The 113729-nt window shown below is 38.1% G+C and overlaps 4 protein-coding genes and 1 long non-coding RNA gene across 7 annotated transcripts; 2 read left to right on the top strand and 3 right to left on the bottom strand.

Moving 5' to 3' along the window:
- Nucleotides 1–3751: 3751 nt before the first annotated feature.
- abhd17b (abhydrolase domain containing 17B, depalmitoylase) lies at nt 3752–38303 on the bottom strand. Of its 2 annotated transcripts, none has more exons than XM_088630104.1 (4): nt 37771–38303; nt 34171–34646; nt 8080–8259; nt 3752–5022 (listed from the first exon to the last, which is right to left on the bottom strand). In XM_088630104.1, exons 2-4 carry the CDS (start codon nt 34635–34637, stop codon nt 4803–4805), a joined length of 867 nt encoding a protein of 288 aa, XP_088486230.1. In that variant the 5' UTR covers nt 34638–34646; nt 37771–38303; the 3' UTR covers nt 3752–4802. The 2 variants fall into 2 exon arrangements, with proteins under 2 accessions (XP_088486230.1, XP_088486229.1); XM_088630103.1 differs by lacking the exon at nt 37771–38303 and adding an exon at nt 37429–37449.
- A 194-nt stretch (nt 38304–38497) lies between these two features.
- Nucleotides 38498–53533, top strand: c4h9orf85 (chromosome 4 C9orf85 homolog). Its single transcript, XM_088630105.1, has 4 exons — nt 38498–38792; nt 44527–44633; nt 50048–50161; nt 53142–53533. The coding sequence occupies exons 1-4, from the start codon at nt 38691–38693 to the stop codon at nt 53404–53406; spliced, it is 588 nt and encodes a 195-aa protein (XP_088486231.1). The 5' UTR covers nt 38498–38690; the 3' UTR covers nt 53407–53533.
- Nucleotides 53534–56514: 2981 nt separating this feature from the next.
- LOC148673524 (uncharacterized) lies at nt 56515–63673 on the bottom strand. The gene is made up of 4 exons (XR_015936048.1): nt 62830–63673; nt 62246–62417; nt 58599–58674; nt 56515–57144 (listed from the first exon to the last, which is right to left on the bottom strand). It is a non-coding gene; the product is annotated as an uncharacterized LOC148673524 (long non-coding RNA).
- A 984-nt stretch (nt 63674–64657) lies between these two features.
- gda (guanine deaminase) lies at nt 64658–81947 on the top strand. Its single transcript, XM_088630106.1, has 14 exons — nt 64658–64863; nt 68644–68732; nt 69145–69316; nt 70416–70503; nt 71121–71226; nt 72440–72467; nt 72790–72897; nt 73480–73587; nt 74769–74866; nt 76874–76941; nt 77198–77344; nt 78349–78467; nt 78971–78998; nt 79367–81947. Exons 1-14 carry the CDS (start codon nt 64741–64743, stop codon nt 79435–79437), a joined length of 1353 nt encoding a protein of 450 aa, XP_088486232.1. The 5' UTR covers nt 64658–64740; the 3' UTR covers nt 79438–81947.
- A 15351-nt stretch (nt 81948–97298) lies between these two features.
- On the bottom strand, nt 97299–108237 carry zfand5a (zinc finger, AN1-type domain 5a). 2 transcript variants are annotated; one of them, XM_088630110.1, is made up of 6 exons: nt 108070–108237; nt 103457–103633; nt 101817–101928; nt 101203–101306; nt 99687–99815; nt 97299–99390 (listed from the first exon to the last, which is right to left on the bottom strand). In XM_088630110.1, the coding sequence occupies exons 2-6, from the start codon at nt 103614–103616 to the stop codon at nt 99242–99244; spliced, it is 654 nt and encodes a 217-aa protein (XP_088486236.1). In that variant the 5' UTR covers nt 103617–103633; nt 108070–108237; the 3' UTR covers nt 97299–99241. The 2 variants fall into 2 exon arrangements, with proteins under 2 accessions (XP_088486236.1, XP_088486237.1); XM_088630111.1 differs by lacking the exon at nt 108070–108237 and adding an exon at nt 104436–104965.
- Nucleotides 108238–113729: the final 5492 nt, after the last annotated feature.

Here is a 113729-nt window from a genome sequence, read left to right on the forward strand (position 1 = left end):
TCCCTCTGCAGATTACTCAAAATACTCACAAGGGCTCATCTACAAAATACTACTAATTCATTAAACTTTTGCGTAACAGCTGTCTCTGGTGTGTGCCCAGATTGCATGACCTCAGAAAGTGCTACGGTTTATTGCCATTCGACATTGATGATTAATAAAGACCATACATAGTAATGCATCTTCATCAGTGCCAAAATCACATGATAGTGCCTTGGATTCTGTATGAAAAAATGCAAGATCATATCATTATGGAATTGCTCTGCTAATGTTGAACCTGAACAGAAAATGCTATGATGCTGTGATTTGGAATGCACTTTTTGTATACTATTACAAATTATGCCTATATGGATTATTGGAAACCAGTATGTATTCTAATCATCAGTTCAATACAGTATAGATAAGGGAGAGATTGTATTGCAGGCCTCATATCCTAAACCTTCGAGTCATTGGTGCAAATAAGCAAATAAAGTAAGGGAATCACAAGTTAAAAAAACGAACAGCTAGACTAGGAGACCTGCTCAGTATTTATAGAATCAGAAATCTTAACTCTACCTTCCACAATGAACCCATATTAGATTGTGAATGAGTGCCACATTTTACAGGGGACATGTCCAGAGCTTCACGTGCTCTTCTTGAAAGACATGAGAACATACTGGGTAATTGAGATCTGAAGTGACTGACTTTAACGATAGAAAAATATCCCATGTCATGTCTAATGCAGGTGATTGTTCTTTGATTTATGAAAAGATTATTTCCTTTTTGTGGTGTCCAACAGGCCAAAATGTATTTTGTATTAACAAGGAGAACGATTCCTTCTGCCTTAGCGTCCGTTTAGAGCAGTTTTGTCTTGGATGTAGGCTTTTGTTTTTAAGAATGGTTTTACCTTTCCTACACAGAATTTGTTTTTGCGCTCTTTCTGACACTACCTGTTCATGACCAGGGTGTCTAAGTCTTGGTCCTGTAAAATACTGGGTTATATACTTTTTACATATTAATATTTCTAAGTCATGTAGTGTGTAAGTCTTAGGTTTTGCTTCAGACTAAAGCAATGGTCCTGCAAAGCCATAGTCCCATATAATAGAATTTTTAATAAACCATGAAAATGATTGTTGCTCAGAGTTAATCTCTAATGAAAACTGGAAAATCCCGTGACTCTCCATGGCCAAGTCCCAGATCCCTGTTCCAGAGACATGGAGAGACAGCCAAAATGACTGTACTGCTGCACACGCAACGATCCCCATCTAAGGCTGTGTTGTTGATACACTCTGGAATGTCACTCCATTTGGATGGCCTCTCAGTTGCCATATATCCACATGCATGAAACAAAATCATGGATACTTAGGCATTCAACTGCTCATACAGATTGCAGAAAATTCTATTGGCTACACAACATATATTATCAACTGCATTAGACATTACATGGGATATTTCTTGGTCCATTGTGGCCATCATGCTACAAGAAAAACATTGCTGCCTTAGGAGCAATAAGTATACAACAGTACAACCAAATTGATTCCTGGTCTAAAGTGAATGTCACCATCTGCAGCTGAAAAAAAACAGAACAAAATCACCCATTCACGGGTATGCAGTAGCATACCCAATTGTGCTTGTTCATCTCATAGATCTACTTCACCTGACCTGCATCGGTCTGTGTAGAGAAGATATAGTCTGCTGAGCAAAGAGTTAACATCTTTTTTGTAGCAGTGCATCATGGGTTATGCTTTAGTTCTTCAGTTTCCATCAGGAGAGTGTTAAATGTACATTGTGTGCAGACGATCCTGTGAATGCTGTACTGTGAAATAAAAGTTACGTTAAATTAGATGCATTAAATTAAACAAAAACTCAGTGGGTACAGAGTTATCACAGTTTTAGGTCTCATATGTCTCGTATCACAAAATAAATGAGAAGGAAATTAGAAGGGAGTTGGTTGAAAGGGGACTACGCTGAATTTAAGATAATATCACTTTATTAGTCATATACAATTACTCGCATTAGGAATTTGTCTTTTCACATACCCTAGCTTGCTCTTGATGAGACACACAGGCACACAGATATGGAGAGAAGCTTGGGATCAGCCATTTTATACAGGGCCACTGGAGCAGGGGTTAAGGGGTTAAGGGCCTTGCTCAGGGGCCCAACAGGGTAGGATTCCTCTGCTGGCCATGGGATTTGAACTGGCAACCTTCCAGCCACAGGCACAGATCCTTAGCCACAGAGCCACCGTTACTTTCTTGTCTATTATTACTGTGCTTTAATAAACTTTATTACAACACAGTAGATCTGCATTTATAATAGTAATAAAAACAAGATGTAGAAAGTAAAGAACATGCATGCATGAGAATGAAAAAATAACTAATACAGAGTAAGCTATAAGAATGCAATGTATTTTCATTAAACATACTGCCAGTAAATACTATTTCTGAACTAGCTAACAGATAAAACAGAAATATTACTACAGAAATGCTTGTTTCACGAGCTGTGGAACCATACCCGATTTTCCCCAAAAGGTATTAAGTCCCTCATTTTGACTTTCCCATTCACACAGACTCCAAGGTGTTTAAACCTTTGTAAAGGTTTTACTGTACAGCGCTTGGGAATCATGCCAAGTTGGCGGCCATACTGCAGACATCATTAGAATGTCAAAACTGCCTGTTCAAGTTAAATCATGGATGAACAGCAAAGAGGAACATCTGAGAATAGTAAATCAGAACTGGTATAGTTAGCCAAAAAGAAATAAACTCTGAATGTTATTTAACCTGTACTGAGAACAATATAAATTGGATAATTTAAGCAGTATACCACAGTTACCAGGTGTACTGTACCATGATACTTTACTTTTTGGATCAATCATTATTTTCCTATGAGGTCAATTCTGTTATTCCCAGTTTCCTGTTTTGTGGGGAGGTGGGGGTGCAAGTGTGAACAGGTGCCATTTTTCAGATTTCAGATGAAATATTTAACAGCCCGACTGCAGTAAGGAAATAAGGCAGAGACACCACCCTACTCTGCAGGGATTAAGTCATTAAGTGTCCATATACAGGATCTCCAAATTCACTGGGATACTTTGAGAAAATTATAATATTGTCCTTAAATTGAATTATATTTTTTGAATTTAATTTGTGCACTTTTAGCGAGATGAATATGATGCTTAATGACTGGGTAGAGGAAACTCATCATAATGATGAGCCCTTCAGTATTCCTGCCATCAGTCAGACTGGAGAGCTCTCCGATTCTCATTGTCCTGACATGTTCCCTGAAATTCTGAAGTCGCCATCCTCTGTTGCCAACATAAAAACCGGCACTGTGAGAGATGCAGTAAGAGTTTGCTAGAAGATAAACGGTGCTCTGTAAGCGATCTTGAAACGGTCAGGGGTACGATGTACAGTATGTGCATGACAATGGATATCACACGTGTGTGCAGACTCCCCATTCCGCTTCTCCCAGCCACAGAAGCATCAGAGGCCAAGATAATCCATGAATCCTTCCACCTGCTCTCAGTGACCGCTTGTTTTTTAAGAAATCACTTAGATTAATTATCTTAGAATTCACCGCCGAGATTTCCATTCGGCTTGACACTCATCTGCTACAGCCTCTCTAACACGGCCATTCCTTTCTTGTGTCTCCCTCACACAAAGAAGGCGGCTCCATGGCCATAACACTGTACATTTTCTATCTTTCAGTGTGGTATTAGCCTCTTATTGTTCCTTATTAATACAGTAGTGTGATCTTGTGGACTGATGGTCGTTGCACATTTTTTTTCTCAAATACATTTTATTTCCTATTATTACCGTTTCATATATAAGTCAAGTCCCTTCAGTCAGGAAAGGCATTTTACACAAAATAAAAATAACTACATTGGTCAGGATAAATTGTTAATATGCTACCCACCCCATTTAGAAGAAAATGGATATACAAATATGTATGCATAATACACAAGAACGCGGAGGAAAATAAAAATGTCAAGTACAAACATTATTTACAAGTCCAAACCATGAAAAAATTCCTCCATTACAATCTACGTAGTAAACAGTATATTATGTAGCGTTTCATTTACACTTAGCTGACTGTGTGCATTTGGCCATATCTACTTAGAATATTTTTTAAAGCATTAGTACACAGTCTTCTTCATTCAGACTTCCTTAATTGCTTCCTAATAATTTAATAACAGGCAACAGGAAAAAAAACTAAGTTGGCTGTCAGGCAATATCTACAGTATATAGACAAAAATTACTAGAAAAACAATTTATCTGAAAATGCTAAAAGAGTTTTAAATTTATCCAGCATTTACGAGTGGTCTGAAAAATAAAACAAAACCTTCAGCTGACTGAATAAGAAAACATTTTTTCTTTTTACAGTTCTACAGTATCTCTGAAAAAACATTATACAGATTCTTGGAGATGTTCTAAAAATGTTTCCATATAAATTTGCTTTCTGATATGCTGAACATTTGGCAACACTTGCACAGCAAATTTCTGAATTTACATTTCATACAGTACTCATTAAAATGTTGTACATTTACAGTTTAATCAATAAAAAAGTGATAACCATAAAGAATCTAGTTAAGAAATCAGACTGACCAAATGATAGTGTTAGAGGATTTCATTTTTTTTTTAATACTGGCATGAAAACCTTCATTACTAATGTTTACAAATCATAACCTGTACGTTCTCTGTCTAAAAGGCAGGGAACGTGATATGCAGACAGAATCCTCCGGTTTACATCTTTTCTGACTTAGCGTGATTACGTGCAGTTCAAACATGAGAACAACAAAAAATTCACAGTTGCTGAGTTGCGGAGTCCTTTCACAAATTAACCAGCTCGTGGGCGACAAACTGTTTCAATCTCTCGAGATACTGCCCGTACAGCTCCACGTCGTTGTGACCGGCGCCCTCCACCCACAGGGGCTCCACGGGTCTCTGGCAGCGCTCGTACAGGGCCAGGCCATGCGAGAAGTCGATGACCTCGTCCTCCGTCCCATGTATAATCAGCACCGGAGAGGTGATCTTAGAAATTTTGTCAATGCTGTGTAAAGACAAATCAAGGGAAATTTAGGGGTTATTCAGATGCTTTCAACATTAACCCTCACTACAGTGAAACCATCACTCAAAATAAATTAGATAGAATAGTTTTCCTGTAAACAGCCAGCAGCCATATCACTCTGCAACTCACAACTGGCAACCCACTGAAGCTCAGCAGGTGTGAGCCTGGTCAGTACAAAACTAAGGTTGCTGCTGGACGAGGTGTTAGTGGGGTCAGCAGGGTGCGCTCATCCTGCGGTCCATGTGGGTCCTAATGCCTCAGTATACTGATGGGGACACTATACTGTAAAACAGGCGCCGTCCTTCGGATGAGACGTAAAACCGAGGTCCTGACTTTCTGTGGTAATGAAAAATCCCAGGGCGTTTCTCGAAAAGAGTAGGGGTGTAACCCCGGCATCCTGGCCAAATTTCCCATTGGCCCTTACCAATCATGGCCTCCTAATAATCCCCATCTATGAACTGGCTTCATTACTCTGCTTTCCTCCCCACTGACAGCTGATGTGTGGTGAGCGTTCTGGCACACTATGGCTGCCGTCGCATCATCCAGGTGGATGCTGCACATTGGTGGTGGTGGAGGGGAGTCCCCATTACCTGTAAAGTGCTTTGAGTGGAGTGTCCAGAAAAGTGCTATATAAGTGTAAGCAATTATTATTATAATTATTAAACACAACACAGCGAAGGGAAGAGGATTAGAAACTGTAATAGTAAGAGAGTATCACTATTACCTCTCATCTCTCCTGATCACATCAGCAATTTAACAACATTTCAACAAACAAAAGATCAGTCGTACAGCCTGTTGAATACATACAAGACAACTATTACAACTGATAAAGATCTTCAGGTTTTACCTACTTGAGATAAATGAAATACAAAAATAAAGCTTCGTGCTTGTTACATAGTTTTAAAAAGTGGTTGAGGTTTTGAGCAAATGTGCAAAATTTGCAATACCAATACAACATTTAAAATAAGTTATTTTTGTTCACATCTTATAGCTGTGTTCAATCTGTAAAAAATAAAATGTTGTGAATAAATAGAACACTGTTGCAGTGGAATCATCATAATATTCCAGTAATCTTAAAATCATTATAGCTAATGTTATTTGTTAAGAAAATACCTTTTTATTTAATACCTTCGTACTGGATATTTTAATCCAGTACAGAAATAAGAGTTGAGTACACATAGATGTTACAAGCAAGGGGACAGTAGCCTGGTACAGCTGGTTTTACATGAGATGACATAAATCAGGATTTATTTGCTGTGGTGACTGTGAAACGACAAGGCAACCATACCACTGCTGACTACAATACCACAATGGCAAAATCTGAGGCGTTTCTTACCTTAGCTTCTTAATGAATATGTTTATATGCTAAATACAACTTCTGTTATGTACAGTATCATATGTTCATGAGATGCGGCAGAGTATATATAAAACACCCATTTATCCCATTCATAATTAGAACACTGTTACCAAAAGATGATATATTAAGTTCACTATAGAAGGAGCTAGAGACAGCTTATCTTGAATGCCTATCACATTCAATGGCTTGGAAATCACAAAATCTTTTTGCTCTATGTGCATGTTCCCATTTGCCACTAGGAAGATCTTCCGAATCTACTCTTGAATCCCTTTTCGGGTTGGTTTTGTGAACATTTCATTTCATTCTCTTTAAAGTGTTATTTCATTATGCTGCACGCACAGCATGCATAAAGCAGGCTTGCAAGTTACTGCTATGACATCCAATGTGAGATTTCAAAAAGCACTGAGGAAAAAAAGATTCTTGCTTAATCAGAGAGATAAGAGAATGGAAGCAAAGTCCATTGAAGGTAAACAGTCCCTAGAAAAAAATGTTTAAAATAGAAGTTATCCAAAGTAAAACAGGAAACCAAACAAAAATGAATGAAACCGTGAAGGGAAGAAGATGAAGTCAGACCATAACATATTTACAAGTTTACCCAGTATATTGGACTAATTTTCTGGCATACGATAAATAGTAAAGGTATATTCAAAAATAGGGATCTGTTATGCAACACAAACTGCAAAAGCAAGCAATAACTTTAAGAAATCTAGATTTTAAACACATTCTTTGCTGCCACTCACTAGATCTTCATTTTATGCTGTGTGCGTTAAAAATACAGGGGGTACTTATGCTTCATTTGTTAACGATATTTGTTATTTGGGTTTGGTAGTTTAGTAAAATAATGTCACCTTCCTGTTCAAACCAAGTTTGTGATGTATCTGTAATGAGGGCAGTTTCCACAGGAATATTAAAGACCATAATGAAATAGTTTTGTTGTATTTCTGGCAATAAATTATATTTAAATTGTTTGTGTTGTTAGTATTCATTTATTGCAACTGAGAAATGGTTCCAAGTTATAGAGACCTTTGACACTGTTCCACTGTACATAAGCTCTCCATTGAAAATATTGAGATCAAGTCCTACTTTTTGGCAATTTTTACTCAGCTGTTTATATTTAACCATTTTGATTTCTTTTTACCTGAATGATTTTAAGACATCATGAGATCACAGAAATGATGTCTTTTAAGCATGTTGATTTGATTCCTCTTTAATTTGCTTTTAAAAAAAGCTGTTGTTTCCATATCTCACTAGCTAATGAGTGTAATATTGTTTTTTTTATTCACTAAGGAAAAATAAAGGTCAAATCAGTTATCGGAAAATACGTCAGCTTTTACTACAATACCGAACTTGTGGTATAGAAGTTGGAATAGAAGTTAGTCAAGGATACAAAAGTTACTAAAGTGCAAAATCAAAAAGATCACAATGTTAGTTTCAAATATTTAATATATTCAGCAAAATGCAGTAAGCTTAGGAACTGCAGAAACAGAACTGTTTTTGTTTAAATAATTTCAAGTTTTAATAATTGGGCATGTATTTTGCATCGATATCACATCCTGAACCAAGTGACATTGCCCGTCACACCCTATTCAGAAAACAATGAATGTAGCAGAATCAATGACCAACATTAAGAAACACCACAAAGCCCAAACACTGCAATACAAAATAAATGAAACAATCCTTACTTTGGAAATGCATCAAAACAATAGGTCTTCTTTGTGTCTGGAAAAGCTACCCGCATTCCTGAGGTCAGAGGAGAGTGAAGAATGACAGCAGCACTCTCGTACCGTGCAGCAAGATCCACAGACGGTACTGTTCCAATACTCTGTCCGTAGATGATCACATTTTCCGGGCGAATTCCGTACCTGGAAAAAAAAAAGGAATTTCAACATACTGTAGGAGGAGCCTTATTGGGGGAAAAGGGAAATGTTTTCGTACATTTAATATCATAGTAGTATTTTTTGCTGGATCAGAACTAACACTGCAGATCCAGAGCTTCAGTCTGTTAGAGAACTTCTCATGGCTTATCCAAGGCGTAAACTGTCCTCATCGTCATGCTTCTGATCATGCAATGCTAATAATTAACACCACCAAAACGAATAAAACCTCTCTTCTCCTTTTAGTAAATAATAAACAATAAACAAAACAAAGAAGTAAACTTGATTTGGCCTCGTTATGTATATCAAGGAACTTGGAACTTTGGAGTATGCCAACTCTCAACACTGCACTACACATGAAAAATGAATTTTTCTGTTTTCTTTACACAATTCCTTGATAATCCTATACATGCACATGAAGTCATTGTAATTTCACCAAAACATTTAACGTGTACCGTAGTTAGATTAGAAACACAGATCACCCAAGTTAATGTCATGTACATCAAAACTTCCAAACTAGTTATAACACTTCAGTCCTTTACAGACACATTGTAACATTGCTTAATTAAAATTTAATCAAGATAACCCTGTTACAGTACTTTAAGTTACCATGTTCCAATGCGTACACAATAGTGAAAACAATGAGTCTAAGCTTTATCCAAGTTAGAGCTACAGCTTGAAAGCTAAATAGAGAAAAAAAATTGTTTTGGGTGAAGTCTTTTGTCTTGGTCTGGTTTTATGCATTCCAGTGATGATTAAGGAAACCACAGGTCCTTACGTACAAGGAATTTTAACAGGAGAAATTCACCCATTCATCAACTCTGCATATTAGTGACAAGTAACATACAAATTATGTAAAACATACAAATTAATCAAACTCACACCAAATAAAAGGGAAGTACATTCCAAAAAGTCTTAAATCATAATGTTTGTGAGTTATAATCTCACATTTTGATTAGCCTCCTTTTCTGAACCCTCGTGATCTTGGTATGCGGCATTTATCTGAACAGTTGAAGATTAAACATGTCAAGGACAGAATTTATAGTTATGCAGAGCAATCTGTTATTTCTTTACAACAAAAGCTGAAATTGTTACCATTTAGAAAATCCACGCCAGAAATATTCTGAATATATGATAATATAATGAACATACAGTACTGTCAGAAGATCATGCATACTGCATAAGCACCCTTAGCAGTGAAATTTGCACACAAACCCGATCATTCTTTTTTTTACAGTAGAAGAGTTATAGCTCACCTCAATCAATATCAACACATCAATAACAGGGTGTTGAATGTTAAGCACTAAAAATGTACATAAAATCTATTAAAAGTATTCTTGCTTAGTAAGGAGTTTTTCCCACTTCATAGTAAATACTAATTAAAAACTAGCAAATTCAGGAGAGGATATAAGCTGAATATACATCTTTTGGAGATATAAAGATTTGCAAAATAATTACAAAAACTCTATTTTTACATAATATATCTCATAATTATTAGCAGCATTAAGTCACAGTTATCTTAAGATAGGCATTTTGATCAAACATACTTTACCTCTATTAGTTCATGTAAAATGTCTGGCCATCAATAATTTCCTCGAGGCCAATCTGTACTGAAATAATAGATTAGGTTTTTACCCCCTGTGTAATTATCCCAAATAGAGAATACAGCCTTTGTCTTTGCCACAGGCTTCTGAATCAGGAATGCTTTTCACTTCTAGACCAAATTTAGAAAATGACAGATCAATGAGTATTGAAAATGTGCCACGGACAAAAAAAAGTACAGTGAGGTATTTAATGTATCTCAGTTCTTAAGCCCACTGGGGTAAAAGCAGTCTATATATTGACTGGTTATACTGTATATTGAGAAGGTAGGATCACAGCATATATGATAGGGACAATCAGCCAGTATAGTGCACATTTCACAACATCCAGAAACTATTTTCACTATCAATTTGGTATTTGGAAGGCAGACACTAATAACTGTGATTTCAAATATTTACGTAATGTAACTATACAACATCTTCAAAATGAATGTTAATATATTTCATGGTTGATCATAAGTCTGCTGATGCTTATTTAAATGCCTACCTGCCTTTCAAAATACTAATGATGGGCTTTACTTATGCACAGATTTCCTAGTAAAATTCATTTTTATATTCATAAAGAAACTCTTTAATGCATTTAAGTAACAAAAGGCATTAAATAAAGTCAACTTATACACCTGCTATTGCAGAAATACGATACGATACTGGATGGATATGCTAATGCTTTGCTTAACTTTTTCTAATTCTTTTCAAACATCCCAGGATTTACTCAGCAGGTACAGTATGTTCACAGCTTAAGCAGAGAACAAAGCCTTTCCAGAGTATCACAGATTTTTCTCATTTCTTCAAGGAGCTAATTTAAAACTTGGATGACATTTTAACTTTCTGTATTATGATAGATTTGCCGTCAATTAGCAGGCTGACTGAACATCTTAAGAGGTGTACTAGAAGCATGATAATTTGGAAGCTAAACACTAAACATTTGATATTGGGGCGGAGCGGTGGCTCTGTGGCTAAGGATCTGCGCCTGTGGCTGGAAGGTTGCCGGTTCAAATCCCGCAGCCGGCAGAGGAATCCTACTCTGTTGGGCTCCTGAGCAAGGCCCTTAACCCCAACTGCTCCAGGGGCGCCGTACAATGGTTGACCCTGCGCTCTGACCCCAGGCTCTCTCCCTGTCTGTGTGTCTCATGGAGAGCAAGCTGGGGTATGCGAAAAGATAATTCCTAATGCAAGAAATTGTAAAGGGTTAATAAAGTAATGTTATAAACGTACTGATATTCATGGCCTTCAGTTTTTCTTATTTTGGCCATTTACCGGTAAGTCAACAAGTAGAACAGCCTTTGGAAATGCCAAATACAGAGGAAGGGTATAAACAGAAAGCATGGCATGTGTCAACTCCTTGCCTGGCAACACCTTAGTCATCTATCAGTTTCAGTTTTGCTTTTTGTCAACATGACTGAATTATGAAAATTACAACCTTTAGAAAAGTGACTGTTCCTGAGTGTGCATTTTCAGTATTTTCAAAGGCATCGCTAAACACGTGGCTCTGATGTGAACTTTCCAGTACATGTGTAACACAAAGGCAAAGTAATAACTTCAGGTTTGATCTGAACACCGGTAACATGAAGTGGCAGAATGCTCCTTTCTTCATAAATAGTAAACGAGTCAGAGAAGGTGAGATTGACTGCAACTGTGCTGAGGATGAGGAAGATGTTAGGTTAGCCAATGAGAGTTTTCTGAAATTCAGGAAAGGAAGAGGATTAGACACAGGAGTAAGCATAAAAGCAATTTTGCATATCACATCTTCCGGTACATTTCTGCCATTTGTAAAACAACTGAAGTGTTTTAAACCAAGACATTGAACCTCATTTTATAATTGTCAGATATCATTTTGTTTGAAGTTGCATCAGAAGTCTCCTCATGAAAAGTCCTGAATACAAGAGCCGTCTCTGAAGTCTGTGGGTTTTAAAAAGCATTGGTAGTAATGTGCTCCAGGTATTTCTGAAGCTGCTCTTCATTCTGAAGGCGAGCAGCTGTTCAGTTTGCTGACACGCCCACAGATCTCTAGTCTTACCACTGTGCCTACTGCCCACACTGGGGAAGATGGGAGAATGTCAAACAGGATGAAACGGTGAGCCAGAGATTCTGACTTGGCAGAAATCCTGACTCTGTCAAAAATAGGACAGTACAGATTTCATACTTCAGCTCTGTGGTAGCTCATTATTCAGCTGGAACCGTTTGTGTAATTTTGTGGAAAAGCAAATACGTGTTCTTCATCCCTGGGAACACGCATATTAAACACTCTCATACTGAGTTTTGAGTTTTTCCTACAAAAAATAGCAATAGTTTCTGCAGATTTCTTTCTTCCAAATGATTGATAATCAAGAAAAATACTGATCAGAAGCCCTGAAAAGAAATCCCAGATTAAAAAAAAACTGAGCAAAGCAAAATTCATATCTTAAGTCTGCGTACCATAAAATAAGAAGTGAGTTGACCTGTTAAGCTGTCTTCACAGTTGAAGTGGATTAACTAGGAGAAAAAGGGCATTAATGACGTCAGTGTATGAGAAGCAGTTCAGCTCTGTAGTATACAGGAAGAAATTGTGCTGTTAAACTGCAACACACAGAAACCTGTACAATTCAGTTCTCTACTGCCATATAATACGTTTCTCCTTGTAGTTTGTAGACTATGCTGGTAAGAGCAGACTTACGACCTTGCAGCGTGATCTTGTCAGATTTTAGAAGCTCAGCAGGATTAAGACTGGTCACTACCGGAACGGAGACCTCCAAGGAAAACCAGGTTGCAGCTATAAGAAGTGTCAGCTGACCAGTAGGTGGCACTCTACCCCCCTGGACCAGAATTTCCAAACCATGTCCCAGTATGGTGACTTGAGACGCTGTGCTGTTGGAGATGCTGCCTTTTAGTAAGACCTTAAACCAAGGTCTTGACTGCTTGGTCATTAAAGATGCCAAGGCTTTTTTCTTGCATAAGAGTAGGCATGTTCTGAGCAGGGTGTCCTAGCTAAATCCCACTTTGGGCTTGTACACTCTGGCCTTCCTAACGCTACTCCTTAATGCAATTAGTAAAGCAAATTCTCACAGTCTCTTGCGGAGCTCTTTCAAAACGCAAAACAGATGTTTCGGTCCAACCTATTACAAAAGTATTTTCACTTAGTCTTTTTGCTTTTGAGCGATTTTAATTTAAATCCAAATCAGGCCTGGAGTGAAGAGAGAAAAGAAATGCTACATCTCCTGTCTGCAAAAATGTAATCCTCTCATTCAGCAAACAACAAACCTACAAACTATTGGCAAAAAAGCAAAAAACACTGCATTGCCGTGTTTAAAAAATGGTGTAGTTCAACGACTACTATGAGAACAACACTTGGAAGCCTGGCATTTAATAAATTAATCTATAAAATGACTTGGAGCGAGTCAGAGGCCAGATAGATTTTAAAATTAATCAGATGAAACCCAGACAGGCCAAAAGCCATTTGTTAACACAGAATGGTCAAAACCATAATTCACAGAACACTAGGGACTTCTTGAGCCTGGGAGACATTTAAGCTTAGTGCAGCAGGAAAAGAAAATGTATTCACATCAAATCAACATTTTAATGATCACCACATGCAGAAGTAGTTGAACTCATCGATGAACTGTCAGACAAGCACGTTGTCCCAAGTAGCTGTTAACAAAAAGGTGTTATTTGACCAAGATTATTGCATCAGTGATCTTAACATATGATCAATATCACGTCCGCAGCGAAAATGTTCGTGAGCAAGTGCTTGTGAAAAATGAAATTACGGTAGACAGGTGTGCTCTTTCCTCTGCCCCTGACAGGGTCTGAGCCGGGCTGGCAGCGGATTACTGCACCCAGCCCAAAGGCCGGGTCCTCTGCTGCAACACAAGCTGCACTGTCTAGATTCCAGAGTGGGTGCCGTCACTGGTGTAACTTACTCAGTATGAGCCCTGTTACTGATGCAGGGAGTGCATTACTCTGACTTTTTGCATTATGGACGGCTCCTAAGAGACAGTAGCCTTCTATCAATGAGAAACTGAGGTGCTATTCTATGGTTCTATATTATATAACTATTATGACTGCAGTAACTTGGTGATTGTGGAAACCTCACATTGATTAAGTGAAACTAGTCAGAGCAGAAGGTAAAGAATATTCTAAACGGATATACGGTTTTCTACAATCATCACGTAGTCTTTGTTACTCCAGGTTCTAGACCAGGAGGCGATTAAAGTCTAATAAGCCAGGAAGAAATTCAGATAAAAACTTTGCTTGACTGATCTGTTATTCTCCACATTCAACATGCTACCTGGTTTATTTACTGCATTATTTTTAGAGGGGCTAGGCTATTGTTTTCACTGAAAAGCTTGCAAACCGTGCCTCTAATAACTTAATAAAGTCAGACATTGTAAAGCCATGGGAAGATTTTGGCACGATTTGTGGGCTGTCTTAATGCAATCAAGATCGGTTCCCCCCCAGAAAATGTCAGAACTACGCCAAACCGCACAATGAAAAATTGGTTGCAAAACGAATGCTTCTAGCCAACACCACCATGCATGTGAATGAAGTCCACCTCCAACTGCAGGGTGTAGATCAAACTGTTATGGGTCTTGCGAAACATGAAAGGCACTTCTTGCAACACTTATTTTTTTTTTGTGACACTGACACCTCAGCCTTCCACTATTTCAAATATCTTTCAAAACACTGCACAGTCCGCGTTGCCAAGTTTGAAGTGTACACGCAGGAACTGGCTTCAGAATTTTCTGTCAGATTTCTGGATTTCCAAAGTTTTAGTGTGATGTTTATTAAACCAGACAGCTTTGGTACTGCAATGCAGTAAAGTCAGCTTGAAGTTCGACATTCGTTCAATTTTCAATTTTTTGGAACTTCAATAGTGGCTTCATTAAACCACATAAAGATGTTGAGCTTCTTGCCTTTTGTCGAAGGTAGTTTGCGATTTTCCGCAACTTTCATATTTGATTTTGAGACATGGTGTTTTAGATGTGCACAAGATTGCAAGGAATAAAAAATGGAGTTCAAATCACTGATGTTTTTTCAGACAGAGATTTGGGAATTATTTCAGTATTTGGATCAACACACCTCTGTGAACAGGTACTTTCAAAAATTAAAGTCAGTTCTTTGTTCCTCCCATAGCTGGTTAACAACTGAACTCATTAAGGGAAAGCAAGCACAAGGATCACACTAAATGATAAGATGTGCGTACCAATTTATTAATGAGATATTATATTTTTATATTTGTATCAATCAGATGTAAGTAGGGCTATTATTGACAATTAAAACCATCAATGGCATGTAAATCTGTAAAAACAAGTGCACGAGCCAGCTCTTGGCACACCCTTTCTGAAAGGTGGCCAACCCCTGCTCCAGACTGACACTGCAGGACCTCTGCTACCAGGCAATAAATCAACATCACACTTTGAGGATTCGTTTCTGGAAAATATCCAAGTCAAATTAAATTAGAATTATAGTAGCAAGGTCTTCTCCAGCACCGCCAAGTACAGAGGCTGTCAGTACAACCTCTCAGGTATTCACATCACATAAAAATTAATATCTTTATTATTCGAAGATCAGTACATTTCTCAGTTCCAGAACCAAATGTAATGGGGCAAAGGTAAACATGTCTCTCCCTGGAAAAAAATATTTTTGAACATGAAATTCCAAATCTTCTCTATTGTGTGGATAAAATCTTCCACACAGATAAAATCTTCTCGAATTTTCCATTCATTTAGCATTATTTTCCTGGTATGTATTTTGACAAACTTTTCGACCTCACTTATTGTTAGGCTGCAATACTGTAAAAAATGAAAACAACACATTAGACAGGAGAAGGCCTGAAGAACTTGTATTTGAAATACTAGCACTGAGCTTCATTTCTTACATAATATATACTGTACAGTAAAAAGGCACCCCTATGATCATAAACCTAGTTCAGACCAACACATTTGCTTCAATGCACTGCAGACCAGTCCTGGAGTGATTGTTTAGACATCAGAGGGTTAGGAGTCCTCCATACAACTTACATGAGATATTCAATCATGTTCCAAACATACCTGGATTTTCCACAGTTAGAAAAAATGCAATACTTTAAATTCCCATGGATGAGCTTTGCTGCCCTTCAAACCTTACAACCACAAGTTTCTTTCAAAATAAATATCCATATATATATATATGCTCTGTTAACTTTGTGAAACATTTTAACAAAATTGGAAAGCATGTTTTTAAAAAATATTTTATCTACTTAAAGAAATCTGATGGTGGGTGTACCTGCAGAATTTTACTATGAGGTGTTGCTTCACTTCATCCAGTCGCACAGGTGGTGCTGGTAAATTGAAAACTAACAAGAAACAGGGTCACCAGGGAACGCCTAATGACTCACTATGAACTCACAACAGGTTGGATGAACCGGATTGTTTCCATCACCCTCCCAGATTTAGTCAGAAATGTTGAACTGCTGAAACACGATCCCACCCACCAACCCACAGCACCCATCCCTGGGCTGCACATTCCTGCTTTACAGCCTGAAGTAAGACACAGGCCAGTATTACAACTGTATACTTCTAAGGAAATGTGGATTGCCTATTTGCGTCAGAAGCAATTTTTATTTGTATTTTGTGGCGGAGCAAGCTCTGCTGAAAAGCCTGAGTTACTCATGCATCCAGCGATTCACTGATCTAAAAATACATAATACCTAACTGTAATGCCCCAAGCACAGGCATAATTTAATGTGCAATTCTTTATTCCTAATCTCCAAAGGTAAGCACAAATCAAGTACAAATCTCCTTTACTGTAAGAAACTGTGCAAAAGTTTAAGAGGGCCTTTCTCCACTGTGAAGGCGACTGCTTTCATGGATTTCAGAATGGTCAGTCTAGAAAATCTAATGACCCCCATTCCATTCAGTTAGCACAGTTTAGTTTTATTGGACTTTAACACCACCAGCCATTTTTTAGAACCACTTCTCTTTAAGAGTTCAACCCTTCTAACCTTATGACTGAAACGCAAGAAGGTGTGCCACTCTAATGTTAGGAATTTATCATTTTTGTGAAAACTAAGGCCTCAAGGAGAATTGTTTGTGGTGTGACTGTTCCGGTTTCTTTTTTTTTAACTGCAGAACTTGTGAGGGCAAGGAGTGACTGCCGACAGACACGCTCACCAGACGAGTGTGGCATTAAGCCTGCTATTTGTTACTTACTAATAATGCCTAATGATGGAAAAATGTCTCGCATGTTGATAAAACTTCACAAGCACACACAATGTTTCCTCCACTAATGCCAGGTGACTGAGAAAAGATGCATCTAACCTTTCGTCCTTGAAATAACATCCTTAACTTACAAAGTTACAATAAATATAATAGTAGGGTCCAAGCTGAGCACACTTCCTACAGGTTGAAAACCAGTTGTAGCAGACCATCAGAATTATCAGAAATAATTATTATAGAAAATAATCATGCAGATGTCTTAACAGCCCCAGACCTACACAGGTATCAATGAATGCAGCAACATTGCAACATACAGGTGTCCTGTCACATATCCAAACTTCACACTGATAAACTGAATTTAAATCTAGTTCAGTTTTATCCTTAAACATGACACATTATTGCATTTATTTGCCCCTTACTTGGTTTTACACAATCTGAGTTAATATTCCGGTAAAAAGATTAACCACAATTTTTTAATTCCTGCATAACTTTTTCTTGGGACACAATTATCAAGGTACTATAAAAACAATGCATAAATGAATGAAGAGAAAGAAACACTCCAACTATGTCTGGCTAATGTTAGATTTATTCAGCTTATTACATTAGTGTTTTCTACACAATGATCGTAAGAAAAAGGACTAACTTTACAAGCAGCCTGTAAATAATTGTTCAAAGCTTTGTATTCATCTGATAAAACTGCATTTGTGCATCGTCCAACACAGTGCATGTTTTGGGGTAGATGTGAGGAGGATTAAAGTAAAACCTAATTCAGTGTAAGGGATTAAGTCCATTTTAGACAGTCGGTTATTTAAGGCAACGGTTATGAAAAAACGTGAAAACCGAAACCTGAAATTGAGCAGAAGTCACATGACCCTAGAATCACCAAGCCCAATTTTGTTCATGCTGGTAGTAAATATACAACAGCATAAGAGCATCTAATGCTCACATCATCATGAACAGCCTTATCTCTGCTCTGAACATCAGTAGTGCCTACATTTAGAGTGGTGCATTCAGATCAAGCATTAAGATCAAATACAATGAACAGGTAGAACCTTAGAGCAAAGGAAAAGAGATCACATTACAAATGTGAGAGGTGTTTGCTCCTGGTAGCACTAGCTCACAATTTGTACTATAGTACATTTTCAAATAACACACCAGAGACCTAAATTAAATCTTTTTTTAAGGTGCCCCAGGAATGTGCATTAAACAGCAACATGACGCATGTCTAACATTCCAATGTCTTCTGCTGACATTCTTATAGGTTCTCCAGTCTATGTGAGGAAATTTGAAATCTCCAATTTAAAAAAAAATAGTTTTTAATTTATATAATTAGTTTCTTTATAAAGAACAGAATTCTTATTAATATCAGCATTTGATTATATCTAGCAAACTCCTAAATATTCCTTCAGATTGTATATCTGACCTATATAAATTCTAAGACCCATTATTCATCTAAGCCAAGTTTCTAAGCCCGAATATGTGTATAGTGCTACTCCTCCCCCTCTTCAATCATTCCGGTCTCTCAGGCCAAGTCTGCCTAATAAAGCTGTATTCTTCGTCAGCACTGTTTTCTGTCAGACTCAGACACTCCACTGTATGATACAGTACATCTGAAGAACCTGCAGCTATATTATTTCTTCAATTTTTTCAATTAACATCCAAGGGGCTTCACTTCACAGGTCACGTTGATCACCGGATCATTCCTGATTCTTCCACAAGATCATTCCTGAAAGGTATTTCTGCGTCACTGGAAGACGCTGTAATACATTTACTCATATTTGTTTAAAGTGTACACTAATACCGCTAACTGTCAATATTAAACACATGTACTATAGCAACTTCACAAATCAGCAAGGACAGATGAAATACAGTCATCATGCTGTAATGATCTTAGTATAAATTCTTTACAATTTGTAAAACAATACTGCAAGCTTCAGACTTGTCCTGTATACTTCAAACACTGCAAAAGGGGAAGTCTTCAATGCAGAAGATAATGTGAGTTGATCTAACATGTATAAACTGAAAAGGAGGAATTCATACACAAAAATACAGAATACCTGACCCTGCAATTACCATATATAATCTTAGCATTTAAAACAACCTGCCTATACCTTGTCAAAGGGACTTCGTAAATCATGTGGCAGTTTATTTAAAAGACAAATCTGTGACTGGCCCCTAGAATCTCTAAATATCATTTCATAGACCACCAGTGAAAAAAACTGATTGTTATACCACATGACTGAGACATACTTCTGCATGCTAGAAATATTAAAGCTGAAAAACATTTCTTGGAATATATTTTCAACTATTAAACAGATTCAAATAAATTATATACAGTGCATTCAACTGTATTCATATCCCTGATGATTTAAGAACAAAAAAAAACAAGATTTTTTTAAGAGAATGACTTACAAATTTGATAATACAGTATACTCAAGCCTAAGGTTATAGACTTCTCTGAAGACAGCGGCAAATGACTATTAATATCGATAAATTGGGGGATGGCTATAAAAAAATCCACAAAAACCTCTATAACTTCCTACTTCATACTCAGATATGGAGAACTTTAAGGCTAGTCGTATAGTAGCCACTCTATGAATACAAGCGGTTCAGGAGGCAACTACAAAACCAGGAAACAGCTGGAAGTCCTCCAACACAAACCTGCATCTTCAGAATATTGGACAACATCGGAAATTAACCATGAATCTCTAGGACTGTGGCATTTATGGCTTGGCTGCAAGGAAGAAGCCTCTTCTGAGGGTGAATCACAAAAAGAGGTGAATCAGATTTGCCAAACCACAGGTGAAGGACAACTGGAACCATATCTAATGATAGGATTAAACAAAGTTTAAAGGTTTTAGCCTTGCTCATCAGTCTGGCATAAAAAGGGTAAAGTTCTTGTTAAGAAGATACTGTGAAATATGCAGTTTGGTACATAGGCCTTATGTTTAGATCACATCTATGGGATCTGAAGCCCTTGTTAAAACAGCTGGACTCTTAACACATTCAAGTGCATTTTAATCAATCCCTGGATTCCTCTTCCAATTAGCTCAAGCTTGGCCAAACATGGACATACCAGCCTAGCAATGACCTGAAGCATCTCTCCAAATTGGTACAGTCGTGTTTAACTACACACTAAAACTCAGTCCAACCAAACTTTGTGTTTATATTTCAAGAAGGCATTTCACTAAAGGAACCCAAAAAGCAACTGAAGCGCCCAGAGCACTTCCGCCTGGAGGAGTGGCAAAACTTTGCCCCTCAGATGTGCCAGAACCTCACAGCAAAGGTGGTGTCTTGTCTGTCATCCCTGCCAGCGGAGGGATAATACTAACTACAGAGGTGTCAGAAAATATGCCCATGCCACGTTATAAGGATAAAGGTTTGCCTAACACCGTAGCAGACAAAAAAACTGGGAGTGGAGTGAGTGATTCAGTAAGTCGTGTCTTTGCAGGTGCCTGCTTCAAAATCGTATATCTTCTCCTTACACTGCCCTGCAGCAAATCCTCACAGATGCTAAAAGGGAAAACTTTTCATAATACCATGCTGTAAACGTTCAACACCGCACAAAACAGAATAAATGTATTATAATGGTACAACATTTGGCAGCGAAAGTTGTATTCTTTCATTTAAGTGTGTAGCCTACTTATTTTTTCTGCAACAACCACTTTTTAATTATAACTGGGAGAAAATGTTGCAAATTTAATAGGCTATACCTACACACCTTTAAAAATACATGTCAGCACAAACTCAAGTATGACATAATAGTCTAGAAGATCCGTTCCATACCTTTCTGTAAACCACTAAATATTTTGTAAAAAAAACACACAATGGTAAGTAACATACAATCAACATAAGGCAGAATTACAAAATGTTACCAAGAATCATTAAACAACATTTGGGGTTTTATTTCAGGAAAATAGCAACACAAAAACAGATTATTTTGCATGTGAATTATAATTTTAGGTCACTAAATTAAAATAAAAATGAAAAAGAAAGCAAAACAGACCAATTAAACATAAGGTTTGCAACCAATTTACTGTAGTGTGAAAACATGTAGACAAGTGTCAGCAGGTTAATAGGATTATCTCATAAAGGCCAATCAAAAAACAGCACAAGCAGTTCTCACAATTCAAACCCACTTCTTAAGGCACACAATAGTGTGCTGTACGGAAACGTGATATAAGTACTGTATGTTTATATGTAAACACGCAAACAACAAACGCTTGCTTTTGTGTGTAAAACAGTAAAACAACCACCAACTGCAAATTATTCTTTTTTTACCCCCATCTTTAGAAAGGGGGTAAAAAAGTCACTGCTAGATGTTCAACAATTTATAAAACCACACAGTAAAAAGAAGACCACAATCACTTCAAAGTCTGTCACGAGACACCTTGTGATATATCAGTCTGAAGAGAAAAAAGTTCAAGTCTCACAATTAGGTTACTGTTCACAGCATTTCTAGGGGAAAGAGAAAGACAAACTGACTGCACATACACACAAATTACGCAGCCTGTAGAAAAATAATCACGGACAAATCCATCCAAATTTAAAACTGATTTCTGAAAGCACAAATCTGAAACTCCTCATCCTTCATTGCTAAAGTTCCTTCTGCCTTATCAGTTATCTAGTGGTGTATCAGATACAAAACATTCAAAATTCAGCCCTTGAGCTTTAAAGTAAAATCTGTAGGTTTCACAATTAAATCACAGCTTTACATTGTAAATAAAAGCACTATCAACATTTTTAAATGCCCAAGCCACTGTACACAGTCAGTTTCCACAGTAGTTTTACTATAGCAGTGGTTAAACCAATATGTCCTATATAATCTGCTCCGCATCTCACTGCACTGATCAAACATCTGAAATAAGATATCCACATTAGGCCTACATTAAGGAAAAATATAAAACACGTGCTGTACATACCAAAAATGATAGCAAAGAAAAGAGCCACTTATAAAGGGCGGAGCGGTGGCTCTGTGGCTGGAAGGTTGCCAGTTCAAATCCCGTAGCCGGCAGAGGAATCCTACTCTGTTGGGCTCCTGAGCAAGGCCCTTAACCCCAACTGCCCCAGGGGCGCCGTACAATGGCTGACCCTGCGCTCTGACCCCAAGCTTCTCTCTGTCTGTGTATCTGTGTGTCTCATGGAGAACAAGTTGGGGTATGCGAAAAAGACAAATTCCTAATGCAAGAACTTGTATATGGCTAATAAAGTGATCTTATCTTAAATTCAACCAACTTTTCAATTTCAACCAACTCACTCCTGGTCCTGCAGTGTGTCTAATTTCCTTCTCATTTATTTTGTGATACAAGACACATGAGACCTAAGTTGGCTCAGTACTTGCATTTTTTCTCATTCACCATATTTTATCTTGAATAGCTATGTACAAGATACTTTTTTCCTTTTGATACCGTATACTAATGGTAATTACATCAACCCAGTATCGACAATACTTCTCCTAGAGAGGGCTGCAGAAAGCAGAGTCTATCCAACTTGACAGGAGGCTGTCAGAGACAGAGGAGAAATAGAGGAGCACTTCACCAAACCACCCGTGTTAATACGAGTTTCATTCTCACCCTGAAAAATGAATAATCATTTGATTGTGGGGGAAAGTGATCATTTGTAAAAATGCTGATATACCCGTTTTCTTAATTATGACTCAATATCTTTGACTAAGAAAACTGTAGTACAACATAAAAAAATCCACACCCAAAACATTTATCTACAACCAAACAGAGGGTTGCTATGTAAACAAAATGATAATTGTCTGATTCATACTGTAGGCCACCCTTAAAAAAATAGAAAACAAGCTTTCATTTATTTTAGAGTACTCCCCCAGTGCTTTTCTGGTAATTTTTCTTCAAATGTTATTGCTCTGTAGTAATACTCTTACACTTTTTTACTTAACTACAATTTTTTTTAGAAAGTTAGACCCTCTGTTATTTTCAAAAGTCATGAATCAATTTCAAAACAATTTTTTCGAACCAGATGAGCCCGTTCTGGCACCTAGTTTCTATGTTAATTAGTAGATAAGTCAGCCAAGGATCCTCCAATGGTGACTCCATCACGACGAGTTACCCAGCTGTTCCTTGATACCATCGACATCAACATCACGGCTGGCTAGCTTGTTTCCCCATTTCCATTCCCACAAACATCCGTCTAAAGAAGTGCCTCCTGATTCAGTTTCATATCTACTGTATCTATCCTGAGTTTCCCATTCACGGTTGATTCCTGGTCAGTACCTGGATGGGAGACAACTAAGGCTGATGCTGGACGAGGTGTTAGTGGGGGCAGCTGGGGGAGCTCACCCTGCGGTCCGTGTGGGTCCTAATGCCCCAGTATAGTGACGGGGACACTATACTGTAAAAAGGCGCCATCCTTCGGATGAGACGTAAAACTGAGGTCCTGACTCTCTGTGGTCATTAAAAATCCCAGGGCGTTTCTCGAAAAGAGTAGGGGTGTAACCCCGGCGCAGTGGCCAAAATTTCCCATTGGCCCTTACCAATCATAGCCTCCTAATAATCTCCATCTATGAATTGGCTTCATTCTCTCTGCTCTCCTCCTCACTGATAGCTGATGTGTGGTGAGCGTTCTGGCGCACTATGGCTGCTGTCGCAGCATCCAGGTGGGGCTGCACATTGTTGGTGTTGGAGCGGAAATGCCTCTTTCCTGTAAAGCGCTTTAAGTGGAGTGTCCAGAAAAGAGCTATATAAGTGTAAGCAATTATTATTATCATCATCAGGTGAAAAAATGAGGCAACTTAGGTCTTTTATTAGTACCATCTTCAAGCTAAGAGTCCCCCCCATTTTAAGTTTATAGCATGTTTTTGCAACCTGCATGATACACTGTCCACCTGTGTACATAAAATATGATCTTTTTGTTTACCCAGTTTTGAATTATTTCTAGCTGTTTGGAATAATCTGTGGAGCTGACCCGTCACTAACCAGGCCTATATCAGGGTGCCAAACCCATTTGCTGTGGAACACCAGATTTGGATTTAAGTGTACCTCAAGCAGCCCATACAAACCACGAATGATAAAAAAACTAGCCGTGATTATTCATCAAATATCGGGACATGTGTAATCCTGATCTGCTGTATAACATAAAACCTAACCCCAAATAATACTTTGAACAAATCCTTAACATTCTTCAGCTGTTCACACAGTCTGATCATTGGCAGGAACAGTGATCCACGAGATCTGCATCCTAGCTAAAGGATACAAGAGAGATAGAGAGAGCAAGAGCAGAACCCTTAATGGAGATTTCTGCTACTTCAATTAATTAAACTAATGTAGCTGACACATTTACCCAATTCGACATATATTTGTGCTCATTTAATCAAGTCAGGGGTTTGAATCCTGTATATGGCCTTTCAGCTACCAGTCCAGAGCCATAAGCACTACTCCACAATGCTGCCTATTTCAATGATGAAAATCTAAGTTTAAGATTACCTTACTACTGCTCAGATGTGACACACATGGTCAGATTGGCTAAACTGTTAAGTGAGTCTGGAATTCAGTCTTGGCACACGTGAAGCTGGGAATGACCCTGCTGTGACAGCCTGTTCTCAGAAATGAGCCCATGAGCTGAATGGGAGATGCCCCACTGAAAGCCGCTCCATGTATAGGTTGTTAAAGTTCTGATTATTAGATTAAGACAAAAACAAACCGCCTTTTCAGGAGAGTCCCTAATACTTAACTGACGTATTCAAGAGAATTACTCAGAGATTACAGAATGCATAATCCAAAACTACTACTGTATTTCTCAAAATTAATATTTGGCATAGTATTATCATTTTTAGGCCCTGGATGCAGCTGTTAATCTGATACAGAGCAGGAAGCCTATGCAGGTTTATATATGCAATGCTACATATACATTATTGAAGAAATAATTGAATCCAAGTTTTAAAATGCAGCTGTTAATACTGTACCAAATGACACAATTTAATCCACTCTTACAATGCTGAATACCAACCTATAAGAAACACAATAAGCCTTTCCCTTCCTGAATATCGAGCACAATTCTCGCATTTCTATAAGTCTAAACCCTGATTAGCCCCTTGCTATCAAAGCTGCAGAGTACTCCTCAGACTGCTTTGCAGCACAATTATGGTCAATTTTTCAGGTACAATTTCATATCTTCAAATTACTGTGCCATTGAAATGGATACGTGACAGTTCATTCTACCTAACCCTAAAGACTGGGATTGCAGGGTTTTAAAAAGAAATGTGAAACTACAACTGAAATTCTTACTCCCGCTGAGACAAAGCTGCACTGACTTATAGTACCTTTCTGGTGCTACTAAGTCTTGTAGAGGATTGCTTTCCCTTTCCTTAAAAGGGCTCTAAATGTAATCTGTTACACTACACGGAGCTGTAAACTGTAAAAGCCAATGGCACAACATACATCTTAACTGAGTTAAAAGACTCTGTGCAGTCTTAATTAAGTCCTCATCCAAGATCCTAAATTGCTGACGGTTAGTTAACATCTTTACATCAGGAGGAAAGGTCTTCTGGCCAAGAACAAAATACAAATGTCCAAAAATGACTAAAACATCGGGTATCCCATTTGTGTTAATAGGCCTTTTCAAATGTGAAAATCTTTACATTGATGCACAATTTTTAATTAACTATCTCAAATATAGAGCTACTGAGCTGGCAAAATCACAAATCCTGACTAACCAGTGGGGTAATTTCAAATAAAATGCCACCTCTTCTTTCTAGAAGTCTTATCAATTATAGATGTGGGTGCCTGACAGTGATTTATTGGTACTATAGACAGGAAAAAGAGACCTCAATTTATCTCCAGTAGTTAAATGTGCGAATGACACCCTTCTCTCGTGTCTGGTTTCTGGTTGCTTTCCTTACGGAGGACGCCAGCAGCTGAAACTGAAATGGTAGATGTGACTAACAGCTTCTTTTTTCTCCTGTCTGTCAAAGTGCCTGCAAGAGGGAATGTCTGTATTATCCTAGTCTTTTCAAAGAACCACTGGGAAACTGCGATCATAATGTGACATGCTTTGAAACTGAACAAGGTAAGGTCTAAGAGAAAGGGTTACAATTCTAGGAAGGCAGAGTATGAAGATACGAGACAGAGCTCAAGAGACAGTGTCAGGGTAAGAGACAGTAAATCAGTAGAGAACGGGTGGCAATTTTGAGATTATCCCTGAAGCACACAACAGATTCCTCCTAAGACTATCACAGAGAAAAGAAAGCAGTGACTAAAACTGCTTAGTAAATCATATAAGAAAAAATAAGAGGCATTATTCACTTCAAGAAATGGAGAACAGCTGGAGTACAACAGATAGCAAGCACAGGTAGAAAGGATAGTGGAAAGGCCCAGAGTGGGAAACATGTTGCAATGAAGGCAAAAATACAAAAAGAAAGGGCTTTTTAAGTATCAAAACAGCCACAGAGCAACGAAGGACAAAGCAAAACATGACAAAGATGACAGGAAATGTTTAGACAATAAAACAATAAAATAGAAAAGGCTAATAAATTAATTGAATATTTTACTTAGGTGTTTACCACAGTAGTCATTGACAACATGCCTCAGGCTGAGCAAAGACAGTTCTATATTACATAGTATTAGCTTATAAGTGCCAGAAGTGTAACAGGTACTAGAAGCACTTAGCACTTGTAAAACGCCAGAGCCTGATGGCATTGTACCAAAAGTACTTGAAGACATTATTCACAGGTCATTAACACAGTTCTTCCAAGAGTCAACTCAAGATAGGTGTAAACACTCTTTGCATGTTAAGTAGATAATGTAGCACCCATCCGTAGAAAGAGACAAATCTCTAAGTCTTACTTCTATCACATATAAAGGTATGGAAACAATTACAATAAATTTGAACTAAACAAAATGATCATCAGTATGGCCACAGGAATATAGGTATTATCTACATGGATTTCGAAAAGACCGCCAAGTGTAAGACGCATTCCCAGGAGTGTCTGGTTGCTCTCCTCTAGAAGCAGTCCAGAGAAGAGGAAGCAGATATTCTTTCAAATCTGGAAATGTTTCTTATACCAATAGGTAACAGAACTTTTTGAGTCTTGAACAAAGAAGAAAAGGAGACTTCATTTAAGCACTCAAAATCCCGAAAAACATTGACAAAGACTTATCCTACAGACTTCTTCATAATAGACAGTGAAACATGAACCAGAGGACACAAGTAGAAACTACAAAGAAACGTATTCAAGGTGGAGAATGGGAGAGACTGCTTTGTTGGTAATGGCATGATAGGTTGTTCAAGACACTGTTGAAGAAATGACTCAATGACATCCTCAGATCACTTTGCTGCTAGCATCAAAACAAACTAGACAGAACAAACGGCTTTCTCTCTTTCTACTTGTTTCTGTTCCTGCAGTGTACAATATGTAGTTCCGTATTCTAGCAGGGAAAAGTATTTTTATTTTTATTTTTAAAAAATAGATAAAGCATCACTTGACAGATGCAACAAAGGATACTAAAATGGAATGCAGTATGTTATCAAGTTATGATTGTTTTTTCTAAGTGGTTTTTAAGTCCTTCAGCATTCCCAAAGATGAAACATGCACCTTAATTAAGGAGACAAATGTAGCAAAGTCGCTTCTCAGGGAAGCTGAAGTATTGCCCTTCAAAACCCATTCGACATAGATGTGCACTATGAATACAGACTAATGTAGCTTATTTGCAGGCGTGGTAGCACCCAGTCCATACTGCTCAATTAACCTGTCGGTTGCACTTTGAACTTCAAGAGACAACTGACAATGTAAACAATGTAAACAAAATTCCCACTTGACAACCTTCATAGAAAACAGGTGTACTTGACAATTTTTTTAACGCTTTAAGAAAGAGGCATCTCAAATACACACAGCACATCAAGCAAAGGCCTTCGCAAACATTGGCGGTTGGTGGCTAAGAGCAGATATACAAGGGATGAAACCAAGAACCTTCCCTCCAAGATGAAACATTAGTACTTCAATCTAATTTACAGGCTGAAAAACTGGGAGCAAATACTTTTTTTTTAAATTAAAAGAAGAGAACCCTTGGAAGTTTAAATGATGTAAGTAGTAAAGGCCAGGCCAAAGCTTCTCCTGGTCTCTGTTGTGGTGTGAGGTTAAAATGTGTGTTCAGAGGTTAAGACACCGTGGCAGGGCTTGAGGGCAGCGGAGAGTCCATTCATGCAAACGGATTAAACAAAAGAAAATAAAGTTGAGTCACCAGCTGAATCAGTTGTGAGTTATTTAACCCATAGGAACTGATAACGCAGATAATGCAGGCAATACAAGAGTCTACAACTTCCCCCTCAACGAGGCACTGGTCCCAGCAATGCTTGTACCCACTTAGTTTCTGCACCTTGCACAAAGACACCATAGCAGTGTAAAAACCGACAGGCCTAATCATTTTACGTAGCTGCTTTTTAATTACACCTTGTTAGGATAGTCTCCCACTGCATGGATTATCAACATTATAACAGAGACAAGTTTGGCTATAAAACCTAACACTACAGTGAAAAAGTGAGAAATCTGTACAGACATTTTAATAAAAATGGAAATTATACAGAATAATAGTCTTCCAATAAAATGTAGTTCTACATACTATCCGACTCCGAGGTTATCGCTGACATTCTTAAATTTAAGGATAATTTAAGGAAAACAGAAGAAGTTACCAGAACCCCAAAAATATAACTAAAATACAGTCCTCCAACAGTCAAACACTAAGCTAAAAGGAATCACATCTGAAGTGATGCTTCTTGTCCTAAAGGGTCTAGGCCAGGTCTGGGAGCCCTGGGCATTTTCAAAATTAACAAACTACTTGGATACAAAGCTAAATTGCTGGCTTCTTCCAAAATGTTAATTAGCTGCTAATCAACAGTACCTCTACAACTCGCAGGAACTGGACTGTAACTGTAACTGGCTATTACACAAATATAAATGTGTTGCAGTACACCTGTCCCCACTGCACAAACACACACTGTACATGTCAGGGGCCTAATTCTGTTGTTAATTAATGTTAACAACAGAACTTCTCTCAGTATTCAATCTGTGCTTGCATCGCCTTGTCCTGGCAGGGACTGATGAGCTCTTGCTTAACCGCTCTCAGATGCTCTCCCTCTGTGTGTTTATGTCCAAACTTGAAAAACCTAACGCGCACCACATGTGATCCCCGCGTGAGGAGTCTTGGGGCGTGGCCTCCCTCTCTCATACGGGCAGCACGACACTTGGGTTACTCCATGAGCAATAGTGAATGTATTCATTTTTTTTTATTCTTCCGGTGTGACTTTTCCAAAACTCCACAGCACCCCTGTTTCACAGCCAACTAAAGTACAAACCTATTTGGGGGGAAGAGACAGAAATTCAAAACGGAATGGTGAACAACTTGCCAAAACACTGAGTAGGCATTCATTCAATTCAAAACGATTCAAAAATGTAATAAAAACAAATCTTTCTCAAAGAGCCTTGCCCCAGGGATCCTTCTATAAAGACTGCACAGAAAAAAAGATCTTTTCCAGTCTTAAGGACTATGAGAGTTCACTTCACCAAGCATTAGCAATACTGCATCTCTACCGCTGGTGGTAATGTAATAGCTCACAAATGTGTATTGTAATAACAGCTTAGGCATGTCCGAGGCAAGGTGTAATTTTCGTAGACGTAGACTACTGTTGGTTTCTATATTTGATTCTTGGGATCTTCAAGGCTAGACAGACTCAGAAACTTGTTTGTAACTGGCGGCATATATTACACAGTCAAATTACACCCCAGCATCAAGCTGTATATGAAAAACCTGGCTAATAACACAGGCTGGATCTGCACTTAGGAGCTGACACAGGCTAGGTAGATGTGGGTGTGACATAATGCTCAGTGTTTTCATAATGATTGACAGTACTAAATCTTACTAATCTTAAAAACAATATTCCTTAAGTACATCTTATACAGAGAGTCTAATCGTTTTTGGGTTTCTCTTGATGAGATGATTTAATCTATCATACTGTACATGCAGCTTTTTGTCCAATCTAAATAAGCAGTTCACATAACCAAATAAAAGTGCAACTTACGATACTTAACCACTCATAAAGTGAAATGTTTTTAATTCCACAACAACTCACTGTGTAGGATCTTAAAAAAACAAATAACCTAACAACCAAGACCACATTCATCACATCAAAACAAAATAATTCAACGTCTGGACTGTAACTCCGATAGCAAATTCTGTTCCTGAATCATCTCTCCGTATTTTCAATGCGTGTATTTGTCCTGAAAGGGGCTTTTCTGGAACAGCTATAAAGGATTCTGTAATTTCACATTCAATGGTAATTAAATCAGCTGCTTTAAGAGGACTTTTCCAAAATCCCATGGGGTTTCTTCCCAAACCAGGATAATTAGATAACCATGGCTTTATTGGGCTTTGACTAAAGAAGATTAAATTACATGTTTTTGCAAACATGAGCAGGATGTGTGCTGTAAGAGATAACAAAAATCAAACACTGAAATAAATGCCACTGTGTGAAACCATAAAAGGGCTAATGTCCAATAATGCCTCCAAACTAGAACAGTAACAGTATGCAGCTGAGGAGGAACAAAGTAAAGTTTTATTGATTACATAGTTCCTTTTTTGAAGTAGGCATTTCCTCTTACTAGTGTACAAGACCTGCTTTCTCTGATGTTTGATTGACTTTTCACTTAAAGCCTTTATTCTAAAATAGCTACAGTATGGCACACTACCAAGTCCATTACTTGATAGCTTCTTCCACAGCTGTAATGAGCAATACTACCATTTGGGTGACCGGGAAATCATTTTTAATTCTGTGAACAGAAGGCACCAATATCCTTGTTTGTTTTCTACTCAAAATGTTTGGAGCAGGAGTTTATACAGTCAGCGTTATATTTGATCAAAGACCAGGATAACAAGTCAAACCAGAACAAAGAGTAATATTAAACACTGTTTAAATAGGTGGATTAGGTTCTTATTCTAATTAGATACCCAAGTTTCTACACAACGCAAAGTAGAACAAAGCACACATTTCTCCTTCAGTTGCACTCCAAGGTAGTCTATGTCTACAAATCTGTAATTTATGTAAAAATAAATTGGGATCAGAAGAAACTTAAGACTACACAGAGCTCTGTATAGATTTTTAACAAGGCAGATTCGGGCTCTTTTGAACCTGGAGGAGATTTGGAAATGTGGACTTGAATGCTCTTACACCTCAGGTGTTGCTTGCACCGAACCTGCGTATTACCCACAGAGGAACATGCGCCATAAGGCCACAGGACGTGAACCTTTGTGTTTACTTCTGCTTTGCCCTTGCAGGCAATAAGACTGCTAAATAGACTGCTAAATAGCCAACCTGCAGCTCCTTTAGCAGATCACCTGAAATGGCTACATGGACACACAGTTTTCACTGTATTCAGCATAACCCCACTACTTGTATACTGTATATTGCACACACCATGGACACATAGCAGCTCTACTCATATTGAGTTTTATTCCATTTCTATTACATCTATGGCTCTGTGGCTAAGGATCTGCGCCTGTGGCTGGAAGGTTGCCGGTTCAAATCCCGCAGCCGGCAGAGGAATCCTACTCCGTGGGCTCCTGAGCAAGGCCCTTAACCCCAACTTCTCCAGGGGCGCCGTACAATGGCTGACCCTGTGCTCTGACCCCAGGCTCTCTCCCTGTCTGTGTGTCTCATGGAGAGCAAGCTGGGGTATGAGAAAAGACAATTCCTAATGCAAGAAATTGTAAAGAGTTAATAAAGTGATGTTATTATTATTATGTAACCTTATTTTCGTAACCTCAACTTTGTGATTTTTGCGTCTTTGTGATTTCTGTGATTCTTGTGAGCTCGCAGAAAAGACATTTCACTGCCAGCAACTACTGCTGCACGCTGTATTGTTGTGCATTTGATAAATAAACTTTGATTTGATCTGTTTGTCCACTTTTCTGCACTGAAACCTAATAGGGTCAGATGACAGCTCAAACTCTGGCCCACAAACAACCACAAAATTCAAGCCCAGTACGTGACCGGGGGGCTTTCCTTCTCAAAGGCTTCTTTCTAAAAGTCCGTGAGGATTGGAATTTACAGCTGGGTCAAAGTTTGTCATTATATGGGCCCCGGATCAGCTGCTGAGCATTCCCCGATCATCGCGATCATGTGCAAGTTTTTTCTTTCCCAGTAATTAAATACTGTACATATCACGAGGCTCCACATGGAGTAATCCTCATGGAGAACACCCCCAGCCAGGGCATAGGCTTCCACCTTCATCTTGTGTATGGTATGTGACCCATTCAATGGAGAAAATAGAAATTGATTATATTTCAGGTTTAATTGGGAGTTAATTCAATCATTAAACAATTCTAAGAAAGAGCATCGATCTTACTTTAACGCAGAGTACTTTGCTGTTATTCTGCATTTAGGTTGTGATTTCTCTTTATTTTCCATGGATGCTTAATTTTTCTATAGACAGCAAATTTGAGGTAGGGTATGATTTGTTTTCAGAATTTTATAATGATACGCAACATAGCAGACTTTGACTAACTTAATAGAATGTTCTTTTGAACTGAGAAATGTATTGGGACCAGTCAAACAAATAGAAGCTCAGTGGTACTCCTCATGTACGTTACATGGAATTCCCATCAATCAAAGATCACAAAACATTAACTTCCACTGACACACTTCTGCAACTCAACAACACCATATGCATTATACCTGATCTCAGGTCCTTCTTTAATGAGCAAGAAAAAGATAAACTTTATAGATCTGTAAAAACAATAAGGCTTACAAGTGTTAAAAAAGGTATACATAAATATTTTAGGATTAAATGTAGAATTCTTTTCAAATGGAAAAAGGGGGATTTTCCCCCGCAAAATGGCTCTTACTCATTATTAAACATCCATCACCTTGAAAAGCAACTTTAGATTAGTTTAGAATCACACAGGCTGACAAATATAGGACAAGTCAAAGTTTAATGTGTCTGTCAATCAGACTCATATGTAAGCTGCTTATCACATTTTAGAATCTGGTGTGGAGGCCTAAGCCTTTGAGAAGTGTGAGTCTACAACTCATCTTACAATGAGCCCCTCAGACAAGCTTCTGTGACAACATCTCAATTAGTTATTTTTTCCCAGCTATAAAGTGTTCCAACAATGATCCCTTAAGGAATGTGTTTAATCAAATTCTACACTATCTGATCCATAGGCCCCTTTTATCACGAATTTATCTTCAAAGTAAAGCACAGCATAATTAAAGAGACAATGGGGATAATGTTTCTCCCTATGTTAACTCCAAGCATTCCCTAAGGTTAATTAAGTAAATTACGTCATTTAGAAAGCTGTGATGAAAAAATACTAAAAGCAAATAAAGAGTTTTAGTCAACGTAGAAACAGTTAGCTTCTAATAAATAACAGTTAAGGAAAGATCTGCAGGTAGAAATATGAAACCTTTTCCAGTTACTGGAGCAAGATACGATAAACAAATACTTGGGATGAAATTTTAAAGATAGCTGAAATAGATCAACAATGCTGAAGGTTCACAAAAATAAAAGGAAAAGGCATTTTCAGATTTCAGCTCCATTCCATAGTGAAAGGACAGTAATAGAATAAGCAATATGAAGCCGCAAGGCCTTTTTGATAAACTGAAGGAAGCTTTTAGATATAATATTGACCGAGATGTGTTCTAAGCTTACTATAGGTTTCTGGTAAAAGTCGCTTATTGACTCTGGATATGTAGGCTTGCACACAAGATATGTCTACTTCTCCTATATTTAGGCAAGATCAAATATGGGCCAATGATTACAGGAAGAATAACCGCCCATCCTACAAACACCGGGCAAACAAGGGATGGGGGAAAAACACTGATCATTTAAATAAAACATACGGCCTTCTAACATATATCATCAAATATCTGTGTATTTGTGTTAAGAGACAAAGAAGGTTGAATGCATTTACTGAACAACATCGAATATAAGGAGATGATATGTGAGGCACAGTAAATTATAGCAATGACAGGCTAATCTATAGGAGTAAGTAGATGGCCTCTCAGTTAATTGTTGCTTTTAAAGGAAATGAAAGTGCCATTTACTGAAGGTCCCCTGTGAGAAATGAACACCGGTTTAAACTCCAGTTCACACAGCCTAAATGTCTCCTTACCGTGTTCTGAGGGACTGCCAGGCAGCGTCAATGTCAGCATAGAGGTTCTTCTCAGACGGCTTCCCAGAGCTTGCGCCGTAGCCAGAATAATCGTAGGAGAAGACATTGCAGTTGATCCGCGAGCCCAGTCCGATGTAAAAGCTGCTCATCTGGCCCAGGTCCACAGCGTTGCCGTGAGAGAAGAGGAGGGTAAACTTGGCATTGGGGGAACAGCGCACAAACATGCAGGCTATCCTGTTCCCACGACTGGTCCGGGTCATGAAGCACTCGATGGCATCCTTTTCCCTAGCGGAATACTGCCAGTCCGCCCGTTCCGAGAGATGCAGCGTCCACCGGCTCCCACTCTCGTCGCACATCAGCGTGTAGGTGGGGTCGGGAGGCAGAAAGGCTAATTTGGACGCAATCTTGCTCGGACACGGAGGGCAACAAAACAGGCAACATAGCTCACTCAGTGAAAGATTATTCATTTTTCTCTTCTGAAATATAGAAAGAAACAAAACGCACAAAGACGTTAATATAGATCACAGTTCACACACGGCTGTCAGGTTACAACAGGGCAAGCACTGAGTGACCGGCAGTACAGGACTGCTTTTCAAAACAAACATAACCTTGGAGCAACCGAAAGCACTGCCTGTGTACAGGATAGTTGGTCTGCATGCGTTTATCAATATTATAGTATGAGATAAGCTTATAAATTCGCTCACAGTAATGCACACACTTACATTCTAGCTAGTTTAAATCCTTTCCATTTAACACAATTACAAGTGTCATATTCACAGTGCTGTTAAAAAGTGTTGGAAATACAGTTTTTAACACCTTTTCCCACAATCAGTTTTCAGATGAGTCAGGTTTTTGGTCCAGAGAATACCTTAGCTGTGTATTAAAAAAAGCACTCTTAATATGGCCTGGAGCATAATTACAGTAAACATAGTGAATAAATCAAGAGATCACACAGATCTCTATGTGAATATCTGACTAATCTAGAAGAACTGTGTTTGTTAAAGCAGAAAAAAACACATTTACAGAAATACAAGCAGAGCAATAAACACACATTCCCGCTCATCTCTATTAAATAAAAACACCCAAAGTATTCCATTTAGAAAGGGTAATGAAATAATGACATTGACCAGTGCATCCAGAAAAGGTGCAAAAAATGTGAATGGCTTTTAAAACAGATGATAAATATTAAAAGCAATTGGAAATAAACATTCATGCATAGTAACCCCAGAAATCTTTTATACTAGGACCAGTGTACTGCAATAAGAAAGGTCAACACTGCTGCACATAACTGCAACAGTGTTTGTGTATCCTTTGAAACGGGACATGTATCAAGACACCAGGCCACAGTGAGAGGAGGTGTTCAGCCCATTAGGCTCTTTGGCTGCTTTTTATTTTTCTGCAGTCCGATAGCCAGCACAAGCTGTACTGCACACATTGTAGCGATATGAATCCCCTTTGAAACACCCTCTGTGGAAAACAGATAATCGGCGCTGCACTTAATGCATCTGGGCAGTGGGAGGACACCAGAGGATGTGGTAAAGACCCACACAAACCCAGGCAGAACATGCAGACTCCACAAAGACTGTGGAGATGAACCCAGGTAGCTGGAACTGCCCTCCATCTACCCCCTTACACCCTGAATACAGGCTGAACTGAAACAATAATAATAATAATAATATCACTTTTACAATTTCTTGCATTAGGAATGATCTTTTCTCATACCCCAGCTTGCTCTCCATGAGACACACAGACAGGGAGAGAGCCTGGGGTCAGAGCACAGGGTCTGCCATTGTATGGCGCCCCTGGAGCAGTTGGGATTAAGGGCCTTGCTCAGGAGCCCAACGGAGTAGGATTCCTCTGCCGGCTGCGGGATTTAAACCAGCAACCTTCCAGCCACAGGCGCAGATCCTTAGCCACAGAGCCACCACTCCGCCCAATATGTCGGGGTTCTGAAATTTCGCACAGCTCGGTTCGAATTTGGGAAATGACTTCGTTCAACGCGGCAAAACCTCACCGTGACCAGAAACGACAGCGAATCTGGAGAATGTGACAGTGATCCGAAAAGGGGCCATTGAAGATTTTACTTCTACTGCTTACAAGGTCATAGTGTCCTAGTCAGTCCTGCAGTTGACTTAACATTTATTGGAATAAACAGCTACAAAAAATCTGGATTTGTTTTTTTTTTTTAATAGTGTGGGTAGTTTAACAGACATGTTAATGGTTGCTCTTTCTGTCTCCAGAACTGAAATTCTAAAGGACTGACTGAGTCAGCGGAGAAGAGCCTTATCAGAGAAATGACTAACAGAGCTCTTCTGATTAGACGCATCCTTGTTTGAATTGGGTCTAGTGATGTAGCTTCCTGACCTCCACAGAATAGGAAGTGATGGGCTGCAGAGAAACAATGCTTTTCAGGAATTCCAAGAGGGGCCTCCTTTCTCCAAGGAAAGCATTTAAAACCTCATCTGATCGAAAATAATATCGACTGCAGTCGTCTCCCCCACACCGAGAACTGCTCAGGGAGGTGATGGCTTTTATGCTACTGAATAGCTGTGCTGGGGCAATAATGAGCTGAGCTCTAAGTGCTGTTAATAGCTGAAAGAAAAAGCTCTCTTATAATTCAGGACACCAACCGTGCCATCCACATTCATGTGGATCTGAAACAAGTCTTTTTTTTTTACTAGACGTAAAATCGAAACAAAGGCTTCGAGCTGTATCATGACGGAAGAACGACTCGTATTTAACCAAATACGTTGAAGACGTTCAAGCAGGCTGGGTGATAATTTTAACGTAGCTACAAACTACTATAACCCTAATACCGCCACCATGGGAGCTGACCACTATTTTAGGACAGTTCTGAAGTCCTGGAAATGTAACGAAACTTCAGGACAAAAAACGCCTGCGCATTGACTATGCGTTAAACAAGCCTGGGTACAGGCAAAACGACTATGGGTCAGCACCATTGTTTAAATAATAAAAAAAATGCTCCAATTCCATGCTAGAAACCCTTATGGAACAGCAGATATCGCTGAACTTGTGATTGAACAAAGTTCAGACGCTCAAAACACCAGATATCCCAGATAAAGTTTGTACCTAGGAATTTCAGTCTCCTCTCACATCCCCCACCTGCATGGATCTCTTGCGATCCGGGATCTTCGGGATCTCTTAGGATGTCTCCCAGGATCGCGGATTTTGAAGTAAGCGATTAATTATCAGCATTTACTGCCACGTTCAGCAGTCCCGATCGACCCTGGTACCCACCATCAGCAGCGGCAGTGCAGACAGTTTGGGGAGCATCAGATCCGCAGCGGATACTCAGTTACATCAAGGACTTGATTTTTTTTTTCCCTGCAAGGCTCCGACTTGAAGCCGACCCGTGTTCGAAACATCCTAATATCGCTATAAAAACGTTAACGATACCCAAAGACCAGAATCCAAATGAACCAAAACAAACAAGAGTGGGGAAAACACTGAGAGAGCAAAAATATATTTATTTCTGGCGTTCCGGCTCGAGACTCCGGCGCCATCGGTTGCACACAGACAGGAGAGAGATCGCACACAAGAACACAGACTGGGGAGGGGTGAGGAAAAAGTTATACAAACCTTAGCGGTCCGGTGCAGAAAAGAGAAAATGCGGCGAGTGTGAAGAAGTAGCGGCAGCAGCGCTCCGTGTTTCCCGACTCCCCCTCCCACCTCCCAGACAGCGAGTGGGCTCTTCGCACTGGGGCTCCGCTACGTCCTGTCGCTCGCTGCGCCGACTCGCTGGTTAAATAAAACCCACCGCGGCTCAGCCTCGCTCTTAGCAAATGACCCTGTAAACATGTGGGTCAATTTTACTGGCTTTCATGCGAGACTTTGAAAGCGACAGGGACGAGCTGCCGACCTGCTTTAACCCCCAAACGCGACCCCTGCCAATCTCAGACTTGCCCTAGTCCCGCTAGACAATAACCCACCGCACACTCTCGATCTCTTTCTCTGAAGCTGCCTTCTGTTTTCGGAGGCGACACTCTGAAGCCGAAGACGGATTCCAAATAAACTGAAAGGTTTCCCCACCAATAAAATCGAAAGAGGTTTTGACTGGTGCACTAAGGCACCAACGGCAACTACAGACAGAGAAGAGGAGGGGACGACGGAGAAGGTGGGTCTTCACAGCTGCAGAATGACGTAGCCGCTTTTCTCGGCAGTGTGACAGCCAGTCAATATCACCAATGAGAGATTACTATGACACACACCCAGCCAATCACGTTCGAGAAGGCGTACCCCGTTTCTGCCGAATGACGTAATGCTAGGACCTAGTGGAGTACAGGAGGTGCAGGGAAAGGAAAGTGTAGACCAATTGTAATGCAGCGCTTGAACAGAGGGGACCGAAGAGAAAAAACCCAACACTGCCGGGGTCAATGACGACATATCTCACGCCGTTTTGTTCCGGGTTAAGATAACTGCTGTTTGTTTTAAAATAGGGCCATGTGGTTTTTGTAGCGGAGTGTTTTTTTTAGCAGGAATTTTTACATTTCTCTTTTGATATGAGTTCTCAAAAAGGTAACGTGGCTCGCTCACGGCCTCAGAAGTACCAAAATACAACTGCCTTCAAAAATAATAAATACGGCACAAGTATTCAGTTAAAGGTGAGTCGCGAATGTATGCACATTGTCTTGCTTTGAGTATGTACAATTTGTCATTTTTTAAAGCATATTATGAAAATTAATATGCAAAAAAAAGATATAAGCTCGATTTATTTTGTATTACAAAACTATATCGTGTGCTGTTTTATTATTAGTGTGTATGTATATTGTGTGTACAAAATCTATGTTCAACTGTATCAAGTTTCTTGCCAATGTACTATAGGCAACTGCTTGTACTGCTGGACAAAACGGATTTCTTGAAGTAGACTACTTTTGCACATTTTGGTTTGTACAGACCGGATTTATGATAATTGAGAACGAGCACAGTCCATCGTCTGCATGTGTTTTATGAGATTGAACATTAATTGTTGATAATCTATTCCTATCGAACAAATTATTTACAGTGAGTCTATGGAGTTTGAATCAACTGTACAATACTTCGTAAAGTTACCCGCAACATAGGCGTGTGTGTGAGACCATATATGTCACCAAATCAACAACAATAATTTATCAAATTATTTTATTATTTACAGTTAAAATTGAAAAAATAAGGCCAATTGCGATTATTCCATTTTGCAAGATCAACAGTCCTAAATGGAAAGTGTCTTCATGTCTAAGAAGGAAGGTATTTGTTAAATAAAACATTTCCCATACTCATGAAATATGAGGTGTAGTTTTTATTGGTAATTGGGGGGGAAATTGAATGTATAAGCAAATAGAATTAATTAATGTTGTTGTTGTGAAGTGGTTAACCTAAAATGAGCCAAGAAGCCATTGATGAATGGACCAACATGAGGCAAAATGACTTTTTAAACAGACAATTCTGTTTCTAAACATTTCTAAACAGACAACACACACTAGCCAAATATTTGACAAAGATAAGAAACAGCAAAAAGAAACAGCCCCTGATGAAGTACACACTCGGTGACCACAATCTCTCCACAGAAACTGGGTGACACAGACAGACCTGGCTGCCCAAAGAGTACAGGGGAGAAACGGAGACAGAGACACTTTCTACTGCACTGTGACAGATATTCTGGGATTATTCTGGGGGGAGCTCTACTGAGCTGGCAGCCCAGTATGTGATCTCCTGTCACAGCCTGAGGAACAGCGAGCCTGTCTCTCAATGTTCTATTGTTGTATGTAAATATTTTATGGCGTGTTTTTATTATAAACATCTATAGATGCTGCGTTATTGTTACATGCTTTTGCAACACTGTAATTCATCAGTCATGCCAGTAAAGATGCTTGAATTGAATTTTTAACTAGATACCAGGGCAAAAGATAAGAGCGATTGGGAGGAAATGGAGTTTGTGGGAGTGATAGCGATATGTAGAGGCAAAGATACAGATCTTTGGAGGGACCCTGTGGAGCTCTTTATCCACAAGTGAACTGTGGATGGCTGATGTATGTACTGTATGATGAAGGTGATTCATTTTTACAGGAAGTTTGTATTACAGGCTGCTGGGTAAATCTTGATAAATAGAAATTAACTGAAGCAAGCAAAGAGCAGGGGTTACATTGTATTCAAGTTAGGTCACACTGTGTGTTATGACAAGAGATTATCTTTTACTCGGTTGACATAGCGCACACTGTGTACATTTTTCATTAAGTGCTGTTGCAGCCAGCAGTCTTAGAGACTGCTGATAGGAAAAGTAGCTTGAAAAACAAAAGGTCTGTGTCCCACTGTTAAGACTGTCTTTTGTGCCTCTCTGCTGTATGCTCTGCTTCGTATTTCTATAGATCAGTGTTCTATGCAGCACTACAGTAACAATTACCGTATGCATGAAAGGTGTAGTTTACACTCTTCTCTGGTTTGATTTACTCACGTTAAATATTAGGGTTTAAATCCCTATGATATATTCCAAGAACCTTGAGGTGTATGCTGTATTGTCACATAACCCCAGGAACAAGCACTTTTGATGAAGGGTATTATGCTATGTGTATGTAGTAAGTTCTTGATCAGTGTGAGTGTTTGGTGCAGAGAGCCGTTGTGAAAATCCAAATTCTCATATAATCAAGTCCACCCTATAACGTTGCATAATGTACTACAGTATATAGTGTGAATGGTTAAAAGACCCAACCGTTATATGATAATTAAAGTAGTTATGCATTGGGTTTAAGTATTACTAAAATATCATTGATCATTGAACTGAAACAAAGACATCCTCACAAGCATATACTATAGTAATCAGTTAAAACTAACAACACGAATCTTTCCTGTGTCCAGCTTGCTTTCTTCTCTCTGCGTGATCAGCACACCCCACTGTAAGGAACCTCATTTCCCACACTGCTGACACAGAACCGGGCGCGTGAGTTACAGGACGAAAACAAGGCCATGCTGGGTACCCAGTACTTGGGAAGGGGGCAGGTAGAGGCTCACTCTCTACCTAGATTCGTCTCCCTATCCTTGCCTGTTGCACGGCTAATTGAAAGTTGAGCTTAACAACATTCGGCTCAGTTTCATCCCACTCTGCTGTTCTTCCATCCAGGAATCCCTGGGCCTGACCAAATTGGGAATAAGCAAGGAATGGTCAGTTTGCCGAATGCTGTATTGCGATTCTCATTCCAAAGGCTCCCAAAGCACTTTGTATTCCGGGAGAGAGATTCATTTGATCTACCAAGGACACTACACTGCAGACCAGGTAGATAAATGAGAAATTGCTTCAGGACTTGAATCAAGGGAAAACCTTTAGGTAGACCAGAGCAAGAGTGAAATCTGTCAAAATACCAGGGCTAGCACTCCTAATCATAGGCATGGAGTTATTTAATGAACAAGTTGTTAGCACCTTGGTTTAACTTCTCAACCCCAAGGACAGCACTTAGAGCCCAGTGTGTCACCATCTTTGGGCATTTGTTGTTTTTTTTAAACAAGCTATTTAACCGTGTTGCTGAAGCCAAAACTCTGGTTTCTCTCAAGAAATGACTGGATGAGATCTTTGGGTCGATTAACTACTAGCTATCGTAATGACAAGATGGTTCAAATGGCCTTGTCTTGTTTGTAACTCTTCATTTACCAGAGTCAGTTGTCTTTTTTTAAGTTTTTTGGAGTTTTTGTGCATCAGTGGTGGTGCTGGTGCTGGTTGTTGGTTGTTGTACAATTTTGTAAAACTACAGACTGCAATGGACTACAACATCACATTGTCTATTTATTAGTTGTTTATTTTCCATGAATAATAAATGCTTAATGGGTAAGAAATAGTGGAATAGTCAGTATATTCAACACTATCCTTATTGTCTAAAGTTTACTGATGGCAAAAATGGTCTTGCTTTCTTCCAGCAGTGTTTTTGTTCATCACAATTGTGGCCTGGTAATTAAGAGTGAGAATTTTAAGTAGTACTCCTTATTCCATTCCATATTTCAGATTTGGTTTTACTTTTTTTTTTGTAGGCATTACCAACATTTCACTTGTGCAGGGATAGTAAATCCTAGTACGTCTTCAATGTGTTGTGCTGCAGCTGCATAAAATATTCAAGTTCTTAAATAAAAGGGTTTTGCAGTTTGGAACCACTATCCCAGAGTTGCGTGGATGATAGTATATAGGGATCGCTGAAGCACAAATGTCAGTAGCAGCATGGCAGTGTGCCTGTCTTCAATAATAAATTAAGTAAATTAACATTTCTCTGTTGGCCTGTACCGAGCTTGGTTTCACTGAATTCATTCCTTACAGCATGTTTTCTGTCACTTGGCAACAAGTGATTTATTCTGTAACAGTGACATTGCTTATAACTGTAGTCTAAACTGGAACAGGTTGCCAAAGGAGAAGGTGTTATGTACACTAAGCCACTAAAGTTAGATTGTTAGCTCAAACTGTGATATGTACTCTAACACCTTATGGTTAATAAAACAATTGCTAGCATTTTGAATGCTCCAGTACAAAATATGCAGTTAAAAGAAGGAGGAGATTCAATTACTTTTAATTGTAGTACTTTAGGGTCCACTATTTAAAATATTCTTTTACAGCAGTTCTTGTAATTCCACTGCTTGGATATCGTATCTTGGCTTTTACTTAACCTATTTTCTCATGGGATGAGATGCTCTTTCATAAATCAGCAATGTTCGGCTTCCTTTGTTTGCTGTGTGAGTGTTTAATTTTTTTGTTCCCTTTTGTTGCTTTTCGTTCCATTTAGATGTAGATGAATCTCTAATATCTTCAAACAATTATAACTAATGTAGCGACAAGGATGGGAGAGTTAGTCAGGATACTGTGTGTATTGCACCTCCCTGCTTTAGTTTAAAGAATGCACTTAACAGCCTCATTTCTGATTTCTTTGCCAGGCTGTATGGGCGTTGTGGTCATGAGCTCATGAAGTACATGAAGTTTGCAATCTGGGCTCAATTTTCAGGGCTCTGGTTCTCTTCCCTGAGAGCAATTCAGTGATTCTGAATCCCGCTGTGTGTCTGTGTGTATCATGTGTGTGTATATATACTGTATATTCACATAAACACGTGTAATCTTTAGTTCTCGTGAATATTGTTTTTGAAAATATGACTCATCATAAATGTTGTGAAATGGTTGACGTTTGTCTTTTATCATAGCTGTTGTAACTGTAGACTGAGACACAAACTATAATACATTTTAAGAGCATTTTTTGCTTGCTTTTTCCTTAGCATCTATATACTGTAGTAGCCATGTTTTGTATTTCTGGGTGTATTGCAATGCCTTTTACTATTGTGCAGAGGGCATTAGAATTGGGAAACATTGTAATGTCAGATATTTAAGAAGGGAATCTAAAATGAAAAGGAAAACTAGAAATCTACATATTTTCTCTTTCTCTGTTCATTAGGCCATTTCTTTAGCTTCATACAAATGCAAATAGTGAGTTGCTGCTGAAGTATCCACTGTTCAACATTTTATGCAGAGTTCAGTAGAACTGTCCTCTATATCTTACTGCTGAGACATCGATCTTTACTTTAATCCAGCTTGCCAGTTTTGATGGCACCCAAATCGTGTCAGCACGTCTGGCCTTGCTTTTCAACAAATCCGACAACTAAATAGTGTGCATTCTTTAATTTACACGACCACTCTAATCTCTCCGTCTGTGTTCTCAAAGAAGGTTTTCCGAACTCCTACATCAGAAAGACCACCGAAACTAAAATTATTCTGCAGCTAGGATCACACATTCTCCCTTCCCTTAACGACAGACTACTGTTCTTTTAAATTTTCTCCATTCATTGGAAGTTTCATTTCACACCTCTTTGCACCCATTCTGACTTCACACCTCTTGATTGGCCTCCCTTTCTGTCCCCTGCTCCCGCCTCTCACTCCTCCTCCCTCCCAGCCTTTGTTCTCCCGCTACTTTACCTTTGCCTACTGCCCTGTCTCTCTCACACCTGAAGAAGGCTCCACGGCCGAAACGTTGTGTTCTCTTTCTTCTTTTTTTCAGCATTGAATAAACCTATTACTTATTCTTTAATTTAGACTCCTTTGGTTTTCAAGGCTTGGTCTCGCAAATATGGCTGGATTGTGTTTTGGGTCTGAAGAACAAGTGCAAATTAGATGTCAGTAAAAGAAACTGGTAGTGTGTGTACCTTTTAGCCTTACCGATCTTCGATTTTGTTTCTACGAAAGAATTGTGGTACGGGTGGCGCTGGAAATGTGGGCCGCATCGGAATCAAAACACTTGATGTGCAGTGCGAGATCTGCCTTTACAAATGCGGCCCAGACGATCAGTTTTATTTAAAAATGCATGATGAAGATACGTGTATTATTTATTATTGTTTTGTCCTACACAGAAAGCAAATGCAAAGGTCCATGATGGGGTTTGTCAGCACTGCAAGGATGTGCTGGAGTGGAAAGTGAAATATAATAAGTACAAGCCCCTCGCCCAGCCGCGGAAATGGTAAGCACACATTTCAAGTGGGTTTTTGTTTCCAAGTGACATTCCTATCTCCCAGTCTGGTGTTTGTTACTCAAACGTATAGATTTTGCCTGCTTTAATGCACTAAGAAAAGCTGGGCACAGTGCAGTTTGCAGTTTTGTTTCACTGCTGTTCACATTGATTCCCAGTAATGAGGGCAAATATGTTAGAAGAGCTGCAGTACACAAATATAAATATCAGTTGCGACACTTCATGGAGTGAAGCTCAGCATGAGATGTACAGTGGTTTTCTGTGTGATTTCTGGTGAGCTTGATGAGTATACAGTAGCTTGCTAAAGTACTGCAGCTTTTATGTTGTCTGGCTGAAAGAGTTCTGGAGTAATGCTTCCCCAAGCACACAAGCAGCGAAGGGGAAGGGAGGTGGACACCCCACGTTTCATGATAAGACATGCAGCTGGACCTAGGAATGAGATAGTGTGTATGATTGGACGAGGTTTTAGTTTTATTCAAACGAAGCACAAACTGTATATTGTTTAGGATGGTAATGTGATTCCTTTTGTTTAACAAGTTCTGAGTTTTGCTCAGAGTAAACTAACTTGACTAGGATGTTTGAAGTTATTAACAATAAGTGGAACTGGAGGCCGATTTCTGTGCAGTTACAACGGCTGTGTTTAATCAAGGTAATACAGCAGCCCCTTTAATAATTATAATCTGGATATTTAATTGTGATATTAATAAAGTAAAGTACAACCTTATTCATGTAATTTGGATTTCATTATTAGTTTCTTAAAGTTGAGTCGAATCTTGAAGGTTTTAGCCTTATTTCATCAACATGCAAAAGAGCTCTGTGGTGTGTGATCCAGAAACATATCTGCACTCCTTAGTGCTTGCTGCCACTCTGATCTGACCCACTCTTTCCTCAGTGAGGCAGTACAGGTGTTCACTGATCCGCCTACATTTGAGAATTTAATAAAGGTAATCTAAATTGTAGGTTTAAATATCTTTATAGTTCTTTCTTAAAGATAAGTGCTAATCGATGTCCAGGTTCTGCATTCTTCACAAGGAGACAGAGTGCCTTTGTACATTCTCTACCGACACTCCCCCATCGGAGCCATTCAACAGCTGACAGTCTGCAGGCTCTACACTACCTTACAGGAGAGGTGACCCCAGCTAGAGGGTTATTGGTTTCCCCTGCATCTTTTTTTACAGGCTTTCAATCATGCAGACAGTTTCAGTATATTTTTAGTGTAGTGTAGACAAAGTATATTGAGCATTGCAAAAACTTGAAATAAATGTAATAAAACAAAATCATATTTTCTTGGTGCAAGTGCACAGATAGCTTTTTTGCCTGGACATGCCAGAACAAGGGGTCTACTGTGAAAGTCCCTGTCCCACTTGTTGTCTTGTGGAACGAACTCTGTGCCATTTGTCATGTAAAGTTCTGAATATCCTTTTCCACCTTATTTCTATACCCAGATATGAAGTCAGACTATCGTATTACCCAGGGTTACCCAGCAGGAAAAAGTTTTGGCGAGGTGGTTACCCCCCAGCTTACAGCTAGATTAACAGCAAAGTAACTAGCAATCTTATTATAGTAACGTAACAATGTTATCCCGAACAAGATGTTATTTGTCCACACCAACTAGTATTTTTTTATATATAAAACGTGGTCAACCCACGATCCTGAGCGAAGAAGAGCTTTGTCTTTGAAACATATTATTTGCTGTTTTCTGAATGCCTCAAGCCATAATAGTGTCCTTTTTGCAATTGAGGCACATTTTATTACTTTACACTCGTTGAGGCTAGAAGTGCCTTTTTTCACTTTGAAAGTGAAGTGGAAAGCAATGAAAGGGCTAAAGTATTTCTCTGTGACTCCATGATTCAGCTGGAAGGCGTTTCTTTTCTATATTGATTACTGACAGCTCTCTGGGGATCAGAACCCTAATGTGTGAGATTTTCTGTCAACAATTGCAGTTGCATGCTATTCGTAGTGATGGTTTCTTTTTACATGTACAAAAGGACACACTGGATAATTAAAGAGTCTCTACAGCTATTTGAATATTCGTTACTTCATTTTTTTCAGTCAACCTAGACTTCATGCAAATATGAGAGGTTTTCAGACCAAGGTATGACAGCGTGAGATTTGGTCCCAATGCGTGGGACTTGAGAGCTGTGCGATTATGCACTATTGCGGCTTCTGGCTGGCCAGCCAATGATCTTGTGGTGATCAAATGATCGTGTATTACTAACAGTATTTCAGTTTGGGTTCTCGTGTACATTTTGTTGGTTTTCAGGTATTTGTTTGGCCATCAATTTTGTGTACCACTGTGGGAAACCCTGCACTTGCATCAATAACTCAGATTGGTGCCGTATGTCATGTACATATGATATGTCATTGTTTTATTCTGCCTGGAAGGTGCAGTGATATTTAGCATTTTATGTCTTCAAACCAAAGATATATAATCTAATGTGAGAAGGTTGTAGTGTAACATCCTTTATAGCCTATGTCAGTTTTACCACTGAAAGACTAAAGATGCTTTTATCCCATTCTGAGAAGATGATTATTAATTCAGTCAAGCACTGATTTATCAGTTACGTGCACTTGTATATACACCATGCCCCAAGAACATTTTTATGACGTATTTAACCTTCACATAGTCCTCACCAAATGCGTATAGTAGATAAAGCTGACCTCATTTGACAACGCACAAAAATTCCAGTGTCATTATTTTAAAAAATATCAGTGTAAAACTTGACTTGTGGTTTCATCAGTAGACTATTCATCACAGTGCATTGTGAAAATATTCACTCACTGCTACTAATATCACCTTTTGATCAATTAAAAGTAGAGTATAAAACGAACATTTTTATTCAAAACTGTAGTGATCAACCTAAACACTATTTGTGAAAGAGGCTGAATAACAGGAAAATCGGTCTCAAAGAAATCAAAGATTGAATACTTATTATTGGAAGTATTTGATGGAAACACCTTTGGCAGCAATAACTTCTGTTGGTATATTATGTTTTCCATTTCTTCCTTGCAAGATTACTCCCGTTTCAACAAATTCATTGACGATTGCTGATAGACTGCAGTTGTTCAGCCTAGCTGGGTTTCCTATTGGATTCACGTCAGCACTTCAGCTGGGCCACACAAGGCCATGCACCCCCTCCTTTTCAGACTGCTGGGGTGTGGCTCTAGTCTTGTACTTCAGGTCATGCACTGCTGAAGTGTGAACTTTCCCACCCAGTTTCAGCTGTCTGGGTGGCGTGAACAGGTTGTCCTCCAGAATTAGTTTTTTTGTCTCATCTGACCATAAAACCTTCAGGCATTTGTGTGCAATATAATCAATACTATGTTTATAAGTCTTTGTCATTAACGGCATCTTTTTTGCCACTTGCTCGTAAAGGCCAACTTAATGTAGGGATCAGGTGATTGTTAATGTATGACTAAAAGCATCCCTCACCAGTTTCCAGCTTGCCTGGCAGCTCGGTGTGGAAGGGCAGCCTGATGTAGGTGGTATTTATATGGTATGATGCACATTGTACTGCACACAAACGGATGAGCAACCTTCTCCTGCTTGTGCTGCTGTGCCACTTAATTCCTTTCTTGTTCCATGATCTCCTTGGTCTTAATGGTCATTTTTGTCACATCGCTTTATGAAGTTCGATATCTGTCTCTGAAATTACATTCATTTACTACAAAGTCAAGTTAAATAATTTTGATTAAATACAGATGGAGACCCTTACACTAATTTTGTGACCTTTCCAGCTTTCCTGCATCTGAACTGATTTAGAGCTAAGCATTGAATCCTTATACAATCTTGGATTCTTTTAAAATCTAATTTGTTTTCTGTCAGCATTAGTTTTGTAAGTTTGGTGTAGATTGTATAGATTCAAAAATGAAGTCCTGTTTTAAAGTGTGATTGCAAACTAGAACAAAAACAAAGTGGAATTTGCAGTGGGATGAGTACTTTTGCAGGGCACTGTACCTAATGTTGATTATTATAAGCTTCGTGATGGAGTCATATTGTTCCTTGGGATCACAGAATACTTTGCCCAAGTCATATGATGTCATAAAAATACCGGATGTTCACTGTGTGGTATTTCAATTGACTGATATTAGCTAAAATGAGTTAATCTGTGTAAACTGTTATGTAAAAAGCATTCATGTAATTAAAGCAAATGACACACTCATGCCGTTCTTGATGAAAGAAGATTGCCTTGCTATTGCTGGCATGATTGAAGGCCGATTGCTGAGAGACAAGTTGCCAGTGCTGCATCAGACATAAGCAGGTGGGTAGAGGGAAGTCACAGCCTGTTTTCTGAGAAATAGTTCATGCCATGGAAGGGTGTCACCACTCCGGTGCTAGACCATTGCATCTGTCCAGTCAACTTTGAATCATTTTCAGATGGCAGTGGTTACAGCATGAGAATTTCAGAGACTAAATAGCCCACGCGTTAGCAGAATGACGGCTCGCCGTCTACTTGACATTGCACGCTTGGAGGCCGATCAGAAGTAATGTTGACATCTGAGCGATGAAATTGCTTTTTTCCTGTGGGCTAGGGAATAACAGAGGTGATAGCAGAGAGAGGTGGTAGAGTATTTTTTATTCACCTGATGGTGAGGATTATGATAACCTTTGCTTTGTTTAAGCAAATGTGATGAAATGGGGAGAGATCTCCTTTAACACAAGAATTTCTATTAGGAAAATACAAGATAACACAGTGCTGGAATTACAATAGTACAGCCAAAACATTGCTGGCCATTTTTTTCTCCTGTCCTCAGTCTGGAAGGAGATTCATGGTACCTTCTTGCCAGTGGCTCAGAAGCAGACATGTACTGTACAACTGTCCAGCCTTTGAGTGTTGAACTACCCACAGCAGCACCTGAATTTAGGTTTTTTTGTGCATCAGTTGTAGCATTAAAACTTGCCAAAAAATTTTGAAAAGTAGATGTATTTATATATTGCTGCTAAAGCTGTAATCTAAGTTTGACATAATCGGAGACATAGAGTTATAATTAGTTTACGACTTTTCAACATGAGCAAGTTTTTGACTTTAAGAGCACTAGGTGAAAAGAATGAATCTTGCCATTCTAGTGTCAGTTCACACATTTCTAGCCACAGTATTGAGTTTGAATCTAGCTCATTTCTGTTTCCGTTTTCAGAAAATACGTTTGTGAGAGTCTTGAAAAAACATGAATGAGTTCTGCCTGTTATCTCAGAGGATAAATTGTCCTCAGTAGTTTTTGCTTTTAACAGCATAATGCCAAAATTACTCTGCAGCTAAATTTTAATAGAACAGAGTTTTTTTTTTCCCTACCAAAGACTTGGGATTTTGCCGACCTCCCTGCTGTAGATTATTTTTATCAGAAATCTAATTCTGGAGACGATTTAATTGAGGGGTTGCTTAATTGTTCTTTGACATCTTTTACAGCGTCAAGTGCCTTCAGAAGACTGTGAGGGATGCTTATCATATAATCTGCAAGCCATGCGCCCTGAGGTTAGAACTCTGTGCTAAATGTGGGAAGAAAGAAGACATTGTGATTCCGTAAGTTTTCTGTTTCACCAGTGAATGTCACGTGCGAGCAAAGGAGAAAGTTTCAAAAGGGGCACTCTAGACGCCATTGTTGATGGGGAAAATAGACGTCTCTGCTCTGGCATCAGAGGATTTAGTTGCTACAATAAAAACAAGAAATACGAAGCCATGCACTATCATTTAGATACTGCAAATTGGGGTTGAATGCCTTATAAAAACTTTCTCTTAAAATATTCAATGTATTCATTAAAACTACTCAAATTTGTAAGAATATTCTTCACTGAGGTTTTACATTTCTGATGTGAGGGAGCTTGCACCACTTGCGAGTACCAAAATAATACTCGTAATGTGACTTTCGTGCTCCTACACTTATCTTTGAGATTCAGATGTGGAATTGGGTAGTCGCACTTGTTTGAAATGGTGACAGATAATTATCAATGCACATAATAAGTCTTTCTGTCTTATAGTTGAACACATCCCTATCTAATGCCTAGATTTGTAAAGATAAAAATCTTCACTCTCATTTTGTTCTCTAACAGCATACTCCTACATGTGCTGGTATTGTAAAACCATATTTCTGATGTTATACAGCTAAACAGAAGAAACATGAAAAGTGTCAAGGCAACATTTTTGCAGACATAGAGGCAAAGTTACTGAGTGGTGTTGTTTTCACACATATCATTGCTTTCATTCTCAATAAAAAGGGCTGAGAGGTTGCAAGCGGGGCTTCTGTTCACAAAGTTGCACGCTATGATTTTTTTTTTTAGTTTTTGTTTGCTATACAGTGTATATTTGCTTGTGTTTCCTGAACTTCCTGATCATCAAAACCAAATAGAAAATCTTCAGAGTTGTGTATTCAAAATAGAGAGAGTAAAAATTAACCATTCACTGCCTTTTTATTTTCAGTCCCTTCTGTTGTGTTTGGAGTGAGTCAGAAAATTTAAAATGATTATTTTTAGATTTGTAACCATATCCATTTACCAAAATCAGGGCACTTTGGATTGATAACTATGTGATTAATTTTCGGTTCACTATATCGATATCCAGCATGAAATCTTAGGGGAAGCTTTAATATCTTTTAGTGCTATAAGCTCCCTTTAATTTCTCATTTTTACATGATTCCACGCACAGTCCATTTCTGTATTCCATCTGCTTATTAATTGCATATATTATATAAGAAATGAAAGACATGAATGAAAACAGATGGCATGGAAACCCATCACAGATTTGGCAGTAGGTCAAAGTATTTCAAATGACTTCTCATCCAACCAGTTTCCTCTTCGATTACCAACCTATGGAACATGTGCTATTTGTTATTCCATGTCTCTTGTATTGTATTTTGTTGGAATATTTTAATTCACTTATTTGCTCACTCTTAATTTTTTAAAATAACAGTGCTAAACGTCCACAGTGTACGCTGACGTGTTTGAACTGCAAGTATCGCATGCTACACAATTTCATTTCTTTTGCTTTCTTTTACCTTTTGAATAACCTTCTCTTTTGGGGCCTTTTGTGCAAGTAGATTGAAATATCAGGAAGCGATTACTTCTTAACAATAGAAAACTTGAACATAACCGACAACTATCCCATCAGTGTTGTTTGCTTTCCTGTATTCAACATAGAATATAAGTAAGGCCACTTGTACGAGGGTTTATGATTGGTAAAGACACCCTTTTTCATATTTAAATAGATGCCTTTTATCTTATTCACTTCTGAATATATCATAGCTATCCTTGTTAATATATTATCATTGTTCCAAGTAATATTTTAGTGACTGTGCGCCTGTAAAACCTTTTGAAAACGTAAAAATTCACCCAATATGTACATGTGGCTAAGGATCTGCGCCTGTGGCTGTAAGGTTGCCGGTTCATATCCCGCAGCCGGCAGAGGAGTCCTACTCCTTGGGACCCTGAGCAAGGCCCTTAACCCCACCTGCTCCAGGGATGCTGTATAAATGGCCGACCCTGCGCTCTGACCCCAAGCTTCTCTCCCTATCTGTGTGTCTCATGGAGAGCAAGCTGGGGTATGTGAAAAGACATATTCCTAATACAACAAATTGTATATTACCAATAAATAATTATCTTTTCTTAATCTTATTTGGTTAGTCATGTTATGACAGTTATCTGTAAAAGGCATCGGTGTGGGATCTCCCTCTAGTGGAAAGTTTTGAATTTGCAGGTGGCAGAAAGTTTTTATTGTCTTGTCCTTCTCCTTACCCAGTGATATTCACTCCTGGTCCTGGACAGCTAACAAATGTTAGAGGTAACTTATGTTGTCAATAAGTAAAAGCAGTAGTAATAAAAACCAAAAGATTCAAATGAACACGTTAAGAGTCCAGAGAGGAATAAAAAACAGAAGACATGGTGGCCCTCTAGGACCATAATATAATTTCTCAAAATATCCCAGTCAGACTTAGCAAAAATCTTTGCTTGGAAGTCCTGATGTTTAGGCTTTACACTTGCACGGGATGTGATATTTATTTTTTAAAATTACATGGCAGAAGCACATAACCCAAATCTACTTACTGGACTTCGTGTTTCTTTCTCAGTCTGAATTTTTTTAGCTGTGAAAATTCCTTCAAGTTTATGTGGTTTTATTTTCATTTCTCTAGGCATCTTATTGTAGACTTTGTCAACTCAGCATTTTAACTATACATACTACTGTATATGTACAGGCTAGATATAAACGTTTATAAACTCACTTAAATTTGGCTAACACTTTTTACTTTATTTATAGTATTTATAGTTTTAACCAAAATAAAGCTGTCTCCTTATGGTGTTTAAAGGAATTCAACCATGTTCTTGATTGAACTTTTTTATATTAAAGACATAATAGTAAGGGTTACCTTAATGCACATGTTCGTCTCAACATATGTAATAAGTAAACTTCATATTAAAATTGGGAAATTTCTCTGTTAGCTGAAATGATGTAATCCTTCCACTATGAAGTGCCTTTTGACGGATACGTAACTTCAGGTTATTGTTTTTTTCAGCATCAACTCTGAAACACAGGCAGATGAAAGTGCTGCACAGGACATTTGTCAGAAAAGAGGCCATCAAAGAAAAAGAGAGGAAGAGGAGGATGAAGACTTTGACTTTGACAGTGACCTTGAGGACTCTGACAGCGATCCTGTAGCTGACCAAGGGGTGAAACCTACTAAACCAGGACAGTCGGCCTGCCAGAGGAGCACTAATCAGGAAACACCGGAGGCACAGAAGGAGGCCTCTTTCCCTGATATTTCTTCTGTAAAAATATAGGCTTCTACTCGCCAATAGTAGCTTGAATTACCTTGTCTTCTAAAGAAGATTATGCTGGAAACTCTAGCATTCTCTTTCTGAAAGAAAGAATACTGGACAACCAAATAAAAAAAAAATGTAAAAAAAATCCATTGTGCAATTTTGATTTAAACAAGTTTGGGATATGGGAAGTTTCACTTGTATACAAATCATAGATAGATAATACTTAATTAATCCCGTAGGGAAATTGATGTGTTACAGCAGTCCAGCCCAAGACAAGCAAAACAGACATCAGAATAGTTATAAAACAAAAGACAAACAAAATAAATAAATACATAGGTGTGTGCAAAATGTGCATAGGATTATACAGACTGATTGTCCAAAAAGTACAATGGAGTAAACATGCTGTCCATAGAGGAGCAAATGAAGGGCTAACAGTCCTAGCCTAGGGCAGCGTTATACACCCTGACAGCAGCCGGGAGGAAAGACCTGCGGAAACGTTCCCTTGAACACCATAGCTGGAGCAGTCTGTTGCTAAATGTGCTCCGCTGCCCAGTAACAGTCCCATGAAGTGGATGAGAGCTGTTGTTCATGATGGCTGTGAGCTTGGTCAGCATTCTCCTCCTTGGTCAGTATTCTCCACCTCCATGGGGTCAAGGCTCATCCCCAACACAGTGCCAGCCTTCTTGATGAGTTTATTGAGCCTATTTGCATCTTTTCTCATGATGCTGCTGCCCCAGCACACCACAGCGTAGAAGATGGCCGCCGCCACCACTGATTCATAAAAAATGTATAGCAGTGTTCCACACACACCAAAGGACCTGAGTCTCCTAAGAAAATAGAGTTGGCTCTGACCTTTCTTGTATGCCCTCTATGTCCTCACCCTGGATGGAAACAGGGTTCAGGGGAGACTTATTCCTTCGAAAGATCATTTCTTTGGTCTTGCTGGTGTTAAGCTGGAGATGGTTAAGATGACACCACTCCACAAGTGATCATGTGAAAGTGATCATCACATCACTTTCGTTAACTACGTATCAAATTCAGTCACAGTGGCCCTGGGAAGCACTGGGCACAAAGCACGGGACACCCTGAATGGGGCGCCAGTCCATCCACAAACAGTGTGCACAAACAGACACACACACACACCACGGACAATTTTACAGAAGCCAATTAACCTATCAGCATGTCTTTGCGCAATGTGGTATACTTCTCCGTTAGAGAAGACTGAAAAGAAATAATTTTATACATCAACCACAATCTCTTACAGGAAGAAGCTTTTAACTTAAGAGTGTGTGGAAAAGTAAGCAGATCAATTGAATTGATTTTTTGAGCAATCCAGATTAACATTTTAGTTTAAAGCCAGCTGCCAGGTGTACAATGTCACATTAAATGGGAGTGAAAATGCAATTAAAAAAAAATTAGTTCACTGAAAATGTACAGCAGGATGATCTTTAGCCTTGGATGTTTAGGGGATTTGCATGCAGGTAAGGAGAACTGTTTAGAGGTGCTATTGAGCATTGTATGATTTAAAAAGTAAAGCTTTGTATTTTTAATCACACTATAAAAAGCTTTTAACATTAGTTGGTATGAGCCTAGAAAATAGCCTAAGGTGCTTATTGCACATGAAATATCATCCACACCAGGATCGTATACTTAACAGTACAAATGTTTATGTGCTGTTTGCTATTACACATTATAGCCCATTCCACCGGCGGAAACGAAGGACAGCACAACTGGGTGCCAGCAAAAAGTGGCCCGGCATCGCTCTTATTATTTTCCAGTGGGAAAAAAAATTAAAACACTGGCTCGTTCGTCTCTGGTGGTCTGGCGGTCAAGTACATCGTTCTCTCTTTCTATCCTCTTCTTTATAGAGCTGTTTCGACACTCGGGTTCACTAGTAGAGCCCAGGAGTGTGGAGTTTCTGCCTTGCACACCTTCTGCAAAGGGAGCATATGGTTGATCTCTTTGTAAGAGGACCTGTATTATATATAGTTTTGTCATCATGGACAACAGTCACCAGTCCCCATTTGCCTTCGTCCTTCTTGCATACTCAGTGTGCCATTGGTGCCTATGGACTAGCAAAATACAGGGCATCACGCCTGTCTGATCTTTGCAATCTTTAGGGTTAAGAACATGAACGGTTAAAAACAGGCCATGTAGTCTCCTTTTTATTTATCAGTTAATTGATCCAAGTTGTCATCCAAATCATTTGTTGAATGAAACCAGACTATCAGCTGCAACAACGTGGCCTGGTAACTTTTTTCATACTGTCACATCCCTTTGGGAGAAGAAGGGTCTCTTGTTCTGGGTTTTTAACTTAGGTTGGTCGATTTTGACTCCTGTCTTGAGGACATCTTTGAAACGTAGGTTTGGGAAACCAGAACGTTTCTTGACTTCTTTCAGTTTTCCGTACAGCGGACTGTTGGATCTACATGTATTGGTTAAGGCCATTGCTGTCTAGGCTTGAGCAGCTGAAAATGTTCATGTTTTTGCAGGAAAGCTGTATAGCTGTGGTTGTGTTATGTCCATGAGTTACATGTTAACCCAGTTAATGAGTATCTATATTGATATTGATTGACTTTATGAATATATATAATGTGATTTACAAAGAACAAACTGTTAGTGCAAATTTAATAGCATTTTCAAAACATGGCATATTTTCAGCTGAGAGCAGTCTAAAATTGTGTTATTAGTACTCTGCATAATAGGTGACCTCTTGTGGCTCTAAGTGGTAATTGTACTTATCAGAGTAATTTAAAAAAAGTGATTCTTTAAAATTCTGAAAGTTAACTATATGACATAAATTGAAAAAATTGATTTTCTGTATTGGGAAAAAGTACATTTTTAAAGAAATGAATGTATCCTTATTTTGGCAGCTTTGAGACTAACACTGGGATGTATATACTATGGTAAAATTACAATGTGACAACATGGTATAGATACATCATATGACACATCATATGAGCATGTTTATGTCAAACGTATAGTTCAACCAATGGTAAAAGGTATAAAGTATCACCATATCTCACATGACCAGACTTTGGACTGCAATAGTTCAATGACATTTTGCAAAACTCAAAAACATTTACTGTATGTGTAATAGAAAAATATTTTTTTTCCTCGTATCAGTTTGTGTTTTTTTTTAGTTGATTTTTATTAATGTAATTTCTAAAAATGGAAAGGTAAGGTGCCTTGAATAAAAAAATACATGTCTTACTGCTCATATTCATAAAAAAATAAAGCAACTGTCAGGGGAAATGTCTGTTACATTTACTGGCAGTGATTTTTAATATTCTTTCTCTCCCCTGATATATGAAATTGATATTTAATGCAGATATATTTCCTTAGTCACATGTATGAGATGAATGTTTGCATGTTTTTTTTTTAACCTAAGGATCCTCTAGCTCTTGTTTCTTCCATAGACATACTTAAACATGCTGATTTGTTTAAAAAATAAAAAAATGTTATTACAGGCTCTAATTTTTCTTTAAAAGTTTGCTTGCTAAACATTTCACTTACAATCACACATGTCTAGACAATAGCTTACATTGGTCGTTCACAGTTTTAACATTTTAACAGGCCATTGATTGTGGGGACCTGTTTTCATAGACAATACTGGCCAGTTACTTGGCTTTCGGGAAAACAGGCCCGGGTATGATTGTGTCTGTGTGTGTCCTGTGAGGAACTGGTGTCCTCTTCAGGGTGAGTCCTGCCCTGTGCCCGGTCCTTGCCAGGATAGACTTCAGCTCACCTGTGACCCTGTAATGGATGAAGTGTTTAGGAAATGGATAGATGGGTTCTCTGAATTTCCTTTTAGTTCCTTATTTTACCAGAATAACCTATATTTAGTGGCGGTCTCTTTTGATTTTTAATGCAGGAGAAAAAAAAAATATTTTGCTTTACCTTACAGGTTCAAATACTAAACACAATGATGTGTTTCATAGGTGTTGATTCTTGAAATGACAGTATGACCTTGTCAGCACCCAGTGGTATTTAAGTCTTGAACTGTTTTTGGTCGTCCTGACTGATTTTCACTGACAGTCAATATAGATCAGGTCTGTATGTGCATGTATGTGCACTTAAGAGTTCCAGTATTAAATTAATTTTGACAGTGTTGAGAAAATATTTGTCCATATTTTAAATGAAAGTCTTGGTAAAAGATGAAGTTAATCAGATTAAACGTATAACTCAAGGATAGAAGATATATCCTGGATTATAAACACTCATTGTGTGTCTGACAGCTCTCCTGTTCATCCCCCAAGCTCATCTTAATACTGTACTATGGGTGACAGGGCCTTCTCCTCTGATGCCCCAAAGCTCTTGAATTCTATCCCCAAGGATATCAGAGTGTCGACTTCCCTGAGCACTCTCAAATCAAGACAAAAAATCTTCTTCAGAAGAAGGCTTTTACTCAATCAGTTCTGTATTTGTGCCTTGCGTCTTCTTCTGCATTCTAAATGCCTGTTTTTAATTGTGCTAATTTTGTTACCTCTTTGCCTTATTAACATTTTTTCTCTTACTGTAAAGTTGTTTGAGAATTTACTTTAAAGGGCTCTATATAAAATAAAGTTTATTATTAATAATTATATTATTAATAGAGGAAACTTTCCATAATTACAATAGGGGTTCACAATCGTTTTCTCTGTACTGTAAAGTGCACATTTCATATTAAAAAATAACATTATCATGGTTCTTACTTTGTAAACAAAGGTGTTTTCACACCATGCTATTTGATCAGTGCAAAATGTAAAAATGCAGACCCTGTCTCAAAATTGGCTATTGCTTTCCTTTCAAATCTGCGTTTTGTTCAAGTGCTTCAAGAAATTTTTGCAAATAAAATATTGTACCAGAAAAAGGAAAACTGTTTGAAAATTCAGTTATAAAATTAATGTGCAATGACATTCTTATAATTATAATTCATAATCACATTCTCCCTTAGGAGTCGAATAACCCCATGAAAAAGAGCAATTAAACTGTTAAAAGTATTATGTCTATTACAGGTGTTACTAAGCTAAATAGAAAAAAATAAATATAGAATTACAGCAAGAGATTAATCCACATTACTATTGCGTCATACTAATTCATAAAATTTTTAATTTGAAATGATCAGTGTACCATTTATAGATTGTGCCTGTTTGTGCTGCACCATTTTTGTAAAACATTTGTTCACATATTTTAGTTACAATGTATAATATATTAATAAATAAAGATACCTTCCTAGGATCCAGAGATTTCTTTCGCTGTTCATACCCTTATAAGAAGCCTTTCTCATGAGTCTCATCAGTATATCTGTAAAAGAAGAGGAGCTTTTCTTTTCAGGTTTTATTAAGAAGGGCAAATCAAAGTTTTTCTCAGAGTTTATATGTGCTTCCAAATGTGTGCCCTGAAACAGTTATTACAAGATTGCAAGGAAGATAAAAGTCTTTTATTTATGAAACGTAATCAGAAACTGAAAATGGAATACTAAGTACTGTATATTTTACTGCTGTGAATTGTAGTTCAATACAAGTCTCCAAGGTAGTATTGTGGAACATGAATCATAGATGTGTGATTAGGAAAACATGTACGCTCATACTATTAAATAATGTATCTAATGCTGATCACAAGCTTTTCTACTCTTGTGACACTATTCAGATATTCAAGGAATGATTCAAACAATTGGTGTTTGACGCAAGAGTGATAAATGATGATCTCAGCTAAAACACTGTTGAATTACTGTAGCTTTAAAATAAAAGCCCCTCATGGGGGACTGCTCTGTCTTTCCACCAGCAAATGTGCTTATTTGACACACGGACTTACTAATGCAGGCATGTGTACTTGATTAGAGGCCAAATCATTAGCTGATTGTCACTGGAAGGCTCCAGTGCTGAATGCCAGAGGGCTGGTGTTGGTGAGTGTCTTATTGATGATATGGAACAGAAACTCCAGCGACTTGCAGTATTAACAGAGAGAAGTGCTGAACAGAGCAGACTACAAGAGGCCTTGATCGAAGCCTTCACACTCCTCAAGGACAGTACTGCAATGGACGCAAGCTTCTCTCAAGTGCCACGAGCAGAAATGTTTTATGGAGAGGTGAGACCAAGATAAACATTCACCAAAGCTGGGGAGAGGTTAAAGTGTGGAGAAAGCAGCTGCAGATGTTCAAACGAGCCCCCTCTTCTGAGAAGCACGGCTCAAACTTTAAACGTTAACTTTAAACTCTAAACCCTTTAACTAATAATGGCAGTGAGAGGATGAATTCTGAAGTTTCCAGAAGCATTTCGTCTGCTTACGGAAGAAGGAAATTGTTCTGAAAGGAAAAAATCATTTTTTCCAGGCATCCATCCATTTTCTAACTGCTTCATCCAACTGGGTTTATGGGGCAGCCTGAGCCAAGCCTGGCAAACAATTGGCTGCAAGGCAGGGGCACCTGTCCATCACAGGGCCGAAATCATTTTTAATGGCTTGAAAGGCATGCTCATTTGGTTTACAGCTTGGAAATTGAACTGGCTAGTCTATGTCCACTTGCTAAAACAAGTATTTGCAGGCCTAGCACAGGGTGAGCAATCACGGTCTTGGGGGGCTGGTGTGTCTGCGGGTTTTCTGGCTCTCTTCAAAGCAGTAGCACGTGAAGTGGCCGGAGAAATCGTTCAACCAGTCCCATTGAGGCAACAATGAGCTGATTTAGGCAGATGAGAGTTGAGCTGGAATGAAAAAATGCAGATGCACTGTGACCGTGGCGGTTCCGCGCGGTCTTGTGCCTCCCGCCACTCCACCCCACCGATTCGTCCTGCAACACCTGGGGAGCGAACCCGGGTCTCCGGCTTAACAGGGAACCAGCCGAGTGAGCTAAAGGAGACCTCTCCCAGCCCAGGCTGCTGAGGTCCCTGCTACACGCAGGGAGGGCGATGACGTCACCGTGTCCAAACTAGCTCCGCTACACTCAAACCAGGATTGCTCGTCTTTTGCTGCAGATAATATAAAAACAATCTAGGCCAAAGAACATCCCTCAACATCCACCATGGCACTGACTGGCACCTTAATGATAAATCTGGATGTCAACTGCAACTAGAAACTCCTTTTCTGATTGTGTTATTTAGTCATGGAAGACTATTTTAACAGGCAGCACTAATTCTAAAAGCAACAGATTAAAAACAAGGAAGACTCATAATTTCCTTAATCTAAACTGTGATTAGACTGAAGTCATGCCTATTGGCACCCCCCATCAACTTTGTAATAGTACCAATAGTATAACCCTATCTGTGGATGGTACTAGAACTTCAGTCAAAATTGAAAAACTTGGGAGTGATATTTGATTCAGGCTTGACATTGGACCCACATGTACTACATATTGTCAAACCATCATCCTTTCACCTCATAAATATCACCAGACTATGTTACTGCTAACTGTTTCCGAAATGCTGATCAACACATTTGTCTTCTTCCGAATTGGGTACTGGAGCGCTCTACTTGCTGGGGTTTCTAAATCCACATGTCCAAACTTGGGCAGGCAGAATCCTGACCAGGTCTAGTGCAAGTAATCACATTACTCCTATCCTGGAGTCCTTGCACTGGCTTCCTGTCAGGTTTTGTGTTGATTTTAAAATCTTCAAGCTCACCTATAAGGATCTGCATGGCTTGGCACCTGTCTGAGCTACTATCATCCTACTCCCCAAGTCACAACCTTCGCTCTTCTAATTCTGGTCTCCAACCGTCCCCCAAGCCTGTCTCTATGGGTGACGGGACTTCTCCAGTTACGCCCTAAAGCTTTGGAACCCTATCCCTAAGGATATCCTAAGAATCACCTTCCATAAACTCTTTCAAATGTTGACTCAAAATCTTCTTCTTTACTTAACCGGTTCTGTCATATACCCCTTTGCTCCTGCTGTATTAAGTAAGCCCATCTACTGTCTCCTCTCATTGTGTATTTTCATTGTATATATCTAGTGTATTTTTTTAAATTGTTGTTGGTCTCAATCTGTAAAGCGCTTTGAGAAGCAACTTTTAAAAGTACCAAATAAAATAAAGTTTATTATTAGTAGTATTATTATTCCCTCCTGCTTTTGAGATGATACCCAGAAAAGATGAAACAGTAATTGTTAATATCTAAAGCTGGCCAGAAGCAATTGCACAGATATAAATTGTATCTGTCTGGTTTTCCCATTTTGAATAAAATATATTGCATTAGTAATTAAGCTAGTACAGGGCCTGTTAATTATTTAAAGTGACTGTAATATCATCTGGCCAATTACTGCAGGAACTTCAGATGTTAGTGTATTTGAGGGACACTGGTGTGAATCTAAAACAGATGTAGTGTATATGCCCATAATATGATACCTTGTGAACATCATGTTTCCTCTTAACCGTTCAGAAAATGCCAACTTCTGCAAAAGGGGCATACATTGCCAGAAAGTAATTGTGTCATGATGTTGTCGCCTCATTGCAAAACTCTATAATAAGCATCATCATGCGCAATTTACTGTAAGTGTGAGAGTCAGCTCGTGAGTGCAATCTCAAAACAATGTGACCCAAATGAAACCTAAAATTTTGACACGCTACATTTGTTCCTATTTTAATTGGTTTTGGTATTACATAGACCTTAAATGACCTTAAACTGCTACTATTGCTTATAAAATAGGTGTGCCCACTTAAATCAATGGTACCTGCTTAATTAAGGGACCTCCCAACACAACCCCACTCCACAACTGAGCACCCGATCTTGACTACTGGCCACTGTTCCCTCTGCAATAGCCCCAGATTTGCCAACTGTTTCAACTAATGACGGCTGTCATCAGTTTTTTACAGATTGAGCAAACCGGAGTGTATCATTGCTGACCACCACTGGTACAAAAAAACATTTCCTGTTTGATGAATAGCTCACCACAACTTTAGTGTAGCTGTCTTCTGCAAACTTGGCGTTTCTGTGCTGCTTTTCAACTGGGAAGGTGTACTTGTTTAGCCACTGCAGGAGAGGCAGATCAAGAGCAGTCCCTGCGTAGCTGTACTGTGGTGCATGAATATGGGTATCGACCATCCCGGGCATGAAGAACTCCCTGCAAAACAGAACTGGGGGAAATCAATATGCTCCGTAACCATTGTCTCAGCTAAACGCAAGCAGAATGGATCAGATTGCCTCTGTAAAGATGTTATTGGTTAACAAGTCCACCACTCACTGCAAATGCCAGTAATGGGATCATTTACTGACAGAAACAAATTTTATAATGATAATCTGAAGTCATCTGAGTCCTGCAGGGCCACTGTATCAGAAGCTTTTCCAGGCCTCTTCAAAGTAAAAGCACTCAAAGTGCCGGGAGAAATCATTTATTGTTAAATTGTTGGAATGAAGCCGATAATGAGCTAATTTAGGGTGATGTGAAATCTACCGACATACTGTATCGGTCCTCAAAGACTATTAATTTAGTTAAACATTTGCATAATGAAGCAAAATGTAACCAAAAAACTTACCCTTGTTTGAGTTGTCTGATGTCCAATAAATGGAATTCCCACGTCTGAGAAAGCTGCTTCACTTTATCAGCCCGCCCAAGGAAGGAAATCTGGAACACAACCAAACATCAGCCTGAAACAGACACAGCTTGCAGCTCCTGTAATAGTCTGGTCCTTTTCACATTTCTGCTTTGGAAAAATGTTCACTAATATATTTATTCTTAAAGTCTCTTAACTGAAAGGTAGCCATGACAAAGGAAAAATAATCATACGATCCACCGTTAGGATGTGAAGGCAGAAGAAAATAATTTTGAAATCCAGCAAAACGTTTTAAAGTACAAACAAGTGGTGCTAAACAAAACAAGAGGCACAAAGGGACAACCTGAGAATTCAGAATTTTTTTGTTTAATTCTCCCCTCAATTTTAACATTTTGTTCCAATACCAACGAATTAACAGTGTTTGGAACCTTTACTGTACATTACAGCCACACACCACAAAGGGTAAACACTTTTTACTCTGTTGCAGACACAAAAAGCTATTTAAAGCATATGACATATAAAAGTTTGCATTAAAAAATCATGTAATAACAAGTTTGATTAAAATATTAGTATTTCTGTATCAGCACAACGGGCCCTCTTCATACTTCCATAAAAGCATTGTACAAACAAGATTTTCTTTCTTTTGGGGGGAATTTGTCCTTTAACAGTGACACTACTATTGTCAGATGCTTTTGTGCTTTAATTCTCGTTTTGTTAAGAAGAAAAGTTTTTACCGTTTTTGAGTTGCTGCTATCACTGACACCACTAGGTAAAGATCCCAAGCACTCTAAGAAATTCAGGTATGTGTTAAATGTGTTCACCTTGGGCAATGTCACAGGAAGTTTAATTCAGTTGTAACTTAAATAGCTATTTGTAAAGGAACATTGTGTTTCATACAATGGACGTTTGTAAGGTAGAAAGCACCAAATCAACAATAGTAAGTAAAATATGAATTCATTACTAAAATATTAGTTGTATGGATATACAATTCTGTTATTTTTCTTCAAGCACAACTCACAAATTGACATCACCATTGATAAGATGGCTATGTGTTGTATTGAGTTTGACTGAGTTTGAATTTCCTATGTTGAATCGCTTGACAGAATGCTCAATCTAAGATCAAAGATCTAAAAGAATGGGAAAAAAATGTTAACAAGCAGTTCGACTACAGTTTAAATCCTATGTGGTCTGGGTTTCATTCTGGCAAGGATTTCTTACATGAGCCATACAAATTCTCAATTCTTTCTCAATACAAACTACACTTGGTGAAGCTATTTGTCTAAGGCTTTTAATACCATAGCTAACTGAATACTTCCGAAAAAGCTTTGTGTTTGTGGTCCAGACATGATTGTCCTTCCATGGTTTCAGTTTTACTTACAAAACCTCGAAGAGAAGGTTCTGTCTGATAATAAATCCTTCCCACTCTGTGCTTGTGCTGTGTGGTGTGCTTTGATCTGGTGAGGCAGTTTGTCTCTTTCCCACCTGATGTCTTAAGTAGTGGGTCAGCACTTCAGTGGTTGATAAAATACTGTAGGTCCTCAACTATTTGTAAAGAGTTTGGGGATGAAATGCACTGTAATTTCTGCATTTAAATAATGTTACTAAAACATTTTAATAAAACAAAAACATACTAACATGCTCATCAACTTAGATGATATTACTGGTTTCTTTTACTTTTGATTTTGAATTATCACTGGTATGCATAACACGCTGTACCTTTGACGTGTATAAGAATGCACGTCAAAGTTTAAAAAAAAAATCAATAGGTATAATGTTATATCATTGGATAACTTCAGTTTACACGCAGGTGGAGCCACCCAAAGGAGGAAACAAAACTTTGCTATAATAGCATAACGACTGCAGTATTTTCAGTACTGCTCTGTAGGTGACAACATGTTGAGGTCCAACGAATCCCGAGCAGAGAAGGTGTTCAGAGGGACGTTCGTGCACTCTACACAGAATGAAGCGGTACAGATTCTGGAAGACACTGTCTTGGGTGTCGACAAAGAGGGAAAGGTGCGTATTATCATTAATTAAACAAAAAAGAATCTGTAGCATTTCACTGCTTCAGAGATAGATATTGATCAAGAGCATAACCTTCTATTCTTTTTTTAATGTAACACCGATTACTAAAATTCTTCTTTCATTCAGTTTAAAGTTTAAAATCGATGCACATCAAATGGATAGTACTTCTCGTTATTTTTTAGAACTTACGATTATTTCCACTACACGTGGATACTTTAAGACAGGTTACTGTTTCAGACTCCTACTTCTTTCACTTCTATACTACGTCTTCCAAACTACTATACCAAATACGCTATGCCAAGAAAAAAAGCGTTAGCATTGTTAAGCATTAAAACTGGATCTTATTTTTTTTCTTTAATTATACAGTCGGTTTCTTCGTGTGATTATTGGGATTCTGTATTTGGCAAAAACTTTTATCTCTTATGAAATATAATTTATGTTTAAAGTTACAGAAAAAAAGAAAATTACAACACAGAAGAGGTATTTTGTTTCAATAATATTTAATGAGATCGTGTAAAAGATGTTCATCAAGGAAAGATCATTTGAGGAATAACCAAGAAATTATACTAATACACCTGAATACTAATACATGCTTGTTAGAATATACATTCTGCTTTAACTCACTCTACGAAACATATAGTATGTTTGTGTCGTAAAAGAATAAATCAAAGTTGAAGGGGGAAATTGATCTGTTTGCATATTTATTTGTTCTAGGAGAACAACCGAATCTCCTATTTTGTGCAACAATTCAGCAGTCTTTATATCTTCCTCATTTATACTAATTTGCTCAATTATTATTTTAGTCAATTCCTGAAACGCCCGACCTGTTTAACGTAAAAATAGAACTTACCAGTCCTTCATTTTCCATCAGTAGCTCTTTGGGCGCCCTGGTAATTTACATTTTTTAAATGAATAATAATAATGTTGATGGAGTGATATTGTTACTTCGTAAAAATACTGAGATCAAGTATATTTAATAACACTACCTCATTTTATATAATTTGTGTTGACTTCATCATTAAAAATCTTAACCATTTTTAGACACGATTTTAATTAAAGATAGGATAGGGAAGGACATAACCATACTCTGCTTGAGTAATGAATATTGTCTTGTTGCTATTGGCATGACAGGAGGCAGCATTTATGGAAATGTTAATAACAATGATCAGCATGCTTGGAGGGCATGCAAAGCTAACCCTGACAGTCAAAACATGAATTTGCCATCATCTGTAGGTTAGAGAACATTGGGTGACAGCAGAGAGAGTGGTGGAGTGGTTTGTTCACAAGTCAATGCTGCTGTGCTCTTGATAAACCCGATGAAATGCAATGGGTGTGAAGACATCATGTAAGCATTACGGAGTCTTTGTTCTAGCAGCGGAAGTGAGGTGCTCAGCGGAATTTACTTTAAAACAAGGTTGCACCTAGTGCAGATTGAGGGCAGCCTTACTGTTCAGCCGTATGTAAAAAAGTCATTGAGGCTACAGATTTTCCAGCAGGATGATGCAAGATCTGTTGGGTGCTAGGATTGGAAAGACATGACTTCAAGAAAACCATGTTGAGCTCTTGCTGTGGTCGACATGTTCTTACAAGCTGAGTCCCAGAGAACTTCTCCGGGACAGACCGACCAAGGCCGTCCACAAGAGACTCTCAGAAGCAGCTAACGTTTGCAGCTGGCTGCACCTGATGGCACATCCCACAGCAGTCTGTCAGGAGGCTGACCAGGTGCATGAGTGAATTCTGCCTGTGTTAATACACATGGAGGCCATACCTGATACTAACTTCGTAATGTTTCCATTTTGACGGAGTATTTTAATCCCAATAAAAAAACATGACTCTCTGAGCTATACACATTACATTTATAATTCTAATATATTTTGATATACTCACACATCTGCTATAGCTTTGTTCATATTTTGTTGTAAGTCAGTTGGATTGAAATATTTGATTAAGCCCATTAGGTGTGTTTTTCTGTTTTTGCAACAGCTTGTCCCAAATGAGAAACATTTTAAGGTGGTTCCACATAAAGACAGTTGAGAATTATATAGACAACTTTTACAACATATAAACATACTTTTCTCAAAACAACTGAATGAGAAGCAGGATATGAATTATTCTTGTGGATATGGGGTTAAATGTATTAATCCACCTTATGCCTGAATACATTTGTGTAAAAATAAGTATGCAGCAGGAATGTATTATATTTATTTCCTTAGCAACTAAGTGCACACAGCAAATTACTTGCTATTGCTAGTTTGGACTGGAGAATAAGACTAAACCACACCTTTTCTGGTCTGAGCTCAAATCATAGCACTCATTAATCCTTTCTAATCCTCTGAATATTCTATTTCCAAACATGTACATAGAGAGGTTGTATATTTTGTACAAGTTTGAAAGGTAATGATTTGGGAATTGTGTAACTGCTGTCATTTATATTTACTGTTATAAGTAGCTGCTTAAAACACTTGTGTTGTTAAGGTTAAATTGCTCTGTGTTATGATTATTGTTTTGTGTTCTATTTGAAGTTTCCCATGATCTCTAGAGAGGACATAGTCCGAATGGAGAGGAGACATGCAGAGAAGGGAGCAACAGAACAAACCAAAATCTTATATGCTTGTAAAGTGAACATGACTGTATAGGTACAGTAGCTAAAGTACACAAGTTCAGCTTTGGCTATGTCACACTGGCAGTGAGGAGACACTTTGTACAAATGCTTACCAGGTAATCTGCAGTGTTATCCTTTATGAAAAGAAGTTAAGATGTATTTCAATATACAATATATTTCCGAATGACAATGCATGCAATAAAATACTAATGTTTCTTGAAATATAGTTGACCTATATTTGCAATATACTATTAGTAGCAACATTATATGATTATTTTGTGGCTTTTATGAAAACTGTTTAATAGCCATTAAATTATGAATGATACATTTTTCCAGACAATGCATTACATAAAATATTAAAAATACCTCAGCAGATGTGTGAGTATATAAAAATATATTCGAATTATAAATGTAATGTGTATCAGGCGGTGTATGTTCATTCAGTTTGAGTGATTAGGACCTTTACCTAGGGGTGTCAGTGATAGCAGCAACTCAAAAACGGTAAAAACTTTTCTTCTTAACAAAAAGAGAATTAAAGCACAAAAGCATTTGACAATAGTAGTGTCACTGTTAAAGGACAAATTCCCCCCAAAAGAAAGAAAATCTTGTTTGTACAATGCTTTTATGGAAGTATGAAGAGGGCCCGTTGTGCTGATACAGACATACTAATATTTTAAGCAAACTTGTTATTATATGATTTGTTAATGCAAACTTTTATATGTCATATGCTTTAAATAGCTTTTTGTGCCTGCAACAGAGTAAAAAGTGTTTACCCTTTGTGGTGTGTGGCTGTAATGTACAGTAAAGGTTCCAAACACTGTTAATTCGTTGGTATTGGAACAAAATGTTAAAATTGAGGGGAGAATTAAACAAAAAAATTCTGAATTCTCAGGTTGTCCCTTTGTGCCTCTTGTTTTTTTTAGCACCACTTGTTTGTACTTTAAAACGTTTTGCTGGATTTCAAAATTATTTTTCTTCTGCCTTCACATCCTAACGGTGGATCGTATGATTATTTTTCCTTTGTCCTTTGTCGTGAATTGACGGTCAAGAGACTTTAAGAATAAATATATTAGTGAACATTTTTCCAAAGCAGAAACGTGAAAAGGACCAGACTATTACAGCAGCTGCAAGCTGTGTCTGTTTCAGGCTGATGTTTGGTTGTGTTCCAGATTTCCTTCCTTGGGCGGGCTGATGAAGTGAAGCAGCTTTCTGAGACGTGGGAATTCCAGTTATCGGACATCAGACAACTCAAACAAGGGTAAGTTTTTTGGTTACATTTTGCTTCATTATGCAAATGTTTAACTAAATGAATAGTCTTTGAGGACCGGTACAGTATGTCGGTAGATTTCACATCACCCTAAATTAGCTAATTATCGGCTTCATTCCAACAATTTAACAATAAATGATTTCTCCCGGCACTTTGAGTGCTTTTACTTTGAAGAGACCTGGAAAAGCTTCAGATACAGTGGCCCTGCAGGACTCAGATGACTTCAGATTATCATTATAAAATTTGTTTCTGTCAGTAAATTATCCCATTACTGGCATTTGCAGTGAGTGGTGGACTTGTTAACCAATAACATCTTTACAGAGGCAATCTTATCCATTCTGCTTGCGTTTAGCTGAGACAATGGTTATGGAGCATATTGATTTCCCCCAGTTCTGTTTTGCAGGGAGTTCTTCATGCCCGGGATGGTCGATACCCATATTCATGCACCACAGTACAGCTACGCAGGGACTGCTCTTGATCTGCCTCTCCTGCAGTGGCTAAACAAGTACACCTTCCCAGTTGAAAAGCAGTACAGAAACGCCAAGTTTGCAGAAGACACCTACACTAAAGTTGTGGTGAGCTATTCATCAAACAGGAAACGTTTTTTGTACCAGTGGTGGCCAGGATTGGTCCTGGTGGGCCCTGAGTCCCTGCTCATTGATGCCTTTGATTGAGCTGCTTGTTCAGACTTTGCTTGTTTGTTTATTCAGCCCTTAGTTTAAAAAACATAGCACATAAAGCCTATTTCCAGTTTGTTAGTGTAGTACGTCATGCAGTCTTGTTAAACTGGCTTGTTAAGATTTTGCATTTCTGTCTAAACAGCTCTTAACAAGTGCTTTAAGATGAACAGACAGAGGTGGGAATGACAGTGTGTCAAACACTCCCACATTTTTTTTCTTCTGCACACCTTAACAGAAGGGAGTTCTGAAACTCACAAATTGTTAAAAATATGAGGTCAAAGATATTTTGTGGGTTTCAAAAAGAACTGGATCACTTAAGGTTTTATATAGCTCATTTGTGTGCTATGTGCCTGCGTCTTACTGACAGCTTGGGTAGCAAAATCAGTATGCCAGTGAAAAAGTTTTAATTGTGATTATATGTGTTGTAATGTAACACAAATACTACCAGCAAGAGGAAAAGCATGTCTATGTTTTGTGTTTGTAGAATAGATCACGGATTACCCTAGTATCCTAAATTTAGTTCTGTGGAAATATTTGATTTTGATTTCTGGCAGTCAGTGTCCTTAGTATGTTTTTCTGTCTTTCAGGAGACTCAAGACACATACATGAAGTTAGGAGCACTCTTGTGACTCAGTCATATTCCTGTTTTATTTCTAATTAAAAGACTGCTCTTTAAAAATAATTGATCAATTTGAATATACGTATTTAGCGCAGCTAATATTACAGGCAAAATATGATTTTTTTTTGTCTGTGGTAAAGTATGATGAAAAAAGAGCAAGAACCAACACTAATTTTTGGCATACTTAAGCTTTGATTAATTTGGTTAATATTGTAATAGCTGCTTACCTGATGGGAACTAAGAAAGATTTGCTTATGACTCCTAGGTTTTTTCAAATAATGTGTTTTAAATAAAGGCATTTCTAGATTTTTAAAATTAAATTAAAAGGACTAGTAGAAGATTGGTATATAACCTGATTAATATGTAATGTTCCAGAAAAGAACCCTGAAAAATGGCACAACTACTGCTTGTTACTTTGCAACCATTCACACAGATACATCTTTGCTGCTTGGAGAAATTGCAGGTAAGTTATAATTCTCTATGTTGCTTATACATTTCCTTGAAAATCATCATATCTTGTTTAATAGCTGAAATTTGTTATATTAATTAAAAACATTAAAGATAATGGACAAAATTTTAATGAATTTTAGTAGAAATATTTAAAAAAACACACAAGCTGAGTGCATTTATTAAACTCAGTGGTTATTATTTTTCCTGTGGAAGAACTGTGGATAAATTGGCTGCTATATCATTTTGTAGGCATATTCTGGAAATTAATTTCAACCTAGTTAACCAGAAAAGTAGTTTCATTTTTACATTTTTGTTTATTTAATGTCTTTACAAGAAGTAGGATTTGCTTTTATTTTTGCAGAAATTAACAAATACGTGTGTTACATACAGGCATACTGCTAAATACAGTAGTTTGTGGGAAAGCACAATTAATGTATTGGAGTATAAACTGTAACTGTTCTGGGCACAAAGATGAATGATCTCTATAAATATGTCTGATAATAAGGTTAGGTTGTGCTGTGACAGTGTTGTTGTGAATTAACAGGAACATTCAATACAGAAGTAATGTTTAATGTTCAGTGAAAGTGTCACAGCTTTGAGGCAAAATGTATGTTTTTTTTTGTTTTTTAGATAGGTTTGGGCAGAGAGCTCTGGTGGGTAAAGTTTGTATGGACAGGAATGATGCGGTGATTGACTACAAAGAGAGCACAAAAGAGTCTGTGGGGGAAACTAAGCGGTAGGTGGGTTTATGCAATTTTTTTCTTGTGTCTTTTGTCAAGGGTGAGGTTGTAGTTGTTTGCTGTTGAGGATGTGGGAATGTTACGTAAGGTCAATTTTAGCAACTGAAAAGTGTTCTGGTTCAGCTCCTGGGGTTGGAAACCTTAAATGTGTGAGTCCCCATTTGTCACTTAATTCATCTATAACCTGGATTCTCATCCTAATCTAACAATCTATTCTTAACATCCCGTCCTGTCAGCTGTCAAAGACAAAGTTCTCCAAACCCTTTTACATTATGCTAGTAGAATGAATCTTACAAAGGTTTACAATGCTTCATGCATACATTTAAGATCTGCTTTCTCACAGATTTGGCTTCTGTGTGATCACACAGCTAGATTTTATCTGAAGCAGTGCAATATAGGTGCTACTACACTGTGGGTGTACAGAACTAAGTACCAACCAAAATGCATATCAGCAATAGTCATAGTGAAACTTATAGACCATGCAGCTTAAAACAGCCAAATTAACAAAAGGGGGCAGAACAGTGTCCTCTCATGTGCCTCTTTAATTATTTCTTCTGCTTTTTGTTTTTTTTCTCTGTAAATTGTCATAGTAACTTACTAGTAACTTAGTAAATTGTTATATTAACTTTTAGTCTTGAGCTTCATTTTTAATTGAATGTCATATTCTAAAATATTATCAATTATTCACTTGCTCGCATCAAATCAAAAGTTTATTAAAAATGCTATTTTTAACTAAGGATTGAAATGTCATGGTTTAAATGTCATTAATTGAAGCAGATGTCAAAGACAAACTACATGCTGTAGTTCACTTTAAAACAACAGTCCATAATTTGCCATTCTAAATACTTGTAATTATAGCCTATGCAGAAATTTCCCAACCTTCTATTTTAATAAAGGGTTGAGCCAGTAGATTGCAGTGTATGTTTATCACAAAAGACTAAAGTATTAAGGTGGGATTAGATTGCAAAAACTTAAAGCCCTATTAAAAACATAGGATCCTATGGATCCTATGTCTATAGGATCATCAATTTCCCTTCAGGATCAATAAAGTCTTATCTATCTATATTCAAAAGACATAGGCAAGGCCAGTGGCGGTTTTTGTGCCCAAGTGTTTTGAAAAAGGATTGATACGACTTAGTACAGGTTGATTTTTTCCAATAGTAGCACATCACTATTGTGTTGTAAAACCTTGTTGTTTATAATTTGCAGGTTTATTTATGAGCTTTTAAAAAGGAAGGTAAGTGATTTTAATGAAAGATTACAGTAAAACTTTAAAAAGAAGCTCTTGGCTCTTTGATGGGTGTAACATGTTTCAAGAAGTAGTGTCAAAATGCTATGGTTTGAAGTGATTCCAAAATGTGCAGTTTTTATTTTGTTACACATTACCTCACATTTTCTAACACCATATAAGACTTGTAGAGAATGTGCTTTATGTCACAAAAGTAAAATAGGATCATAAGATATTTGTAAATTGTCTTTAATTCTTTAATTTTTACAAATGAATTCAAAGGTACCTAAGGTTATATGGCAAACTCATGTCAAATGTTCTCCTGTTGAAGTATCCACAGGTAAAGCCCATCATCACTCCACGCTTTGCACCTTCATGTTCTGAAGAACTCCTGCACAGTCTGGGTCAGATAGCAAAGAGCAATGACTTGCACATTCAGGTACGATTTTCATCACAGACATTGCCATAGAATTATAGTGAATTCACAAAGGCATGTCAAATGTCAAATGAGGTCAACTGTTTTTGGCATTTATCAGTTGGCATAGTTTTGATGTGTCTATTAACTAGAATTTTGTTGTATAAATGTTCTCTTCCTCTGATTGTGTTGATCAAATGCCCTAACCCCAGCCCCAACTTAAGTAAGGTGGTGTGAGGGGTCAGAACAACAATGACTTAAGAACTACAGTGAAGTACAGAAAACCTGCAAAGATATACACACTGGAAAATGCAACTTCCATCTAACGCCGTGAGGCCCTCTACATTTCCATGTTCCAGAGTTCACACCCATGTGAGAATGTGCCCTCAAACCCTTCACCAGTTATATCATTCATTTACTTACCACACCCCAGTGTGTCTGTTTACAGTAATAGAGGCGTTTAACACCCTCTACTGACAACTTATTCATAGTAACTCCTCAATGGAAAAACATATCCCTGCATGTTGAATGTGGAATATCATTTTGTGTGTTGTTTTCTTCTAAAAGAGAAAAGACTTTTCATTTTCATATTCTCTTTTTTTGTAGAGTCACATTAGTGAAAACAGAGAAGAGGTGGCACTGGTAAAAAATATGTTTCCTGCCTGCAGCTCGTACACAGATGTGTACAGGGAGTACAACCTTCTGACGAGCAAAGTGAGCATCCAGAAGTGTCTCTTTTACTGTTCAGCCTTTCCCCACACTGATTTTTAGATGAATCATTATGCAATTAGTTATTCAGTACATTCAGCATGCAGATAGAATGTCCTTCTCCCTACATGACAGCAATTTAATTAATTAGAAAATGTTAAATTGGTGTCAAAACTGTGAGGAGAGCTGTTCTTACTTTTAGACAATACCTAGAGACAGCTGGAGGCAGGAGGGTGTCTGCTACCAGTGATGACAGACTAGATCTCCAGAACCACCTATTATAGGTTAGAGGATTAAGCTACATTATTGAGGAAACACCAGAAAGACAACAGACCATGTCCTCCAATTTGTATACTTTTTGTTTTTCTTATTACCCCTACTTGGATCATTTTCAGTGTGCTAGAAGTTTTAGATCACGTGTGCAGCAATCATGAATTACCTTTTACAATCATGGTTTGCTATGTGGTACAACCTAATGTGTAGAAAGCAAGACTTTGAATTATAAATAATTATTATTATCTGGCATCCACAGCACACTCAAATACAGAAAAAATATTACCAACAGATGTTGTGTAATTTACATCACTTTTGCAGCATTGAAAAAATTCATAACAATATCAATATTTAAAATTATGTTAACCATAAGAATCCCACATTCATAATAATAGACAAATAGTATTTCCACTAATAAAATTCTATAATGTGTATTACTGGTACATATCAAATATTAGATGTGTACATAATATTGCTTACTTTATTGTCTTATTAATTCTGAGTTTTAATTAGCTAAATTTCTTATTGATCCTCACGGTAGAATACTGGATTATTACTCATGTGATGACCTGGGTAAGACTGGAACTTAGGGACATAGTATAATGATGTCCATTGTCTTAAATTGTATGAAGTTACAGTTTTGACAGAGGCAACAGTTCTTAAAGGTGAAATCAGGTGCAGTGAGTAACTGTTTTATTAACTTTAAACAGCAAGAATGCTGCCTTTTTATGACACTCTTTCTGTACTCTGAGCTGGGCACCTTAACCAGACTGCTCCATAACCAACGCATCAGTGTAAATAAGCCACTTCGGATAAAACCATTATCTAGACAAAAATTGTAAGGAATTTCCTGTACTTCCTCTTGTACAACTAGAGGTTCCAAGTGAAAACTAAATACAAGTTTATTTCTGCAGACAGTGATGGCACATGGCTGTCATCTCACTGATAAGGAGCTGGAGATGTTTAAAACCAGTGGCGCTGCAATTTCTCACTGTCCCAATTCCAATATCTCGTGAGTATCAGAAAATGCTGTGGTAAATTGCTTTTGTTTGATTATTTGAGAATCAAGCAGATTGACACACACAAACTATGTTATGAACTGTTTTGGCACAAGTGGTCCAGTTTTTGTTACGTGCAGCATAAAGGATGTGTATGGTAACCCACAACTCATTATAGCCATTATATTTTCCAGCCATGCAGCATAAGAGCAGGCAGTGTTGCAATGTGCGCTAATTGTTATTACAGCTCTCGTTTACCTATTGAGATTTAAAACTTCCCAAACTCCTCTATGAGTAACATTATTAAGAGCACAGTGTTGTGGAACATCCCAAAGTGGACATGCCTGGCAGCCCCTGTTGTACAAGGCCTGTAGTGTAAAAACAAATCACGTACTTGTCCTGAAAGCCATCACAAAAGAGATCAAAGACAGGTATGTAAATGAGCCAGTGTGTGTACTATGTGTAGGAAATGATTGCATTTACATGTTATAGCACAGCTGATGATCATGTGTGTGAGTGCACAGAAATAGGTACAAAGCAATAAAGTAATAATTAAGGGGGAGGGAGGAGTGATAAGTCCTGCTATTGTGCTTCCAGTAGGAAAGTCTAGGTGTCACAACAGCCTAGAGAATATTCCCCTCTATAATTCACTGGCCTTGCCAGTTTAGTATGAAGGTGTATTGGTTTGGGTGTGTTCCTCACTCTAAAACACTGTGACTGTGAATGTTTTGGAAAACAGTACACTTCACATCATAAACATCCATGGGACAATGGAGTTTAATGAGTAGTGCACTGTTTTCCAAAATGACACAATCCATACTGGCAGTACAGAAATCTGCACTTAACGAAGAATAGGAAAAATAGAGTTCTAAATTACTTAACATGACCGATGAAACTATCTCCTACATGAATAATATAAAATATTGGGGAAAAAAGAGAAAATGAATAGAAGATCCCTATACAAGGAACAAATGGATCAAAAGAATTTGTTCCCCAGTGGCTCTCTTGTCCACCTTTTCAGTCCCTTTTGAATTTTAATGTAGACTCTAAACAAAGCAGTCTTAATCCATCCCTCCATTATCAGAAACCTGCTCATCCTGGCGAGAATATTAGTAAGACTGTAAGAGTCCATCTTGGACGTTCAGTGTGGAACTGTGTGGATGGGATTATGAGCACATGACTGCTTTCCCTCTGGACAGGACACCAGCCCATCACAGGGGCAGAGAAAGAAAAACAATTTCGAAGAGCCACTCAAACACTCTGTTACCATTATCACTACCACCTCCCTTCTCTGTGGTCAATCAATCTACAGACACAATTATCTAATCAGGCTGACTGCCACTCTTGCAGTTTGATAAACCAAACAGAAATACAGATCCAAATTATTCCAGCTAATAATTTCTCCAGACTTTGTGGTAATATCAGAGAGGACATCAACTGACCAAAATCTCGGGAGAAGAAAGTCTCACATTATCCAATTGTGAATCTAAGGTGACTTCATCCAAGGTTAAAGAGATATTTACTGTGAATAGGTTAAAATATAATCAATTCCTGTTATACACTCATTAACAAAACCACATATTTCAAGGAATATTTCAGTTTGGAATGCATAGAATATCTCAAAACATGATCATTTCAGACAAAACTTTTACCACACGTACAGAAAACACATATGCAGACACACAGATGTTGTAAACATCTACAGTAGACAGCAGGCACTGTAGATCGATGAAGACGGATTTTCTTAAAAATAAACATAGAGACCAAAACAGGAATCAGGTCAGTCTACAAAACTGAAAATAAAAATGAAATGCACCATTCTGTTTAAATGGTGTGGTGGGCACACCGGGCAGGTAATTGACTGATATTCCCTGGCTCTTGAGCAGCCTGTTAAACCAACCTGAGTGGTCACTATATTATTCACTAATACGTTACATGTGTTTAGGCTCAAGTATTTAGGAATCCAGTGATCTTTATATGTTATGTTAACAATAACCTCCCGACTCACGGTTGTTTTGCAGGCTTTGCAGTGGGATGTTAGATGTCCGTCGAGTTCTGAAACATAATGTGAAACTGGGACTAGGCACAGGTAAAAAAGGCGCTATTCATTTATGGAAATGCATAATTCAAGATGCCGAAAAAAAACATTCCTGGAAAAGAGCAAAGTATAATCTTTATCTTCAGCAATTAACTAGTAAAACGTCAGATAATGTGATGAATGCCTAAACCCTGCAGATCTGCCTTGTTTCTCTGATTTAGCTGAAGATAATTTATCCAGTATCTGCTATAGTCTTTATCTGTTGCATGCAATGTGAAAATAATATGATTACAAATGTTTTTTATAGATGTTGCTGGTGGTTACTCACCCTCAATGCTTGACGCTATCAGAAGAGCACTTGATACATCCAAAGCACTCAAGATCCAAAACCCTGGATATGAAACTGTCTCCTACAAGGAATTCTTCAGGCTGTCTACTCTAGGGGGAAGTCAAGGTGGGGATGAGGGACAGTGCAATACTGGAAGACTGCATTTGTGTTACTGATTGCTGCTGACACTTACACTATTGTTGGTGTGGTGTGCTACTGTATGTAAGAACCTTTAACCACATATGTTTAACACACTGGTATAAAAGGTTTTCAGCTTAACTCATTAATAGGGTCACAGTTTATTTTTTCCAGCAAAGCACCCTGAAGGCTTTATACATTTCATTATAAGAAAAGAATGACGCTAACATGTTACTACATGAGCATTTAACAACAGAAAATAAACCTATGCTGAGCATGGCAGTCAGACATCACAATCATGAACAAACACTTTAATGAGTATTATTTATATATAGTTCAGGTAGGTAGCTGCGTCAGCATGCAAGGGCTACAAAGGAACAAGTAATAGGTTTATTCCTTGCTGAAAAAAAGAAGAGAGAACACAACGTTTAGGCCTTGGAGCCCTCTTCAGGTGACACCTGAAGAAGGCTCCACGGCTGAAACATTGTGTTCTCTTTCTTCTTTCTTTCAGCATGGAATAAACCTATTACTTGTTCCTTATTTATATATACAGTGCTTCACTGGGGTATAGTTGTCATTAACACTTTTCTGGGCTTCAGGGGTGGTTCAGACTTTAAATAATAAAATCTTTGCTCTTGTGGAGGGTAATAAGTGGAAATACTTTGATGCTTATTCTTTTATGTTTTGGACTAGATTCGATACAACCCTTTACTGTGTGACCCCACCATGTTGTTTAAGTTATCACCACTTCTTTTAAGAAACAGGTAGAAATGATAATCGGATCAGTCGTCTGCGAGTAGCAACACGAGCTGGATGGAACACATGACCTCTTCTCTTCTTTCTTATTATTTCCTGATGAGCTGTTATAGCAACTCACTCCTGAAAAAAATATCTTTTAATATGTAGCTTTTTTAATATAATAATATACCTTGAAGAATCTACCTAAACCAGATGCTCTTGATCCTTAGATTTAAAGAATAATGTTTTCACAGCCTTGTCTTTGGATGACACAATTGGAAATTTTGAAGTGGGCAAGGATTTTGATGCTGTTCTAATCAGCCCATCAGTTCCAGACAGTCCTTTTGATGTTTTTGAAAGTGACACAACAGAGGTATTTATGAATTTCTTCATGAGATCAATACGTTTGATGACAATTTTATAACCTAAAAAAAGTAATCAGATTTCGGAGTTGTTTTGTGAAGTATAAATCAGAAAAGCTGAAGATGAGAGGTGGCCATAAATACTTTATAACAGAAGTCTGGAAGGAAATTTAGATCCTAATCTTACCTTGTCTGCTTTCTTATGTATATATCATGCCTTCTGAACTTACCTTGTAGCATCCCTCTCGCACCCTTCCACCACCCAATCTTCACCCCTGTAGCAGCTCCCTGGCTCATTCCTCACAAAAGTGAGGTTGAGGTTGGTCAGCCTCATCCTTGCACTCAGGGTGCTGTTTCCTCCGCTAGGCAAGTTAAGCCAAATAACGTTAAATCCATTCATCACAATCGCATACATTAGGATCTAAGTGAACTACTGGAATGGATGCTTTTAAACATTAAATCTTTTCCCTATTGTTACAAAACTAACTTACTATGACATGTCATGTCTTTTCAGAACATTCTGGAAAAGTTCCTGAATTTAGGTAAGCAATAAATGTAATAGTAGGTAGATGATAAATGACTTAATTGAACCATGATTTGTCATAACAAAACCTGAAAAACAAATGAAAAACCTACACATTGAATATTACGTAATAACATGCAACATCAACTGAATATAAAAACGATGTGGATGATTCATGGCAATACAATCTGATGTGTACAGTCTGCATTCCTGTAAGTTAAAAGACAGAAGGAAATGAAGATTGACACACATTCCTGTCCTGACATATTTTCATTTAATTGTTCTCAGCTGCATGAATGTGGAAAATCTTTTGTAAAGTAATGAAAAGTTAAAAAAATACTTAACTGAAGAATGGTGTAAATATAATATTTACATCTTCCTTTTCAGGTGATGACAGAAATATCGTGGAAGTTTATGTGGCCGGAAACAGAGTGGTTCCTTTTGAAAAGTCTGCTTGAGTTACTGCCTTCTCTATAAAGTAGTCTCTTTTTACTCTGTTTCTTTGTATGCAGAAAAACAATTGGTTGGTGATCATCTACCAGAATTTTGTTTTAAGGTAACAGTTCTGATATATAACAGTTATATTGGTGAAGGCCTTAAGTAACTTTCGAATGCTTATGACAAGGTTATATTTTAAATCCAGTTAATGTCTAGAATGGCTAACACAACTGCATTGTAGTGTATGGATTTGCTTAACATTGCATTTTAATATTGTATAAGAAATACAGTGAATTACTGAAATACTTCTATTTTATCTGCCAGCTAATCTCTCATTTAGAATATTTTGGACTGTTACGGTGGCTTTATGAAGGATCACCACTTATCTTTGTTAGCTATTCCTATAGTGTGTAAGAAACATTAACTATGTTGATTTATTAAGTCCCAAAGTTCAAGTTGAAAAGTAAGCTGTTAAAATTGCTGTTGGTGTCCCATCCAGGGTATAGTCCTGCTTGTGCCGTTTTTTCCAGTTTACAGTATATTCTAAGCTGAAACTGCCCTACTGAGGAATACGTATTTATGACATTTGAAGAGTTGTGCTATGTTTAAAAAAGTTAATATTTACTGTACTTTGACAAGTACTTGAAGAAAAGAGAAATTGCACTGCATTGGTCTTTAGCTTATGCAGTATTAGATCATCACAGCATCTTTGGTGATTTACATTACAAGATACTAGATGTTTATTTATTGCTTTTCTCTAGTGTTTTTTCGAGATGTAGCTGTATCACGATAGTATAAAAAATAGCACTCCTTATTTTATATAGTACAATGCTATAAAAAGTGCAAAATCACACAAAACACAAACCTAGTTTGCTTCAAGCGCTACCTTTCAGTACTGTCTCTATGAATGCAGCCAGGCAACTGAAGACCTTGCCACCTCAAAAACAAATACTCTTCTGAACTCTTTTCACGACGCACGAGGCAAGTCTGTCAGTCATCATCAGTCAGTCACCTCCATGCCCTCCTCTTCTTGTGATGTAGCGCATCTCGGAGACTCTGCTCTCTTCCTCAACAACAGAACTTGGTGGCCCCAGGAAACCTCCTAGTTATTAAAGGTCTTCTCTAATTGGTTTGGAGGCTGAGGGAATGTGCAATCTAGCACCCTCTTAGAAAGGATAAGTAGAGTCTGTTTCCTACTACTTGATGTCTGTTCTTCTCCACTGACATATACTGTATCTGAAAAGGTTTTTTGGAGGTTTTGTCATTATTTTGGCAGAAAGGATTTTAAAGGTTCCATTAGGTGACAGTGACACAATTTTCTTCACAACAACACCTTTAAAATAAAATATGAAGATGGAGTGAATTATTTCACAGCAGTGTATTTCAATTCATATCCATACCTTGCAAGTGTCACCACCACTTCAGAACTGGCAAGGCTTTAAATTTCAAGCACATGGAATAGCAAAACTTAGCTAAGCGAGTCCTCTCGTGTAAACATGTGTCCACAGACTTAGCACTAGATCAACATAGTAACTGGTGAGGTCATTCACCTGCTGTAGGCCTTGGTTAAATAAAAAAAAAAATGCTGAATTGAGTGGTGATTCCAAAAGCGATATTCTGTGCTCAATAATAGACTGTATGAATGAGAATTACTAATGTCATCTATGCTGTATATAAACATATTGATAAAAAAGTAGCATTGCAAACTATTTCACTAGTGTAGCTAGGGATCCATTCCAGTGTTAGGTCCAGGCTGCGCATAAGAAACCAGATAATTATTAGGTTATGGTGAATTTTAGAATTCCCTGATGAGATAAATATTATCTCCCACAAACACTTGTGAAATGGTCAATGCCTTGTAGACTTCAAGTGTGTGTCAGGGCACAAGGTCATTGCAATATCAGTGACCCCTGCGTGTTTCATGACATTTGCTATGGCATTGCCAATCCATAACAACGCAGACTGTGGTTGTTTCCTGTCATCCTGCTTGATGCATTGATAAACTAAATCTATGGATCTATACATTTGCCAGATTAACCTTCACAGCCATAAAACAATTTTCACTCACAACATTGCATTTTCACTGTTTATTTCCAAAGAGTTTCAAGCTTTCATTAACCATTTAGAAGATTATGTTCAGTATGATAGGCATATAAAAAAACCCCACTAGTCTAGTGGAAATCTTGAGTTTAACTAAAGTGGTCAAAATGTCCATTGCAGATGTAACCTTTTAAAGTGCCCTGTGTCAGGACCATATGGAAAAGGATCACTTTTTCCACAGGTGTATGAGACACTTATCCATTCCTAATGTACCCAATGAGCATTTTACAGTAAATAAGGGAATATTCATGATTTCAAACATGTTATAACTATGATTATGTTTGATATTTATATTCTGTAATCCACAGACTGCTAATGTGTGGGTATCAAATCATGAAGCTTCTATATGTTGCAAGCTTTTTTTGTGATAAAACTGTCAAATTGTGTTACAAGTTTCAGTATCAATAAAAAAAGTCTAGTTTAACTCCAATGGAATGTGCTTGCTGAATTTTGGTCTTTGGAAAATGTTTTAAAATCCCCACCAGATCTTGTGAGGTCCGATGACATGTTAAAACAGAAAATTATACAAGATATGCTTTAAACAACAACAGAAAGCAAAAAAAAACAGGTTTTCCTAGTTCCTCTAAATTCATAGCAGATAGATCTAATTTCTGTCTACCCACCCTTGGGGAAAATGACTTTATTCTGCGCATATTGTCATCATCTAGTGACTTGCTGAAGAGTCATACATAATCTGACACTTATCTTACCATTTGTCATGCTGTCTGGCAGATTTTTTGATTTGTTAAAAAATGCTACACCCTCTTTGTTGCGATAAACAACTGAGCCCTTCACCTCAGTAAACAGCCCCAGTCTTTAAAACAGCCCACAATCCAAAGGTGGGGGGTCCTTATATGCAGATATAAGACTGCAGATACATTTACTTTTTTAGAAGATCATATGTTTCGGGCAGAACGGTGATGCAGCGCTTAGTATTGCTGCCCTGGGTTTAATTTCTTGGATGCTATCTGTGTGGAGTTTGTGTGTGTTTCCTCCGGGTGTTTGCTGTCCTCCCTTAGTCCAAAGACATACTGGTAGGTTAATTGGCTTCTTGGAAAATTGGCCCTGGTGTGAGTGTGTGTTTATGTCTGTGCGTGTCCTGCGCGAGACTGGCATCCAGTCCAGGGAGTATCCTGCCTTGCACCTGTTGCTTACCAGGATAGGCTCTGGCTCCCCCCATGAAAACAAGAAATATTACAAACAACAGGAAGCCATTTGGCCCACCTAGCCTGTTTGAATTTCATCTTGGCTCTTTGGAGCCCTATCAAAATAATTGCTTAATTGAACCAGTTTAACAATTTCCCTAAATCCTTTTTTAGATTAGTAGATAGAAAATCTGTAATACTTGTTGGACATTGGGTGACATGGACTAAAGCAGAATTCACAGTCTGCCTCAGGATTTGTTTTTCTTGCAGGAGTTCCCAATTCTGGGGCTGGGGACGCAACATCTTTGCTGGTTTTTGTTACCACGTGAGCACTCAGTTAAATAACTGAATGCGTATTAGACTTAATTATACAGTTAATCTGAACTTTTTAATTGTTTAATTGTTCTCAGTTCCTAAGCCTGGAGGCGGTCACCTTCCCACATCTGAATTTCTTAAGTGACTTCAAATCTCCAGTATTTGAGTGAAGAAACCGCAGATTCTAAACAAACAACTTTGTTGGTTTGATTAAGGATTTATTTAGGTAAAGTGCTTAGCAGCAATAAAACTCAGCAGATGTGTGGGTCCCCAGAACCAGAAATGTAACCCAGGTTTACACTGAAAAACAGATAGAAATGACATGAGCCATTTATACCAAGCAAAACCACAAGGTGGGGTTCCTGAGTCTCTGACATACTTCAATATCTCAAATACCTTTGATCTCACAAGGACACTTGGGAGGTTTAATGTTGTACTGAATTCAAGTATGTAGAACATAGATGGTTCCTATCTGAGATATTAAAATAATGCTAGAAAGTTTCAATTGGAAGGCTACTGTATCAATTATAGAACTTGCAAAAGCAAATCCTGCACTTTTGCCTTCAAGTTAGATCTTAGATCTAAGTTAAACTGAAAAGATAATTCTAAGCTCTACTGAGAATTTTAATTTAACAGCTTTTAATTTTATCAGTGCTGCAAAATAATACTAATTGTGCAATGATTATAGGTAGACGTCTATAGCTGGATGATGCCATTGCACTAACTGTAACAATTACACCTAACCAGCTCTGCCTGTGGTGCTTTAGCTCACAATGACATCGATAGCTAGTTGTGATTCTTTAGCTGCCCTCTAAACTGATCACTAGTGAACAGAACCAGCCTAGCTTGTACAGGAAAATCATCAAAGAACATGAATGGATCTTGGATGCTTTCTGAGAATGCTTCTGCTTTGATCTGTGGCAGAAAATTATTTTCTTAAGACATTTCAAATAATCTTTCATGCAGATTCTCCTTCTTAGTTTTAACTAGTTGGATTCTCTACAACTGCTTACACATAACACGTTAGTACTTTAGTAACCTTATGTTCACTGTGTTTAGAGTAAGATGGCTTGAAAGTCCATATTGTATTCCATGTTCCTGTCGAAATTTAAGAAACATTTCTTACCATGGAGCAATCCTTGCTGACAAGTTATAATTAAACCCACTGAAACGATCTCCCTGTCTCCTTAAATGCGAGAGTGACTCATGCTGGTAGCTCTTATCTCCTGGGGCTTATGACTCACAGGATTACATGATTTTTTAGAAAGGGTCTGTGTCTGGAACAGTCAACTACTGCAGTAAAATATACAGTATTAACACATACTCTCAAGGCAAATGAGCCATCCTATGTGTAGCATCAAGTTACTCAGTGTCTGTCAGCCACAGGATCTGGCTGCATGCCAGCTATCTCAGTCATGAGTTGAATTCAAGCTGGGTTTAGAGGTACTATGGGCCACCAGTTAGAGTTCAGGCAGACGTACATCTTAATGACTGTGAGGTCTGCCAACATTCCCTTTGGAAACACATAAAAAAGGCAAGGACAGCCCGATGAAAACAGAACGATTAAATTTGACTTCAGGTGTGTCTTCAGTAAAATGTCCAGCTGTAAACGTGTCCACCCCATAATAATAAGATGAAGGCAGAAAACAGAAAGTGGAACCCTTTCTTATTAAACAATGAAGCGATAAACAGAGAGACTTTCACACAGAGACAGACTCTGTTATTGCTATACAACTGCTGAATAAGCCTTAAAGACAAAACTGGATTGTTTGCCTAATGGGGATGGCCTACGCACACAGAAGGCACCACCAGCACTGCGACGCAATGCATAAGTGAATGCATTAATAAGTGCATTATTACAGCCATGTGCTGTAATAATGAGCCTTATCATTGACTCTTGTCAATGAGAATAAGATCACAGGCTGGATTTTCCTCAGAGAACCGTATACTGGTTTGGTTAGAAATATCACTATCAAAGTATGACTTAAGAAGGAGATCACAAGAAATCAAAACTATGACATGTTACCATATGTATGTTTTCTTTCACTCACTTTCAGCAGGGGATAAATAAATCTTACAAATATTTTTATCACGAAACTGAAGACAAAGTAGTTCTGCTCTAGAAGGCTTGCACCTAAGAGCTTATTTTCTATGACATTTTTCTAAGTCTATGTACAGATGCCTCACCTAAAACTAACCATTTGTGTCAGATTCATACACAACAGCATTACCTGATTTAGATTCTATACTAGACCTGTACTAGTTTGATAAAACAGTTAATTCATTGATTTAAATGAAGACCATTCAGTTCCTTATTTAGAAATAATATACAGAGAATCCTTAGTAAGAGACCACTCTTACTAAGATCACTTTAATGCCTTTCATTGTGCCATTGTAACCTATGTTAAAAATTTAAACAGATATACAATAAAATACCAAAAGTAAACAGGAAGGACTCAAGAACAAAAGAAGAGTTACAAATGAGAGGAAGCCTTTCAGTTTATCTAGCCTATTTGGTAGTTAGTAACTAATTGATCTAAAGATCTCATCAAGTTGTTTCTTGAAAGAAGTAAGGTCTCAGATTTAATAACATGGCTGAGTATCTTCTAACATACTCCCACAACTCTTTGGATAAAGAAGTGCCCCCTTTTCTCAGTTTTAAATGCACTTCCATATAGTTTCCACATGTGCCCTCTTGTTTGTGTTTCGCTGATATTTCTGAAGAAATTTGTTTGGCTGACTGTCAGTGTCCTTGAGGATTTTGAATAGTTGTGTGAAGTTCCCTCACAATCTTCTCTCTTCAAGAATAAAAAGGTTCTGTTCCATCAGTGTAGGACAGTAAAGTGAGACCCAGAATCTATCGGGTTGCTCCCCTCTGGACAGATTTTAGAATAGCAATATCTTTTCTATAACATGGTGAGCAAAATTGTACACAACATTCTAAATAAGACCATAACATACCCATAACAAATACAATTCCAAATAAGGCCATAACAGTTTTACATTTCAAACTGTATATTAGCCATCCTTGACATTTCGGACACCAGTGATTCTACATGTTTATGTTTTTTTTATCAGAATAGACTTCTGGTGTGTGAAAAATCTTGATATGACAAATTCCCAAAGAACTTAAAATCATTGGCATTGTAATGAGCAATATATATAGTGAACATGTTCTTATTAATTTTAGGTACAACATTTCCCCAGCAAATCAGTGGTATACCCTCTGTTGGAGCTTCTAAGCAAATAATTCCAACAGAAGAAATCATTGATAAGTGATTGAAGTACAGCATGATAAATGTGTCAGCTGCAGTGTTCCAGGCCTCAACAGAAATCTGGACTGGCGAAAGCTTCATATAAATAATTCCTGGTATGGCCAGGTTCCAGTTACACCAGGGTAGGTGACTGCAGTGAAGTCAGGCAACCAAATTAATTTTTGTTGCTGTGAGAGATCAAGATTGGAGTCATCATTTAAAAGGAATATCAGGAGCATGTAAGGAATTACCCTGTCTGGAAAACAGTACAAAGAGTCTCCAAAACACAGTGACATCCAGATCCTCCCTGAACATGTGTTAAAAAGGAATTATTTTTTTCACCTGCAGTTTTCAAATCCCAAGTCCAAATAGTAACAGCAGCTAAAGGTCTGTAAGAAGACTCTAAAAGAAGACAAGTCTTTTATTTGCTTCTAAAGTTAAAATACTTTGGTTATGTAAATATCACTGCCTCCAAGTAGACATAAGCACACATATTTTTTCTTTGCAGATGTAAACAAAAAAAGAAAGAAAAGATGGGTAACAAGTATCGAGATTGTAAGGCCTGTAATGAAGAAAGACCATCTTAATTACAAGTGTTTGTTGGAATGTGTATACCTTTGTTGCTCCAATGAGGAAACAAGAGATAAAGTTCTATAATTATGAAAAATAGAAATGTTGTTGTGTCTTGAGAAGTTTTTTATGATTTTAAGCAATTCAATTTTATATTGTCTAAGAGGAAAACTCTTTATCATTTCAGAAAGAAAGGGATTCCTAAGGCTTTTGAAAAAATGTGGCTATTTAATTTTTCAGAAATAAAGTTTTTTGAGGTTATGCAGCCATAGACTATGATCTTTTCAACCAAAAGTATGCATAGTCCTTCTGTGCAGACGTACTAAGAAGTAGCCATGGATTTTCATTCCTGTGGTTAAATGATGACAAACAATAAAAAATCTTGAGAACGTTAAAATGTTTTGGATAATTATTTACTGAGACTTTTTACTTACTTAATACTTAACACAATATCGCAGAGTTAAAATAAAGTTAAAGGTTCAGATCATTTGGTTTATCACCAGTAAATAGAATATCTTTTAGTTTTATTTTTGTATTTATTGTACATAGCTAATTTCCTATTTTAAAACTTTAAAAGTATACTGATACCAAACGTATCAGTTAAAGAAAAAGAAATAGAACAATTTGCTATTGCAATGGTAAAAGGCTTTATTTTACTTTTTACTTTATTAATGCTTGTTTAAATGCTGCTTTCCTCTAATACGTGAAAAAGCAACATTTAATTTCACTTTGTTTTATATGCCATGACCAATTGCCACTAAGTCACACCCTGGTCTTCATTCCAACTGAGCACTCAGTTGCTTAATTGTCACCTTTGCTTAACCAGACATTGGCATCATTATTTTCAGATGAAAACAATTAAAAAGGTCTGTCTTAGCACATTATTACTACAGCTAAGGTGTTGATTAGGTAACTTACAGCTCAGATGGATCAAACCCCAGAAGGCACAGTAGCTCAGAGACATGGACTCATTACACTGTCTCGTCTTTCATCACTGCATATCTGGAACAGATATAACACAGGCAGGTGTCCCTAAACAGACCCGTTGTCCAGCATAGCTGGGCTTCACAAGCAGAGAACCTCAGGGGGATTGACTAATCTCATATTGTTAGAGGGACTCAAAGCCACAGCAAGTGTATGGACTGTTAATAGGCTGGATTTAAAACCACTTTGTTCAGGTTATAGAACACATTTTTCACTCTGGGTATTGACTTTTCCTATTTCTCTATACCTGGAAGAGATTCCTCTGATGATATTCATTCATTCATTTTTGATCTTGTAACAAACTTGGAATGAACCAGGACTGAAAAAAGTTCAAATGCAATTTGCTGATTTTATTTTTTTTCCTCTGTGAACTGCTTTCACAGAATTAGATTTCAAATTTACTTGGAAATTTTCCTTCACCAATTGTTTTCATTAGTTACCCATACAATACAACTCCGGATGGCATTATCTTTGCATCTCACGTCTGTCCCCTCCGTCCTCCAGCGTTCTTTTACGAGGCTCCGAGGCTATTGTTTTCCACTTGCGCACGAGTGAAGCATCAACCCCATAGAGATCCAGTCAAATCACACAAAACTCACACTTTCTATACCCTGTGAACTATATAAGCACATTCTACAATAATATTATAATCATACTGACCCAGAGTGGCCCATTGATACAGTGCAACTTTTCACCGTGTTGTCACGAGCACAATAACTAGCTGACGACACCGACACGGGTAAGGTATTGTGGTTGTTTAGTCACAATAAACCGAGATCAGTTGTTTGTCCACCCGCTTGTGTCTGGTTTTTAATCTACTACACTGTGTTGTAATTACAGACAGTCCAACTTCGGCTGTTTTTCTGTTGACTTTCCCATGTTTGAATATGAAACGCAACTGTTGGAGATGGTGTGGATTGGATGGATGGTCGCTTACTATACGCTTTTGCTGCCCTGACGTCACTTCTGGTGCGAATTCGGGGTTAGACAAAAGTATATTTAACACATCACAATAAGAGAGCTAAAAATCAGAGTTTTCTTTTGTTAATTCTTAACCTTTTTAACCTTCGTTTTTAAGCACAAGACAGATGAGGGAAGGTCATTTGGCCCATCCAACTCGTTTCGCTGCTAGTAGCCAATTGATAAGATGATATCATCCAGTTCATCCAGTTCCTTGAAAGAGGCTTGACAATGAGACTTGGCTGGGGAGCTTCATCCAGACTCACACAAATCTTTATGCTAAAAGTTCCTCCTGCTATGAGTTTATATGCACTTTGCTGTAGTTCCCATGTTAGACCTGTTCGTGTTTCTGTGCGATTTATGAAGAAGACCATTTGATTAATTTTTCTAACCCTGCTGATGATTTTGAATAGTCAAATCAGATTACATTGTAGTCCTTTCTATGTGATACCAAATGCACGCAAACGTCATCCTTTGCTCTTCTTTTGCTGTTGTGATACTGGAAAAATAATTAAACCTACATCCTAATTTTCTTTTGTGACCTTCTCTTTTCTTTTCTAATTTCCTTACTTAACTAGGCCTTTAATTTATCTGATTCTATATCTTCAGCTGGATGGCTCTCTTTTTAAAAGGCTTTTTAAAATTATTTCTTCTGCTACTTTACATAATTCCAAGAAATTAAACCCTTTGTTTTATTACACCATTTGGTCCACTGCTTTCTCACCTTTCACTATGTACTCTTAGGATAATGCATGCTTCCGGTAGATTCTAGTTATAATGTTGCGTTCCATTTTCTACAGATTTCATATGAATGTTTCATTCTACTTCTCTTGAGCTCTGTTGCATATTTGTAAATGGTAGACTTTTGTTTTTAACTTGACCTGTATAGTTTCAATATAATTCACTTCATATCTTGTTGTATTCCCTATCCCAGGTTTCCTTTCTTCCCATCTTGATTGTTTGAAAAGATGAATAGTAGTTCTGAAAAAACAGCGAGGAAACAATTGTTAGCCATGTCGGGCGTTTCTCTGGCATCCTGGCCAAATTTCCCACTGGCCTTTAACAATCATGGCCTTCTAATGATCATCAATGTTGATATTTTCTAACCCCGAAATATAAAAATAGCGTCTCAGTTCGCCTTTAAAGTTGCCTCGGTCTTTGTGAGGAAAGTTTCACGGCTCACATAAGTAATTGGTAATAGCGTTTTGCCCTTACACATACACCACTGATTTAATTTAATATGGTTGCATTATAATTGATAACTACCTGATGGTCTGTAGCATATTCCGAATACAATGCCTTGTGGTTTTTAGTAATCTAACATATATGGCTTCAGAGATCTTTCACATCTAGGTTTTGTTGCTGTGCCTGAATGTTTGTTTTGTACGTAATGCCACTCCTTCACTTTCTCCATTTCTCCTATGTCTTCATAGTTATCTGTATTCACTTGTAACCTTCAACATTACTCTCTGTTGGGCACATTTCAATGGTTCCATTTCTGTTATCATTTAATGGAATGTAGAAGATACTTCTGCTTTTCTTTTTTTCCCATGGTCTTCAATTTTGTATGTGTGGAAAGTGTACTGTTGATGATACTAATGTCCAGATATGAACCACAACAAGGGGGGAGCAATGTTGTTGACATGTTCTCTTTGGGCAATGTTAGACAACATCTCTAGGGAGACATGATACTGCTGTTGTCTTGCTGTTGACAAACCCCACTTCTGTCTGTGGGGATGTCATGTTCTGGGGGGCACTGGCATTGATCAGCGTTACTGTAAAACACTTCATTAACTGTGACAGTGGTGTCCTGGTGGCCTCAGCTTTTGAGTTTCCCAATATGATGACGGAGTATGAAGTATGAACTAAAAGTAAGCTTTCAAGCTCTGAGGTGAAGGCTTCTTAACAACAAGGAGAATACTCAAAGAGAAGTCTTGGTTCTTATTTATTTTTTATACAAAGGAAAAGAGTTTCACAGTAACTCAACAGTCCATCTATTTACTATCGGATATACGCAGAGAATTTGCTGCAATCCAAATTCCAGAACTGCAAAAATGTGGCACAGGTTAATGATATAACATTTCTAGGCAAAGCGTGACTTTCAGTGGACGCAGAAACTGATAAAAACAGGAAGTAGAATATGAGAATAAATACCTCAGCAGATAATTACCTTGGCTTCACTGCTAAGAGCTTCACAGCAGCACAGGGAGAATGATACCTCTAAAGTGTCTTCTGTCAACATTACCCCATCATTTCTCTTTGAGTCTTTGAGGCTGTAGGTGCTACAGATGTATTAGAACTGGTGGGAGTCAAGATGCAGTCTTCTAGGTGCCTAGGATATTCCTAAGGCCACTGTCACACCACAGCTCAGCCATACCCTGACTACCTCAAGACAGCCTGATCCCAGGGGGAGTCTTCACTTGGAAACCTGCTGAGAGACTGATTTTCTCTAATACATATCACACAGGTCAATAATTCCCTCACAGAAAAAAATTGCAGTGAATTCACATTCTTCTCTTTTTTTGGTTGCAATAGTTCATTTCAGTCTTACAGTTGAAACTCTATAAAGATTTTTTTTCTCACAGAATCTAAAACTGTTTTAATAAGTGTTCTGAACAGCTGGGATAGGCATAGTACAAGCAATCACTATGGCATGACAGTGTTCTGTGCATATTAATAGTATATTATAAATAGTATGATATACAAGCTTGTACTTGACAAAAGGCTCAGGTTTGTTTTTCCATTGCTGACTTTTGATTCCTACCATACTAGTGGTTTATTAGTTAAGCAGGCAGGCCTCACTCACAGCAGAGATAATTATTCTAGGTGAAGGCTGAGCTGCAGTGAGCTGTTTTGAATTTAGTGATGCCAATATAAGTACTTAATATCCTACTGCTGGGTCTTCTTAGGTCATTCAGAAACAGGAATCAACAGCCAGGAATCAGCAGCCCTTGTACAGTACCTATTTGTGTAGTGCTCTGTGAAAAGGGCAAGTACTATTATGGGAAATTCAAATGAGACTAAGCAGTCCAAATTTAACCCACGGTAAATTAATTACTGCCTCAGGTAATGCAGTACAATGGCCTTCCACATGTTTTTTACGCACCTGGTTAAAATTAGGAAACATATGGAGATGATGATTATTCTGAAGAATTCTATGGAGCCTCCTTTTTATTTTTCTTGTGTCTGGTTAGGCCATTTGCATGATGTTTCTTTTTTCGCCTTTGACTTTGATCAACAACCATGTGAGGTACATTGTGTACATCTCTGGAAGGTATTATGTGGTTTGTAAAGTTCTCTGATTTCCTCTGTTGTCTTCTTCACCTTGGATTGGTGGTTTAAATAAACAAAAAATATTGTTAAAAAAATCTCCATAGTTGACTGCTATTGTGTATCCACTCTTGTATCTTTCTTTTAACTTGCACTGTGTTTAGTCCCAGAGCATGTTGAACCCAAGATTAAAAACAGAAAAAAGAACATAAATTTGATGTTGTGATGAAGTCTCTAAATATCTTCAGAGAAATCTGTAGTAGCTTTAGTTCTCTTTATATTGTTCAGTTTTATTAACTGTAAGCAGAGTTCATACTACTGTTTATAAGATCTGTTTCTAATTGTCTAAATATTAATCTAAATGTATTTGGAATGGTTATAACATTTTCCCTTCAAGTAGTGGATTCAACACACAGTCCACATTCAGGCTTCATAGACTGAATTTGTTCCCAGACTTTTCAATGCTCCAAGAGGTAGGTGTATTGTCTGAGGCAGATTGAAGATAACAATCCCAGTTTTTCAAAGGATTTTTCAGAGCATAACGCTACTGAGTAACTAAATCTACATTTCTTTAGGTGTTTTTTTTGTTCTGATAAATACATGATAAATAATATGTACAATTTAGATTTTTCAACTATGTTCCAAAAATAGTACAAATATACACAATTGTCTATTAAGTATAAACTAAAATATGTCTGGAGCTTTTAATGTGTTTTGATTCACTCAAAACGTGTCAAAAGCTTCTTGATCTTAATGTTTCCATCATTGGAAACATTGGTGGAGTGGCTGTTAGCACTGCTGCCCGACAGCTCTTGGGTCCTGTGCTCAGTTCCAAACAGTGGAAACTTGCGCATAGAGTCTGCATTTTCCCCAGTGTGTTTGCTGGGCACTCAAGTAGGCAGTCTGGGAACCCTCCCACTGAAAACTTGCTGGCTGAGTATCTAGCTTGTGTGCTTGTTCATCCTTTGATGCACTAACATCGAATCCAGGGTGCGTTCTTGTCTTGAACCCTGTGCTTCTGGGATATACCCCAGAATGCTTCGATCCTTACCAGGAAGGAGCCCATTTGGCTAGACAGGCTGGACAGATAAATGTAATATTTATAGATACATATATATTTAGTTACCAACTGCATTTTCCTAATCTGCAAAAACTGAAAACGTCCACAAAATTGTTTCTCGGTGACTGAGACCGCTACAGCTGCGGTTCAAGAGCTGTCATTATGTACATGTTAATTCTCATCATGACTCTGGTTTTTACGATGCCTAAACGTGGGTTATTCGACATAAGGCCTGACATATGATGCCATATTGGTGCAACACTACAAATGACTGGGTCTCCACCACTACAGTCACTTGCTGTGCCCAGACAATGGGAAGCTTTATTGGCAGGGCTATGGAACACAGCGTCCTGCCAGAACAAACTGGATCAAATGATTTGGAAGAAAAATCGACCAGTGTTTCATACAATTAACACCTGGAGGGTACAGAATCTAAAAATAAGCACAGAACCATAGATCACATACCACGTACACACAGAGATGCAATACTACTAACTACACACAGAGATCAACAGAATGGCAGCAATGACTAACTATGGAAAAAGTGTTCGACTAGGATTTGCTACATAAAAAAAACTTTAAAAACCGCAAAAATACAGGATTAGCAGGATCCATCCACAATTTTCACCTTAATCACCAAATACTACATCCAGCAAGCAGATGAGAGATTATACTAGGAATTAAACTACATGGCTGTTTCTTTTAGTATTTATATATAGGTAAGAACTGCCTTCCTACAGTGTAGCAATCTTTACTCTAATTGCAATATTATCCAATATGCTTAATAATTATCAATAAGCTACTAAGAACCACGTCTGGGCCAACTAGCTTTTAGTTGTTTGTAACATTTAAATATTTCTATCTTAAGGGTTTACTATTAAATTATATATTTTTAGCTTCCTGTTTAAACAGTATTATTTGATGGACTGGCATCTTGTCCAGGCTGTATCCTGCTTTGTGCACATTGCTCGCTGGGATAGGCTCTGGTTCCCCTGTGAGGGTGTATTGGATAAAGCTGTCAGAACACGTATGGGTGGATTTTATAGCTCAATAAATTGTTTTATTTCTTACACACAGCGAGCACATAATGCTTTGTCACTACAGGGGAAGATCTTTCCAATTAAGCACCCACTGATGATGACCCCAGGCAGCTGCTTATAAGTAAAAATCACACTTTTTTTCAAGAGCTTTCGATTGTCTGCAATTTGTTTTACTGCACTTTTAGGAATACAGAGGTGAGTTTTGACATTTTGCAAGTTCCTCTTGTAATGGGGTTTGGTCTTATGTAGGTTGCTTGAAGTAAGATAAACAAGGTTAGGGTCATTATTTCATGAGCCATAGTTATGCGTTTTCATCAAAACTATATTTATTTGGACTGTATGAAACTGGTTCAAGTCAGCCTCAAAGACTAAGCCTGGTCCAATACTGGATCTGGAGAAAACCAGTCCAGGTTTTCCAATACACTCAAGTACTTTTAGACTAAAGGGTATTCTGATTTTGGTTCCAAATGTTCTCTAAATCACTTGATTTGACAAGTCACCTATAGAAATTATTTACTTTGATCAATTCATATCTTGATTTAGTGGTTACCTAGAACACCTGCTGGACTGAAGGTCTCCAGGACGAGCACTCTAGACCCCTGCCCCAGGTTCTTTACATCCTCCCATTAGCTGTGATGATTTGGCTTTTTCTTCCCTGTAAGGAAATGTTGACGATACTACATTAGGGAAGAAGGAATGATAAATGAGACAGATTCAGCTCAGAATGCCACTGAAGAATATTGTTTCAACTGTGTGTTTAAAAAAAGAAACGGAAATAGAAACAGAAAAAAATACAGTAACATACAGCAGCCAAAACAATATAGCCACACACTAAAAAGAACATTCTTTTAAACCAGTGTTTTTCTGTGCTTGTCCTTTGATAGACCTGTGTCTGCTGGTTTTTGGAACAACTGGGCCCTTAATCAGCACCACTAAGTGCAGTCCATAATAGATTCACATACAATTCGTTTTATGGGGAAGAATTAATTTCAGCTTGCTCAAGAAGATAGTGATTCATTTTTTCAGAACGTTTCAGAATACTTTGGGTTCTCTGTGTTGTCTGCCTCCTAGTATCACATGTACGTGTGCTACAGATGTTATCGTCTCATTCTGCCCTAAATGGAGGTTGAAAAACCGGCAATTCTTCCATTGCTGCCAAAGTAGTCACGTAGCCCTGGCTAGTTCAACGTTAAACTGCAAAAGAAAATGTAGCACTGGTTTGTGAGATTATTAGTCCCCTGCAGAGCTATTTGCATTGATGTTGCAAAATGGCAATTTGTAGAAAAATGTTAAAACCAAAAGGTTAACAGTAACAAACTCACCCAGTCACAAGAAATTCAGAAAATTCCAATCCTGTCCATCCGTCATTGGGACTCCACCCTCATGGTCATCTAATCGTTCACTCAGGTTGAAAAAAAGTTGTAATTTGTATTATGCATTCTCTCCAACCAGTCAGCATTATGTAACTTATCCAGCCCATTTAGGAAATAAGCAGGTTTCTTCCAAACCTTGCAAAAAAACGGGTTCAACGACATGCACAACCAACTGAACTTTTTTAAATGTAGGCTTTCCCCAAGTAGAATAACTTTAGAAATCAAATTGCATATCCAGAAAAAAACATCTATAGTTTGTTTCAAAATTTTACTTCATTTCCACTTTTTTGTTCACTTCTCTCATTTTAAGCACAAACAAGTGCTTTTATTGCTTTTGTGTTGGAGTAGCAGCTGTCAAAGCAACTGCCCGTCCCTGCTCTTCTGCTGACAGGGCAGCTGGCAGGGCAGCAGGTGACTCATTACATTGCTGAACTGTTTCCGAAGGGTACATCTGCTCAAACCACACTGCCCTGGTTACTGGGTAAAGTCTCGCATCTCTGAAACTGAAGGGGAAGGGGACTATTCCCATAAAAAAAAAAACAGGAAAAACTATATAATGTGATGTAAATCCAAACAATTTAAATGGTAGTCAAAAAAAAAATCAAGCTTGCAGCTTGTACATTTAACCAAGCCCTTGCATTTCACTTAACTAAGAACCTGAGGTTCACTAACTTGCAATTTTATTTTTTTTTTACCTTGTATTGACGGTATCTCTGGAATTCCTACTTGCTGAAAAATATCAGTGAAGCCCATAACATACTTGGCACAGGCCTGAAAATGAAACTATGGAAAAACATTGAACTTAAAATCATTCACACTAGGCAAAATCTGTACACATCTGAACTCCATCTCCTCTAAGGCTAATTTGAAAAAACTTTTTACATCTTGTACATTTTAAAACATTAAGATTCCTAAAGTGCCCTAATAACCATGAATTCTGTAAGACAACTCACTCCACTCAATTGCCAAAAGAGTTTGTTAGTGTTGCTACAAGGAGTCCCTTAATGTCCCACAAGGAGATGATATAAAACAACAACTATCATCCTTTACCACAACAGGGCACAGAAATACAAAAAACTCATAACTAATCCAGAATATAAAAATAAAATGGCCATCATAATTTAAATTGGGTATGATCACAATGTGCACAGTGCAGACAGTTTAAAAAAGAGGCTTGAGTTAGAGGGAAGTCAATACAGACCTCCAGGCATTTCAGTGTTAATTTACTTTACTTACATCTTAATTTACAGCTGTTTGTCACATATGACATCTTTTGATCTTTAAAATGTAGTCCTCAACTTAGAAGTGAAACTTGCTTTTCATGGAGAACATTTTTAGAAATTAAGTCACAGTGCAAGGGATGAAATTCACACAAGTTTCTAAAAGATCAAGTGAACTGACAAGTAATTTCAATAGTGTGAAATTATGCAAGACGATGTAGAATGACACACTGGAGCTTTGGCCTGGATTACCCTAAAACTCATAAATTTGACCAAACCTGCACACACGAGAAACTCAATGTAGGTGTTCTAATGTTCCTGCAATGTGATTCTCCTTAGGTAGGGAGACAAATGTGCATATTAATAAAACAGAAGGTGGCAAGGAAAACCAACAGGGATTCTGAAAATGTGCAGCTCTCAATCTCCATTCACACTGGAGATAGGGAACTGGGTATTAGACACATGGCTTTGGAAATACAGCCAAAAATGGAAGCAATCACTTATGTTACTTTTGCTTGACAATACCACACAGTATGGAAAAACACAGATACAGGGAAAATATTTCTTTAAAAAAAGTGATACAGAAAAGCTTTATAACATCTCTCTGTACATAATTTTATTTACATGATACAATTTTGCATTAATGCTGAGTAACAGGATTATATGCAATACATAAATATGAACACACTTTGTACAAATCTGCATAACTAAAGTTAAAATCCAATGGATACATAAAATTCTTTAAAGCAAAACCTCACATCCCTACAGGAAAAACAGTGCGGATCAGCCAAAAAAAAAGTTAAAACTTAAAAGAATACAGTTTATTTACAAGAATGTTACCATACTGCTAATTTAGACTATATAAGTATACATATATACAGGGGTCCAAATTAAGATTTGCTGCATTAGTCAGAAAATGTAAAGGCTCCAGCTCACACCTAAAGTGGAATTCAAAACAACTTAAGTTTAAAAAGACCTGTTTGAAACAGAATTTGAATCAAAAATCTCCACTTCTAATGTCACATCTTTGAATTCTTTATTGATTGTGTGAGATTAAAGAATTCTCCAAGTAAGACACCAGGCAAGCTGCTGAAGAGGCTACTCTTTGAGCAGCATTTCACATGACCCCTGTATGCACGTAGGTATGTGTGTGTATACATAGCGCGTCTCACATACCCAGTAGGTACACATACACATTATATATGTAAATATCAGCACGATCTCTAGACATTACAAAAACCTTTCATTATAGAGGTGAAAACATTGAACAAGCATTAGTGAAGTATATTGCCATTTCTACAATTCAGATATTTTACATTATCGTAGATACGCAACCCATGCAATACACCCAATAATACTACACTCCTACACCCAAAGTAAAAACAGAAAAGGGGCAAGCTATTTGGGCATTGCTTCAGGCATCAAGTAACCATCACATTATTACTGACTAAACGTTATAAGCAGCAAACAGTCATTCCCCTACAGTAGGGTAACTAAAGCAAGGAGAATTTAAGACCAAAAGAAATAACACTGCAGAAATACTCATTACACTTAGTTTTAAGAGATGCATATTAAATGGGTTCAATAAATAAGGACTATTCAATGGAATTTTTAATTTCATATTAAAAACCCTATTGGGGAACATCTTTGTCCTGTAGGCCTGCTAGACTCATTCTGCAAGGATCCCATTACATTGATAAACGTATGGCACAAATAAGGTTCTTCTTTTAGTGCAACGTCACAATCAGCAAGAGGAACACTCAAGGTCAATGCTGCAATTCACAAGATATTGCAATGGGAGCCAAGAAAGGCATGGGACATGCAGAAGAGTTCTGTTAGGGTAAAAGGCCCATCAGATCTTGTTACGCTTCACTACAACTATGAATGGACAGGAGCTGGTACTGAAAGGGATGTGTGTCCAGGGTTCTTAGCTACAGTAATAAAATTATTCTTTGCCTATTCCATTTAATGCTTTGGACAGCGAGTGCAATAGCATGACAGCTACCATCAAGAGTCTCAGTAAATAGTGCAGTAATAAAAACTTGCCCCCTCCTCCATGCATCCGACAGCGTTTTAGAAGAAGCCAAACCCTTACCAATCTCTCAGGACAAAGACGACATATAGACATTCAAATACTCGTTACCCACTTTTTTTTATTAAAAAATAATACGAATGAAAAAACCTAGAGAAAAAAAACGTTGGGATTACTAATACTTAAGGTTTGACCCTCATAAGACTGCTGAAGACTTGCAAACAAATTCCTGCTTTCCAAGAATGAAAAAAAAATTCCAAATCCATTTTTGGCACAAACAAATCTAGCTAGTGAGGCAGAAAGAGGAAGCTGGAGGACAATATAGAGAAGATATCCTGAAATGATGCCCTGGGCCGCACATTTTGTAAAAAAAAAACAATACACCACAGGAAAAAAAACGATCGTTCATGCATCTGCTCTGTATAGGTTTCTCAAGATTGTAATAAAAAATTAGTCCTTTATCCACTCTTAACAGTGTTCCGTGTAATAAGGCTGTGTTCCTTATATTCTCTGGATTTTGTCAGCAACAACAACAGGGTTTTCTTTCCTGATTTTTGCAGCAGCTTCTGCTTTGTAATCATAAGGACAGTTGTGCTTGTCTGAATAACGGTGAAGTCCACAAAACAAATTTCCACATCGGCAATCAAAACCTGCCACAAAAGAAGCAAGATCATAATTAATCGTTTTAAGCACAAACCACGGTGGTACTTAGACTAGAAAGGACAGTTTTATCCAGCACATCCACACTAAAGCAGTGCTCCTTATTTCTTTTACACCAAAGGTATATGAGAAGCAAATACCATAACATGCATTTCAACAAGTTACAATCTGAAGCATGTGCCTCAGGGCTGCTTTTAGTGAAGATGCCCGTTTTGAGTAAATCATTAGGGAACAGTGACATTTCCAAGATGTGTGAATATTCCATTATTGTTGTTTTTTTACTTACCCGTTAGCCCAACCTTCTTCCTGCACATGAAACACCTATTCTTCTTTGTCTTGGGCATTTCAGGTGCCTTTGCCTCATCACTGCCAGGTGCATTTGGATGTGAAGTTGATGCAGTGGGTTGTGTTACAACTGGAAAAAAAAACAGTTCCCTTTTTACAAATTCGTACTCATTTAACTTTTTAAATTATTTTTTAAACTCTATTTTTTTAAATATATTTAGGACATACAATAATTTCAATTAAAGGCCTAAATATATTAACAAACAAGTCAACATGTTAATGATCTCAATTTTTATAGAAAATCCTAACACACAGTTGCTATGTTCTAGTGAAACAAAGATACAGAGTGACTTGGCTGAAACTAAAGCATAAGTGCCAAAAACCTTACCACATTGTAATTCAAGGGAAACTTACTGAATGCATCTTGATGTCTTATCCTTGTCTAATGCTTTATAGATTAGAAATGTATAATATGACTTATGACTCCATACTGAGGCTGGTGAAAAAGTTAAGGTGGTTTCTTAATCTAGCCTAAAGGTCTCCACTTTGTTTGAAATTGGATTTTTATAATAGGAGTGTTAAAAAACGCAAATGATTTTATATAATTTAGCAGGCTGCTTTATCTATCAACAATGTGTGAGCTGTACTTGCTCCCTTGATGCGTCCACCAAAAACAAACGTACTTGGAAATAAAACTAAAAAAACAGTCTCAGCAAAAGCCCTCAGGTGGGGACGCTACAAATATCTAGTGCGCACTGCTGTACCAAAGTGGAAATACATTCATCTTTAGACAGAAGACGAACTGAAAAGAAGCAATGACTCCTCCACCCTTAGCTCCTTTAGGTAAATTAAAAGAATATTCTCATTTCTTATTTTCAGACATGGCTGACTCCAATAAGCACAGAGTGATAAAAATAACATTTGTAAACACCCAAAGGGGTCATGGTCTTGGCCCAAATTTACTTAAAGCAAGGTTCAGTAACACTTGGATACATTTCTGGACAACATTACACACTGTTTTAGCTGAATATTTTAGGACAAGTCAAACCCGACACCTTAGATAGTTTAAACAGCATTCTGAAAGTAGATACCAGCAGCAGCCCTGGTGCTTCTTTAACCAACTTGCCTTGCTGTTTAAGGCACTGGAGCAGTTAAGGATCACAACACAGATATACATAAACAACTACCTGGAAGCAAAAAAAAAAACCTGCATTTACATTTTCAGAGACGGCCATTTCAGAACAGGGCATTGACATTTGCACAAACCCATTACAGTAAGCCTATAAAATATCTCCCACTTTAAACTAATCAACAGTCTATATACAGCGCTGTGACCATTGCACAAATGGTCTTTGAACACTTAAAGGCAGTCATGCTAGTACTTATTTCATTTAAATCCAAAGTAAGTCTCTTTAAGACTACTTTTTACCCATATTGTTAGAATGACAAAGATTCAACTCATTTACTTTATAATCTTAAATTTCTGAATTTTAAAAAGGAGATAAATTCAAACCCACCTGGTTCTGCTGGTTCTGCTTTCGGCGATATGACCTTGTCCTCCCTGGAAATGCTCATTTCTGTCATTTGTTGAGTAACAGGCAAGGAAGCAGTTGGCATACCTCTGTAAAGACCAAGAGTTTATAGGTTAGCATCATATTGCACCAAGTATTTATGCACCACCATTCCTACCTTCAACCCCAAAACAGAATGTACAGTATGTATGGTTTATAATCAAGAAGATTGTTAAAAGTAAATGTTTCTATCCATTCTTTTCCCTGCAAAAGTCCAACATCTTGTAGTAAAACTGACCCTCAGGCTCCATAACGGAATGACTGTTTAACCTAAACTCCTCTCATTTAAATGAAGAGAGTAAAGACTGGCTTCTTTAAATCGTAAAATTGATCATTTAATTAATGATCCAGATAACATCTACGGAAGGTAGAATACCCTGTTCAAACAAATCCGTTCGAAATGGAATGGAATTTTTTTGTCATGTATTATTGACCTGCGTCTAGAAATACTCTATGAAGCAAGAAGCTGTTGAAAAGAGGATTGGGGCAGTGATCGGCTCTTCAGCACTGCTGCGGCTGCTAAAGCAGAGGTCTTAATGCCAACAGGGAGTGCTACTCACCTTGATATTTCGGCTGCGCTAACAGATGAGACGTCGGAGTTACTTAAACTAGCTTCTATTCTCTGGATTGCGGAGGCTTCCGAAGTAGGACTACTGGATGTGCTGCCAGCACCTGCAAAACATTGCCAAGGCGAATTCTTAGTCTAGTTTCAGGCAGCCATAATGCTTTTTATATACGGCTAAAAAGTAACAGCAGTAATTGTTTGCAATACAAATATTGTAAAACAGCACTCCGATATCTAAATGTTAACCCTATTTTAGCTTTATACATCTAACTTCCTACAGCTCTCACTAAAGCACAAACACACTCAAAATGGGACAATATCCTATTTCATCAGGAATATTCTGAAAGTCATTTTTTGTTCATGTTTCTTTTTACATCCTGTGGGAAAGGTAAGGCTACCTAATTCCAGTGAACCAGTATAACCTAAAAAAACCTATATAAAATATATATATATAAATACTCAATATATAAAATATTCAAACAGTATTTTACTTTATAATATAGAATGGTTCAAAATAACTTTTACATCTTTTGCAACCAGCATTGTTAATCCACTATTTAGACAGGTAAACCAATTGAAAAACTCACTAATAATAATGACATTTATACAGTGGGGCATTTCGTAAACCAATCTGAGTGAGGGACAACTGCAGAGTCCAAATAAGGATTTCAACACAAGCGGGTCTCAGGTCCAGAACACTATTACTTCACAAAATGTATCCTTAATATATAGTACATCTCTTTAAAAGAGAAACATTTAAAATGCCTCCCTGTCATTAAGAACATTAGACGGTGAAGAAATTGTTCATTGTTCTTGACTTAAGAATTAGTGACAGTTGAATCTAACACTCGGTAAACGGCCAGATTAAAAACCCTCAGAACTGGTTGCAAAAACTGCCTGAAACAATGTTCTAACAACTTCTAACAAAATCAACAAGTAAATTAACAGAAGAAAACTGAATTAAAACTAATTTTGAAGGTGAAAATCTTTTTCTATAAATAAAAAACTTAGCAGATATGTAGAAAGTCTCAGAAAAGGCTATGTTTAAACAGGCAAATACATTAGTACCATATGTTATGAAGGGGTCTAATAAAAGATTTCGAAATCAAGGTACAAACACTGACTACATGTTCTAGTTCTACTAAAAATAATTTTTAAAAACTATTTTTACACCTTAAAAACAGAAAGCTGGAGAGATGACTAAATGTGCCTCTCACTTGGCACCTGTGATTTCATCTAAACAAGACCCTTTACCAGCTACTTCAATTTGTTCATTGCCTCATTAGATTAGCCTAAAACAGAACATTCAAAAATATTAATAAAACCAAACAAAGAAGGGCTTATTAAGTTGCTTCAGCAACTCATTTTTAACATCAATAATAGGTAAAACTATCCAACCTGATGTGCATATCACATGGACAAAACCCACTGACTTCAACTCCAGGCAGAATACAGCAACGATCACAACTCTAGCTAGAATTAACCATATGAACAAAAAATGGGTCTAAAAACTGAAGCACCATGTGCATTCCTTAAAAACCCTAAGATAACAATCATGCACTGGTTTTTGGTAATTAACAACCATCAACAAAAGAAAAGACTAGTGTCATAAGGAGTAGATGGTTGTATTCTTACCAATTGGGCTGATTGGACTCATTCTGCCACTGCTTTGCTGCCTTGTCAGGTACTCTTTGTAGCACACAGAGCACATTCCATTTGTCCTAGGATTCCCATAAAAGCCACAGCCTGTCGTACACAGCATGGGCACTGGGCTCTGGTTCGTCTCTTGGGCCATATCCGTTTTTCCAGATGCTGTAAAAGAAACCAGAAAGAGCCATTATGATTTGGAACATACACAGAATCAATTGGGGACTTACAGTATCTGATCCATTTCATTCAGTCTTGTTGCCTTTCTGAAAAACAAACGCTCTAAGCTATCCTGATGCGCGGAGAAAGAAGTCACATTGATATAATCCTGTTACATGTTTTTTTGGGTCAACATACTCCTTGAGGTGATACAATACTGTAATTTTTTAAAGTTCAGATCCACACGTTAGAAAAATGAGGACGCATCATATTACAATTAACACAGACAGCGGTACCAAAAGAACAGCCCATCCATTTGCAGTACCATTGTCTTGGCATCATACACTGTGGCACACCGTCAAGTGCAGAACCCTTTCTAAACGTGGATACACAGTGGGGAAAATCCATTAATTCCACCTCTCTCTGGGAGTGGGTGGATTTATGACAAGAACTCGGCACCTTGATGGAGACATTTAAGACTTTGACTTTCATTAAAATCGAAACATAATCTAACAAACGTTTTTCCACACAATTCGCCTGTCCTTTGTTTTGTATCTTACCCAAAAGGCTCACTGTGACATGATAATTTGCTTATTTGTACATGACAACACAGCACACAAAAAAAACTTAGGCATGAAAAAAATCAATAAGTATAATCCATTATCCTGAAACCTTGTTTGATTAGGCAGAGAATGAGTTTAAATAACTAAACGTCAGGATTATTCAAATCTGAGATGCAACTGAAAGATTAGGTTTAAAAACCTTAATGAGACATTACATTACAATAAAGTACATGGTTAAAACTTACCTTGACAATTGGCACTTGGCCAGAGAAGATATAAGACTGTTTTTGTAGACCTCTTTTGCCAGTTGATTTCCTAGTGTACTGAATCCCCTTAAGGTGTCATTAAATCCAGAACTAGAAGAATTGGTACCAATGTGTTCCTGATGCAGACTGTATAACTTGATTTTTTGTTGACCATACTAGAAAGGGTTTACTGTACTCAAACTGTATCCAGCAAAGCAAGCTTCAATGGTACAACACAGAGCATGTTCTCAAGTCTTTATTTTCACCACTTCCTGATTGTAGATTTTACACCAAAGTTACGAGCTTTCGTCCATGTGAATCTGATTTTGATTTGTATCCAATAATGTTTCCTGTAATCCAATTAGGGAATCTTGTTTAAACACGAACTTTCTGGTAGGGTTGCTGTCCAATTAATTGCAAGAGGAATGCCAATCTGACAACAGCCTCTAAATTGTGCCAAGGCTCAAATCCAGGCTGAAAACACAACTGTTTCCCAAGAGGCATCTAAGTAATAGGCCACTATTATCTTACTGTAAGAAAAAAAAAAATGTTCTGCTACCCACCAAGTCACAGAGTCACTGGATTCTCAAACTAGACTTCCTCAAAAATAATCTGCTTGGAAAATACCACAATCCTCTCAAACTTGGGTCAAAAAAGTACCTACAGTTCCTTGGGGATAAATTTAGTGCAGCATTAATTGACAGAGGCTATTTTTGATCCTATTACTCACTTTACATTTCCCACTTTCAAAAAGGGAAATGTGTAGCTCTGCAGCCTACCATTAAAAAAAAAAGCAATTGAAACTTCAGTAAGTGCTCAACAATGAATTCATCTGCACATAACGTGGGTGTTCCACGGCTCAGAAAGGATGAGTAATTTCAGCGAGCTCTGTTGATGTTGGACCTTGCCGACATTGAATGATAAAGCCAAATGGAGCTGCTGTTGTCCGAAAACAGTATCGAGAACTCCCAAAATGTAACAAGCCAAGCACTTAGAGTAAGCTCTGCCCGAGCACACGCGTCGCGACACATGGAGACAAAACCAGTCCAGTAACCACCAACCTTACAGGATTTCTGTAAACGGGTTTAACTAATCGTGATTTTAAAGCTCTACAGTTCCATTCCTTAAGCCTGCTTAATTAGCACTTTTGCACATTTACATCCACGTGGTAAGTAAAACAATTAATCCGGGCGCCGGCCATGCAGTGCACTCGCAGGTGAGAAGGCCATCGCTGCCCGAAGAGGAAAACACTATTTGCGCCCACCAACCACATCAAACAACCCTCGGCGGGGGACAGGGTTTACAAAAACCAGATCGCGCCAGGTGAACCTTCCATTACATAACGCACATTCATCTAGCTGACGACACGTTTGGAAATGAGGCATTAAAAAGAAGCAAAAGCTCCTGTCTTGACTACATCGACTGCCATTACTTCCAATTCCTGCGCATAACAAAGAGGGCTGCCATTAATGGAGAACGATTCCTTGCCCTCTGACATGGATGCCAAAGAAGCAGAATGAATGAGAGCGCTTGCGTAACACCGCGCAGCACGTTCTGCGAGACCTGTCCCCGAATGGTAAAGGGCAAACAGGTCTGGCCAGTGCCATCTCTCTCTCTCACACACACACACACAAACACACACGGTCTTATCCGGTGCGTCAACGCAGGTTTTCCCCGGAAAGCCAATCCCCGCTCCCGTCACGTGCGCGCCCGCTCGGTCTGCGGCTCGCCGTCACGTGGGGCGCCGGCTTCCGCCTGTCACACGGGCGCGATGTGACGCGCAGATCTGGAGGCGCAGATACAGAAAACCTCACCGACGGCAGCTCTGAAATCAGCGGCTATTTTTATCCCGGCGGCTGGTGTAGCTCCTACACAGAGCCGCAGCCCCGTCTCACCCGAGAGTCCGCCCCCGACACGCACACAAGGAAGGAAGAAGCGATCTAGCGCCGGGGTTTTCTGGCGAAAGACGAAGGCAAGTGTGCGTTTCTGTAGGAGGACAAACATACCCATAAGCTGAATGTCCCATCGAGACTGGACTTTCGTGTGCCCAGAAAAAAAAAACACTGCAGAACAAAAAAACAAAACTACAATATGGCTCTCCCGCTAGTCATTTCTCAAAACAATACAAGGGGATTTGAAAGTAACACAACGGCGCCCGGTTCTGCAGATCTTGTTTCCTCTAAATAGACTAACAATCACCTTGTAAACTTAAAATGAATCTTCTCTCGACTCACCTCACCTTATCTTTGATGAGCGTCACAACTAATTTTTGAAAAGTGTGAGGCGGTAACAAGTCTTAAAATACCCGTGTCGACAAGCACTCAAAATGCAATTTCCTTTCTAAATGACGCCATAATCCGAATAATCTAAAAATGTCACAAGACAAACAAGCGCAAATCCACGGGGTATTGCGTCAAAGTTGTCCCCCCTCTGCCGTCTGACCCTAATTCTTTATCCCTAGAAAAAACATATCGGTAATCTCGTCCACTACTCTAGTTCTGATAATATCATTACCTTAAAAACGTACAAAGTTAAAACAAGAGCCGCCACCCACGTATAAGACTGCTGCCTTTAAAAAAAAGTGGGTACGGGGTAGGGGGGGAGACAAGTCTCTACACGTTTTCGTGTTTCCTCTCCTGCTCCGTCTTTTATGAACCAGTGAGTCACTTTCCGGGGAACTAGGATTGTGAAATTTAAAAAAAAATGGGAAAACTCAGTTAAAACAAAACTAGCGTAATTCCTGTAGGGTGGTAGAGACGTCCGAAATACCCCACTGAAGGAACAGGGAAGGCTGGCGCATTGTGACCAGACAGGCCGCAAACTGGTCCCCTTCAAAAACACTGAGTCATGCTAAGGAACGCACAATGGCTTGATTTGCTCGAAAATACCAAGGTTTTACCATCCCAACATGTTCAGACGCTTGCACCCCCTAAACCCACACCCCGTGGAGTCACTCTGCGCTAAAAACGGCGGCTAAATGACTGGGTTTCGCATGTAATTGAATTCGGGGGACTGTGGGCTTTGTCTCCTTTCTTTGTTTCCTGCCTTGACAGCGTTACCAACACACACGCCTGCGGTACTGGTCCGATCTGGTCCCAGATCAGCAACTCGCAGTTCCAGGTCCTTCTATAGGACATAAACCCCGACAAAGTTTTATTAAATGCTGAATAATAGTCTCAACGATGGAAGCTCATTTATTACAGTACTTACTTACATAAGCTGTAGTACTAAGGGAAAACATCTGCTCCTTTGTTTCGAGTTTGACACGCACCGCACTACAATTTAGGCTATCCTTGTCATTAAATACAGATTTTTAAACCGAAATAATGAAGAAAGATTTTTCGCTACTTTCCTTTTCTCTTTGTTCCTTTCAGCTCCGTCCACATTTGAGGTCTAGGTCACACGCGTTTAAGCCAAAACAAAATCCAAACCTCGATTCTTGAACTCACTTTTCACACCGGGTAGACAAATCCACGATTTCAGACTGCAATAACCCCCACTTTCCAAACACACACACCTCGAGCACCCTTCCCCCATTCCTGCTTTTAAAATTTCGGTTTTCGGTATTCCTTTCTTCTGTTTAGTGTAATGGTGAAAAAAAAGACTACATCGACATTTCTTTTCTTCATCTTACCTGTTTGTTAAAAGTCGGACTATAAAATACGTGGTTTTGCTTTCCTCAGAGGAAACAGCCCTTTTCTGGTCTTTTTTTGTATCAGCTGCTCCTGTTTCTCTGCGCTCCCCCTTTTGCCTGTGTCTGTCTCTGGTTGCTACAATGTTAATCCAGCTTCTCTCTCTCTCTCTCGCTGTTTGTTTCCTTCTTTAGTAAAGAGGAGTGGCACCGGCGTCACAGCAAGGGGAGCCCTCCTGATTGGACGGACAAAAAGCGACACGGAGTTAACCGGTACAGTACGTCCAGCATTTGTCGGGGTGGGGTGGTAGGGTAAGCCAAAGGTGCTCGAGAAAAACATCATCGTCACCACGACCACCAGTCATCACCCAGGCCCCGAGGGGATCAGGCTGAGGGATAAGTGATAAGTGTGCATTAATCCTCGGCGATTGAGAAATACCCGTGTGCCCTGTTCGCATTGCATAATGTTTCGAGTCTAGAAAAAACGGCAACATACTCGAGCGTACAAACAAACAAGCAAACAAACACCGTAGCCCTTTAGATATACCTTTGCACAGTATTGATTTTTTTTTTTAACGGGGAGCTCTGTTTGTGAAAACCAATTATTAAAATAAATGTCATAATCTGATTATGAACCGGTTTGGGTCTTTTTTTGCTCTTTTCTGAAATGTTACATTGGAAACAAGTCTATCACAGTATCAGGCGAATGTTCGTATTCTTTTTAATTCAATTCTTAGAATTCAGGTTTACTTTGTTGTTAAAGTTATAATGGTAGGCTATTTTCTCACAGTATACAGTATAATTTTACCATGACAAGAAAGAGTCTTTAGTTAGACAATTCTCGAGTTGCTAACTTACTACTTGTTCAGAATTGTCAGACAACAGCACTCGGCCACAGGTAAGTACAACAGTAGGTAAATACAAAGGTGGAAACATGTTGAAAAGAATATTGCATGTTTCATGTTGCACTGTATTAAGATTGATTCAATAATTTAAGATGAACCTTTTCTGGCCTATGTCTTTTTTGTCTATTCTTAGCACAAGCCTCCATTTTGTAACAGTTATATTCTGCCTTCCAGTGAGAGTGACACTTTTCTCAGTACTACTCATAAGACATGGAAGCAAAGAATAAAGAACAAACTAACTGAAACTGATTCAGTGTTGCAAAACACTCCTCTTGCTTCTTGGGTGGAGAAGTGAGACCTTATAATACAGTATAGAGTACAAAACATACTGACACATGTGGGATGTTCAGAGAGTATGCAATTCATGTATACTGGGTCCGTTTGGTTTGAGCCTGTTTATGGTAATCTAGGAAACCCGTGGTCTGTTTGTGGCTTGTGTGCAGCTCATCTCCAGCTGGGTATCAACCCCTCCCAGCCTGAAATCACACAACTCCTCCTCCAATGTGTGGTTAACTGCCATGCGCCACATGGCCAGCTTTCCGTCACACTGAAGAATTAAAAGATATTGGGTGTCATATGGTGATTGTGTCACCGTAAGAGGCTCATTGTGATTGATGCCTTTTATATGTGTAAAAAAATAAGTTTCAAACATCTGAAAGAAGGTTTTAATAAATGCCAAAATGCTCACCGATAATGATTTGAAATGCTTCCAACAGATATATCAGCATCTTAAAAATTCTGCAGCCCTATGTTGACGATAAAAGCATAAAAAAGGATGCAAACTAGAAAAAGCCATTCTGATCATCTTGCTCATTTGGTCGCTAATAGGTAAGTGATGTGCGGCTCATATCCAGCAGCTTCTCAAAGAAGCCAGGGTGTCAGCTTCAGCAACATTGCTGGGTAGCTCCTTCCAGACACCCACATACCTCTGTGTAAAAAGTACCTACGGTTCTCACTTCTCAATTAATTTCACTATAGTTTCCACTTGTGTCCTCTACTCTGTGCCTCACTGTTGTCTCTGGAGAAGTCTGATGACTTTCTCACTGCCCTTGGCATTTTAAATGCCTGAACCAAAGATTCAGTTCGTTGTGGGTGTTAGATAGGACATTCCTTTAACTCCCAATATATACAGTATGTGATCCTTTCTGTGGTCAGGTCTTACTAGTGTGTGGTATAGATATACAGTAGTTCAGGTGGGTAGCTGCGTCAGCATGCGTAGGCTGCAAAGGAACAAGTAATAGGTTGTGTTTTCTTTCTTCTTGTTTTTCAGCATGGAATAAACCTATTACTTGCTCCTAGATATACAGTAGCATGTCCTGATTTCTATTCTGTATTTTAGCTATACAGTCTTACATTAGATGTCATCTGCTAGGTGTATGACCATATCATGCTCTTCTCAAAAGAGATTGTTTCTGCGCTGGTTGTTTCCAAGAATCATTAAAATCTGGATTCTGCTAGCAAAATCTTGGTTCTCTGCCAAGTGTTAACTTGTTTGCACATTCTGTCATTTTGGAATGTTAGGGAATGCTTCCCTAAAACAGTAACCTTGCATCTGTGGATTTTCTTTGAATCGATCCATCTGTGGATACAATCTGATGCCTGCACATTGGCCAAGCTTTGAAAGGTTCATCCTTCAGTGTCCAGGGAAGAAATGAATAGCATTAGTCATTCTCAGATCATCACATTTGGTATTCGTCATCACAGGTGATACGAACATGAAACCAGACATAAATGCAACAGTATATTCTAATGTCAGTAATGCATGTCAACTGCATACCAGTCAGTCTGTAAGGTGCAAAACATTTTGAAATGGCCTTCATAATCTCCATTCACACTCTTTAGTACTTTTCTCTCGAAACATATGCAGTGGTGAGAAAAATTGTTTGCCCCCTTCCTGATTTCTTATTTTTTTGCATGTTTGTCACACTGAAATGTTTCAGATCATCAAACAAATTGAAATATTAGACAAAGATAACACAAGTAAACACAAAATGCAGTTTTTAAATGAAGGTTCTTATTATTAAGGGGAAAACAAATCCAAACCTACATGGCCCTGTGTGAAAAAGTGATTGCCCCCCCCCTGTTAAAACATAAATCAACTGTGGTTTATCACATCTTTGGAAAGCTGAGTTCAATTTCTCTAGCTTCACCCAGGCCTGATTACTGCCACACCTGTTCTCAATCAAGAAATCACTTAAATAGGACCTGCCTGACAAAGTGAAGTAGACCAAAAGATCCTCAAAAGCTAGACATCATGCTGTGATCCAAACAAATTCAGGAACAAATGAGAAACAGAGTAATTGAGATTTATCAGTCTGGAAAAGGTTATAAAGCTATTTCTAAAACTTTGGGACTCCAGTGAACCACAGTGAGAGCCATTATCCACAAATGGTGAAAACATGGAACAGTGGTGAACCTTTCCAGGAGTGGCCGGCCGACCAAAATTACCCCAAGAGCACAGCGACGACTCATCCAAGAGGTCACAAAAAAATCAGTTAAGGTAAGTGTTCATGACTCCACCATAAGAAAGAGACTGGGCAAAAATGGCCTGCATGGCAGAGTTCCAAGATGAAAACCACTGCTGAGCAAAAAGAACATAAAGGCTCGTCTCAGGTTTGCCAGAAAACATCTTGATGATCCCCAAGACTTGTTGAACTTTTTGGAAGGTGTGTGTCCCATTACATCTGGCTTAAAAGTAACACAGCATTTCAGAAAAGGAACATCATACCAACAGTAAAATATGGTGGTGGTAGTGTGATGGTCTGGGGCTGTTTTGCTGCTTCAGGACCTGGGAGACTTGCTGTGGTAAGTGGAACCATGAATTCTGCTGTCTACCAAAAAATCCTGAAGGAGAATGTTCGGCCATCTGTTCGTGACCTCAAGCTGAAGCGCACTTGGGTTTTGCAGCAGGACAATGATCCAAAACACAGCAGAAAATCCACCTCTGAATGGCTTAAGAAAAACAAAATGAAGACTTTGGAGTGGCCTAGTCAAAGTCCTGACCTGAATCCGATTGAGACGTTGTGGATGACCTTAAAAAAGCGGTTAAGGCTCGAAAACCCTCCAATGTGGCTGAATTAAAACAATTCTGCAAAGATGAGTGGGCCAAAATTCCTCCACAGTGCTGTAAAAGACTCATTGCCAGTTATCGCAAACGCTTGATTGCAGTTGTTGTTGTTGCTAAGGGTGGCCAAACCAGTTATTAGGTTTAGGGGACAATCACGTTTTCACACAGGGCCATGTAGGTTTGGATTTTTTTTTTCCCTTAATAATAAAAGCCTTCATTTAAAAACTGCATTTTGTGTTATCTTTTTCTAATATTTCAATTTGTTTGATCTGAAACACTTCAGTGTGACAAACACGCAAAACAATAAGAAATCGGGAAGGGGGCAAACACTTTTTCACACCACTGTAAGTTATCACATGTGTAAGGGTGCACAAGAAATGGTGATTTTTACTTAACAGAAAATGAATGTGCCACACCATACAGAGAACAATTGTTGGCAATACCTCTTAACAGTTCTTCTGGACTTTCTCTACACTGCAGCATAAGACTGGAAACGTTCCGTTAAGTATAGTGGACAGAGGACTTGTTATTAAGTTCTGCTCTAGGTTTTAAATAAACAAAGGGCAACAAAAGCCTTACGACTCACTGGCTCCTCTTGAGATTCTTTATTAGGGTCACAGTAATCTCATATCTGTAACTATGGGACCTGTAATACATGCTTATTGAAAACGATCTTGAAATGTGTATATATCAGTGATATGGGAATGTATCTTGCAGAAACAGAAAAGAGATCAAAAATAAGAACACGGAGGTTATGATAATGAAAGGTCTTTTTTTGCAAGAACACTCATTTGCAGCATTGGTAACTAACCAATTTCAAGTTGCACCTAAAATCGTTTTGAAGCATTCCAGAAAGGGAACATTAACTGTTTTGCTGGGCAGTTCTCATGATGCTCGGGGCTTTTTTACACAAAGAAGCACCTCATCATTTCAGTTCTTGCACTGCTCTTAGTGGGCATGCTCTGAATTTCTCCTTGTTTTGGATTTGGTGTTGTCTCCTGGGTTAACATCAAAGCTTTTCAGGATTTTCAGTGTTTAAATCAAATTACCTTGCAATATCTTTTATTCAAGAGGTGCAGATTCAAAGATAAATATTTGTACTAAACTATAGAGACACTGTATGTGTTGAGGTTTCTGGGTTATGTCTGCTTCAGTAGTTTATCTCCTGAGCTAAAGGCCGTGTTGCAATGTACATTGGGGAATAATTAGTAAACCTGTTAAATTTGTTCCTAATGAAAAAGACAGAGGAATAATTTGCTATGTTTAGAACTGCTGAGATTCAGATAAAATGCAGCAAAAAAGACAGATATCTTAGATAAGGACCATGTGACAATAATTTTCTCTTTGTGAAATATCTTTATCTCTGGTTAAAGTATGGAAGTACAATTACGCCTTAAAGCTATCACCATACCCATAAAACCTAATGTGGTTAAATGCAGTGCTATTGGCTGTTTATAAAAAGGTGGTTTGAAATTTATGCAATTTCTACTCAGTATGGTATTAGGTTTTCACACTAATACTGGGTAAGAATTAATATGAAGATTGTCAAATTAGTTAATCAGTTGTGTTATAGTAAGCACATACTGATTCAATTATAAATGTCATCTACAACTCTGATAAACCTTTATGTTTTGATTAATAAATTGTATGTACATTGTGATTAAATTAGACCAAAACATTGCTCTCCTTGT

This window comes from Lepisosteus platostomus, chromosome 4 (assembly GCF_059453375.1).
Source record: "Lepisosteus platostomus isolate fLepPlt1 chromosome 4, fLepPlt1.hap1, whole genome shotgun sequence".
Lineage (NCBI taxonomy): Eukaryota > Metazoa > Chordata > Actinopteri > Semionotiformes > Lepisosteidae > Lepisosteus > Lepisosteus platostomus.

Coding starts and splice junctions, on each gene's coding strand:
- gda (XM_088630106.1), top strand. CDS start 64,741: ATGTTGAGGTCCAACGAATCCCGAGCAGAGAAGGTGTTCAGAGGGACG. Junction 68,733..69,144: donor ATCAGACAACTCAAACAAGG/GTAAGTTTTTTG, acceptor TCTGTTTTGCAG/GGAGTTCTTCATGCCCGGGA. Junction 78,468..78,970: donor TTGAAAGTGACACAACAGAG/GTATTTATGAAT, acceptor ATGTCTTTTCAG/AACATTCTGGAAAAGTTCCT.
- abhd17b (XM_088630103.1), bottom strand. Junction 8,260..34,170: donor TGGCAGTCCCTCAGAACACG/GTAAGGAGACAT, acceptor TTTTTTTTCCAG/GTACGGAATTCGCCCGGAAA. Junction 5,023..8,079: donor TGTTTTGATGCATTTCCAAA/GTAAGGATTGTT, acceptor GTCTTTACACAG/CATTGACAAAATTTCTAAGA.
- c4h9orf85 (XM_088630105.1), top strand. CDS start 38,691: ATGAGTTCTCAAAAAGGTAACGTGGCTCGCTCACGGCCTCAGAAGTAC. Junction 38,793..44,526: donor GCACAAGTATTCAGTTAAAG/GTGAGTCGCGAA, acceptor TGTCCTACACAG/AAAGCAAATGCAAAGGTCCA. Junction 44,634..50,047: donor CTCGCCCAGCCGCGGAAATG/GTAAGCACACAT, acceptor CATCTTTTACAG/CGTCAAGTGCCTTCAGAAGA.
- zfand5a (XM_088630110.1), bottom strand. CDS start 103,616: ATGGCCCAAGAGACGAACCAGAGCCCAGTGCCCATGCTGTGTACGACA. Junction 99,816..101,202: donor AGCAGAACCAGCAGAACCAG/GTGGGTTTGAAT, acceptor TTTTTTTTCCAG/TTGTAACACAACCCACTGCA. Junction 99,391..99,686: donor GAAGAAGGTTGGGCTAACGG/GTAAGTAAAAAA, acceptor CTTTTGTGGCAG/GTTTTGATTGCCGATGTGGA.